The 140,195-nt window shown below is 45.0% G+C and overlaps 6 protein-coding genes across 9 annotated transcripts in view; 3 read left to right on the forward strand and 3 right to left on the reverse strand.

Annotated features, from left to right (window-relative positions):
* The window catches only part of BAG4 (BCL2 associated athanogene 4), a 49,355-nt gene extending 30,744 nt beyond the window's left edge, over positions 1–18,611 (reverse strand). The window contains exon 1 of the mRNA XM_013984080.2: positions 18,037–18,611. Coding sequence (XP_013839534.2) covers positions 18,037–18,306 — 270 coding nt within the window. The 5' untranslated portion in view covers positions 18,307–18,611. The remainder of the gene's footprint in view (positions 1–18,036) is intronic.
* Positions 18,454–29,805, forward strand: LSM1 (LSM1 homolog, mRNA degradation associated). Its single transcript, XM_005671778.3, has 4 exons — positions 18,454–18,895; positions 22,887–22,955; positions 24,354–24,469; positions 29,226–29,805. The coding sequence occupies exons 1-4, from the start codon at positions 18,850–18,852 to the stop codon at positions 29,394–29,396; spliced, it is 402 nt and encodes a 133-aa protein (XP_005671835.1). The 5' UTR covers positions 18,454–18,849; the 3' UTR covers positions 29,397–29,805.
* On the forward strand, positions 47,398–55,199 carry STAR (steroidogenic acute regulatory protein). Its single transcript, NM_213755.2, is given in 7 exon segments — positions 47,398–47,557; positions 49,093–49,206; positions 49,465–49,592; positions 51,397–51,555; positions 51,664–51,848; positions 52,940–53,033; positions 53,514–55,199. Coding segments are annotated over 7 exon segments (858 nt in total). The 5' UTR covers positions 47,398–47,493; the 3' UTR covers positions 53,628–55,199.
* ASH2L (ASH2 like histone lysine methyltransferase complex subunit) lies at positions 56,227–87,361 on the reverse strand. 4 transcript variants are annotated; one of them, XM_021074652.1, is made up of 17 exons: positions 87,123–87,361; positions 86,415–86,481; positions 85,869–86,014; positions 82,888–82,976; positions 82,512–82,606; positions 76,923–77,018; positions 75,802–75,897; positions 74,872–74,947; positions 74,135–74,152; positions 72,610–72,703; positions 71,675–71,892; positions 62,819–62,986; positions 62,342–62,535; positions 60,212–60,304; positions 58,612–58,710; positions 57,619–57,678; positions 56,227–57,516 (listed from the first exon to the last, which is right to left on the reverse strand). In XM_021074652.1, exons 1-17 carry the CDS (start codon positions 87,308–87,310, stop codon positions 57,409–57,411), a joined length of 1,905 nt encoding a protein of 634 aa, XP_020930311.1. In that variant the 5' UTR covers positions 87,311–87,361; the 3' UTR covers positions 56,227–57,408.
* Positions 92,802–113,174, reverse strand: EIF4EBP1 (eukaryotic translation initiation factor 4E binding protein 1). The gene is given in 3 exon segments (NM_001244225.1): positions 92,802–93,075; positions 95,469–95,654; positions 112,994–113,174. Coding segments are annotated over 3 exon segments (363 nt in total). The 5' UTR covers positions 113,139–113,174; the 3' UTR covers positions 92,802–93,043.
* Positions 138,604–140,195, forward strand: part of ADRB3 (adrenoceptor beta 3) — a 9,568-nt gene continuing 7,976 nt past the window's right edge. The window contains exons 1-2 of the mRNA XM_021074691.1: positions 138,604–138,948; positions 139,221–139,330. The gene's annotated coding sequence lies outside the window, so the exon portion shown is untranslated. The remainder of the gene's footprint in view (positions 138,949–139,220; positions 139,331–140,195) is intronic.

Here is a 140,195-nt window from a genome sequence, read left to right on the forward strand (position 1 = left end):
ATTATAGGCCAATATCTTTTTCTTTTTTTCTTTTTTTTTTTCTTTTTGTCTTTTTGTCTTTTAGAGCCACACCAGCAGCACACAGAGGTTCGGGGCTAAGGGTCAAATCGAAGCTGCAGCCCCTGGCCTATGCCACAGCCATAGCAATGTGGGATTTGAGCCATGTCTGCAACCTACACCACAGTTCACAGCAATGCCAGATCCTTAACCCATTGAGCGAGGCCATGGATCAAACCCACATCCTCATGGATGCTCGTTGGGTTCACCAACCACTGAGCCACAACGGGAACTCCTAGGCCAATAACTTTGATGAATACAGATGCAAAAATTCTCAACAAAATTTTAGCCAACCGAATCCAACAACATATAAAAAACACCATACACCACAACCAAGTGGGATTCATCCCAGGTTCACAAGGATGGCTCAACATATGCAAATCAATCAACATCATACATCACATTAACAAAAGAAAAGTCAAAAACTACATGATCATTTCAAAAGATGCTGAAAAAGCATTTGACAAAGTCCAACATCCATTGATGATAGAAACTCTTACCAAAGTGGTATAGAGGGAACATACTTTGACATAATAAAGGCCATTTATGACAAACCCACAGCAAATATAGTACTCAAGGGAGAAAAGATGAAAGCATTCCTGCTAAAATCTGGAGCAAGACAAGGATGCCCACTCTCACCACTTTTATTCAACATAGCACTGGAAGTCCTAGCCACAGTAATCAAACAAACAAAAAAAAATAAAAGGTATCCAAACTGGAAGAGAGGAGGTAAAATTGTCACTGTATGCAGATGATATGATACTATATATAGCAAAACCTAAAGGCTCCACACAAAAACTACCAGAACTGATAAACAAATTCAGCAAAGTAGCAGGATACAAGATTAACATTCGGAAATTGGTTGCATTTCTGTCTATTAACAACGAAATATTATAAAAGGAATACAGGAGTTCCTGTTGTGGCTCAGCAGTTAACATATATGACTAGCATCCACGAGGACACAGGTTTGATCGCTGGCCTTGCTCAGCTGGTTAAGGATCCAGCATTGCCATGAGCTGTGGTGTAGGTTGCAGATGCAGCTAGGATCCCCAGTTGCTATAGTTGTGGTGTAGGCCAGCAGCTGTAGCTCTGATTCGACCCCTAGCCTAGAAACCTCCATATGCCACAGGTGTGGCCCTAGAAAAGACAAAAAGACTAAAAAGACCAAAAAAAAAAAAAAAAAAGAATACAAAAATACAATACTTTTTAAAATTGAACTCCTCAAAATTAAATACCTAGAAATAAACCTAACCAAGGAGGTGACTTATATGCTGAGAATGATAAAACATTAATCAAGGAAATTAAAGAGGATTCATAGAAATGGAAAGATATTCCACGGTCTGGGTTGGAAAAATTAATATTGTAAAAATGGCCATACTACCCAAAGCAATCTACAGAGACAATGCAATCCTTATCAAAAATTACCCATGACATATTTCAAAGAACCAGGACAAACAATCCAAAAAGTTATATGGAACTACAAAAGACCCAGAATTGCCAAAGCAATCCTGAACAAAAACGAAGCAGGAGGCATAACTCTCCCAGATTTCAGGCAATATTGCAAAGCTACAGTAATCAAGACAGTGTGATATTGGTACAAAAACAGACATACGCATCAGTGGAACAGAATAGAGAGCCCAGAAATAAACCCACATACCTACAGTCAATTAATCTTTGACAAAGGAGACAAGAATATAAAATGGGAAAAAGACAGTCTTTCAGCAAGTATTGCTGGGAAAACTGGACAGCCACATGTAAATTAATGAAACTGGAACACACCCTCACATCACACAAAAAAAATAAATTCAAAACGGCTTAAAGACTTAAAATGTAAACAAGACACCATCAAACTCCTGGGAGATAACACAGGCAAAACATTCTCTGACATCAACCATACAAATGTTTTCTTAGGTCACTCTTCCAAGGCAACAGAAATAAAAGCAAAAATAAACCAAATAATCAAACTGATAAGCTTTTGCACACCAAAGGAAACCATAAAAAAAAAAAAAGACAATTTACAGAATGTGAGAAAATAGTTTCAAATGATGCAACTGACAAGGGCTTAATCTCTAAAATATACAAACAACTTACACAACAGCAAAAATAAAACAAACAAAAAAACAAAAACAAAAACAAAACAAAACAAAACCAATAACCCAATTGAAAAATGGGCAAAAGACCTGAATAGACATTTCTCCAAAGAATATATACAGATGGCCAACAGGCACATGAAAAAATGCTCAACATCACTAATTATTAGAGAAATGCAAATCGAAACTACTATGAGGTACCACCTCACACCTGTCAGAATGGCCATCATTAACAAGTCAACAAAGAACAAATGCTGGAGAGAGTGTGGAGAAAAGGGTACCCTCCTACATTGTTGGTAGGAATGTAAATTGGTACAACCACTATGGAAAACAGTATGGAGGTTCCTCAGAAAACTCAGTATAGACACACATGACCCAGCAAGCCCACTCTTGGGCATATATCCAGACAAAACTTTCCTTGAAAAAGACATGCACCCGCATGTTCACTGCAGCACTATTCACAACAGACAAAACATGGAAACAATCTATATGCCCATCGACAGATGAATGGATTAAGATGTGGTATATATACACAATGGAATACAACTCAACTGTAAAAAAGAACAAAATAATGCCATTTGCAGCAACATGGATGGAACTAGACTCATACTAAGTGAAATCAGAAAGAGAAAGACAAATGCCATATGATACCACTTATATCTGAAATCTAATATTGGCACAAATGAACCTTTACACAGAAAAAGAAATGCATGACTTGGAGAACAGACTTATGATAGCAAAGGTGGGGGTGGAGGGGGCGGGGAGTGGGATGGACTGGGAATCTGCAGTTAATAGATACAAACTATTGCATTTGGAATGGATAATCAATGAGATCTTGCTGTATAGCACAGGAAACTATATCTAGTCACTTGTGATGGAACATGATGAAGGATGATATGAGAAAAAGAATGTACATACATGTGCGACTGGGTCACTTTGCTGTACAGTAGAAAATTGACAGAACACTGTAAATCAACTATAATGGAAAAAATAAAAATCATTTAAAATATAAAATAAAAATATGAGAAAAGAACACTTCTAAAGTCATCTTGTGAATCCATTATTACCCTGACACCAAAACCAAAGACATCACAATAAAACACTATTTGCCTCTATAGGCAAATCTATAGGGGCCAATATCTCTCATGAATATGGATGCAAACATCCTCAAAAAACACACTAGTAAACCAAATCCAGCAATATATAGAGTTATGTACCATGACCTAGTGGAATTTATCCCAGGAATGCAAGGTGGGTTGAATCTTTGAAAATCAAATGCAATACACCATATCTATCAAATAAAAACCCAAACCCCTATGATTATCTCAATAGATACAGAAAAAGCATTTGACAAAATCTATCACTTTCATGATAAAAAGACTCCAGGAATACAGGGAAATTTCCTCAGCCCAGTAAAGAGCACCTGTGAAACACCCACACTTAACCTCATACTTAATGATGAAAGAATGGATGCTTTCTCTTAAGATGAGGAACAAGACAGGGTATCTGCTCTTGCTACTTTTATGCAACATTGTACTGTATGTTCTAGCTAGGGAAAGAAAAATAAAAAGGCATGGTCTTCATAACTATATGGAATAGAACTGAAAGTCCAGAAAGAAATCCATTCATCTATGGTCAGTTTTTTGCTTGTTTTGACTGTTCCATGGCATAAGGAGTTCCCTTGACAGGGATCAGATCCAAGCCACAGCCACAACCCTCACTGCAGCTGCAGCAACCAGACCTCTTAACTGTGCTGGGCCGGGGACTGAACCTGTGTCCTGACACTGTAGGGCCTCTGCTGATCCTGTTGTGCCACAGCAGGAACTCCTATGGTCAGCTGATGTTTAACAAGGATGCTAAGACTGTTCAATGGAGAGAGAAAGTCTGGCATAACATATGGTGCCATAACAACTCAATAGCCACATACAAGAATGAAGTTGGACTCTCACCCCATGTGTAAAAATTAACTCAATAGACCATAGATCTAAATCCCGCTTGATCATGGTGAACAATCCTTTTAATGTACTGCTGGATTCAGTTTGCTAGCATTTTGTTGAGGATTTTTTGCATCTACATTCATCAGTGATATTGGCTTGTAATTTTCTTTTTTTGTGGATCTTTGGTTTTGGTATCAGGGTGATGGTGACCTCACAGAATGAGTTTGGGAATGTTCCTTCCTCCGCAATTTTCTGGAATAGTTTCAGAAGGATAGTTAGCTCTACTCTAAATGTTTGATAGGTATTACTGCTTCTCTAAATGTGTGATAGAATTCACCTGTGAAGCCACATCGCCCTGGACTTTTGTTTTTTGGAAGTATTTATTTATTTATTTATTTTTGGTCTTTTTGTCTTTTCTAGGGCCGCACCCTTGGCATATGGAGGTTCTCAGGCTAGGGGTCTAATTGGAGCTGTAGCCACTGGCCTATGCCACAGCCACAGCAACTCCGTATCCAAGCCGCACCTGCAACCTACACCACAGCTCATGGCAAGGCTGGATCCTTAACCCACTAAGCGAGGCCAGGGATTGAACCCGCAACCTCTTGGTTCCTAGTTGGATTCATTAACCACTAAGCCACCATGGGAACTCCTGTTTTTTGGAAGTTTTTAAATCACAGTTCCAATTTTGGTACTTGTGATTGGTCCATTCATCTGTTCTATTTCATCTTGGTTTAGTCTTGGGAGATTGCACTTTTCTAAGAATTTGTCCATTTCTTCTAGGTTGTCCACTTTGTTGCCATATAGTTGCTTGCAGTAGTTTCTTCTGGCCCTTTGTATTTCTGTGATGTCCATTGTAACTTCTCCTTTTTCATTTCTAATTTTATTGATTTGAGTCCTCTCTTTTTTTCTTCCTGAGTCTGGCTCAGGGTTTATAAATTTTGATCAATTTCATTGATCTTTTCTATAGTTTTCGTTTCTATTTCATTTATTTCTGCTCTGATCTTTACAATTTCTTTCCTTCTTTCCTTTTGCTAATTGGATTTTGTCTGTTCTTTCTCTAGTAGCTTTCGGTGTAAAGTGTAGGTTGTTTCTTTGAGATTTTTCTTGTTTCCTGAGCTAGGCTTGCATTTCTATAAATTTCCCTCTTAAAACTGCTTCTGCTGCATCCCGTAGGTTTTTGGATTGTTGTGTCTTTGTCATTTGCTTCTAGCTTTGTTTCTTTTTGTCTCTTCTAGGGCCACACCCATGGCATATGGAGGTTCCCAGGCTAGAGTTCTAATCGGAGCTGTAGCCATCAGCCTACGCCACAGCAACCTGGGATCTGAGCCGTATCTTTGACCTACACCACTGCTCATGGCAGCGCCAGATCCTTAACCCACTGAGCGAGGCCAGGGATCGAACCCGAAACCTCATGGTTCCCAGTCAAATTCATTAACCACTGCGCCACAACAGAAACTCCTAGGTATTTTTAAATTTCCTCTGATTTCTTCAGTGATCCATTGGTTGTTTACCAGCATGTTGTTTAGTCTCCCCACGTTTGTGTTTTTTGCAGTTTTTTCTTGTTGTTGAGCCCCAGTTGTATAGCATTATGGTCAGATGCTTGATATAATTTCAATTTTCTTAAATTTACCAAGGCTTGCTTTGTAACCCAGAATGTGATCTATCCTAGAGAAAGTTTCCATGTGCATTTGACAAGAATATGTATTTGGCTGCTTTTGGATGGAATATTCTATAAATATCTATTAAGTCCATCTGGTCTAATGCATCATTTAAGGCCTGTTTCCTTGCCGATTTTTTCTCTGGATGATCTGTCCATTGCTGTAAGAGGGGTGTTAGAGTCCCCACTATTATTGTGTTATTGTTAATTTCTCCTTGTAAGTTTGTTAGCAGTTATACTGATGTGATCCTATGTTGGGTTGATCCTTTGATCATTATGTAATGTCCTTCTTTGTTTCTGACAATATTCTTTATTTTAAAGTCTATTTTGTCTGGAGTTCCCATCGTGGTACGGCAGAAACGAATCTGACTAGCAACCATGAGGACTCAGGTTTGATCCCTGGCCTCGCTCAGTGGGTTAAGGATCCAGCAGTGCTGTGAGCTGTGGTGTAGCTTGCAGATGCAGCACAAATCCTGCATTTCTGTGGCTGTGGCATAGGCCGGCAGCTGTACCTCCAACTTGACCCTTAGCCTGGGAACCTCCACATGCCATGGGTGCAGCCCTAAAAAGACAAAAGACAAAAAAAGTTTTTTTTGTTTGATATAAGTATTGCTACTCCAGGTTTTTTTTTTCTTTTTTTTAAAAATACGGCCACAGTATTTTTTTTTTTTTTTTTTTTTGCTTTTTAGGGCTGCACCTGCAACATATGGAGGTTCCCAATCTAGGGGTCTAATCAGAGCTACAGATGCCAGCCACAGCCACACCAGATCCGAGCCATGTCTTCGACCCATACCACAGCTCACAGCAACACCAGATCCTTAACTCACTGACAAGGCTAGGGATCGAACCCACAACCTCATGGTTCCTAGACAGATTTGTTTCCACTGCGCTACAACAGAACTCCCAGGTTTCTTTTGATTTCTGTTTCGCATGTAATATTTTCTTCCATTCTCTCGCTTTCAATTTGTATGTGTCTCTAGAACTAAAATGGGTCTCTTGTAAACAGCATATATATGGGTCTTCTTTTTGTATCCATTCAGCCAGTCTATGTCTTTTGGTTGGGGTATTTAGTCCATTTATATTTAAGGTAATTATTGACATGTATGTTCTTATAGCCATACCATTATTTTGGATTAGTTTTTGTTGGTCTTTTTTCTTCCCTTCTTCTCTTATTCTCTCCTCTTGTGGTTTGATGACTATCTTTAGTGTTGTTTTTAGACTGCTTTTTCTTATTTGTGTGTTGGATCTATTGCAGATTTTTGGTTTGCAGTTACCATGAAGTTTTGACAATGGAGTCTATATATATACAAAATTGTTTTGGAGTTCCCGTCAAGGTGCAGGGGAAACAAATCCACTAGGAACCGTAAAGTTGACAGTTTGATCCCTGGCTTCGTGGGTTGAGGATCTGGTGTTGCTGTGGCTGTGGCGTAGGCTGGCAGCTGTAGCTCCGATTGGACTCCCCCTAGCCTGGGAACCTCCATTATGCCATGGGTGCGTCTCTAAAAAGACAAAAAAAAAGAGATTGTTTTATGTTGTTGATCTCTTAATTGCAAGTGCATCTCCAGCATACTACGTTTGTACCCTCCTCTTCTCATGATTTCCGGTTTTGGTAGCATATTTGTGTGTAGATGATTTCTGTTTTTTGTTTTGTTTTTATCTTTTGTCTTTTTAGGGTCGCACCTGCAACATATGGAAGTTCCCAGGCTAGAGGTCTAATTGGAGCTGTAGCTGCCAGCCTACGCCACAGCCACACCAGATCTGAGCCATGTCTACAACCTACATCACAGCTCATAGAAATGCCGGATCCTTTACCCACTGAGTGAAGCCAAGGATTGAACCCGCAACCTCATGGCTCCTAGTTGGATTCGTTTCCGCTGAGCCACAACGGGAACTCTGATTTCCTATCTTTATTATATGCATGCCTTTACCAGTGAGCCTTGTTCTTTGTGGTATTTTTGCTTTTGGTTGTGGCCTTTTCTTTTCCACCTACAGAAGTTCCTTTTGTATTTGCTGTAGAGCTGGTTTAGTGGTGCTGAATTCTCTTAAGCTTTTGCTTGTATGTAAAGCTTTTGATTTCTCCTTCAAATCTGAATGAGATCTTTGTTGAGTAGTCTTGGTTGGAGGTTTTTTCCTTTCATCACTTTAAGTACATCATGCCACTCCCTTCTGGCCTGAAGAGTTTCTGTTGAAAAATCTGCCAATAATCTTACTAGGGTTCCTTGCATGTTATTTGTTTCTTTTCCCTAACTGCTTTCAATATTTTCTCTGTCTTTAATTTTGTACAGTTTGATTAATGTGTGTCTCTGAGGTGTTCCTCCTTGGGTTTATTTATATGGTATTCGTTGTGCTTCCTGGATTTGAGTGAGGGATTCTTTCCCAGGTTAGGGAAGTTTTCAGCTATTCTCTCTCTTCAAAAATTTTCCCTGGCCCTTTCTCTCTCTCTCATCTCCTTCTGGCACTCCTATAATACATACGTTGGTGCATTTAATGTCATCTCAGAGTTCTCTTAGACTGTCTTCGTTTCTTTTCAATCTTTTTTTCTTTTCTGTTGTGTCAGTGATTTCCACCAGTCTGTCTTCCACCTTGCTTATTCATTCCTCTGCTTCCTGTATTCTGCTATTGGTTCCTTCTAGAGTATTTTTTATTTCAGTTATTGTATTTTACATCCCTGCTTGCTTAATCTTTAAATCTTATTTCTTTGCTCAGTGTTTCTTATAATTTATCCATCTTTGCCTCCAGTTTATTTCCGAGATATTTTTTAAATGATTTCTATTCTTCTTCTTCTTTTTGCTTTTTAGGGCCACTCCCACAGCATATGGAGGTTCCCAGGCTAAGGGTCAAACTGTAGCTGTAGCTGATGGCCTACACCACAGCCACAGCAACGGAGGATCCAAGCCATGCCTGCGACCTACACCACAGCTCACAGCACTGCTGGATCCTTAACCCACTGAGGGTGGCCAGGGATCGAACCTGAGTCCTCATGGTTGCTAGTCAGATTTGTTAACCACTGAGCCACAACAGGAACTATAATTTTTATTTTTATTTTTTAAATTTTTTTCCATTATAGCTGGTTATTTCCAAGATCTAAATCATCTTTACTATCACTAGTCTAAAGTCTTTTTCACGGAGGCTGGTAATCTCCAGATCACTTAGCTGTTTTTCTGGGTTTTTTTTTTTTTTTTTTTTTGTTATTGTTGTTCCCTTATCTGAGTCATAATTCTCTGCCTTTTCATTTTGTATAGATTTTGGTGTGTTCTCCTTTTTGCAAACAATAGGCTTCTGATGTCTGCCCCCCTTGTGGCTGAAGCTGGTATAGGGGCTTGCTGCAGGCTTCTTGATGGGAGGGACTGGTGCCTGCCCACTGGTAGGTGGAGCTGATCCTTATCCCTCTCCTGGGTGGGGCTTTGTCTCTGGTGTGATTAGAGCAGCCTGTTTGCTGATGGGTGCTGTGTTCCCACCCAGTTTATTGTTTGGCCTGGGGCTTCTCAGCCCTGTGGTGTGGGTACAGATTTTTCCAATATGGTTACCTCTAGAGGAGCTCACGCTGATGAATATTCCCAAGACCTTTGCCTCCAGTGTCCTTCCTCCACATCCAGCCATAGTCACCCCTTGTTTTCCCAGGAGATCCTCCAAGAACTGCAGTCAGGTCTGACCCAGATTCCTATGGAGTCTCTGATTTGCCCTGGGGCCCAGTACACTTGAAGCCCTGTGTGTGCCTTTCAAGAGTAGAGCTCCTGTGCACAAGCCCCAGTGGCCCTCAATGCCAAATACTGCCAGGGCAATACCAGATCCCCAGGCATGGGAATGTGACATGGGACTCAGAACTCTCACTCCCATGGGTGAGCCTCTGTACAGTTACTTTCCAGTTTGTGGGCCACCCACCCATTGGTATGGAATTGTTTATATTGTGTAATCACCCCTCTTACCATCTCAGTGTGGCCTCCTCTTTGACTTCTGGAGTAGGTATTTCTTTTTTTTTTTTTTTTGGTCTTTTTTGGTCTTTTTGGTCTTTGTTGTTGTTGTTGTTGTTGCTATTTCTTGGGCCGCTCCCACGGCATATGGAGGTTCCCAGGCTAGGGGTTGAATCGGAGCTGTAGCCACCGGCCTACACCAGAGCCACAGCAACGCAGGACCCGAGCCGCGTCTGCAACCTACACCACAGCTCACGGCAACGCCGGATCGTTAACCCACTGAGCAAGGGCAGGGATCGAACCCGCAACCTCATGGTTCCTAGTCGGATTCGTTAACCACTGCGCCACGACGGGAACTCCTGGAGTAGGGTATTTCTTAATAGGTTTACAGTCTATTTTGTTGAAGGCTGTTCAGCAGTCGCTTGTAATTTTGTTGCTTTCATGAGAAGGTGAGTTCCAGCCCTTCTACTCCACCATCTTAATCCCATCTCCCTTCATTATTTTTTCAACAAGACCCTGGGACATAAGTTGCTCCACAAGCTGACCCAATCAATTTTGGGATTTGTTGTGACCCCAAAGGGCTCCTTCCAGCTGTCTCTTCCCCTAGCTCTCTCAAGCAAACTAGCTGGCCTACAGTTTAGTTTGTATCTCCAATGAATCTATTGATCTCCCAATTGCCTTTTACGACAAACTCGAATTTTCGAGAACATACTTAGGCTTCCTCTCCACACTCTGATGCAAATAAAATTCCTTTGAGAAAAGATAAGGAGCTACCTGTTTCACAGTCTGCTTCTGCCTCCAGATAAATGTCTGGGCCATACTCTGCAGCTGGGTTGGGGACAATGGTGTGCTTCTCTGAAAGACACCTCTGCTTTAAGAGCTGAGCACCTGGGGGGGAAAGGGCAATAGCCTGAGGACCTCCCAGCTTGCCTTTCAGGACATGGTAAAGGTGATCAGACCCCTAGTGTTCTCAGCCACACCATGCCCAAGGTAAAGCCTCCAATCCACAGGTAGGGACAGGGCACAAGTAAGAACCATCACTATTGGCTACACTTGACTGGAACCTTGGCCTTTCTAACAGTAGCTAGGGGCAAAATAAGCAGTGCTGATATGTGGCCCTCCCAGGATGACTGGGACCTGGGGAAGAAGGAGCCCTGTTTCCCTCACTGCTCCAGACTGGAATGGAGTTTCTATCTCAGAAGGCTGAGGTTGGGGGTGTGGGAGTTGGAAAACATCTTGGTTCTTGATTCTGAAAAACAGAATCTCACTGTTATAAGTTTGAGTAAACTTTCTAAAATTAATATTTTTTCATTTGCTAAATTCCCTAAGACCATTTCCAGAGACTTTAATTACCTTAATATTGTTAGGAACCCAAGATTTTTCCATACAAGAAAAAAAAAATACAATCAAAGAAGTAAAAATAATCTATGGTGTTAAATCTGAATTTATTTAAATATGAACTCATTTATTTCTCTATTTTAAAATACTTATAACTCTTGAAAAGGTCTAGAAGCAATGACAACACAATATCAATCAGTACACCTAGCATTCAAATGTAACTTCTGTACCAGTTATTAAGCTACTGGCCCTCAGCTCCAAACATAGTATTCTGTAACTGGCTCTGAGATACAAGATCCAGAGTCTGCAAATATTTCTTTGTCACTTGCTTATCATTTGGTTCTGCCAATAGAGAGCACTGGATTAGAGGAGAGAATGGACTTGCTCCTTCCTGTCTATTTGCTTCCTGTTTCTGCCAGTGTCAGCCCAACAAAGCCCTGAATCCTGGAGGCAGCATCAGTCAGCAGCAGTCTCCAGACTCTTGAGTTTCCTGGAGTGCAGCTGTGCCCCTTCTGGTTCCAGCTACAACAGGCCGTTCTTCCAAGTTTCCAGGTTGTGATAACCTCAACCTCTTCTCTTTATTTCCCAGCCCCAAGAGGTGTTTCCTCCTGCAGAAACTATCTTCTACGTTACTTCCATTTTCTCTTTTTATCTTTTCAGATCTCAAACCCCCATTTAACTTATTTCCTAAATCAAATTATGTCCTTTAAAAGAACTAGTGTTAAGTTCTGTTTTCCTGCCTGGATCTTGACTTACACAGTTTCTAAACATAATTCTCTAAGTAAAAATAAAAAACCAAGGTTTCTTAATGGAATGGCTGTTCTATGCATGAGACAGAACATACAAAAAATAAGCCTGGCACATCCTGTACCAGAAATGAAGGCAGCTGTCAAAAATCAGTGGGTCATATCTTAAAGGACTTAGAAGCCAAGAGGAAGGGATTTCCCTTGGCATAATATGGGATCATTTAAGCAATAAAGAGAAAGACTAAAATTGACAGAACACTGTAAATCAACTATAATAAAAAATTTTAATAAAAAATGACTAACAAACACATTAGAAATACTGACTATATATTTGTATACATAAATGTTATGCAAATGAGCTCATAAACCTACTTTAAAAAAACAATAAAAAATACAGATCCCATTTTGTAATTTTAATGGGGCTTAGAGATGATGAAAATTAAACCTTCCATCTTATTCCCAGGAGTCCTTTTTTATTTTATTTATTTTTTATTTTTTTATTTTTTGTCTTTTTTTGCCATTTCTTGGGCTGCTCCCGCGGCACATGGAGATTCCCAGGCTAGGGGTCGAATTGGAGCTGTAGCCACTGGCCTACGCCACAGCCACCGCAACGCAGGATCCGAGCCGCATCTGCAACCCACACCACAGCTCATGGCAACACCAGATCCTTAACCCACTGAGCAAGGCCAGGGATCGAACCCACAACCTCATGGTTCCTAATCGGATTCATTAACCACTGAGCCACAATGGGAACTCCCAGGAGTCCTTTTTTAGAAAGATGGATAAAGGAGTTCTTTCATGGCTTAGCAAGTTAAGGATCCAGCATTGTGACTGCAGCAGCTTGGGGTGCTGCTGTAGTGTGGGTTCGATCCCTGACCTCGAAAATATTGCATGCTGTGGGTGCAGCTGAAAATGCAAAAAAAAAAACTGTCTTAATTGAAAATAAAAAGAGGTACTGTAGTTCCCACTGTGGCTCAGCAGAAACGAATCTCACTAGTAACCATGAGGTTGCGGGTTCAATCCCTGGCCTCGCTCAGTGGATTAAGGATCTGGCATTGCTGTGAGCTGTGGTGTGGTTCACAGACGTGGCTCAGATCTAGCGTTTCTATGACTGTGGCATAGGCCAGCAGCTGTGGCTGCGATTCTACCCCTAGCCTGGGAACTTCCATATGCTGAAGTTGCAGCCTAAAAAGCAAATAAATAAATAAATAAATAAATAAATAAATAAATGGATAAATATCTAAACCTTGATTGTGGTAGTGTTTTTACATGACTGTATGTATTTGCCGAAATTCATACCTTAAAAATGGTAAAATTTGGAGTTCCTGCTGTGGCAGAATGGGATTAGCAGTGTCTCTGCAGTGCTAGGATGCAGGTTCAGTCCCCAGCCCTGCACAGTGGGTTAAAGGATCTGGCATTGCCATAGCTGTAGGGTAGGTCGCAACTGCAGCTCAGATCTGATTCCTGGCCCAGGAATTCCATATGCCACAGGGCAGCCAAAAAAGAAAAAGGGAAATTTTTTTAAAAGGTAAAATTTACAGTATGTAAATATACCACAATTTTATATGAAAAATGTTCTTGGAGTTCTCATTGTGGCTCAGCAGTAACAAACCCGATTAGTATCCAAGAGGATGTAGGTTCAATCCTTGGCCTTGCTCATCAAGTTAAAGACATGAAGTTGCTGTGAGCTGTGGTGTACGTCCCAGATGCAGCTCAGATCCACTGTTGCTATGGCTGTGGTGTAGGCTGGCGGCTGCAGCTCTTAATTTAACCCCTAGCCTGGGAACCTCCATATGCCGCAGGTTTGGCCCTAAAAAGCGAAAAAAAAAAAAAAAAGGAAAAGCAAAAGAAAAAAGAGAAAAGAATGTTCTCAATGAAGTGGTAAAAAACATTAATTTTATTGTCTTAATAGAAAAGATTTTCTTTGCTTCTTTTTTTCCCCTTTTGGACAAAATGGAACAAATCTAAAAATACCCCCGTAACAATAAGTCTGCAGCTCAGGAACTCTTAATTCTATGAAACAGCATTTAGTTTCACAGGAAACTGGCTGAAGCTGTTCTATAAACCAAGTTGCCAATTTTATCATGTGCCTAAGTCTTTTCAAACTCTTTATCTGCTGTCTGAAACAAGGCAAAGGTGGTAACAGACAAAGATGAAAAAAGGTTCTCACAAGTGGTAATAATGTGAATTAAAGTTTTTGTGGCAAAGGAAATTTAATAAAAATTATTCAAGAAGATAATAAACTGATTTACTTTTCTCTCTTTTGAGAATACCTACATCTCAGATGAAGGCTAGAATCTCGTCCTTTCATATTCATCTTAGAAGGAACTAGTTCATAAGAAGTAGATACATGGTTAACTCACAAAGTGATTTGCCACTGCACCTCCAAAAATAGTCCTTGCACAAATGAATCTAAGAGTAGAGGAATCTAAGCAGTGCTGCTATTACCTAAGATCCATATACAAATCTGTTTATATTTTTCACAAGAATTAGACAAAAATTCTTAGAAAAACACATTGTAAGTTATTTTTATAGCTACATACTCCAAAATCACTAAAAAGCACTTTAAGTTCCTGTATTGGCCATCATCACAGATTCTCGTTTTCAATCTCATCTGGTTCTCTTCTATGCTTCTCTCTACACTGCTTCCCTTTCCCTCAGCACCTGTTTCAAACATTTCCCATATCAAGTTCCCAGCATACCCCATCCCACTTCCATTACTCTCAAATGACCTGGACTCCTACTTCTCAAGAAAGGACACCAAGAGCTAGGAACTCCTTCAATGCTCCATCCCTCCAAATCCGAGCTTACTTTCTCCCCCTCTAGCTCCGAAGAGGTTTCTCAGCTCTTTCTCACTTTATTTTATTTATTTATTTATTTTTGGCCACACCCATAGCATGTAGAAGTTTCTGGGTCAGGGATCAAACCCATGCCACAGCAGTGACAATGCTGGATCCTTAATCCACTGTGCCACAAGGGAACTCCTTTTTCTCACTTCTTAATCCACCTCTCCCCAACCCATATTCCCTCCTTTTATTCGCATCTTTTTTCTCAATCTACTAGGTTACTCTCTGCTTACAAGCATCCTCAAGCCACCTAATCCTAAAGATTCTTCCCTCAATCGTGGTTCCCAGTCAAGTGACCACTTTCTCATTTACTAAGTTTACACTGTTTTCAGCTGCCTTCTGACCCAAACCTCCTATTCATTACTTTAATACTATTTTAAACTCCCATCACTAAAATCAACAGTACCTCTTTAACTGTCAACCCAAATGAATCTTTTTAGTTCTCCTATCATTAGCTGCAAAATAGCTGGGGCCTCTCTTGGTCTACACTGCACAAGTACTGATTGTCCTATTATCCTTCTGAGATTCTCACCCACTGTCCTCTTCTGGGTCCTCTCTCCCCATCACCTCTCCTAGATCTCAGAGTTCTCCGCTGGCAGCGTGACCAGGTTTGGTAATTCACTTATGCTTCTATTTGATGCCTCTCCAATCACTGTCTCCATCCACAACTCCCTCCTGAGCCCCACATCTATTGTTTTGTTCCCACAAACAACTCCTAGATGCCAAACTCTAAAACTGGACATCAAAAATAAAACAAAAACATGGAGTTCCCATTGTGACTCAGTGGAAATGAATCTGACTAGCATCCATGAGGACACAGGTTTGATCCCTGGCCTCACTCAGTGGGTTAAGGATCTGGTGTTGCCATGAGCTATGGTGTAGGTCACAGACATGGCTTGGATCTGGCATGGCTGTGGCACAGGCCAGCAGCTGTAGCTCCAATTTGACCCCTAGCCTGGAACCTCCATATGCTGCAGTTGCAGCCATTAAAAAAGTAAACATTTTGATTCTGCAAGTCTGGGGCAAGGCCTGAACTACAGCATTTCCGAGAAGCTCCTTGGTGGTGCACATACTGCTGGTTCAAGAATCAAACTACAGTGCTGCAAGTATAGCTAACAATGTAAGAGAAAGAAAACAGAGATTTTCTCTTTTTCACTCCTGCCATATTTAAATACATTAATATAGAGTCAAGTCTTTGCAGTTATTCACTGCAATATCATCTCAATATATCCAATTCTGTGAAGCAATGCTTCTCAGCCACAAACGTGCATATGAATCACCTGAGGATCTTATTAAACTGGAGCAGCAGGAAGTATGGAGCAGGAGAGATTCTGCATTTCTAACTGCCTCAGATCAACACTGAAGCTTCTGGTACATGGACTACACTTTTTGAAGAGTAAGATGTCTTCCGGGCTCAGAGTGTTAAGAACCTGACTAGTATCTATGAGGATGCAGGTTTGATCCCTAGCCTTGCTCAATGAGTTAAGGATCTGATGTTGCTGTGGCTGTGGTGTAGACTGGCAGCTGAAGCTCAATTTTGACCTCTAGCCTGGGAACTTCCATATGCTGCAAGTGCAGCCATTTGAGAAAAACAAAGAAAGAAATCATCATCCTATACTTTTCAAGTTTCAGAAACATCAACCTGAAAGATAAACTCCTGCAACGGTTGACAAATGCCCAATCACATTCCGGCCGTATTCCTGACCGCTCCAGCATTACCTAGCCTGTGTGCACACCTGTTCTCCCTTTAAACTCCCTGCCCAGTACTAAGATCTTAACTTCTCTAACCTTAACCCAAAAAAAACCTTTGTTTTGACTACACAGCAAGCCCAGGTGGAATCATCAGCTTAGTGGTTCTCTCCTCCTCCCCCACAAGTGAGCCTAGGTCTAGTCTGCATACCTATTAGCCAAGCATTTCCTCACTCTCCTCTGTCGGGACTGAAGTTCCCTCAGGCTGCTTATTCTAGATTCAGATAGAGAAATTATGGGCCTTTCTTTGTAATTAACCTCTCACTACGTTTTTTTTTATGATACAACTTTTTAAAAGAAATAACATGACATCAAACCCAGCCTTTTAAAGTGTACAATTCAATGTTTTTTTTTAATATTCAGAGCTGTGCAATCTTCATTTACAATCTAATTCCAAAATATTTTCATCATCCCCAAAAGAAACCCCATACCCTTTAACTATCTTCCCCAATGTCTCCAGGCCTCCAACCCCTGACAATGACATATATTTGTACAGACTTGCCCATTCTGGATATTTCATATAAATGGAATCACACAATGTTTAATGTTTGTCTTCGTTCATGTAGCATATTTTCAAGGTTCATCCATGTTGTAGAAGGTACTTCATTTCTTCCCATTTCTTCCCATTCATTGTATGAATATGTCAGATTTTATCTATCCATCAGTTGATGGGCATTTGGAATATTTTCCCTTTTGGCTATTATGAATAATGCTACTATGAATCTCACGTGTACAAGTTTATACGTGGACATGTTTTTAGTTCTCTTGGGTGTATAACAAGGAGCAGACTTGCTGAGTAAGATCCCAACAGTATGCTTAACGTTTTGAGGGACTTCCAAACTGTTTTCCAAAGCACTGAACCATTTTATGTTCCCACCAGCAATGTATGGGAATTTCATTATTACATTTTCAACCAATGAGGATGTTACATTTCCTGAAGAAAAGGATAGGAGTGCCCCCACCAGATAACGATTAATTCTCTGCGAAGCATACTGCATAACAAAACAACTGTATTTCCGCACGACTACAAGGAACAAGACATTATAGGTTCAAATATACTGAGTGAGTTAACCCTTCACGGTCAACGGTTCTTTCATCGTAAAACAGAGAAGATGTGATGACATTTACGCGGCAGTCACCCTTAAGATGAAATAAAACAATCCACGGAAAGCTGCTTTCCAACATTGATTATGCGTGATTCAATGTCGGGCAAAGCGTTAAAAGGGCAAAGAGCTAAACGCCCAGATCCCTCCCCTTCCTTCACGTTCCTTCCCAGGGGGAGGGGTTGCTAAGGGACGGAGGGTGCTGCAGCCACCTCCCTTCTTGGGGAGGGCCGACCTGATGAGCCACGCAGGATAAATTGTCAGGACTCGAAAAGCAGACCCGGATCCCTCCAGCCCAACACCGTTCCCAGGCGAGATTCGCAGCCCGCTACTCAGCTCAGCAGGTCAGCGCAGGATCTTTTTCCCCTTTTTCATGCTAAGACATTTACTATGGTTGAAGTAAAAAAGAGGCAAAGAGAAAACAAGCATAGCCCCCACCTACGATCCTAGTTTCTGTCTCTCCACCCCCCCATAAGGAAAACACATGAAACCCAATTCATTACGAACTCTTGGAGGTGTATCAAACCCAATAACCCTCACCTCCAAAGACTCCCCTATTGCCGTCCCCTACCCCACCCCGGGACAGACAGCGCAAAGCTTACCTGGTGGCTTCCTCCAGCTCGACCTGGCTCCGACCAGACGCCTCCAGAGGGATAGTAGCCATCTCCTCCTCCCCCTTCTCCCGGCCAGGTGGTCTCAGCCTGGCCGCCCCCGCGTACCCGCCAAGAAACAGGAGGCTGGGGAGGTTCGGGGCGGGGAGGATATATGGGCGGAGGGGGGTGCACGGGCACATCTCCACCCCCAGGCCCGTAGTAGCGGCCATAAGACGGACCGTCACCGGGGCCGTAGCCCGAGCGCCTCAAGGCCGACATGGGCTCCACTGCCCCCAAGTGCTTCCCGCCCCCCACGGCCGGTCCATTGCGCAGACGCCAGCCGGAGAACGCAAGTGGACCGCAGGGAAGGGGGTCGGCCAGCAACAGCCAATCCCAGGCCGGGTCCCGCCCCCTCGGCCTCAGATTCTTGAGAGTTGAAGGACTGAGGTCGGTGACTCTGGGGTCTAGGAAGCAGGACAGCAAGGGGCGCCACCGTGTACCTTAAAAGGGAGAACGCATTTCCCCACTACGTATCCAATCTAGGTTTCTCTTCCCCTCTTGTCAAGGACGTGGAAAGGGTGCCTCGGGACCTCACTACGGTCCCGCCTCTTCCTGAGCACCGGCACGTGATGCCGGAAGTGGGTGGGAGTAATATGGCGACGTTTCCGGCAGGCCCCGGCGGCTGAAAGCCGGGCCGGAGGTGCTACTCTGGGTCCGGGTTCTTGTCCCGGTGCCGCCGAGGCGGCGACTGCGGTAGGAAGAAGGAAGTGTTGGACGAGTTGGCCCACCACCGCTATACGTTGCGCCTCATTTCAACTCAAAATGAACTATATGCCCGGCACCGCTAGCCTCATCGAGGACATCGACAGTGAGTAGTTCGGCTCCTCCGAGTGAAGTCTGGGGTGAGACTCTTCCTGCCGGGAGGATGCTTTTTGGAGGCAGGTCCTAGAATGAGTCCGGGCCAGGGGGCGGTGTCTTTTTAGTGCTGTTCTGGACGTGCGGCGTTAGCGTCCTTTGCAGGAGGGAGGAGCCTTGTGACACGCTGTTTGCCCGCCTCCTACCTGTATCCTATCTCTTACAGCCTGCACCAGTCCTCCGGCAAGCTGTCGAATCCATTTCTGCTTTTCAGGGATGCGGCTGCTGAGGCCCAAACATGAAAGTTGCCGCCTCCCGGGCCCATCATCTCCCACCTGCGGGATTTCGAGTCCCAGGTGGTTACTGGTGGATGGATGAGAATTCTTAAGGAAGGGATGCATCGAGAAACGAAAATACGAATACAACAGTAATTGGACTTAATTAGCACTAAGCATAGGCTTTATGCTGCGTCGCCTTTTGCAGTCTTCTTTTACCGTTGAGGGTCTTTAGATTTTCAGATTATGATAGTAGAGACTACTGCCAGACAAGGCTTGACTTTTCCAGAAGGACCAAAAACTTGTTTTTTTCTTGTTAGACAGTTTTCTTTGGTTTTTATTTAGACGACCTACCTTATTCCTAGTCACCATCCTGAAGAGAAGTTTAGTCCTCTATAGCTGTCCTGTCTTTTCCAGACTCTCATTCGTGGATTATTCCTCAAGCAAATTTTAATAAATTGTTTCAGTCCTGTGATCTGTCTTGTTTTGCTTTTTAGGGCGGCACCATGGCATGTGGAAGTTCCCAGGCTAGGGGTCGAATCAGAGCTGTAGCTGCTGGCCTATGCGACAGCAACTCTGGGTCCCAGCCACGTCTGTGACCTACACCACAGCTCATCGCACCACCAGATCGTTAACCCACTGATCAAGGATCGAACCTGAGTTTTCATGGATACTAGTTGGTTTCATTACTGCTGAGCCACAATGGGAACTCCGTCTCATTAACTTGTAGTAGTTGCAAAACAGTTTGCATACAGCTCCAAACAAGTTACAACAATCTCTACAGTTACTAAGTATGCAAATTAAAGAATGAGTTTATGATTATATTCTCTATCATCTGAAATTATTTTTAAAATCCAAATTAGTGATTTTGCTATTAAAGGAAAATGTAGTGTAGGTTGGACCAAATTCATATGTGAATAGCCACTGTACAAGCCTATCTGCAATGTATGATAAAGTCTTCAATTTTTGTTGTTTGAAGATGCCCTTTTGCCCTCACCTCTTTTGTTATATATCTGAATTAGTTGAGGCCTTAACACATTCTGCCATTCTACTAAAAACATAATTTTCTCAAGCCTCTAACCCCTTTTTTTTGCAGATTCCAAACCCCTCCTTTACCAAAAGGTTTAAAACCATTTCATATGCCCCCTTCACACACATACATTTTCCTCTTCTCCTCAGTCCTCCTGTATTTTCTCTCATATTTTCTTTCTCCCTCCCCCAGAGTCCTCCCCTTCATGTATGTTCTTGTCTGTCACATTTTTTCTCAACTGTGTTTCCCCATCAAATTCCCATCCCCCTTTTCATATCTTTACCCCCAAACCTTTTGAGCCATCTCCCATTTTAAGTCTGTTTCCTGACTCCCTGCAATAGACCATCTCTGTTACCCCTGCAATCTGATTTTTTTAGACAACACTCTACTGAAACTGCAGTCTTAAAAGGCATCTGTGAAATGCAGTCCTCCAGGTTCTTCCCTCCCCTCTGTTACCACTGGAATCATTACTTTTCTTGATTTCTCCAACGCTGGTACTTAATTTTCTCTCCTCTGCAACTCTTATTATTCCCTAAAATAGATGGGTTCTTAGCTTCCATCAACAGTCTGTTTGTTTATATCTCTAGGAGCTCTCGTGGACTTCAGTAATTATATCACCTCTTTGTGGGCTTATCCAAAATTGCTCTGATTCTGACCTTTTGGCCTCCCAGTCTTACATCTTTAATTGCCAGTTGACCTTTCTACATAGGCGACCTGATACCAGCAGAATCACAACAGCTAATTACCTTCCACCCTAAGCTTGTGTCTTTTAGTCCCAACTTTTGGTAAATGGTCCTTCTTGACATGACGACTCAGAATTCCTGCATCTTCTTTAACTCATCTCTTCAGCACCCCATTCTCTCGCACATACCCACACATACAAACACAGATAATTGACAGATCCCATCCCTTGTCACTGCAGGGTCTTAGTCCTCTCATCTTCCCCCTTCCCATCTCTACCCTGAGTCAGGTCTCTTCTGCATGTCTCAGACTCTGGGAATAGCCTCAAAACTGTTCTCTCTTTCCTGCCAGTTTAATCTTCAGTGTTTTCTTATTCCCTGTGAAGTCACATCCAAACTTCAGCCTGTTCCCAGTACTTTTTTTCTGACTTCATCTCCTGTTATTTCCCTTCACACCTTTTAGCCAAACATTTGGACACATAGCTCTTTTTTCTTCTGCCTGAATTATAGACTTCCCCCCTCCTCCCCTTCTCTGTCACTCTTCCCATGGCCAAAAATGATCTACCCTTTAAGGTCCAACTCAGATACCTCCTCCATCTAGAAATAGTTTCTCTCAGCCTCACATAATTAAGATTTGCTTGCTTGCTTTTTTTTTTTTTTTTCTTTTTTTTATCTTTTTAGGGTCACACCTGTGGCATATGGAAGTTCCCAGGCTAAGGGTTGAATCGGAGCTGCAGTTGCCAGCTTACACTACAGCCCCAACAATGCAGGGTCCAAGCTGCATCTGTGACCTACACCACAGCTCATGGAAATACTGGATCCTTAACCCACTGATTGAGGCTTGGGGTGGAACCCGCATCCTCATATATACTAGTCAGTCAGATTGGTTACCACTGAGCCACCACGGAAACTCCAAGATTTGCTTTCTTGTGGTACTTAATTATAGAAAAGGCAAAAAGACAAAAAAAAAAAAAAAAAAGAATGAGTTTTACTCACCTTTCTAGTGACCAGCTTATTGTCATTCTTCAGTGTCAGCTCAAAGTCACTTCTCCAGAGAGGTTTTCCTCTGCAGTCTGTCTTCTGTAGCTGTTCCTCCTCTCTCTTTCTCATACTACCCTGCTATCTTTTTTGTTATTCTGCTAGACTAATTACTGTAGGTTATTTTTTTAAAATTTGTTTGACTTCCTCCACCATGAATATAAGGTTAGTACTCTGAATCTTATGCTCTTCTGTATATGTAGGCCCCAGAACAGCACATAGCACTCAGTAAATTTTATTGAATTTTTGCTTTAAAACTTTCCCTGATTGCAAAGTATGAAATAGCAGCTAGCTTTCTTCTAATTTGAGGAAAAAATAATTCTTTTTTTTTCTTTTCTTTCTTTTTTTTTTTTTTTTTTTTTTTAAGGGTTGCACCCTCGGCACGTGGAAGTTCCCAGGCTAGGGATCAATTAGAGCTATAGCTGCCAGCTTACACCACAGCCACAGCCAGAGCCAAGCTGTGTCTTCGACCTACACCACGGCTCTTGGCAACATCGGATCTTCAACCCACTGAATGAGGCCAGGGATTAAACCCACATCCTCATGGACACTAGTCTGGTTCATTACCACTAAGCCATGACAGGAACTCCCAAAAATAATTCTTAGAATTAAGATCATAAAGATCATCTAGACTAAATTTCTAAATTTGCAGATATAGAAACTGACATGACACTGAGATGGTTTAACTGTCAAGCATCAGCATCTAGAGCCAGTCAGACAGGCTTCCTGACTGCGTACCCAGTCCTTTCCCCACCCTGCCCACCTCTCTGATCCTTTTCCCCACCAGTCTTGTCATTTAAACCCTAGGCTTCCTTGGTCATCCCTAATTTCCCACTTCTAATTACCCACTGAACTCTGCCTTAAGTACACTGGAAGAAGAAATTGAGCTTAATCTGCTATTAATGTTGTTTTGTTGTTATCCTGTAAACTCACTGAAGCTAACAGTTTTCATTCTTTAAATATCTTTTTTTCTCTCCCCAGAAAAGCACTTGGTTCTGCTTCGAGATGGAAGGACACTTATAGGCTTTTTAAGAAGCATTGATCAATTTGGTATGTATTTGCTATGGGCTTCTCTACTCTGGATAATAAGAGCGCCCATTGTATTTTTGTGTTGTCTCCTATTGAAGTTCTTCTTTCACGGGTCTGGCATAATGGAATACTGTTTTGAGTTATTATGTCATTGGTTTCTAAGTTATCTTAGGTGATTCAAAAGCTTATGTTTACAAGCTTGTTTTTCTAAAACTGGTTTTCACTAGAACATGCGATTACAGTGTTTTAGACTATTTTTTATTTTCTCCATTAGAGGGAGCCAGATGATAGAAATAAGTTTAGTCCACTGACAGCTGCTCATTTGTACACTGGCTTGGGTGCAACTGCTCTTCAAAGCAGTTTCTCCACTGAATATAATCCCTCCTTGTCCAATGGAAGTTGGGTCAAAGGCCTTTTCTGGAGCTTTTTAGGGACTCCCGACACAAAGCTCAGGGTTTTACGCTTAAGGACACATCAGACTCAAAGTCTTGGTCTTGGTTTTTCCTCCTGGATTTTTCTAAACAGACCTTCTATTTGCTTCTGTTTCAAGGAACTTCTCAGTTCATGTCAACATTGCTGGACATTTGCTAGGTTGGCAGCTTTGGGCATGAGGAAAAACAGCATTATTGAAACACTTGTAAGAATTGCAGCAGATAAGAGGATAGATATCTTTTCTTAGAATAAGACAAACAGCACCATTTGAAAGAAGAAAACCATTCTTCACAGATTGTTGTTCTAAATCTTAAGTCAAATTCATCAGTCTGCTAGAAGGAAAAGTGATTACACACTTTACTCTCAGATTACCAGATTATGGTTATCTGTCAAAAGGGGAAAAATAGGTTACTGTTGTATCATAGTCCATGAATACTTACATTGGATTAAATGAATCCTAGGAACTTAAACAAAGTTAAATCTTTGGTAAATCATCACATTTACATACCCACACAACACAGAAAAACTGTTTCCTTCTCAGAAACCAGAGTTCGTTCTAATGTCTGTAGTTGTTTGGGCTTTAGAATCTTCCAAGTGCCCTATCATTTATATTTTCTTATAGCCATGTTGATGTTTGCAGTTAACTCATAAGGAATTTAATTTTCTTCACTTATTCCCACCATCCTTCTTGTATTAGTGCAACATAATCCCAGATATCCTCTGAGTTTGAGGTTGTTTAAACATCTCCTTATACTTCAATACAACCTTTTCTTTTTTCAATGTTTTAAAAGCCTCCTAAGTGGTATGTCTTAAAATAGGAAGAAATTAAAATTTTAGCTTTTCCCAGAATTGTAAAGTTTGAGAATCATGTTTAGCTAAATTTTTTTTTCTGCTTAAAATAACTGATTAGTTGAGTTATGGACCTTTACCTATAAAATAACTTGAACTAAATATAAATATCTTTGTTTCTTCCTTGTACACTTATAGCTAACTTAGTGCTACATCAGACTGTGGAGCGTATTCATGTGGGCAAAAAATACGGTGATATTCCTCGAGGGATTTTTGTGGTCAGAGGAGAAAATGTGGTCCTACTAGGAGAAATAGTAAGTGAAAACTGCTAAGCTGCTATGGATCTTAATAATCATCTAGTTAGGTTTCTTTTTGTCTTTTCAGGAAGGAAAATATATATTCTCCACATTCACCCAGCTTCTCACAGGAAACCATCAAATTAGATTGGGAAAGCTACCTTGTAAAAGGAAAGCTACAGAGAATAGTTAACTTCCAGTGCTTCTTGGCATTTGAAAGATTTTAATCCCATTAGCAAAAATATCATTGATTTTTTTTTAACCTGATATCATAAATTGTTTTGTCCTATACAATAATGTTTGAGGAACTAATTCAAGGAAGTGTGGTTTATTAGCACTGGAATATTTTGTAGTCATTTAAACAATTGGTTACAAATAGTTTTCCATAACATAAAGGTAATTAGCAGTGTTTGGAGGAAGAGACACATCCATGTTTTAAAGGGGGGGCAAGCAGAAAGGATGGTTGCAGAAGCACCTTACTCTTAGCTTTCCGGGAATGGAACTCAGGCTCACTCAGATCCTTAGTTCACAGCCAGGGAGGAGGCCCCTGCTATCTGTGTCAGGAAGACCAGCTGACAGGTGAAAAGTTTAATCAGATTTTCTAAAGTGGTGTTACTATAGGTTCATGTGTGAACTATTAGATAGCTATTCTAAAAAATATGTATTAGAAGTACTCAGACTTTTTTTTTTTTAAAGGATCGAGGAGTTCCCACTTTGACACAACAGGATCAGCAGTGTCTGTGGAGCACTAGGGCACAGACTTGATCCCTGGCCGGGCACAGTGGGTTAAGGATCCGGCATTGCTCCAGCTGCAGTGTAGCCTGCAACTGTGGCTTAGATGTGATCCCTGGCCCAGGAACTCTATTTGCCATTGGGGGATCCAAAAAAGAAAAAAAAGAAAAAGAATAAAACCTGAATTCACATTTTACATGAAAGCTTTCCTTTAAAAGAAAATTACTCAGAAATTGGCACAACATTGTAAATCAACCGTGATTTTTTTAAAAAGGAAAAAAAAGGAAAGTACTTTATTTAAAATGTTAGACTTGGTTTTTGGTGCTTCTGATTATTGGGTATTCCGAAAAATCAAACCTTGGCATTTGCCTAATTTTATTGTTAAAGTTTTCAGTAAAGTTTCCCAATACCTAGCCACATCTTAAATCAGGTTTACAGAAGTCTTTGGAGTGGGGTCATTTAGTCCATAGCTATTTTTAACAGCAGGCTGTTTGAGAAAGTAAGGAAATAATTCTGCCAGGGTCATGTTGGTTCAGAGACCTCGTGTTAGAAACAGTTAGCTAGCGGAGTTCCCATCGTGGCTCAGTTGGTAACGAATCCGACTAGGAACCATGAGGTTTCGGGTTCAATCCCTGGCCTTGCTCAGCGGGTTGAAGATCCGGCGTTGCCGTGAGCTGTGGTGTAGGTCACAGATGTGGCTCGGATCCCACGTTGCTGTGTCTCTGGCATAAGCCAGCGACTACAGCTCCAATTAGACTCCTAGCCTGGGAACCTCCATGTGCCGTGAGTGTGGCCCTAAAAGGACAAAAGACAAAAAAAAAAAACCAAACAGCTAGAAACAGCTAATCAATACTGTCCAAGTATTGCTGTGGAATATAAGAGATAACTTTCCCTAATTTTAAAAATATTTTTGTGGGAGTTCCCACTGTGGCACATTGGGTTAATAAGGATCCACTGTTGCCACACCTGTGGTATAGGTTGCAGCTGCAGCTCAGATTCAGTCCCTGGCCCAGGAACTTCTATATGCCACGGGTATGGCCTAAAAAATATATATATTTTTGTGGTTTGTATTTTTGGTCCAGTGTATCATTTTTTGCATGTTTAAGCAGCAGAAATTGTCACCTCTTGTATTCTGTAAAGATTGAAACAAAGCACTGGTGGGATACTATGAGGGGATGAGGCTAGGAAGTGATTGTAAAGTAGCCTGCCAGTATATTAAAAGGGGCTGACCCACCTCCGGATAGTAAGATTATTTTTTCCTGTTTTGAATACTTTTCTGTTTTTGTTTTTTGTTTTCTCCACAGCATGCAACCAGCATGATGTAGGATCCTAATTCCTAGACCAGGGGTTAAACCCAGGCTGCATCAGTGAAAGCACCAAATCCTAACCACTAGACCACCAGGAAACTCCCCTGGAATTTAATTTTAAAGAGGAAGTGTATTACTTTGTTATTAGGAAAAGATTTAATTAAAATAGTTACACATGCTCCACTTCAGTTTTGTAGTAGTAAATACCACCAACATGGTTTCTGTGCCAGTTCCATTGGCACAGACATGCCTCTGTATATATATGTGTTAAGAGAAGTGAACTTGTGTTTTTTTCTGGAAGATTCATTGTTTCTTGGAGGCCTTTCTGAGGAGAAAAATATTCTTTTTGCGGGGGGCGGGGTATAACAGATACTACAGAATTTTTACAGTTGTGTTGCCAAAGAAATACGGTTCAGGACTGCTTACATAGTCATGAATCAGTAGTCAGTTTGAAGAAATTACATACCAATTCTAGGGAAACTCAAATCTAGAAACCATTTAGATTCTGTAATATTTAGTTGCTTGCGAAGTCCCGGGATTCTACCTCAAGGATAATGAGACACACGGCCTTAAGTAAGAAGCTGATTGTTGGAAACAGTGTTATCATAACCCATGAATAGCTCAGTGCCTAACTACTGGAAGGTCCAAGAGGTAGAACACTAAGCCAAGAACATTATCTTCCCTTCTGCCGTCATGGGTAGTGAGGGAAGATTACACTTGATAATATATATTTTGCTGGATGCAGTTAACTTTTGACCAAGGGCAGGGCTTGCTTGTATAAATTATGTGGTTTTCATTCTAACTTCTCAGTGAGAGTCCTCCATCTGCTTTGTCATTGCCTGTGGGTTTGGAGGACTTGGCAGCACATGAAGATTAGTATCCAGTAGTAGGCTGGAACATCTGGAGAGTGTATGTATGTGTCAGTGCTTCCCAGAATTTTGTAACTGGAAGCCACAGAGAGGAGCTCCCCTGAGGTGTGGCAGGTTAAGGATCCGGCGTTGTCACTGCAGTGGCTTGGGTTGCTGTAGTGGTATGTGTTCGATCCCTGGCCCAGAAACTTCACGTGCCACGAGAGTGGCCTAGAAAAAAAAAGCCATAGAGAAGAAGGATGAGAAATAAGAAAGCCTTGTCTGTATATTTTCCATGTTACAAAAACACGGAATGATACCTGTATACTCATTTTAAGGAGAATAAACTGAGTCTATTGATAGGTAATTTTATAGCAAGGTTCTGCATTATAAAATCGGTTATCAAATGTTTATAAGGTGTTCAAAAATAAAAAATATTAAGCACATTATTGCCCTATTAAGTGGGAGAAGTAGCCGATATTTGCATTGTGTTTTTTCTTAAGTCAGTATATACATAGAAAAATTGAAAGGATATGCAACAAAATGTCATCCTTCTGTGCTGGAATAAGAGATAGTTTTGTTTTTGTTTTTGTTTTTCTGTTTGTTTTCTAAATGTCATACAAGGAGCGTGTATTTTTGAAATACAGAAAAAAATATTTTCTACTAAGCAGAAATATTTTAAATTAAAATTGTGGAGAAGAAGTTCCTGTCGTGACTCAGTGGAAACAAATCTCACCAGTATCCATGAGGACACAGATTCCATCCCTCACCTTGCTCAGTGGGTTAAGGGATCCGGCGTTGCCATGAGCTGTGGTATATATCATAGATGTAGCTTGGATCTGGCATTGCTATGGCTGTGGCTTAGGCAGCAGCTGCAGCTCTGATTTGACCTCTAGCCTGGGGACTTCTATATGCCTCGGGTGCGGCCCTAGAGGAAAAAAAAGGGGGGGCACACACACAAAAATAAAACAGTTAAGAAGTATATGGAGGCCCAAATGGTTTAGTAACCTCACTGGTCTGCTGAGCTTTTCTCTAGAAGACTTGTTGCCAAGGAAGGAAAAGAAGTCCAGTGTTACAATGTAACACTCCTAGTTAATGGGACAGAGGGACAGTTGATGTGCCTAGGGAGAGGGGGCTGTTCTCTACCTTCTTACTGAGCAAAAAAAAAAGAAAAAAACCAAAATTAAGCTTCATGTAAAAATAAAAAACTTAGCTTAAGCCATCTTGACCTCAGTAACTTCTCTCTGGGATTCGCTGGGGTGGGGAGCTAGTTGTTTGTAAGTAATGATAATCTTTCTTTTTTTTTAAGACAAAGTCCTTGACTAATGTAAGATTTTACTTGGATAACCTAAAGCTTCATTATACACACTGATACTGATCCCCATTACCACACTCATACAAGTTCGAATTCTGTAGGGGCATTGCCAGGCATTTCTTTGTAAAATTTATCTGTCTGTAGGATATTTCAGGCCTGTCACAAGTACAAAAAATAACCCAAGCCTGATATAGGAATCCATTTGCCTTTAGATCTATGCTATTTTTTTTCTTTTTTTTTTTTTTTTTTTTTTTTTTTGTCTTTTTTTGCTATTTCTTGGGCCGCTCCCGCGGCATATGGAGGTTCCCATGCTAGGGGTCTAATCGGAGCCGTAGCCACCAGCCTACGCCAGAGCCACAGCAACGCAGGATCTGAGCCGCGTCTGCAACCTACACCACAGCTCACGGCAATGCCAGATCATTAACCCACTGAGCAAGGGCAGGGACCGAACCTGCAACTTCATGGTTCCTAGTCAGATTCATTAACCACTGCGCTACGACAGAAACTCCTAGATCTATGCTATTTTCTATTCTTGGTCACTAGTGAAGTTTTCCCACCTGCTTGTTTTGTAGGACTTAGAAAAGGAGAGTGATACACCCCTCCAGCAAGTGTCTATTGAAGAGATCCTGGAAGAACAGAGGGTGGAGCAGCAGGCCAGGCTGGAAGCCGAGAAGCTGAAGGTCCAGGCCCTTAAGGACCGAGGCCTCTCCATCCCCCGAGCAGATACTCTGGATGAGTATTAAGTCTTTTCTCAGAGGCTGTTGCTCTTGGGGAGCAGGGGCTGTCACTAAATGAAAGTGGAGTCCTGATCACCTTTGACTCAAGACTGTAGAGCTTTGAAAAGCCATTTTTATTTTGAATTCTTTCCCATATGCAACATGAAGAAATCATGTATTTGGGTTTTTTTTTTTTTTTCTTTTTAATAACAAAATCACCATTTGAAGAAACAGTGGCATGGACTCGTTTCACACGTCATTGTGGAGCCAGCAGCTGCTTTTCTGTATTAATCTCCTCACCCCACATTGGAGGATTTAGGGGACAGTCTTCATTTACTTGTAAATAAAGGATGGGGTCTAAAATTTTCGATGTTACTTCCCAAGTTTGAGTTTCTCCAATGAATGGACATGATTAAATTTCTTCTCTCAAAGGGGTGATCAGTGCCTTTGAGATTTCGCTTCTGTCATAATTCCAACTTGCTAGTTATTCATGAAGGAATATTTTCATACTGAGTAGCTTGCAGGTCCTTTTCCCCCTTACATGTTTTTTTTTTTTTTTTTTTTCTGATAGGAAAAAAACACATTTTTAGGCTTGAGGAGGGCTCTTTCAGTTTAGTTTTGTAGTTACTGACTTTAACGGAAGCCTGGTGGTGGAGAAACAGCATCACAACTCCTGTTACTGCTTCAGCAACAGCTACTCCAACTATCTTTCCATGAGATCCGCATGACTATCTCTATTCAGTTAATTTAGTCAGGGTTTCTAGTCCTTTGGATTGAGTCTTGAGCTTCTTATGCTGTCATCAAAAAGAAGCACAGATAAAGGGTGTCTCAGTGATGGATGCATCTAGGTTATCTTTGGCCAGCATGTCTTGGCTGACAGCTGCTGATGATGCCACTTTCCTGGTATGATATTGCTCACACAGGAAGCTAAGAGGCTGTACTTTCTGAGAGTCAGATGTTGTGTTATGGACAGTGTACTGAACTTGGCGTTGGGAGACACAAGTTAAAACCCAGACTTGATCTCTCTAGCACCTTGAGCTCAAGCAAGTCAGACATCCTCCCTGATTCTCAGGTTTAACTGTAAAATTATCATAGTCTGTTGTGCAAAGGTGTCCTTTGCAGAAACGGTATCTATATCCAATTCTTAAGTTTGAGTTAGTTTATAGTATTAGGTACACTTCACATTAGTGAGCTCGGATATTTTTAAAACTGTCACAAATGCCGAGCTATTCGTCATTGGGTTGATTTCAAAGTAGATAATTTGTGAAGAACATGATTTATCTAGCGTGTTTTACCTCTAACCTTATTGCTAAAGAGCTGGAATTTGTTGTTAATTATTATTAACTGGAGTTCCCGACTGGAGTTCCAGTCGAGGAGTTCCCGTCGTGGCTCAGTGGTTAATGAGTCCGACTAGGAACCATGAGGTTGTGGGTTCGATCCCTGGCCTTGCTCAGTGGGTTAAGGATCCGGCGTTGCTATGAGCTGTGGTGTAGGTCACAGATGCAGCTCAGATCCCACATTGCTATGGCTCTGGCGTAGGCCGGCAGCAACAGCTCCGATTAGACCCCTAGCCTGGGAACCTCCACATGCCGCAGGAGCAGCCCAAGAAATGGCAAAAAGACCAAAAAAAAAAAAAAAAATTATTATTAACTACCCGTACAAAGGGGGAAAACCCATTACCAACTTGTGGAAGACGTGGCTGACTAAACTTTACAGCAGAATTACAGCATTTGGTTTTTCTGAGCACCACTGTTTCAGAACACCTGACACCTTCAAGAGATTTGGCTTCACTGTGGTTACCTTATCTTTTCAACCGCCTGCACACATTTCCAAATGCAATCACAAGAGTTATGATTTAGTATTATGTTCCAAGAAGAAAAGAGACAGTGTCAATAGTAGGTCAGGAATTTTCAAGCCATAGCCACGCTTCAATCATTACACATAAGATAATGCTTTAGACTTTTGTCACACATACAACAGCCAAGTATTAGACTTGAAGAATGAAACTTTAGAACACCTGCTTCCCTCCTAAGTCTCCACGTCGCCCAGTGCAAAGGCTTGCCCTCCGCTCTGCCCACTCCAGGATTTCTGCAGCTACTGAAATCTGGTGCTTTTTCCCTGGACCTCTGCTGCTGCTCTTGTACTCTTACCAGACTTCATAATCAATTTCAGTTCATTCCCTTGTTTTATCTTTAATAGTTTCTTCTAATAGGGGTTCCCATGAGACTGCTTTGAAGAAAAACAAGGAAGAACTTGGGCAGCCCCAGTCCTGGCCATCTTTATTTTGGTGCAACTGGGTATAGCAGCCTCTCTCTCCCTCTCAGCTGTTCTTTTTCCCTTTCCTTGATCCTTGACTTTACATCACTTGCTCTTGGCTAAATTTAAGTCTCTTCTCTCCTCCCCCGCTCTGATAAACTCCCAACAGGCCCTGCATTCTCTGCAGAGCTAGCTACCCTCAGAGTGTCTTCTGTCATGTCAGTGTGAACCCAAGAGGTATCACACAGATGTGAAGGCTGGAAAGTGGCCTCAACTTTGCTCACAAGAGTGCAGGTGGCAGATCAGGCAGAGCGAGGCACTGACAGCAGGTGGCGCAGCCTGCAGGCCGAGCAGGTGCACCAGCTGTAGCGGCCAGAGGCCATTCTCACCAAGCAAAATCAGCTGTGCCCTGGTTGAGGGCAGAATTTCCTGCTCTCTCTGCTTGGGATGCACTTGCCCCAGGTAGCTGCATGAATCCTTCTCTCCCAGTCTTCAGATCTCTGCTCAGATTTCAGCTTCCCTATGTATTTTAAATAGCACCCTCCCCCCCCACACCTGTATCTGTTGCAGCTTTATTTTTCACCAGAGCATGTATCACAATCCAAGATAAATTTCACTTCTCTACTGTCTGCTCCACTCCCCAACTAGAATGTAAACCCTTAAGGACAGGATTTCCATCTTGTTGACTCCTGTACTCCACATCTAGAATGATGCCGGTCATATATTAGATCTCAAGATATGTATTTGTGGAGTTGAATAATTGGCAGATGGATGGATGGATGGGGGTGTGCAGTGAATTCAGGCTGATCAACTAAGATGCTTGAGACTAATAAGGCACAAAAAGATGAGGACAGCAGGACCCTCGGAGCAACCAAGAGTTAAGTAATTGGCAGAGACCCTGACACTGAATATGGAGTCATACTCTTCCTGGGTAGCAGCCTTCACTGGAGACCACAGTTCTCCAGGTGTGAAGGGTTTGGAGATAATTGATGTAAAAATGTCTGGAAAAGTATCACAGAGAAACATGGGGTTGGGACGGGGGAGGACTTGTCAGGCCTGCTAGAAGCAAGAGCTACTCTTCTGCCTGTTTTCCTCCCAACTGCAGTGCCCTGCCCTCCTCTTGCATAGGACCCCTTCAGGGGTGCCCCAGAGAAGGAGAGCTGCTTCCTGGGTGCTTGCCTTTACCAACTAAGCAGGTTTTGTATCGTTAGGTGACCCAATATCTTCTAGCCTGAAATAATTAGGAAACCAACCCTAGAAAGTGGCACACACCTGCCGCCCACCTTGGCTCATGCTCCCCTACCTGTCCATTCCTCCTGGTCTGTCAGAGCTACTTGGAAGCAGAGAATAAAACCATGCCATTTTCTTTTCTCCTGTCTCACTTCATGGCTTTGCCTCCCTTCCCCCCATATCTCAGCCTATTTTGTGCCTGTTTTCCTTTAAAAAAAAAAATTGTTTTCTTTCCTCCCAACGCTACTCAGCAGCAGTTGCTACCACTTGGCTAGACCCAGGGGTTGAAAATGGCCTCAAATGCTGCTGCTCTGGAAACACAGAGAACTGAGTGGTGTCAGAACACCAGCTGGCCAGCAGCTAGAACCACAAGGAGGAGAGAAGGCTCAACACTGGTGGTAGCCAATGTCAGAAACCCAGATGGCTTGAGAATTCATCTTTAAGACCCAATTTTAATGACGAACAAGTGTGCATACAGTAAATTCCACACTTTTTAGTATACAGTTCTCTGAGTTTTAACAACTGCATATAGTTATGTAACCCCTGCCCCTTTGAAGTTAACTTCTCCCTCCTTCCCCAGCCCCTGGCCACCACTGATCTGTTTTCTGTCCCTATAGTTCATGTTGGCAACTAGTTCAAAATTTTCTTAAAAGTAGTGTGCAGGTGAAATAAAATATCTGGGAGGTTAAATTCAGCCTACCTGCCTTCAGTTTGCTCTTGTGGTTTTGCCCATTGCAGATGACAGAACTTTAACTGAGGCTCTCGCCAGAGTCCCTGGCTTACCTGCTAGAGAACAAGGGAGCTAGTGGGAGGAGATATAGCTGGGTGTGTCCTTCATCACGCTGAGATTTCCTGGGTATGACGCAATAGTGAGCCCCACTTTTCAGGGAGAAACAGGAGATTTTAAAAGGCAAAGGGCACAGGCTGTGCTTCCTGGTTTCTTTACTTCAGAGCTCTCCGAACTTGGTCCAGCTGCACCTCTTGGTGCCTCAGGTTCCTGACAGGACCAACTCCGTGGGTGGTGGTTGTAAGGATGGAGTGAAGACAGTGAAGTGCTTAGACTAGCGCCCAGCACAGAAGACTGTTCCACATCAGTACAATCTGCTGAGTCCCCAGCACAGCCAGACTTGTGGGGTAGATTCCACATCCTCAATGAACTTGCACTTAGTCTCCTTTGTACATCAAGAATGATACCTATGGACCCTTTGGAGGAAACCACTCAATGCTTTCAATATTAAATAAGCATGTATCCTATAAGCAGTGGGAAAGAGGTGGAAGAAAACCAATATTTACCGAGAATCTACAAAGTGCCAGGCTCCATGCTGTCCAATCTTCTACTAAACATTTATTCAGTAGCCATTAATTATCCGACACTGTGCTAAGTGCCAGGGATTCAAAAATTTAGAAAGAATCCAAGTCCTTACCGAGTCTGCAGACATGGATGGAGGGGGAGGGGGGTCTGCATGTGTAGGGGCAGAGAGTCTATGGGAAATCTGTTTCTTGCTATTTCTCTGTGAACCTAAAGCTGCTCTTTAAAGTCTTTTTTAAAAAGTGTGTGTGGGAGTTCCCATCATGGCTCAGTGGTTAACGAACCTGACTATTATCCCTGAGAATGCCGGTTCGATCCCTGGCCTTGCTCAGTGGGTTAAGGATCCAGCATTGCCATGAGCTGTGGTGTAGGTTGAAGATGTGTCTTGGATCCTTTGTTGCTCTGGCTGTGCTGTAGACAAGCAGCAGCAGCTCCAATTCAATCCCTAGCCTAGGAACTTCCATGTGCTGCGAGTGTGGCCCTAAAAAAAAAAGACTAAAATAAAAAAGGTGTGCATGATGGGATGGACTGGGAGTTTGGGGTTAGTAGATGCAAACATTGCATTTGGAGTGGATAAGCAATGAGGTCCTGCTGTACAGCACAGGGAATTTTATCCAATCACTTCTGATGGAACATGATGGAGAATAATGTAAGAAAAAGAATGTATATATACATGTATAACTGGGTCATTTTGCTGTACAGCAGAAATTGACAGAACATTGTAAATCAACTATAATAAAAAATCAAAATTAAAAAAAAAGGGTGTCGTGAGGAATGGGCAATAATCTTACCTATCTTGTGATAAACGCTTGTCAAGGGGGCCCAAAGATATGGAATCCTAATAAAGAGTAGAGTGAGGTGGAGCCCAAAGGGAAGCCTTTTAGGGGGTGATGCTGAGCGCTGCCTGAACATGGAGAGGGTCTGCAGGGGGTGGGCCGTGGGCAGCACCACAGGAGGGCTGAGATCTGCTGGAGGGGAAGCCAGCGGGGGTGCTTGGGGGGCCCAGACTTTGGCTGAAAAGTCAGGGCTCTGTCTTGCAGGCTCTTGATGTATTTGCTACCTGATGCAGGCATTATCACCCCTCTGAGAGGATTACACAAAGAAAAAGAGAAACAAAAAGATGTCCCTTTTTTACAGACAAGGAAGTTGAGACTTAAGAAGTGAGGAGCAGTGGGAGTGAGACTGGAGGTCTGTTTGGATGTGAACCCTGGGCTTTCTGCACTCCCGCCCACAGCTTCCCACACGCCCTGCGCTCACCTCCCTGGGGGCCGGGCCCAGGCAAGCTCCAGGTCCCCCTCCTCATCTCTTAGCCTCTGCCTCCCAGGGGCCTGCGGAGGAATCATCCATCTGACTTCAGCCTCTTTCCAGCCCTCATTTCCCAAATGACCCACAAACATCACAGGGCTGAACCCCCTGCAGGTGGCCTCTCCATGCTGCTGGCCGACTGCTCTAGTTGGAAGCCCTGCACCCAGCCCCTCTCTCACACCTGGCTAACACCTAATACACTTTGCACACTCAAATGCACTCCCCCCAGAAACCTTCCAACGCAGCCCTCCCACCCCTGTGTGGTCTGGCATTCCCTTCTCGCTGTTCTACAACTCCGCATACTGGGTGTATGGCTCATTTTGCCTCATAATTGAGCTACAAGCAGACACTCACTAAAGGATTGCTGCCTTCCCATCCAGCACTCTGCTCTGCTTGGGCTGCATCTCTTCCCATCTGGCCTGCTATGCCCTCTGGTCTCCCCACTTGGGGGTTCTGCCCTCATCCAAGAGAAAAGCCAGGTCCAGATGGCTTCCAGAACCAGAGGAGAGGCCCAGAGCTCTCTCCCCCACTTACTTCTCAGAGGGACCGTGAGAGTTAACTAGTCACCCAGCCTTGGAAGGCTGAGGAAAAGAGGAAGAGAGCCTTGACCCCAGAGGAGGACACCAGCAACCCCCTGGAGTCCACGGCAGTCTCTGACATCAGCAGCAGCCGTGTGCCCCACTCCTCCAGTCTCCCCACTCTGCCTCCTCCCCGTCACAAGGGCCACAATTCTCCACAGCAACGGCAGGGCCTTGAACATTATCTGCATGGCCTGTCCCATAAAAACCCCTCCCACTCCTGAGACACACGTGTGCACAAGGGCACACGTGAGCCAAGGATGGGGGACAAGCCAGGAGCAGCTGGCATGCAGCCTTCCCGCATGCCCTCTGACCTCTTTCCATGCCTCAGGATCAGGCTGGGGACAAACAAGAAGCCAAGGCCTTTCCCTCTGGTGCTTCCCTCTAACCCTGCGAAGGCTAGAAGCAAAGCCCATGGGCAGGTTTCTTCAGTCAGAGACCAACTTGCATCCCTGGGGCTTCCCAGCTGCTGGAGGAGGAGCAGGAGCCTGGAGCGAAGCACTGTGGGGACGGGGAAGGAGGGCCCCACAGTGTGTCTGCCTCTGGTACCAGTCACAAGAAGAGATGTGGGACAAAGAGGGACAGACTGACAGACAGGGACAAGCCAGTTCCAGAGAGCTGGGTGGTTAAGGAAGGCCTCTGGTGCAGGAGAGGCCATAGGGAGCCCAGAGGATGGGCCGGGGCCTCCAGGCAGCCACTGAGCCCTTCCCACTGCATCAGCAGGGCTTGAAGGGGGCATGTAGGCCTGTTGTGTATGCACACCAGGCACCCAGCCTGGCTCTGAGCAGGTCCTGTCCCCCTCATCCTCTCTGGAGTGAGAGAACAGCAAGAACTGGTGGGGGCCTGGCCCTGCTCCCCACTTTTCAGAACTTCCCTCCACCCCAGGGTAATGGTAACAGGACACAACTCTCACACAGGGGGCCAGCTCTAGGCCAGGGCCAAATCTAGAGTACCTCTTTCCACCCCTAAATTCCTGCCAGGTGAATTTGACTTCAAAGCAAGAATGGTGTTAAAGGAAAAGACTTGGTCAGAGATCAACTTGCAGGCTAGAAGGGGGTCCCCCTCACTGGGCCTGGCAGGAGCACAGGGACTGCAGAGAAGACTGCGCTGCCTCTTGAGCCCCATTCAGAGCCCAGGGCCCCTGAAGTGCAAAGACTGAGCACCCCCAATATCCTGCTTTTTAGCCTTTCAACTCATGCAGGCCCCATGGTGCAGTCCAATAGAGGGTGTGAGAAAGGGTGTGGGGCTCTGGCCAGATCCCCCCTCGGCTTTGTGAGCTTAAAGGACTCAGCTCCAGAACAAACCCCACAGGAGGGAACTGACCCCAAACTGGGTTTTGGTAAAACGCTATTGATCTGAATGGATGGATCAATAATTGAACAGTGAACAGTGTCTGGGGGCTGCAGGAGGAGCTGTGTAAAGATGGACTAAAGGTCAGTGGACTTATGCTGTTGTCCCAGCCCTGCCACTGACCAGCCATGCGACCCTGAACAGGTCACCTCCATTGGCAGTTGACATGCATGATATGAGAGCTGCGTGTTTCTGTTTTATTTGGAGACTTACTCAGGACTATAGCCCAGGAGCTGGCCTCTCGGCTCCCAGGAGCTGTTCTGAAATATGTGTGACTGAGGTGAGGGGGTATGTGAGGTCAACACACATCTCAGGGGAAGTCACGAGGAGCAGGTATCTCCTTTAATGATTTTAGTGCTTTCCTCAGTGAGGAATGATGCAAGAATCTAGGTTCACAAAGAATTTCTCTCAAAACAATCTATCTGAAGGCCTGTTCTGCCTGTTTTCCCAGAACACAGAGTGGCTCACCCTGATCTTCGCCCTCAAGTCCTTTCAGAGTGTACTACAGGTCAAGCCACTGGTGACTTCATCCTTGTAGAACTGGATGGTGGTCGACATGCCTCAGCAGGCAGTACCTTCCTCTTGGTCATAGATTCATCCAAGGTTTGGGAGGCATTTAGTGACCAATTTGTCCCACGGCACTAGGAGCCCTGGTGTTCCTGGGTCTGGTGAGGAGTTTGTTGATAGGACACTCAGGTGCTAGCTTGTTAAGGTCCAGGAATAGATTCCCTCTTACCGCTTCTTCCCATGTCTAGGGTTACACTTTTACAATCACTGATCTGATATAGAACTATATATTTGGTTAGTCAAGCGGCTTAGCCATCATTATTTTCACTAGTGGCTCAGTTACATATTTGGTAATGCAAGAAACAACAATCTTGTAAAACAGGCAGAATAGAAGTTAACACAGCTAGGAGCCTTCATAGGGTCATAAGTAAATATTTTAAGCCAAGAGTTGTATTAGGTGCAGTCCAGTTTATCCCCAGGTTGTCTGACCCAGTCTGTTCCATACCAATCACTCTCTTTAAGGGAAATGATATATTGACATAGTTCATAAGGCACCCAGCTCAATTTCCTAGTGTGATTAGGCTGGTTATCTTTAGTATGATTTAACTGTTCCCAGTACAAGAGCCTTTAAACTTAAATGATCATAGTCTGGTGTTAGTCATATAAATCCACCCCATAACTGAGGGAGGGTCCCTCCTAGTAATCAGGGAAGTTATATTCTTTCACTGAAATTTAGCTTGTTGCTAATTAAGCTTAGTCAGCTATGTAAGAAAATTCATATTTATCGCCAAATTCAGAGTGGTCCCATAATGTAATATCAATAATGACCCAAACAGACTTATAACTTCTTTTTTCTAAAATGAACTTTCTTAAGGCCATCCAATTAGAGTGTTGGAGTGGAGAAATCCAAGGTAATCCAGGAGCATGGGCAGTAGGTAACTGACCATAAAGCCAACAACTGGATTAATTTTTAAAGCCTGCATAGGATTTGTGCCCATAATAGAAAAACATCTGATTTGTGCAAAGTCCAAGAGAACACTCTAAAAAGGCATACAGGTCAGGTCTGGGATGCTGGGCTAGCTCTCCTGACGATGTGGTCTTCTTCTCATCCTGCTGCAGGTGTCGTTTCTCCTCTGAGCATTGTTTTAAAGTGAATTTGAGGTCAGCAGTCCTCTCAATAGATCAGTTCTCTGCAAGGGCACTTTTTGGCCACCCCAAAGCATATGGAGTTCCTAGGCCGGGGATCAGATCAGAGCCACAGTTGAGCCCTAAGCCATTGCTATGGCAATGCTGGATCCTTACCCCACTGTGCCAGGCTGGGGATTGAACCTGTGTCCCAGTGCTCCCAAGATGCTGCAGATCCCATTGCGCCATAGCTGGAACTCCTAGGGGTACTTTTTAAGTGGGACATATGAATCCAAGAGTCAACTCCCTTGAATATTGCTGTATATGAGCTAGTTAAGGGTACCTGATAAAGGTCCTTCCATTTAGGTTGGAGAAAGTCCTTCAGATAATATATTTTCTAGTATACATAATTTCTTTATTACAAGCCATGGGGCATCTGATCTTCATCCAAAGATTACTGTGGTAAACTTCAGAAACAAACTTATAAGGTCCTTTTAATTACTTAGTTAGAAGTTCTCTTGTGGTGTAGCAGGTTAAGGAGCTGGCATTGTCACTGCAGCAGCTTGGGTTGCTGCTGTGGTATGGGTTCAATCCCTGGCCCAAGAACTTCCACATGCCATGGATGTGGACAAAAAAAAAGTCAGCTGAATTTTACAATAATGTAACAAAGCAACAAGGAGCCAACAAAAGAAGTGAGTCTTGGGCAAGAAATACAAACCTTGAAGACAACAACATTAGAACTTAATATCCACTGAAACTTGTTTTTTTCTCTAAAATTGTCCTAATTTCTAACAAATATAGCCAAATTAAGCAAATGCATTTGCAAAATGAACTTGGCCTGATTATTTATATAAGTGTAATTGATCTTATAGGCTTGCTATTTATTTATGTATTTATTTAGCTACACCGTGGCATATAGAGGTTCCCAGGCTAGGGGTTGAATCAGAGCTGTAGCTGCCGGCCTACACTACAGCCACAGCAATACCAGATCCAAGCCAAGTCTGTGACCTACACCACAGCTCACAGCAACGCCAGATCCTTAACCCACTGACCAAAGTCAGGGATCAAACCCACATCCTCACGGATCCTAGTCGGGTTTGTTAACAGCTGAGCCACGAAGGGAACTCCACATATGGGCTTTTTTAAATTGGCTTTGCTGGAAGCTGTCATGTAGACTCTTAGATTAAACTTTTACTTATTTATTTATTTATTTTAGGGCCGAACCTGTGGCATATGGAAGTTCCCAAGATAGAGCTGCAAGAGACAGCCACAGCCACAGCCACAGCAACACAGGATCCAAGCCAGATCTGCAACCTAAACCACAGCTTGTAGCAGCACTGGATCCTTGACCCACTGAGCAAGGCCAGGGATTGAACCCACATCCTCGTGGATACTAGTCTGGTTCTTAACCCGATAAGCCACAATGAGAACTCCCAAAACCTTAATTTCCACTGAACACTAAGAAGCAAGCAATTATGAACTGTTACATTAGCATTCTTGTAGATTGGCAAACTTATACTATTTATAATTTATAAAAACATGTGCTTTCTTTTTATTTTAAAATATTTCAAATTTATTTATTAATTTAAGAAAATTCTAGCATTGAGAACTATGTCTAGATACTCATGTTGCAACAGAAGAAAGGGTGGGGGAAAAACTGTAATTGTAATGTATACATGTAAGGATAACCTGACCCCCTTGCTGTACAGTGGGAAAATTAAAAAAAAAAAAGAAAAAAAAAAAAAGAAAATTCTTTTTGGTTGCACCTGCAGCATATTGCCTCGGCCAGGGATCAAAGCCGCAGCAGTGACAATGCTGGATCCTTAATTCACTGTGGCTCAAGAGAACTCATGAGCTTTTTTATAGAAAATGTCTCAGATTGACACTTTTTTTCTTTTTTTCTTTCTTTTTATTTTTAGAGCCGTACTCGAGGCATATGGAGTTTCCCAGCCTAGGGGTTGAATTGGAGCTATAGCTGCTGGCCTATACCACAGCCATAGCAATGCCAGATCCAAGCCATGTCTGTGACCTACACCATAGCTCACCAAACCACCAGATCCTTAACCCACTGAGCAAGGCTGGGGATCAAACCCGCATCCTCATTCGATCTGCTAGTCAGATTTGTTTCCACTGAGCCACAACAGGAACTCCTAACTTTCTTCTTTTTAGGGCCACACTCTTGGCATATGAAGGTTCCCAGGCTAGAGGTTGAATCAGAGCTACAGCTACTGGCCTACGCCACAGCCACAGCAACACTGGATCCAAGCTGCATCTGCAACTATACCATAGCTCACGGCAACGTCGGATCCTTAACCCACTGAGCAAGGCCAGGGATCAAAGCTAAATCCTCAAAGATACTAGTTGGGTTTGTTACCACTGAGCCACGATGGGAACTCCCAAACATTTATTAATAGTTCTAATTATCTTTAGTTTCTCTGTAAAAGGAAGTCTATGTTCAGTAATTAATGTTTTGGTAACTTATTTGGGAATGCTCTGGAAATTCAATAAACTTCCATCACTTAATTTAGCTAAACTCCAGAGTTTCAAATTGGCAAATATCTGCTGAAACTTTTTTTTTTTTTGGTCCTTTTACAGCTGCAGGTACGGCATATGGAAGTTCCCAGGCTAGGGATTGAATTGGAGCACAGCTGCCTGCCTACACCACAGCTACAGCAACACTGGATCCGAGCCACATCTGTGACCTTTGCTGCAGCTTGAGGCAATGCCAGATCCTTTCCTGAAGGATTGAACCCACATCCTCATGGATACTAGTTGGATTTTTAACCTGCTGAGGCACAATGGGAACTCTTGGGGAAACTATTTTTAACTAGACATTCCTGTTATAATTATGTCTAAAGCATTCACCTAAAACTTTTATCTCATTTACATTTACTTATACAATTTCGTCATACCAAATTATTTTTCTTGTTGACCAATTTTTGTAACAGAAATAATAAGATCTTATTTGACTTTTAGTAAACCTAGGTACAATAAAGGATTGTACTTAGTGCCAATTAACTCTAAAGATATGTCTGTATTCATTAAACCAACAGACTCAAGCTAGCTTAATAATACCAAATATTACTTTAATAATGAATATGTCCCAGATCACATGAATGTGAAATTCATTTGGGTTAGTTTATGAGAATTTTTTTGGCTGCACCCTGCAGCACGTGGAAGTTCCCAGGCCAGAGATTGAATTCACGCCACAGCACCAACCCAAGAAATAGTAGTGACAATGCTGGATCCTTAACTTGCTGAGCAACTAGGGAACTCCTCTGAGAATTTATATAAGCACTTAATTTCCTTTGAGCCAATTAGAATTTATTTCCAAATTAATTTCTATGATACCATCCACAGGTAGAGATATAGCATAGCTATAATGGACACACAGACATATAGAAAGGCACCACCAAAGATCTCATAGCTTCATCTGAAAACTTAGTCATGAGTCATACATCATAATGTAAAACTTACTAGTTTATAAATAACAGTTGGAATAAGTTCACTACCTTGGGTTTTTAAAAAAGACCTATTTTCTCTCACTCTCTCTCTCTTTTTCCTGTCAGTCTCAGGAATTAGTTCTGAGAGAACTGGTAGAATGTTTACAGCTCAAAGGCACAGAGAAGGAAAAGCAAGTTCTTCCTAGAACTGGTTCCCTTAAGGTCAGAATTCTGAAGATGTTTTATCAAGCCAACTTTCTCTAACTGTATACACAAAACCAGCTTTGGAATGTCAAAAGAGCCCCATCTTGCTAAATCAATCTTAAGAAAGAAGAACAAAGCTGGAGGCATCATCATCCCTGACTTCAGACCATATGACAAAGAAAGCTACAGTAAGCAATGTGGTACTAGCACAAAAACACACACAAATCAATGGAACAGAATAGAGAGCCCAGAAATAAATCTCCACAATTATGGTCAACTCATCTATGACAAAGTGGGCAAGAATATACAATGGAGAAAAGACAGTCTCTTCAATAAGTGATGATGGGGAACTGGACAGTTACATGTAAAAGAATGAGATTAGAACATTTTCTCACACCATATACAAAAATTAAAAAGTAGACTAAAGATCTAAAGATAAGACCAGAAACCATAACACTCCTAGAAAAAAAGATAGGCAGAATGTTCTTTTTTTTTTTTTTTGACATTGTCAATTGATTTTTTTAAATAATGACTTTTATTTGTTCCATTATAGCTGGTTTACAGTGTTCTGTCAATTTTCTACTGTACAGCAAGGTGACCCTGTCACACATACATGTATACATTCCTTTTTCTCACATTATCATGCTCCATCATAAGTAACTAGATATAGTTCCCAGTGCTATCTATACCAGAATGCTCTTTGACATAGAAGCATAGTGGGTTACCACTGTGGCTCAGTGGGTTAAGAACCCAACATAGTGTCTGTGAGGATGTGGGTTTGACCCTTACTTAGCTTGGGAACTTCCATTTGCCACAGGTGTGGCCGTAAAAAGAAAAAAAGTGTCATATAAATCACAGCAATATTTTCTTGGATCTGTCTTCTAAGGCAAAGGAAACAAAAGCAAAAATAAACACATGGGATCTTATTAAATTTTTTTTTTTTTTTTTTTTTTTTTTTTTTTTTTTTTTTTCTTTTTTTTTGTTGTTGTTGTTGCTATTTCTTGGCCGCTCCCGGCATATGGAGGTCCAGGCTAGGGTTGAATCGGAGCTGTAGCCACCGCCTACGCCAGAGCACAGCAACGCGGGATCGAGCCGCGTCTGCAACCTACACCACAGCTCACGCAACGCCGGATCGTTAACCACTGAGCAAGGCAGGACCGAACCCGCAACTCATGTTCCTAGTCGGATTCGTTAACCACTGCGCCATGACGGGAACTCCGGATCTTATTAAATTTTAACAGCTTTTTCACAACAAAGGAAAACATTCACAAAATAAAAAGACAACCTACTGGGAGTTCCTGTCCTGGCTCAGTGATTAACAAAGCTGACTGGTATCCCTGAGGACATGAGTTTGATCCCTGGCCTTGCTCAGTGGGTTAAGGATCTGGTGTTGCCATGAGCTGTGGTGTAGGTTTCAGATTTGGCTTGGATCCTCTGTAGCTGCAGCAGCTATAGCTCTGATTCAACCCCTAGCCTGGGAACCTCAACATGTAAGGGTGTGGCCCTATAAAGACAAAAGACCAAAAAAAAAAAAAAAAAAGACAACATACTGAATGGGAGAAAATATTTGCAGGTGATAAGGTGTTAATACCTAAAATTCAAAAAACAGCTCATTCGACTCAGTATCAAAAAAACAAACAACCCATTCAAAAAATGGGCAGAAGAGGAGTTCTCTTGTGGTGCAGTGGGTTAAAGGTCCAGCATTGTCACTGCAGTGGCTTGGGTCGCTGCTGCTGCGGTATTGGTTTGATCCCTGGCCTGGGAACTTCCACAAGCTGTGGGCACAACCAAAAAGAAAACAAACAAAAAATGGGCAGAAGGGAGTTCCCGTCGTGGCGCAGTGGTTAACGAATCCGACTAGGAACCATGAGGTTGCGGGTTCGGTCCCTGCCCTTGCTCAGTGGGTTAACGATCTGGTGTTGCCGTGAGCTGTGGTGTAGGTTGCAGACGCGGCTCAGATCCTGCGTTGCTGTGGCTCTGGTGTAGGCCGGTGGCTACAGCTCTGATTAGACCCCTAGCCTGGGAACCTCCATATGCCGCGGAAGCGGCCCAAAGAAATAGCAAAAAGACAAAAAAAAAAAAAAAAAAAAAAAAAAAAAAAAAAAAGGGCAGAAGACCGGAATAAACATTCTTCCAGAGAAGACATACAGAGGCCTAAAAGGCACATACACAGATGCTCAACACTGCTAATAACAGAGAAAAGCAAATCAAAACCACAATGAGATATCACCTCACACGTGTCAGAATGGCTAGCATCAAAAAGACCACCAACAACAAATACTGATGAGGATGTGGAGAAAAGGCAACCCTTGTACACTGATGATGGGAATGTAAATTGGGGCAGCCAATATGGAAAACCAAAAATAAAACTATCACATGACCTAGGAATTCCACTCCTGGGTATTCTTCCCTCCAAAAACGAAAACACTGGAGTTCCCACTGTGGAGCAGTGGCTTAATGATCTGGCTTGTCTCTGTAGCATTGCTGGTTTGGTCCCAGCCAGTAAAGCAGGTTAAGGCTCTGGCATTGCCACAGCTGTGGCATAGGCCGCAGATATGGCTCAGATTCAGTCTCTGGCCTAGGAATTTCCATATGCCACAGGTGAGGCCAAAAAAGAAAAAAAAAAATGAATACACTAATTTAAAAAGATACATGCACCCTAGTGTTCCTAGCAGTATTATTTACAATAGCTAAGATATGGAAGCAGCCTAAATGTCGATAAACAAATGAACAAAGAAGATGTGAAATACTTTCAGCCAGTATTGTTACAATACTGATGGACCTGGAGAGTATTATGCCAAATGAAATAAATCAGAGAGAGCTATATAACCTGTATTTTATACATATTTTATATAATCTATATACAAAAGGTGCATAGTCTGACTTGTATCTAGAATCTAAATAATAAAACAAGTGAATGAGTTTTTTTAAAAAAGTCCCATTTTGGCCATTTTCAGGGTGAGTTTCCCATTTCAGCTCCCATTTAAGTAAGCACTTGTAAAAATAAGTTCTGTTCGTATTTTACATGAACCTGGTTGGTTTTCTGTCACTCCATATTTAGCCCACTTGAGAAATGACATTAGGTCAGCCTCCCACCTAATCACTCAGTCCAGACCACTCAGTGTCTTTCAACTGGGTGGGGGCGAGGGGAGCAGGTACTGTCATATACCACCAAATAAACTCAAGATCACGAAGCAATAATTGGGAGATCTGAGAACCAGGAGAGACTTACCCAAATTTGTCCGGACTTCTGGAGAGGTGGACGGGCCTCAGAGGCCCTTGCTGTTACCATATTTCTGAAACCTCACATAGTCCAAGTGAAGGAATGATGACTCCTTTGTGCTCTAGCATGGTCACCAAAACTGTTGGCTACAAAAAATGTACAACTTGAGAGCCGTGAGTTTGTCTTACTGGGGAACTTACTGTGGACTATAGCTGGGCAGACAGCCCCTAAGATTGTTCCATGGAACTGCACTAAAGAGGTAGCAGTGGGGGGTGGGGGTCAGGGTCATTTGGGGTGAGGTTGGTATTTATGTGATTTAGGTGAATATCAAGCACATATTTTACAATCAAGCACACGTTTTGGGAGAAGGCTGCTGCTGGTCACAAGCAACAGTTATCTCTTCATGATTTTAGTGTTTTCTAAGTATGAGAAGATGCAAGAACCCAGCATCATAAAAAATTTCCCTTGAAAATACAGTAATTATCTAAGGGCTCATTTTGCCTGTTTTTCAGGAGCACAAAGTGCCTCGTCCTGGTCTCTTCCTGAATTCCTTTCAGGGTGTACTTTAGGTCAGCAACTGCAGGGGCCAGAATTTGGTTCTTGTAGAACCAGGTGGGAGCAACATTCCTCCCTAGACTTCTGGCCCCTCATCCTGGGGCTGGAGGGCCTCCAGCAGCTCTGCTTGGCTGAGTTCTCCTGGCAGATGCCCTGGGCACTCTCCCACAGTAGTTTCTCGAAGCCTCATGCCCAGTTAACAGAATACCTTCATGGCAAGTACCTGGGAATTTTCTTTTAAAAACTACAGATTGTATTGGATTGTGATGATCATTGTACAACTATAAATGTAATAAACTCATTGAGTAATAAAAAATACAGATTTTAGAGCCTCAATTATGAACTTATCAAGTCTGGCATGAGGGCTACAAAGCTGCATTTTTTCTCTCTCTCTTTTTTTTTTTTCTATTTGTGGCCACCCGTGGCAAGTGGAGCTCCCAGGTCAGGGATCAGATTCAAGCCGCAGTCTCGACTTAAAACTGCAGCTGTGGCAATGCCAGATCCTTTAACCCACTGTGACAAGCAGGGAATTGAACCAGAGTCCCAGCACTCCCAAGATGCTGCCCATCCCCTTGCACCACAACAGGAGCTCCCAAAGCTGCATTTTAAACAGCACCACTCAGGCTGCTTGAGAACCACTGTCACATGGTGTAAATTTTTTCTAAACTGACTTGACATCTGCTGCTCTTTCTTCTCTCTCCTGCCTCCACCCCAAGCAGGCATCAGCCTCCTTACTCCTTTCTAAGCACTGCCTCCCCCCCCCATCCCCCGCCAAATGCCCAAAGGCTGCTTGTGAGGCAATCCCTCTATCCTTGGCCCCTTCCTTTGCAAGGTTGAGTGATGGTTTTTTTATCTCCAGATGATGAAACACAACCTTCAGCTGGAGGCATTTAAGACGCAAGAACACAGTCTGGCCACAGCTGCAGGACCAGAGGCCAACTCTGACAGGCTCAGGAAGGACAGGAGCAGCCACCCCTGAGAGCAGAGGCAACCAAGCAGCAGTACCTGTCTCCAGGCCTGCCTCCGCTACCAGGAAACAATGCTCCTAGCGACGTTTAAGCTGTGTGCTGGGAGCTCCTACAGACATGTGCGCAACATGAAGGGTGAGCTCCTGGGGACATTTGGTGGAGAAAGTATGAACTAGGGGGCAGGCCACTTGGGAACTGGTCCCAGTTGTGCCTCTTGTTGGGTGAACCTGTGCAGGTCTCTTCCCTTCTGGATCTCAGTTACCCTCAACAGAAGAGCTGGGCTGGGTACTAAGGAATCTGTGTCCCTTCCAGATCCAGTCATTTCCAGCCTCCCTTCCAGGGCTACAGGCTGTCTGGAACTCTGACTTAGCCTTGCTCTAGGATTGGCACTAAGGGCAGCAGGCAAGTTCTCGCCACGATGGCAAAGGAGGGAGTAAGCCTGGACTCCATCTAGCAGTGTTGGCAGAACTGAGACAGGGGCAGGGAGGAGAGGCGAGAAGAAAGGGGAGTAAGGGAATTTCCTGCCGGTTAGTGGTTAGGACTTGGCCCTTTCCCTGCTGTGGTCCAGGTTCGATCCCTGGTCTGGGAGCTGAGATCCTACATCAAGCTGCTGCTCGCAGAGAGGGAGTTGCTATCATTGTACAGTCAGGAGGCAGGGGCCAGTTGCTGAAGGACCCAGAGTCATTTGAGTCAATTCCCTGTCATTGAAGACCACAAACCAATCTAAACAAGACTTTTCTGGAGTTCCCACTGTGGCACAGTGGGTTAATGATCCAGCTTGTCTCTGTGGTGTTGCCAGTTCGAGCCCCAGCACATGGGGAAAGGATCTGGCATTGCCGCAGCTGTGGCTGGGATTCAGTCCCTGGCCTAGGAACTTCCATATGCTGTGGGTGGGGCCAAAAAAGGGGGGGAAAAAGTCCTTTCCAATGACATTGGGTTGAATTGGCTACTGTTTAGAGGGAAGCCACGCTTGGAAGACCTGTACCGGGCATGGGGTTGTCCTCATGGCGTCAGCAAAACCACCCGGCCCACTTAACAGTTACTCACACAGAGGCCCCCTGGTGCTGGCTGGACACGGACCTCAGGGGGTGCGTGCCTGTCATTCTCCTTCTCGAACACCATTTTTCTGGTTGTTCAAACGAAGCTTCTCGAAGTTCCCATCATGGCTCAGTGGTTAACGAATCTGACTAGGAACCATGAGGTTGCGGGTTCGATCCCTGGCCTTGCTCAGTGGGTTAAGGACCCGACGTTGCCGTGAGCTGTGGTGTAGGTCACAGATGTGGCTTGGATCCCGCGTTGCCTGGGAACCTCCATGGGAACGGCCCTAGAAAAGGCAAAAAGACAGACAAAAACAAAACAAAACAAAAACCCAACAGAGCTTCTCATCTTTTCAAGGAGACTGCCCGCAAGCTTGGGTGTGGCCCCTGCCTCCAGGCCTGGCCAGCCCAGTTTGAAGGCAGGTTTCTGGGCCCTGGAGGCATCCTGCTGCCGGGTCATGAACCCTGGACCAGGAGGTACTCTAGTTCAAGTCCCTACTAGGGATCTGTGATCCTGATCAAGTCACTTTTCTCCCTGGGATCAGTTTCCTCCTCTGATGAGATGAAGGCCTGGAATGGTCCATCCCTAAGAGGCTTCCCACACCCAAGCAAGTTTCCTTTCCTTCCCCACAGGCCTGAGGCACCAGGCGGTGCTGGCCCTTGGACAGGAGCTGAACCGGAGGGCCCTGGGGGGTCCAACCTCAGGGTCATGGATTAACCAGGTTCGACGTCGGAGCTCTCTTCTTGGTAAGTGATGAGGTTCCTGGGCTTTTATCAGTGGCAGGAGGCTTCCTTGTGAATGTGGTTCCTGTCCCCTGGCTTTTCTCACTCACTTTGAGAAGATGGGGATGGAGCTGCTCATGGCCAGATCTCCTTCCTGTCACCTGTGTCTAACTTGACCTAAAGGCTGGACTCTATGGCTTTGGCCTTGGCTCTTCAGAGATCTAAGGGATGAAAACTGGTGGGAGGCGAGGAAGCTCAGTCTCTCATTGGCTTTATATCCAGGTTCTCAGCTGGAAGACACTCTCTACAGTGACCAAGATCTGGCCTATATCCAGCAGGGAGAGGAGGCCATGCAGAGGGCGCTGGACATCCTCAGCAACCAGGAGGGCTGGAAGAAGGAGAGCCGGCAGGTAGGGTGGCTGTGGAGGAACCCACAGCTGCTCACTGTCCCAGTGCCATCCTCAAGGCCAGCTGGGGTCTCTGCTCTTCTCCAAAGTCCTGCTTCATGCAGTGGTCATTGGGGAGCAAGGAGTTCTCACGTGAGAATTCTCCTTTCCAAGACTATAACCCCAGATACCCACCTCTCCCATCAAAGACACCCTGGGGACTCGCATTTGTGAAACACTGTTCCTGGAGTTCCCATCATGGTTCAGCGGTGACAAATTTGACTAGTATGCATGAGGATACCAGTTTGATCCCTGGCCTCTCTCAGTGGGCTAACAATCTGGAGTTGCTGTGAACTTCGACATAGGTTGCCAATACGGCTTGGATCTGGTGTTGCAGTGGCTGTAATGTAGGCCAGCAGCTGCAACTTTGATTCAACCCCTAGCCTGGGAACTTCCAAATGCCATGGGTGCGGCCCTAAAAAGAAGGAAGGAAGGAAGGAGGAAAACACTGTTCCTGTATCCTTAGCTGCCCTCCAGGAGCACTGTACCCCCATTCAGACTGTGCAATGGGGACTCCGGGGGGCAGAAGTCCCAGTGCCAAAGTGCAGTGTCTGTGCTCTTAGCCCACCCTGGGGCTGAGCTCCCAAGGCCATCTGGGCTCACCAATACCAGGGCTGGACTAGAATACAGGTGGGCTCATGCCATCTGGGTGCTCTGCCCCTGAACACTGCACTTTCACTGGGAGCAGTAACAAGGACATGTTAAAGGCCAATGGCCCTATTAAGACTTCGGTGACCTTATCTTCACCAAAAGCTCCCATGCTGCCCACTGGCCAAAGTCCAGGTGAGATTTCTTTCTTTTCTTTCTTTTTTTTTTTTCTCTTTAGCTATTTCTTGGGCAGCTCCCTCGGCATATGGAGGTTCCTAGGCTAGGGGTCGAATCAGAGCTGTAGCCACCGGCCTACGCCAGAGCCACAGCCGCGTCTGCAACCTACACCATAGCTCACGGCAACGCCGGATCGTTAACCCACTGAGCAAGGGCAGGGACCTAACCCGCAACCTCATGGTTCCTAGTCGGATTTGTTAACCACTGCGCCACAACGGGAACTCCCTGTTTTTTTTTTTTTTTTGTCTTCCAGGTGAGATTTCTTTCTCCAAGTTCTCAGCTAATAGATGGCTAGGTTGGGAGTGAGGAAATCTGGGCTCTAGGCCTGGTGATGCTCTTACGTAAGGGTCCTTTGCATCTCACTGACCTTCTCTGACCCAACATCCTTCTGGTGTGAAATGAGGAATGAGACTGAAAAGACCTCTGTGTGAAATTAGCTGGTTGTTGACCACTTTCCCCACTTCTGGTTTGTCTCTCTCAGCATTTCTGAACTTCTGAAGTAAGGAGGGCCTTGCCAGGTTGACCTACCCACACCCCTCCACATTTGCTGCCAAGAAGAAAGGGCCCAGGGAACAGCAGGTTACCTCTTGAATCTTCAGCAGACCTAAGAGGCTGCCGAGGCTGCCGGCAGAAATAACCCCCTCTACCTTTGTTTTTTTCTTTTTGTCTGTGCCCATGGCTTGTCGAAGTTCCCAGGCCAGGGATCGAACCTGCACCACAGCAGGGACCCAAGCGGCAGCAGTGACAATGCTGGATTCTTAGCCCACTGAGCCAGAGGGAACTCCTCTCTATCTTAATCAGAAATAGTTCTAGGCTTCCACAGGCTCAGCTTAGCATTCTCTTGGCTGTTCCCCTCCTGCCTTGGCTGGCACTGTCTACATGTACTAGGCTGGGGATATTTTTCTCGAGCCTTTACCTTGGGTCTCCTCTTTCCCTGCAATAGGAGAATGGGGACGAGGTGCTGAGTAAAGTGATCCCAGATGTGGGCAAGGTGTTCCGGCTGGAGGTGGTGGTGGACCAGCCCATGGAGAGGCTTTATGAAGAGCTTGTGGAGCGCATGGAGGCCATGGGCGAGTGGAACCCCAGTGTCAAGAAGATCAAGGTGGGAGGCCCGGCTGGAAGGGTGGCTGCAGTGGGGGTTGCAAGCTGGGGTGGTTCCCCACCCCACCGCATGGTCGAGTAGTGACTCTGGTTCCTTGCATCCCAGCAGATCCTGCAGAAGATTGGAAAAGACACAGTCATCACCCATGAGTTGGCTGCAGAGGCGGCAGGCAACCTCGTGGGGCCCCGAGACTTTGTGAGTGTGCGCTGTACCAAGCGCCGGGGTTCCGTGTGTGTGCTGGCTGGCATGGCCACAGACTTTGGAGAGATGCCTGAGCAGAAGGGGGTCATCAGGTAATATCGGCAGCAGCCTCAAAAGCTCTCTTTTTAAAAAAAAAAAAAAAAAAAAAGGAGTTCCCACCATGGCTCAGTGGAAAAGGAATCTGCCTAGTAACCACGAGGACGTAGGTTTGATTCCGGGCCTCACTCAGTGGGTTAAGGATCTGGCACTGTTGTGAGCTGTGGTATAGGTTGAAGATGCTGCTCGGATCTGGTGTGGGCCATCAGCTACAGCTCCGATTCGACCCCTAGCCTGGGAACCTCCATATGCCCTAAAAAGACAAAAAAAAAAAAAAAAACCTCCCTTTTTTAAACATAGGCCAGGGACAGGCACCAGCCAAGCATTTGAGGGATCCCTGGCTCCAAGAAACCAATCCTTGGTTTGCCACCCTCAGCTTCCTTTCCCAGAGGAAGAGTCTCCCTTTTCTATAGCAGGGGAGGAGGACAAGACTGGCCACACTTATATGAACAGTTTTTCCTGCTGGCAAGCTGAAGAAACTTAGTAATTTTTTAAGGGCCGCAGGTGCAGCATATGGAAGTTCCCAGACTAGGGGTCAAATAGGAGCTACAGCTGCCGGCCACAGCCACACCAGATCTGAGCCATGTCTGCTACCTACACTGCAGCTTATGGCAATGCTGGATCCTTAACTCACTGATCAAGACTAGGGATCGAACCTACTGAGCCACAACGGGAACTCCTGAAGAACCTTATTAATTTTCTAAAACAAGACAGGGCTGAGGTTTAGCTGGTATGCTCTGGTATGACTGTATGCTTTATTTAAAAAAACCCATACCACTCAGAACAGAGCCACTACCTGAGTTTCCCAGGGGCCCCAGCAGCCACCCTGGACACTTTCCCAACCTGCCTGTCTTCCAATAACTCAAAGGCACCACATGATGCCTCCAGGTTCCAGCTCCAGCACCAGCCAGAGTTTGATCTGACGAGCTGGTAACCATGCCAACTGTTCAGCCCCACCCTTGGCAAAGGACACTCCCCTGACTAGACTTGGGAAAGATGAGGTAGTTGAGGAACATGGCTAGTACAACCAATCAGCGTTAGAGAACTCTGACTTGTACTCCTGACTTGACTTGTCTTCACCTGGCAGAGCTGAGCACGGCCCCACCTGCATGGTGCTCCACCCTCTGGCTGGAAGTCCCTCAAAGACCAAACTCACCTGGCTGCTCAGCATTGACCTCAAGGTGAGGGGCACGGGAGGTGGGCTCTTACCCTTCCCACATCATACCACACAGAACAAGAAAAATACTCTCCCACTTAAGGAATCAGTTGTTGCAGAGGGAAGAGACTTGAGTGATGGCCTGTTATTCCATCACCTCTAAAGTCTGCAATGGCTTCTTCTTACTTCTCATGTCAAAGTTGAACTCTAGTTATTTTAGAAAGGAACTTAGGCCCTCAAGGGTCTGGTAGCTAGCTTAGGACCACCCAACTGGGAATATGGGGCTGAAATCTGTCTGGACAGTGGATCCTGGGCTCTGAGACTGTCATGACAGGAGGGCAGTAATGCAGTCCACAAGCTCTTGACTCTGATCAAGTGTAACGGTGCACTCATTGAGCTGGGGAGACCAAGCCCAGGCAACCTAAAATGTGTGTGATAGGGCACGGCAGTGCATAGAGTGGAACATCACCCACGGGATGGCTAAATTCTTCTAACTTAATTCTAGGGATGGCTGCCGAAGACCATTATAAACCAGGTCCTATCACAGACCCAGGTGGACTTTGCCAATCACCTGCGAAAGCGCCTGGAGTCCCGCCCTGCTCTGGAAGCCAGGTGTTAAAGCTCAGCCCGCCACTGCCGAAGGCTTCTGGCTTGCAGGCTAATGAAGAGATTCCAGCTGGAAGCCTGCAAGACTGTTAAAGAACTTCATCTGGGGACAGTGGGATGTTGCAGTGGTGTGTGTCGAATATGATACCAGAACTCAGATGGTAACATTTTAGTACCAAGAAAATGGAGGCAAGGCTCTTCTAACTTCATTCACTGATTAACTATAAAATGAAGGTTAAGGGTCCCAAAATATTTGTAAAACTTTCTGCTGAGCCCTTTCGTGTCTACCTAAACATCTTTATAATGCTGTCGGCTGACACAGGATCAGAGGATCAGGACGTCATGCCTGATGAGCTTAAGAGCTCCATTCCCTTCGGGTGGCGTGTGCAGACACGGCAGGTCCTATGCAAGGGTCGCCCGCCACCCTCTGCTCCTCCACCAGATGGGTAATCCACGTTAACTTGAGGAAGAAACACAAAACTATTAGAGTGGTTCCATTCTTCCAGAGCAGCAGTCAGAATAAAAAATCATAACACAAACACTTCAGTCTGTACCAGTTTTAAAATTCTACTAAAATCCACTCTAGTAAATCGCAACTTCATACTAAAGGAGTCGTGGACGAAGATTTTAATTAAACTAAATCCCCACCTTGTTCAAAGGAAAAACTGCTGGGGACTGTGGTCATTTAATTACATAGAATCTGTTATCAGAATCTTCCGTAAAATCTAATTTGCACAAGCCCAAATCTGTTCTTAAAAGAACTCTATGGCTGGTAGCTGATTAATGGGCACTGGAAGATGAAGATTATGACTAAAGATTTTTACTTACCTAATTAAAAGGACAGAATCAAAAGGGAGTGACTGAATGGTATTAACTAAGATAAAGTTAAACAAAAGTAAATTTTATTACTTTCCCATTAGTGATTGTTTAGATGCAAAAGGAACTGAATTTTTAGTTCAGTCAATTATATCACCTCAGGACCACTCAGGCCTGCCGATTTCTCTGCTTCAACAGATCAATGTTTTACTATTTTGGAAGAGACGGATGGAAGGGATAGTTGGGGGTAACAGCAAAATCCCTGTCCAAGATTTTCAGATTCAGAGAACTTAAGCTTTAAAAATATAAGTTGAGATGTGGCTAAAATGTATACATAGGATGAAAACCTGACCATTATCATTGGAGGCTTTTCCACTCTAGGGCGATTTACACCATTTGGAATTAAAGCTCTAGCTTATTTATTAAAAATTAGCAATAGCAGGAATGTGGGTATTTATTGAGGTTACCGATTTATTATTATTTATTCAGATTACTTCTTAGTAGTCTATTTTTTGCATAGATGAAATCATGTTCATCCAGCCAGGAGCTTCAGAGTGAGACGGGGTAATTGTAGAAATATTTCTAGAACAGAATTACCATCTACTCCCAGCTAAGAGAAAATGGGTACTTGTTGAAAGATGTGTGCAGCAACATCCACTCTGGTTTCAAGAGAACAGGCTGACAAGAAAGATACGGGTTTTCAACACACACCATGGTTTTGAGTTTGATTATAATTTGTCTTTTTCAAACTCTGCAACTTGTGCCTTTGAGGTGCCTGGGGAGATCTTTTCTCACTTGTTTGATTTTACACTGGAATAAAATGAGTTGTCAGTGATGATCTGCTTACAGAAACCATTTTATATAGGACTCTATGAGGACTGAGTATTCTTTGAGACTTTCAAAAGAACCTTATCAAAACACAAAGAATATGAAGTATAGGAGTTCTCATTGTGGCTCAGCGGAAACAAATCTGACTCGTATCCGTGAGGATGCCGATTCGATCCCTGGCCTTGATCGGTGGGTTAAGGATCTGGCATTGCCATGAGCTGTGGTGTAGGTTCCAGACGCTGCTCAGATCCCGAGTTGCTGTGGCTGTGGTTACAGCTCCAATTCAACCCCTAGCCTGGGAACCTCCATGTGCCACGGGTGTGGCCCTAAAAAAAAAGTCCAAAAACAAAACTCAAAGAATACGAAGTATAAACAAGCAAAATCATTATTTCTGTAAACTTTGGTTTATGAAGGCAATGTATAAAACCTTAATTTTACCAATTTAAATGGAGAGTGGGTGTACAATTTATATATGCAGTAATTTATATTACAGAGAATTTACCTCCAGCTTCCTCTAAATAGCACCACCCTCGTTTACTTAGAGTTCTTCAAACTCTGATGATCCAGAAGCTTTACAAGCTTCTCTTTAAGACCGGCCACAAAGAACAGACCTCAGCCTGCAATCAGACTGATGTGCTAGGTTTCCTGTTAAGAGACAGGGAAAAGCCTGGGTGATTCATTAGGAGTCAAATACATTAGTCAAAACCTCTGTGTCAAGGTACCAATAGTCACTTGAAATTTGGAAAATTTCTTAAACAGCTATCATGTATGGTGATCCTTGGCAACATATGACCTGACTCTTGATGAACCACTCTACCCACTACCTAGGTAGGACGTTACACAAAGGGAAGTCTGTGGCCATCCTGGGGGGCCTGTACTACCACTGATGGATTGGGGTAGGGAGAGAGAATAGGGAAGCACATAAGGACCCCAGGGGAAGGCTCAATCTCACACTCAAGTTTTTAGTCTTCTGAAAATTGCCCTTTAATCATCAGCAATGACAAAGGAAGGTAAGCAAGGTAGGAAGATAACCCGCACGGATCAACACACAAGTTAAAAGGGAAGGACTTGAGGGAGACCATTAACCCGTTTTTTTAAAATTTATTTTTTAATTTCATGGCTGCACCTGTGGCATATGGAAGTTCCTGAGCCAGGGATTGAATCCGAGTCACAGTTGTGATCTCTGCCACAGCTGTGGCAATGCCAGATCCTTTAATCTACTGCACTGGGCCACAGATCTAACCCGTACCTCCAAAGTGACTGAGTCACTCTAGTTGGATTTTTAACCCACTGCGCTGCGGGAGGAAATCCAAGACCATTAACCCCTTTAAACTGTTCACCTTGAGAGTCCAATTTTACAGGACAGAGTGGGTGGCTGAGTTGGCTGGAGGAAATGAAGCAACAGGGAGGTGTGGAGAGAGAAACCTGTCTCTTTATTCCAAGGCTAGCTCCCCTTCCTCAGAATGGCCACCTTTCCGAAGTTGTCACCACAGAGACCTCAACCTGATAGGGAAGCAAAGTGCCCCACACACTCGAAGACAAGTTTTATTTGGAAAGTTTCTAATTGTTAAAGCTGCAAGCAAGTTCCTTTCACAATTACAGTTCTACAGACCTAGTAGCTTCAGAGATCCCAGTGTTCAAAAGCATATCTCGAAATTAATAATAAAGACACACCCACACCAAAAGGAAAAGGCTTTTAGACAGGTTTAGAATATAGCCACTGATTTCAGCTGTTCTGGGAAACAGGCCCACCACCTCCTTGGGAATCTGGTGGGATGGAGGTGATGCTCATAGAAGGAAATGCCTTTAAATAAGTTAGCTGCTTGGACAAGATCACCCATTTCTTAGACAACGCCATAAGATAACAAGTCCCAGCTGGCGGAGTAGGTGGTACAGCCCCAGTGTGCAGGGCACTGAAGGGATTGCAGGCCAGCAGCCGCTGGGCTGTGGCGCAGAGTGAGGGCCGTCACTGAAGGGAGTGTTGCAGGGCAGGGAGTCTCCCAGGGCCACCTGGCCTTTACCTTGCTACAGCAGAGGCTGTGTTCTGCAGTGTCTTCGGGAAAACATTTGCGACAGGTGAAAAACAAAAACAAAACCCCCTCATATTATTCCCCAGAAAAGTCCGTGTCTGCAAAGAAAAGGGGGCTTGGTCAGGGTTCCCAGGGGGGACTCCGCCTCCCATCCACTTCTGTCTCCACGTGATACAAAACATCAGCCAGAGTGTGTTCGACCACGGCGCCCCAGCCCATGTCACTCATCTGTAGGAGGAACAAGGAACAGGGCAATGAGGTGAGAACAGTGTGACCGCATTGAGAAGCAGCAGACTGTGGATGCATGCAGACATGTTTAATGCTACTCACGGGGCGGTAAGCCAGATCCTTCGGCGGATACTTGAAGCATGGTCCAAAGTTAATGGAGACCTGGGGTTAATTCAATCCAAGCAGACATGAAGAAACAGAAGGAGAAAGTTGTGAAAATCTTAATGTGACATGGCAAAATTTTTTCTTTAACTGTAGCTGTGATATTCAGGGTACAACTGGAACAAATGACACACATTAATATTACCAGAGGTGGTTGGCATCCTATTAGCCATCAAGAATTAGGTAAATAAAATAGACTTGTTTTGATTTCTCTTTATAACCCTGTATTACTTCAACGGTGGTTATTGACAAACTAAAAGCACATACACAGAACCTTCCAGACACTGCCTTTTCAAATTTTTTTTAAACAGGTTCAAATGATAGTCCCCTTCATGCTGTATCATATTTTTTTTAAAATCAATGTAAGTGATAGTTACTAGCTAATGATGGTAGCTAGTAATCATGACATATAACACCAAACTGACTTATGTATGTATCTACTCTGTATGCTTTAATTTTTACTTATTTATTTATTTACTTTTTAGGGCCACACCTGCGGCATATGGAAGTTCCCAGGTCGAATTGGAGCTACGGCTGCTGGCCTGCACCACAGCCACAGCAACGCTGGATCCTTAACCCACTGAGTGAAGCCAGGGATCAAACCTGTCTCCTTGTGGATACTGTCAGGCTCTTTTCTGCTGAGCCACAACGGGAACTCTTACTCTGTATGCTTTACACTGACTGGCATCATTTACCACACAAAGCATCCAGAGGGGAAAATATGGGGCACAATAACTATCTATTTAGCTACAGACAAATACTTCCTAAAGCACCCACGTGCTTTTGGAGCAAAGGTTAACAGCAGGAACATGTTCCCATCTCACTCCTGGGCTTTTCAGATTGCTTTCTAGAACCCAATCAGTGGCTCTTTCGTTATAACTATTCACCTATTTCCCTCAAGCTGTGTCCAGAGGATGAAGAGACCATACATACCGTGCAGCTCTTGTATAGTGAGATGGCCGGAAAGTAAACCCCCTCGAAAATATCTTTGTAAGCCACGCCTTGGTTGACACCATTTTTATAAAAAATGATCTGAAACAAAAACCATCATTTTACTTCAAAATTTAAAAACAGAACAAATGGAAAGAGAACTCTGTTGGAGGAAGTTTTATTACCAGTATGGTGGCAGCACTTCCAAAGAATCCTAAGAATGGCATACAGCTTGTGTAACAGCAATACCTGACATTTATATAATACCTTAGACTTTTCAGAGCAATATGCATTCTTCTAATTGGTCTCCAGGTTTGCTTTCTGAATTCCCATGCTACTTATACCAAAAAGCTCTACTTTCTATTATTCATTATATCATATTTATAAAAAATAATCAGTCTTCCACTGATCCCTTAAATTATAAGTTTATTTTTTCCCTTCTCTTGCTTCAGGTTCTCACTTCTGCATTCTACTTTGAAAATCTCATAAGGGCTTCTGTCAAAGTCTCTGAATCCTCATTTCCTTGTCTGTTCTCTCTCAAAACTCTCCTGAATTTTCTCTTAACCACTGCAGGTAGACTTCAGAAAAGGCTCCCTTTTCCGAAGTAACCTTCTCTAACTCTTCTTTCCACAAGAGCTATCTTCTGCCTGGCTGTACTTTCTGGCTTTAGCATCCTTGCATTGACTAAGTGGTTCTCTTTATGACTTTTCCCTCCTTTAACTGGAGTCCTAATTTAGTTCTCCTACATTCACTTCTATTACAGTTGGCATCACAGAATTTTTATGAACAAATGTTTCCAGCTCAGAACTTTCTTCTACTCCTTTCCTTTTACCTTTGGCCCCTGTGGTTGATCCAGATGCCCTAGCCCTTCGATTGTGCAATGACCTGGGGCAGACATGCTCCCAGCAACCCTGGGAAAGGGAGGTAGGGAAAGTTCTAGAAGACACAGAAGGCACCGTCACAGCTCCTGTGCCCTGGAGTCACAGGGTGAGGCCCCACTCATCCTGTTAGGGCTCTTCCCTCTGCACTTGATTCCTCCTCTGATAACCAGTAAGTATCCCTGACTTGCTTCCTTGATTATTGAGCCACTTATTGGGTCTTCCTTGCTTTTTTTGCCCCTTTCTCTAAGGACCCAGGTCGCCCCCTGCTCACAGCAGCAGCGAACAGCCCAGCAGAGCAGAGCAAAACAGGCAGGAGAGCACTGGCCTTATGGCCGAGTCAAGAGGAATCCCCCCATCTCCCGGGGGCCTCATTTCCCTCACTTTCCTGACAAGGAGGATGGACCCAATCTTCATTTTTTTTTTTTTTTTGCCTCGTCTAGGGCCACTCCTGTGACATATGGAGGTTCCCAGGCTAGGGGTCTAATCGGAGCTGTAGCCACCAGCCCACACCAAAGCCACAGCAATGTGGGATCTGAGCCACGTCTGCAACCTATACCACAGCTCAGGGCAACGCCAGATCCTTAACCCACTGAGCAAGGCCAGGGATCGAACCCACAACCTCATGGTTCCTAGTTGGATTTGTTAACCACCGCGCCACAATGGAAACTCAGACCCAGTCTTCAAATGCTTCTACCTCTGACACTTTGAAGACCAGGACTCACCTCGCTATGGGGAGTCTGCTTTAGGCTCTTCTCTGCTTTATCCACGAAGTCTTTTTCTTCAAAATACAAATAACTCTTGAACTTTATCAAAGCCTTGAAAACCGAAAGAGAGGAAAAAGAGAAACACTGAGGCATCAGTTCTATCACCATGAAATTTAAGAAGAAAAAAAAAAGAGCCACATTCACACTAATAGCACTGAGTCTCTGTGTTCTGAACAGAAATAAAATCTCTGCAGAGTCAGCTCGGTTGGATTTTTTTTGAACAGCTGTGTGCTTCCTAAGAACTACCAGATGGCAGATGCTTGTTGAACGTTTTCATTCCTCAAATTTGGGGGCCACTTCTTCCCTCCCAGTTCCCTCCTGGGTCTCTGGGTGGTCTCTGGGTCACACCTTTCTTACTGGTTCCCAAGAGTCTGTTTAACCATTCACTCCCAGATAAACATATGACATTAATTTTATTTTTCCTTTTTTGGCCGCCCCATGGCATATGAAGTTCCCGGGCCAGGGATCAGATTCAAACTGCAGTTTTGGGGCAATGCCAGATCCTTACCCACTGTGCCAGGCCAGGGATCAAACCTGTGTCCTGGCAATCCAGAGACACTGCCAATACCATCATGCCACAGTGGGAACTATGACCTTAATTTTTCTTACTTGAATTTCTTCACAGATACATATATTGACAATGGTGAAAAAATTCCAAACGATGCACAAGAATGTAAAATGAAGAGTCTCTCTCCCCCTCACCGTGTCCCTCAATAATCAATTTCCTGCTGCCAAAAAGAATCACTGCTCTAGTGTCCTGGTATCCTTCTAGTCTAGGCATCTGTTAATTATCTTCCAAAACAGAAGGCATACAAATGGTAGCATAGTATCCACTCTGTTTTGCATCCTGACTTTTGCATTTTATATCTGCAGAGGTGTAGTTTTGGACCAGATCCACAGTACTCTGTTTTATAACATATTAGCTGCTTATTCAAATTATAAAGTCAAGTTTTAATGAAAGGGTAAAACTGGTAGCTGCAGACCTCTGTGTACTGTAAAAGCAGGCACGTGTGTGATTTAAGTGGTAGTGGGAGCTAGGACTGATTGGAATAGAGTATGAAGGAACTTCCTGGGGTGATATGATTGACAGCTCCACAGGGGTCTGGGCCAAATTCAAAGCTCAGTGAATGTACACTTAAAATTAGTACATTTTCTTTAACATAATTTTTTTTTCTTTTTAGGGCCACACCCGTGGCATATGGAAGTTTCCAGGCTAGGGGTCAAATTAGAGCAGTAGCCACCACTACACCACAGCCACACCAGATCTGAACCGAGTCTTCAACCTTCACCATGGCTCATAGCAATGGTGGATCCTTAACCCACTGGGCACTGTGCTGATGGCTGCAATATTATCCCAAGCATACTAAAAAAAACAGAAAGGAGATACAGCAGGTTAGGAATGTGGCATTGTCACTGCAGCGGCTGGGGTTGCTGCTACGTGCTATGGCAGGGGTTTGATCCCTGGTCCAGGAACTTCCAAATGCTGAGAACACATCCAAAAAAAAAAAAAAGATGGATAGGAAGTTCACCCATGGTCTAAGTGGGTAGGACTCGGTGCTTTCACTGCTGTGGCCCAGATTCAATCCCTAGTCTGAGAACTGAGACCCCACATCAAGCTGCTGCACACCACAGCCAAAAACAAAAGATGGATAGGAGTTCCCATTGTGGCTCAGCAGGTTAAGAACCTGACTAGTATCCATAAGGATGTGGGTTTAATCCCTGGCCTTGTTCAGTGGGTTGCTGCAAGCTGTGGCATAGGTCGTGGATGAGGCTTGGACCTGGCATTGATGTGGCTGGGGCATAGGGGTGGCTACTGCTCTGATTCAACCCCTAGCCTGGGAACCTCTCTATGCCAAGGGTGCAGCCCTAAAAAGACAAAAAAAAAAAAAAAAAAAAAAAAAAAATTTTAAAAAGATGGATAAATGGGTGGACTGGTGAATGGTGGAATGAATGGCTAATATGGTAATTTTCATAATGAATGTTGGTTAAGATACAAATGGTGGATCAGCCTCACAAGAGAACACATAGCTGCAGGCATCAGCTGCCAGGAGCTTCAAACCCAGGAATCTACTGGAAGGACAGACTCACCTTATCTTTATAGGTATCGGGTAGTGACTTGGCTGTCTCCGTGTCTTCGGGAAGATTGATATAAAACCCTAGGACGTCTCCCTGTCCATAGCCAGAAGAGTAGTGTTTGCCAATGGACTGGTGGAACTTGGTTCCTTTTTTGCTCCGCCAAGAATAGCTAAATTTATCATAACCTAAGGGAGCTTGAAGGTTACCTGTCCCAATAAAAAGATATACAGAAGTCAGGACTACAAGTTAACTCTGACTTGCTAAAGGAAAAGGCTCTACTCCTTTTTTATTTTTTGGCCAATTTTGTAAAATAGCTAACTATTTCTCAAAAGCAAAGAGTTATGAAAATATTCCCAGGAACTGCAAAATCACCTAAACCCTCAGGAATTGGGTTTTCTGCCCAGTTCAGTAAGTCCAAGAGTCATGAAGCTGAGCCAGACGGTCTATGCCTCCCCCAGCTACCATGTCCACATTATGGCCCCAGCTTACCTAAGGGCTGGGACCAGCCCAGTCTGGCAGCAGTGTCTGGCGGCATCTCATCCACCGTGATTTCAAAGTACCAGGCACCCTTCCGAACCCCATGAGAAGCCCGAACCATGGAATAGCCCTTCTCTCCAACCACAGTCAGCCGGTCATCAGAGATCTTTAACTGGGGAGCTGCAGTGATGGAGATTAAAACAGAGGCCTACAACTTATTTGAAGTACTCAAGAGTCAACAAAAACACGAATCTCTTAACACTCAAGTAAAACAAAATAAAAAAATAAGTAATACCAGGTCAGGAATTTGAAGTACTGGTTCAGAAAAACAATCTCAAGATACAGACAAAGGAGGAGAGAAGGAAAAAAAGGAAGAAAGCTACCAGGTAATCAGTTTCATGATTATTTAAGATGTCAGGTTAAAATTAATTATTCTGTCTACTTCCTAAAATATAACAAACCAACTGTAATGAGCTTGGATCCTGATGTGAATAAAACATCCTTTAGAAGACCTTTTACTTGAAACAATGTGACTTTCAAAAACAGGGCAAGTCCTCATACGTTCTTCACTCAGCCTCCCCAAGTGTGAACAGCATCTATGATCATAATACAATGATCAAAACCAGAAAATTAACACTGATGTAATCTATAGGTCAAGTTAAGCTAATTACCCAAATAATATTTACTGTTCCAGAATCTAATCCAAGATCCCTTGTTTCATTTAACTGTCATGTCTCCTCACCTCTTTCATGACCCTGACATTTTGAAGATACTGGTCAATCTGGTTTGTAGACTGTGCCTTGGCTATGCCTATCTGATGTCTCCTCCTGTTTGAGTCCAGGTCATACCTTTGCCAGGACACCACTGAGGCAATGCCAGGCCTCTCAGTGCATCATGCAGGAAGCATATGCCATCAAAAAGGTGACAGTAAACTCTGATCATTTGGTTAGGGTGGTGCCTTCCAGGTTTCTCTACCATAAAATTACTAGTTCCCCTTTGTAACTAGTAAGTGTTTTGTGGGAAGATCAAAAGATATTTGAGACAATCTAGGAAACCTGATCTGGACTGAATTCAGGTGACAGCAGGAATTAATCTAATTTGTTAAGTGAGATGATAGCATTGTGGTTATTAAAGAAAACATTCATACTTTCTAGAGATGCTTAACTTTCTAAGAGTATATAGGGTGAGATTTACTTCTTAAAAATTAAAAAAGAAAAATAAAAAAGAGAGACAATGAAATAGAGGAGCAGGTAAAGCAGACATGGTAAAATCATCATCATTAAATCTGGGTGAAAAGGTATACAGAGATTCACTGTACTCATTTCTCTACCTTTTTTTTTTTTTTTGCACATGGCTTGAATCTTACTTTACTATGAGGCCATTATTATAAGATAAAGGGACAATCTAAGCCAATTGGAAGGGATACTGAGACTTGGAAGAAAAAAATAATAAAAGGCAAAAGGTGGGAGAGTGTTTCCAGGCTGTGTAGGTTGATTTTATCAATGGAGAACCTCTCCAATTATGAATTAATTTAGGGAAAACATTTGGAAGTGTTTGCAACACTCTAGAAGTCTGAATTCTATTGGAATAAGCACAAAATTTAGATTAACTAGCTTTTATAAAGGCCTTTATCATTTACAAAGTACAGCCAGCCAGGCACTCACTCCCCCTCATAACCCCAGGTCCACTGTGCTGCAGGAAAGGCAGAGCGTGCAGCCGTCCACGACCACACTCCATGTCAGCGCCAGGGTCTGACTGAAGCCCTGGTCCTACACTCTTTCTATGGCACCACAATGGCAAGTGTTAGGTAGATACAATGATAATCTCCTTAAATTCCATGCATGTTGTTTAACAGAACTTTCATAGGTATTTGGCAAATTCTACCTTCTCAAATATAAATACGCCTTCCTTTACCCCTTCCTGCACAATTCAGACCTAAAGCCATAGATGGGGCTGAGCAAGGCAAATGTCCAAGACAGAACAGGATATCAACGGGTTTATTTACTTCCTCACAAAACACTTTTTAATTACAAAACGAGTAACTTTATAGTGGATAATCTTGGCAGACACCATCTTAGACAAATGATCCATGAACATCACCAATAATAGGATAAATGTCACCTGTAATGGGACAAATGAAAGTCATGCACCACCAGACAGGATGCTGTATGTGAGATCATTTCTGTGATATTCCTGCCAAAGATGCAGAGCTCGGATCATGAGTAACCAGAAGAAACCAAACTTAGGGATATTCTACAAAATAACTGCACTCTAATTTTCAAAAGCATCAAGGTCAAAGTCTAGGAAAGATGGAGAAACTTTTCAGACTGAAGAAGGCTTAAGTGTCAGGACAACTAAATGAAGCAAATGATTCTCAACTGGATCCTTCTGCTCTAACAGAAGTTCTGTTCTGGAACTGGAGAAACTTGAATAGAATCTGAGGATCAGGTGGAAGTAATCAGATGTTAGTCGCCTAATTTTGATGCTATATACCAGTTTATAAGAGTGTAAAAGTTTAAAAAATATCCACGAATTCTTTGATATTCTTCAGGTGGAGCCTGACAAATAAAACGAAGTCGAAGTGACTGTCCAACTTCAAGACAGGTCAAACTCTATTCCTCTCCTGGATCACTTGCTCTGGGAGAAGTCAGCTTCTGTGGATGAGGACAAATCAGCAGGTATGGAGAGGCCCACACAGGGAGATCTGAGGTGCCCCATAAAAGCCAAGTAAGGAGGCCATCTTGGAAACAGACCCTCCAAGCCCCACCAAGAACTTGACTTCAACCTCCTCAGTTTCTCTGAGCCCGACCAGACAGCTCAGCTGCTCCCAAATTCCAAACCCTTAGAAACTATAGGGTGATAAACATTTGTAGTATGTTTGTTTTGTCCCCACCTACGGCAAGCAGAAGTTCCTGGGCCAGGGACTGAACCTATGCCACAGCAGCAACAGCACCAGATCCTTAACTGTTGAGCCACCAGGGAACTCCAAGATTTGTAGTTTTTGACTGCTAAGTTTTATAGTCATTCATTAGGCAGCACTAGATAATTAATACAAGGAGGATGTCCTTGTTTGCAAGAAACACACCATAAAGTTCCTAAAGGTGAGATGGCATCATAGCACCTTGCTCTCAGATGGTTCTGGGAAAAAAATTTTGTACTATTCTTTTTTTTAATAAATCTGAGATTATTTCAAAATAAAAAGTTTAAAACATATAATACAGATTTACTGTTAACTTCTAAAAGGCTCAGCATAGAAACTCCTTTTATGGCTCAGCAGGCTAAGAACCCAACTACCTGGTATGTGGGTTCGATCCCTGGCTTTGCTCAGTGGGTTAAGGATTCAGCATTGCCATGAGCTGCAGTGTAGGTCACAGATGTGGTTCAGATCTGGCATTGCTGTGGCTGTGGCTGGCAGTGGCAGGTCCGATTCAAGCCCTGGTCTGGGAACTTCCATATGCCACAGGTGCAGCCCTTTAAAAAAAAAAAAAAAAAAAGGCTCAGCATGAACAGCAGGCAGCCATTGCTACCCTATGAATTAAGTTCTAATGAGTTACTACTGAGGGCCAGTGTTCTCACTTTTCTCTCCTCCAGAATTAAAGTTATATGGAGAGAAACAAGTCTCAGTTCTTAAGCCCTGAAGTCACATATTTGACCCTTCCCTACAATTAACAGTGTGCCTGTCATTAACAGGAATCACACAAATCCACCTACAATGGTCACAATGCCAAGGGATTATTTTCAAGTGACTTCACTCCACTTGACCCTTTCACTTCTGAAGGACAAACATCTATATAAGTGTTACAGCTTTTAGCATTAATTCAATATAATAAAGATACGGATGTGTTTAGATTCAATTCAAAGAAACAGCAGAAAGAGGTATATTTTTAAACAAATCATGGAAACATGAATATGGATTGAGCATTAAATAATCAAGAAATTATTATTCCTGGAGTACCCCCTGTGGCACAATGTGTTAAGAATCTGACTGCAGCAGCTCCAGTGGCTGCAGTGGCATGAATTCAACCTCCATCTTGGTGCAGTGGGTGAAAGGATCCAGTGTTCACAGCTGCCACTCAGATTCAATCCCTGGCATGGAACTTTCATATGCCATGGGTGCAGACATTAAAAAAAAAAAAAAAAAAAAAAAGGAAAGGGGAGTTCCTGTCGTGGCACAGTGGTTAACGAATCCGACTAGGAACCATGAGGTCGCGGGTTCGGTCCCTGCCCTTGCTCAGTCGGTTAACAATCCAGTGTTGCCGTGAGCTGTGGTGTAGGTCGCAGACGCGGCTCAGATCCCGTGTTGCTGTGGCTCTGGTGTAGGCCGGTGGCTACAGCTCCGACTGGACCCCTAGCCTGGGAACCTCCATATGCCATGGAAGCGGCCTAAGAAATAGCAAAAAGACAAAAAGGAAAGGGAGAGAGGGAGGAAGAAAATATTAATCACCTTAATTGGGTACAATAATGGCATAATGGTTGTGTTTTTTAGAAAATCCTTGTCAGAGATAAATATTGAGATGCTTACAGGTATAACAACATGCTATCTAGATTTTGCATTAATACTCTAGAAAAACAGCAACAAAAATTTATCAAGTACACTTAGATAAAAGTAGGTTATCTAAATTCACTTTCTTTTTTGTTTTGTCTTTTTAGGGCTGTACCCATAGCATATGGAGGTTTCCAGGCTAGAGGCAGAATAGGAGCTGTTGGCTCTGGCCTACACCAGAGCCACAGCAACGCCAGATCGGAGCCACATCGGCGACCTACAGCACAGCTCACAGCAATGCTAGATCTTTAACCTAGAGCGAGGCAAGATCGAACCTGTATCCTCACGGATAATCGTCAGATTCATTTCTGCTGAGCCACAATGGGAACTCTACTTTCACATTCTAAAGGATGATTAATGCTATTCTCTTATTGATTGCATAAACCATGCCATTAAAAGAACTATTATACATAAGAGTTTTGCATGACAAAACTCTTGCATGTATACGTACAGGAGTTCCCGTTGTGGCTCAGTGGTTAATGAATCAGACTAGGAACCATGAGGTTTTGGGTTCCATCTCTGGCCTCCCTCAGTGGGTTAAGGATCCGGCATTGCCGTAAGCTGTGGTGTAGGTCGCAGATGCAGCTCGGATCCCAAGTTGCAATGGCTGTGGCGTAGGCCAGTGGCTACAGCTCTGATTAGACCCCTAGCCTGGGAACCTCCATATGCCGCAGGTGTGGCCCTAGAAAAGGACAAAAAAAAAAAAAAAAAAAAAAAAAAATCATATACAGAGTCAAAGACAGATGACAAACTAGAAGAAAAGATTCACAACGTATACCACAGACAAAAGGCTAATATCCCTAATATGTAAAGGGACAAATGACAGAAAAATAGGAAACAAACCACAAAAGATGGGAGCTCCCTTTTGGCATTCCAGCATTGTCACCGCAGTGGCCTGGGTAGCTGCTGTGGCACAGGTCTGATCCCTGGTCTAGGACCTTTCATGTGCCAAAGGCAACACCAACCCCCCCCCAAAAAAAAAAACCCCAAAAAACCCCACAAACTTAATTCACAAGGACTTTTAAACATGAAAAAAATGTTCACATTTGAAGAAAAAAAATTTAAATATTGAGATTCCATTTCTCACCTCTCAGACTGGCCAAAATTAAAATCAAGGACAACATGTTCTGCTTGTGAGGCCACAGGGAAATGAACACTTTCTACACTGCTGGTGGGAAAGCAAACCAGCCAAGCTTTTGAAGGGAGCTTTGGTAATATCTAACACAACTATGTCTATACAACTTCCCTTTGGTCCATCAATTCCACCTAGAATTTTACCTTGAAAATATACCACCAACAGTAGAAAAACACACACGCCCTTGGTTATTCACTGCCTCTTTGTTTGTGAATGCAAAGTCCTGGAAACAATCTAAATGCCCATATACAGAGTGGTTGAATAAACTAGGTACATCCACTTAATGGCGTAACATAAAGCTAAAAAAAGATAAAAATGAGGAAGATCTCTTTGAACTGGCATGCAGTAACTGCATGAAGCAAAACGCAAGACCATCTATAGCATGCCGCCGTTCATGTATGAAAAAAGGAGATAAAAGGAAATACATATGTATGGGCTCATTTGCACAAAGAAACACAGCAAGGGTAATGCAGAAACTAAAGAGACTGGTTACATATAGGAGGTAGGTGGGAAAGTGGTGGGGGGAAAAAAAAGGAAATGAGAATGGGGTGGCAGGGATGAGGAGAGGGTAACAGAAAAACCTTTTGAACAACAGTCACTCTCAGAACCACAGTAATGCTGCACATATCCTTCATGTACGCTCCTGACACATACACACATCCCAAAATGTGAGAGAACCCCAAATGGCATCCCAACCCTAACAAATGAACCTACTATATTACAAATGAAAAATGTAACACCACTACAGGATGTGGAGAAAAAATGAACTAATCTAAGTTAACAGCATCCTCATGGATACTGTAAGGCTAAGACAGAAAGCTGTACAAAAATGCTGTCATCTAGATAAAGAATGTTTCCTAAATGGTTGGCAATTCTCAAAGTCCCTTATGTGCATATTAGAATGAACAAGAAAATATGTTGTAGACAGAGTTAAATTCCTCACTGCTCGAGAAAGGAGTTACAAATATGGAAAGGTGAAAGGCTGGAACAACCCTGTGGTGTCTGATTAAAATCCGAGGTATCAGGTAAACTCAGTATAGCCATGTACATGTGTAACGGGATACATAACACACATTCCCCACCTCAGTCCATTGGAGGAGCCTAGAAACAACATCCCATAAAAGTAAGCAAACTACTTACACCTTTTTTTTTTTCTTCCATTTTTTCTTTCTTTTTTTCTTTTTAGGATTGCACCTGCAGCATATGGAAGTTCCCAGGCTAGGGGTCAAACTGGAGCTGCAGCTGCTGGCCTACACCACAGCCATGGCAACGTCAGATCATTAACCCACTAGAGAGGCCAGGGATTGCATTCTCATGAGACACTAGTCAGGTTCTTAACCTGCTGAGTCACAAGTTCTTCTACACTTTCATTTCTAAACACTGTTCTCCAATCCAAGGAACCAGGGCTCCTTGGAGAAGTAGCTGATACTTGGCCTGGGGCATGGAAAATATGAGCTAAAAACATCTTGCGACACCAGAAAATATGGGGGAAAAAAGAAAGATGACTTATCAAAAGGACACAAGATTCCATTCTCAACAACACAGATGAACCTAGAGGGTATTATACCTACTGAAATAAGTCAGAGAAAGACAAAACACTCTCTTATCTCCTACATGCGGAATCTAAAAAAGCCAAATGAACTTATATAACAAAACAGAAAGAGACTCACAGATATAGAAAACAGATTAGTGGTTACCAGTGGGGAATGGGAAGAGGGGAGGGACAAGGAAGGGGTAGAGGATCAAGGGTACAAACTACGATCTACAAAATAAATAAGCTATAAGGACATATTGTATAGCACCAGGAGATACAGCCAATATTTTGTAATAACTTTAAATGGAGTAAGTCTTTAAAAATATTGAATCATTATGCTGTACACCTGAAACTAATATAATAGGTAAGTCAACGATACTTCAATTAAAAAATTTAAAAAAAAAATACATAGGAACCAACCTAAAGAAGTTCCTAATGGCCAAAGCTGGAATAATTTGAACAAAATAAAATGTAGCCTACAAAATAAAATAAATTCTGTAGGTCCACACTGATAAAAAATAATCAATTAAATAAAATAAAAAGGAAGGGGAGTTCCCGTTGTGGCACAGTGGTCAATGAATCCGACTAGGAACCATGAGGTTGCAGGTTCGATCCCTGGCCTCGAGCAGTGGGTTAAGGATCCAGCATTGCCGTGAGCTGTGGTATGGGTCACAAACACAGCTCAGATCCCACATTGCTGTGGCTGTGGTGTAGGCCCGCAGGCTGGTGGCTGCGGCTCCGATTCGACCCCTAGCCTGGGAACCTCCATATGCCACGGGAGCGGCCCGAGAAATGGCAAAAAGAAAAAAAAAAAAAAAAAAAAAAAAAAAAAAGGGAAGAAATAGCAAACGATCAAGCAAATACCACATTAACAATTGCTAACAACAAGATCCACCAATAGATGCTAAAATTAGTGGGATGGGCAAAACTTTAAGGAGAGACAGGTTATCTGCATAGCCTCAAAGTATCTTTCCCTAAGATTTATTAACTACAAAGGGAAAGACAGGAGAGCCAGTAGAAACTACCTTAACCAAATGATCTCCACAAGACAACCAATAAGAAGAAGACACATCAACATCTGAGCCCATGAGATGAGCAGAGGATACCTATCTGCCGTGATCTTCTGAAACTGCACAACCTGAGTCTAATCATGAAAAAAAGTCAGACCGACCCTCACTGAGGAATATTCAACAAAGTCACTGATCAATACTGCAAGAGGCTAAGGAGAAATAACTAAATGCAACATGAGAACCTAGAAAAGAGGCACTAGTGGGAAAATTGGTGAACTGTAAATAAAGTCTTCAGCTTCATTAACAGCATTTACCATTGTAAATTCAGCAGTTTTGATAACTGTACTAGGGTTGTGTAAGATCCTGATGAGGGATATGGGGAAATTCTATTATTTTTGGCAACATTACTGTAAGTTTAAAATTAGTTCAAAATTAAAAGTTAAACAAACTGTATACCATATATAAATGACTAGAGCTTATAAGAAGGGACAAAGAAGGAAACTATTTCTTGCATATTCTGGCTGAGTCTAGTCAGAGATGGGGGTGAGGGAGTGGTAATAGTATGTCTAATCCAAGCTGAGATGGAGCTGATGACAGTAGTTCTACATAACACTGGGTCCAAAACAAACATTTGGAGCTTACCTACCTCGATCATGTAGGGCTAACAAAACCCGTTCATACAAGCAAGCTCTGTAGAGGTCTCCAGGAATTGGTTTTCCTGCCCAGCAGTCAAGTTCGAGCTTCTCAGGGTCTGGGGCATGGGGATCGGGCTCCGCTAGAATATACCGATAGCCGTCTTTGTTAAATGGGTGTTCCAATGGGTAGCCATGAGGGGGAAGGCGCTGAGCAGAAAACAAGGGGTCACTGCAGAAAGGAAAAAAAATAGAATCAAGAAACGAAAACCCCTCTAGCTCAAGTGCCTTCAATTCTGTAAGAAAAGACTCTGATTTATTAGATTTCATCTGCAATATGGAGGACTTCAAATGCTCATTACTCATACAGCTCGTCCCGCCCTCTGCAGGTAAGACGGGGAAATGACAATTTACTCTCATCTGTAGGGCTATCTATGAAATTGAGCCAGTACCATCACAGGTGAGAAAGGGAACAGACGAGGAACAGGGCGTATTTAGCATATTTATCACCATAAACCAACGAACAGAAACTCAAGAGGTATGGGCACTTACTACCTGTTGCCAGTCTGAATAAGAACTGGCCTGGATTTCGCTACCTCAGCACCAAACGAAGTGGAGAGAAGAGCCATGAGGGAGGCAGAACATTCAAAGAACTACCATTTCAATATTGGTTTCACTCCCCTGCGCCATCTCTCCTTTTTCCAGATGCCTCACTCGAGATTTATTCCCAGGTAAATCACTGGATGGTGCTGCCCTGGGGCTGCTCTACTCAGAATAAGTTCATAAAACAGGATGCCTAGCCTGGGGTTACTTTACTCCTCAAAGCACTTAAGGCTTGAGAAACAAGGGACAGGCTTATACCCTGACACCTTAGCTCTTTCCCCTCTGATGGACACTGCCACCCAGAGAACACTCCAGCAGTGCTGAGGAGGGTGGATGTTCTGCCCACCTCCGGGCCTTCTTGGTGGTCCCCGTGGTTCCGCCATCCTGCTGCTTGCGCTTAGCGCCTCTTCCTTTCCCACTGCTTCCTGCTGCAATTCCTCCTTTGAAGAGAAGGCAGATCACTTTTAATGGGCTGTGACCGATACCCCACGGATAGATGCTGACACTCCGTGGGTACCAACACCCCAGCATGCATTTGTGTGACGCCACAGGGCTTCCTGCCCAAAAGCACACTGGGCTGTACTCTGGTTCAGAGCAAGTCTGCTGAGGGGCTCACAGCCCAGAACACCGGGTTCTGGCAGTAAAGGTGAGTGAACCCAGCACACATGCTACCTGTGTTACATTTTCAACCCACTAGTGCACTTTCTGAGGATGTAACACAAATGCATTTTCACTCACTCAGATTCCAAACACCCACAGCTAGAAACAACTGCATGGATGAAGGTTTTTTCTACCCAATCAATACAAACATCTGCAAAGAGAAAATAGCTCCACGATAAGTAGATGTTCACTTGCTTGAACTACACACGGTATATTCCATAAACATGATAAAGGCACAGTATCTGCTAAAGCACTTAACTTGAATATCCACCAAGACAAAAGTACACCAAACATGGAAAACAAAAACAGATGTACCAAAAAGGTGTTTCTCTCCAGTGCTGTTAGGCATCCACTAGGTTGTACATGACCCATGTAGGAAAGGTGGCTTTCAATTTAGTAGGCAATTTTTGCAATTAAGATGGTGCCAGCACATCCAATTTAGGTTAGACTAAGCTGGCTTGTAGAATTAAGAGCAAATATCAATAGAGAATATATAAATTTTATACAAAAAAAAAAAATCTACATACTAAAGCCACAAGGAACACTACCTTGTGTATTTTTGAAAATGGGTTTTTTGAAATTTTTGTCCAGTTACCATTCCTCTCAGTTTGTTTTTCCAACTGCAAGAAAACATCCCTGAACTGCAGGAAAACACCTTTATGTAAACAACTGCATACAGTACTGTATCTTAATTTGGGGCAAGCTTGGAAATTATCAGCAGTTCTGCTGCAAGAAAAGGGATCAAGACGTTGAAGGCAGGTCATATTCTGCACAGACAAGACCAGACTTAAGCAGAACTCCCTTTAATGAACACACCAGCTGTCATTCCTATTCCTTATAAAAGGCTTAAAGTTAAACTGCTGTAGCATCAACACCTCTAGTCTGAGTTACCTTAATCAAAAAATGATTAAGTTTTTTTGGCATTTGCATTTTAGTTATTTTGAGGGGCGTTTTAGATCCATCTTGAACAAAACAAGCAAGACTAAGGGGACTGCTGGCCGTGTTAGGCAGAATATGACAACGTACAAGCTTCTCATCACTGACATTAAACTGGAACTAATATTTCATAGCAAATGCTATTGCCACCATTTTCACAAAGCTTTAAAATTCTAATGTCATTTTAGCTTCTACCACAACTCAGCAAAAAGCATTTTCCAAACCACAAAATACTTAAGTCTGAGAGGCTGAAAGAAGACAGAGGAGGAATTCACCTCCAAAAGAGGCTCCACCTGTAAGAACAGAAGTGGCACCATGTATTTGTCAAATTTTAACAGTTAAAAGGGGAAAAAAATAATGTAAAAAGATGAACAAATACACTTAGCTATTTCCAACCCATCTTAGAATATCAGTAACAGTGGGAATGATTTACTCATATAAGATGCTACCACTCCAAAAGATGAGTTAATGATATCACGGGTCAGAGGAATAGCTGGCTACCTCCCCACTATCCCAACTCTCAATAGATTATCGTTAGTAACAAAGGGCATGGATGCTAGCAGGCGGGTTAGAGAGAAAAACATGCTACAGTGGGTGCTCAACACAGAGATGCTGTCATGTGAATAAGCTGAAGATTCAGGATAAAATAAAAACAGGAGATGGGCAAGAAGTTTGTTAAGTAACAGCTGAATTAAGGAAAAAGTGAAGTACTGAATCTAAGTCAAGGACACAGAAGGGGAGCCTAATATAAACACAGTAAATCTGACCTTAAAATTGTGCCTTGTTTCATGCTAGGTCTGTTTCACTTAAGATCAAACTGTTGTGTAGAGTGACAAAAGTTCTCTACTACCATCTGTCGTATCTTTAGCTAGCTCCTAAAAATTAAGACTTGGACTTTAAAGCATCTTGGTAAATATCCAGGTAAGAGTCAACCCAAAGACCGCCTAATCCTAGGCACATTTGGATTCAAGAGCTTACAAATATATCATCAATGAGACACTTAAATACTTACCATTTAGATTCCCACTGGTAGAAACAGTGCTGCTTTGTTTTTGGTTGTCATAAGCAGGGCCAATGTTACTAAGATCCTGGAGGGAAAAATATTCAATTATAAAGGGAGGCTATATAATGAAACCAACCTGGCAATGTCAAAAAAACAAAAACAACAAAGGAAGAAATTCTAGTAGAATGACAATCCTACAGTCTGAAACCTGCAGGAGTCCCAAACTCAGATGCTTCGAGATAGGCAAGTAACAAGTGTGCGGCAGCCAAGTATAGACCAATGCGCTTTGAGAATGAGGATGAATGGCAACCACCCCATGAGGGTAGTGGAGGGCCAATGGCTCCCTTGGGAGTCCAGGCCCAAAGTAATCAGAGCTTCTCATTTTACAGGAAAAGACAGAAATCTGCATTTCTATGCAAAATCTTGAATTTTCAATGCTGGCAAATCACACATTTTAAGGTACAGATAAAAGATCTGACCTCCCGAGACGCTAAATGTGACCCCTGCTACTGAACAAGAAGAGTGAAAATTTGCTTCTTCCTCATGTTATGCCAGGTATGCAGCACAACCTCTTCTTCACGGTGAATTTTTCTTCACACTGACAAATGTTTTTAGAGCAAAGTTGAGATGGAAAGAAAGTGAGAATATAACTTGGAATGGCCTGTGTTACAAGTGAGGAAACGGAAGTTTAAAAAAATTAAAAAAATATGCATCAAGTCATAACATTTTGGGGAGGAGCGAAACTAAAACACCAGCCTTCCGGATTAAGAGTGTTCTTTCTTTCCAGGTGGAATGAGAACCATTTACTTGTAGCCCAGAAAGCCATAGGTGTGAAGGGCAGTGTGTTATAAGTGGCAAATATACAAATGTAAACAAAGCCTGAGTCTCTGTCTCCTTGGCTTAAAAATCAAAAGGGGAATATGAAGCCTATTAACATACCTGATCCAGAAGGCCAAACTTGGGGTAATCTTCTTCTGGGTCCTTACTCCCAGGATCAGGGTGTTCCTTTACTAAGAACACATCTCTTTCTTTACTCTAAAAGCAAAGAGTATTGCAGTATTACTGGAAATTTTATATGTAACAGAAGTACTAAACAGATGATCAACCACTCCAATTCCTAGGAGTAATCTCCAAAACACAAACAAAGCCCCCTCCACAGCAGTACTGCTTTTTCTGATCAGAAAATTAATATATGACCTTCAAAAAATTCAAACAATTCCCTTGTGGCTTAGTGGGTTAAGGATCTGGCATTGTCACTGCTGTGGCTCTGATTAGAACCTTGGTGCAGGTTCAATCCTTGGTTTGGGAATTTTCCATGCTGTGGGGGTGACCAAAAGAAAAGTCAAATAGAGAAACTTGAAAAACTGAAAGCCAACATTCTTCATAACCCCCTCCTATCCTTGCACCTCACAGAGATAAGTACTATTAATGGCTTGCCTGGGCTTCTCCCCAGATGCTTTAAGGGCAATAATGTATATATACAACAGTGTTATTTGCTTTCGCTCTTTTTAAAAAAACAAAAAAATTTTTTTAATCAAAGAAAAACAACTGTCTCCAATTTCAATACAAAATTATTCTCACAAAAGTGCATCAGACAGGAGTTCCCATCATGGCTCATCAGAAAAGAATCTGACCAATATCCATGAGGACACAGGTTAGATTCCCTGGCCTCGCTCAGTGGGTTAAGGATCCAGTGTTCCCGTGAGCTGTGGTGTAGGTCACAGATGCAGCTCAGTTCTGGCATTGCTATGGCTGTGGCATAGGCTGGTGGCTACAGCTCTGATTCAACCCCTTGCCTGGGAACTTATATATGCTGAACATATGGCCCTAAAAAGCAAAAAGAAAACAAAACACCAAAAAAAGACCAAACAAAAAAACCCACCGTGCCTTCATTTAAGACACAATGTGTAACTTACTGATTTTGTGTGAAAACTATTAAATATTAGGTTGTTCTCATTTTCTTAGTCATCACATTATTTCAGTGAGACCAAAAAAAATTAATTTTTACAAAGAACACTAGTTTTCCAAATGTCAAGGCTAATCAATTTTAGTCTACTTACCATTGTTTTAACAATGTTATTTGGCCAAGTCATTTTCCCAGGTCTCTGTCTGGTCGTCATGCACTCCCAGTATTTATCAATAAATGGTATGATATCCTAAGTTTTAAAACAAGATAAAATTAAAAATAAATAAAAAATAAAACAAGATATATTAAGATTTTCATAGTTTCTTTCAAGCTTATGCTCGCAAAAAAAAATTTTTAAACTGCAGCATTTTCAAAGGGCTTGTCAGAACCAAAAGACGAATCCACTGTATAGTTCAGGGAAATCTACTCAATAGTATGGGAAAACCCATATGGGAAAAAAGAATGGATATATATGTATAACTGATTCACTTTGCTGTACACCTGAAACTAACATAGCATTCTAAGTCAACTCTACTCCAATGAAGATTTAATGTAAGAAAAGGGGACAAATCCATGTTTAGTCTTTTAATAAGTGAACAAACATAACTGCACGCAAACAACATACAGGTTGTGGGGAATCTGACGTAAGTATACACAAATCTTAGCCATTTAGGGCTTTCGATCCAGCTGGAGGGAAAAGACTGATCCAGTCCCCTGGACAGGGCTGCAGCCTGGAAGATGACACCCAAGTTCTCCCTCCAGAGCTCCTGCTCCTCCATGCTTGAGGCATCTCCCCTGCACACCCCAAAGGCGCCTCAGAATCCTTGTGACTAAGCCTGAACTGTATCTCCCTCCACAGATTTGCTCTGTAGACTCTGTTCTTGCTCTTAACACTCAGAGTCACCTTCACCTGGAATCACAAGTTTGACTCCAGAGTCATCCTTGTTCTTCTCGTACAACCTGCATATCTCAACTGTCACTAAATAAGTTTTTAAATTTCAGAACTTTCTCCGCAGTCAGGCCTCCTTCCCACCCCCACTGCTTTGACTGTGGTCCTTGCCAGTTCCTGCCTGTGCCACTCAAACAGCTGTCTAAGCTTGATCCTCTGGCACCAACCTCCCCTGACCCCAGACCACCTTCCACAGCCCAGTGCAGCTAGTCCACCACTAACATCTTTCACCAGAGTCAGTGCCCTGAAAACCAAATCAGTACTAAAAGAAACCAGGGTTGAATCAGAGAAAGTACAAGAAAAAAAAGACTAGAATGTTCTGTTGTTCCAGAAAGTAGGGAAGAGTTCAAAAAACTGATAGGGACATATCAAAAAGTTTCAGGAGTCAGTTTGGACGGAGCCCACACTGGTCAAATCTGAGCATCAGAAATTCAGAAATCTCATAATGGACTATAAAAAGCCACAAATCCACAGCAGTTCCTAAACTTAAACGAGGACAATGGGGGGCACGCTTCTTTACTGATTTAGGCAAGGAAACTCAATGGTTGCTACAACCACTGCTTGAAAGGGTTAGAATAAGATATTCACACAAACTAGATGTATCACCCCATGAATTACTAATTACAAAGAAAAAGTGTCCCTATAATAGAGAAATCTTGTAGTCAAATTTAGGATCACTACTAATAAAACAAAGCAATTGATGGGAGTTCTTGCCATGGTGCAACAGGATTGGCGATGTCTTGGGAGCATTGGGATGCAGGTTTGATCCCCAGCCCAGCACAGTGGATTAAGGATCAGGTGTTGCCGCAGCTGTGGCGTAGGTTGCAGCTTTGGTTTGGATCTGATCCCTGGCCTGGGAACTTCATATGCCACAGAGTGGCCAAAGAAGAAAAAAGATTAAAAATAAATGAATAAAAAACAAAGGAATAGCTTATGCTTTCTGATGTGATAACAGAGAAAAACACACGCTGCCTAGATGATATTCTTGCTAAAAATGTTTAACCTGAACTTATTCATAAGGAAACAATCAGATAAATGCAAACTGAGGGGCATCATGACAAACAACTGTCTAGGCCTCTTCAAAATTTCAAATGTCCTAACAGACCAAATAAATAAATAAATACAGTAAAATAAACAAAGGAATTGTTCTAGAGATAAAAGAGACATTACAACTAATGTGTGCCCCTCGATTAGGTTCTGGATGGAAGAAAAAGCTATAAGGGATATTATTAAGACAATAATAATATTGAGAAAATATAGACTGTATACACAGAAATACAAAGTGTACATATTAGATAGCTGTACTGCATCAACATTAAATTTTTTTAGTACGATCCCTGTATCACGGTTATGAGAGAATACTGGGTAAAGTATAATACCTGCAGTTTAGTTTCCTATAAGCTTAGAAGGAAATAGATATGGGGAGATAAAGCAAACACAGCAAAATATTAACTGGCAAATCTGGATAAAGAATAAACACATGTTCAAAAAGACAACTTACAGAATGGGAGAAAATAGTTTCAAATGATGCAACTGACAAGGGTCTAATCTCTAAAATATACAAACAACTTATACAACTCAACAGAAAAAAAAAAAAAAAGCCAACAACCCAATGGAAAAATGGGCAAAAGACCTGAATAGACATTTCTCCAAGGAAGATATACAGATGGCCAACAAGCACTTGAAACAATGCTCAACATCACTAATTAGTAGAGAAATGCAAATCAAAACTACCACGAGATACCACCTTATACCAGTCAGAATGGCCATCATTAATAAGTCCACAAATAACAAGTGCTGGAGGGGCTGTGGAGAAAAGGGAACCCTCCTGCACTGTTGGTGGGAATGTCAGCTGGTACAACCACTATGGGCAACAGTATGGAGGTACCTTAGAAAACTATTCATAGAACTACCATATGACATAGCAGTCCCACTCTTGGGCATGTATCCAGACAAAACTTTCCTTAAAAAAGACACATGCAGGAGTTCCCGTCGTGGCTCAGTGGTTAATGAATCTGACTAGGAACCATGAGGTTTCAGGTTTGATCCCTGGCCTTCTCAGTGGGTTAAGGATCCGGCGTTGCCATTAGCTGTGGTGTAGGTTGCAGACGAGGCTCGGATCCCGCATTGCTGTGGCTCTGGCGTAGGCCAGCAGCTACAGCTACAATCTGACCCCTAGCCTGGGAACCTTCATATGCCGAGGGAGCGGCCCCAGAAGTGGCAAAAAGACAAAGACACATGCACCCGCATGTTCACTGCAGCACTACTCACAATAGCCAACACATGCAATCAACCCAAATGTTCACGGACAGATGATTGGATTAGGAACATGTAGTATATATACACAACGGAATACTACTCAGCCATAAAAAAGAACAAAATAATGCCATTTGCAGCAACATGGATGGAACTAGAGACTCTCATACTGAATGAAGTAAGTCAGAAAGAGAAAGACAAATACCTTATGATATCACTTTTATCTGGAATCTAATATATAGCACAAATGAACCTTTCCACAGAAAAGAAAATCATGGACTTGGAAACTTGTAGTTGCCAAGGGGGAGGGGAGGGAGTGGGATGGACTGGGAGCTTGGGATTAATAGATGCAGACTGTTGCCTTCAGGATGGATTAGCAATGAGATCCTGCTGTGCAGCACTGGGAACTCTGTCCAGTCACTTATGATGGAACATGTAATGTGAAAAAAAAGAATGTATACATGTATGTGTAACTGGGTCACCATGCTGTACAGTAGAAAAATATAATAATAAAAGGCTAAAAATAAAAGAATAAACACATGTTCACTGCACTATTTGAATTTTTCTGTATATTTTATAAATTCAAAATAATAATTTGGGAAAAAAAGAGAGAAGAAAACCAAACCTATTAACGGCAAACATCTATCTATCTATCTATCTTTTACCGTTTCAGGGCCATACCTGTGGCATATGGAGGTCCCCAGGCTAGCAGTCAAATTGGAGCTATAGCCACTGGCCTACGCCACAGCCAAGCCACGCCAGATCCAAGCCTCGTCTGTAACCTACACCACAGCTCACAGCAATGCTGGATCCTTAACCCACTGAGCAAGGCCAGGGATGGAACCTGCGTCCTCATGGATACTAGTCAGATTTGTTTCTGCTGAGCCACAATGGGAACTCCCAGGAAAGCTCTATTTAAATGCATGCTCTTTTAATGCAGGAAAAAAAAGGGGCTTGTGGAGGGGACCCTCTGCTGACTCCTCCACCTTACAGGATTAAGTCTTAACCTCTGGTTAGTAGAAAACTCCCTTGTCAGTCTGATCCTAAATATGTTAGTCTCACTAAACCCCCTATACTAACCAGTGTCTTTCAAACTATAGGCTGCAGTCAGTTAACAGGTTATAAAGTCAGTTCTATAGGTCAAAACTAGCATTGACTAGAATAGAAAATAGCAGTGTGCAGAGGGAAGAGACCAGAGGGTGTTTCGGTTTTAAATGAATACTAAGAGGGTGAATGAATACCAGAGGGTGTTTCAGTTTTAAATGTATATAAGTCACAATGTAAACTCCATCATTCTAAAATTTGTCTTATTTTTACCATGAATCACAATAGGAAAGATTCATGGACTGGCTAATCATCTAATTCTGAGTCCTGACTTTAGTCAAGTGGTTTCCCAATTTAACGATAAAGGATAAATCTTTTTAAAAAAAGGAATGTATACCTGCTTTAGAGCACCAAGAACCATATGTAATAACTTGTGATGGAACATGCTGGAGGATAATGTGAGAAAAAGAATGCGTGTGTGTATATATATATTTCTATTCTAGTCATATATACATGACTGGGTCATTTTGCTATACAGCAGAAATTGACAGAATGTTGTAAATCAACTATAATAGAAAAAATTAAAATCTTAAAATAAAAATAAATAAAAGGAACGTATAAACTGGTCGTCTTCCTTGACGATAACAAGTGATCAGCATCTATAAAAACGGCTCAAACTGGAGTTCGCGCTGTGGCACCATGGGTTAAGGATTCGACTTTATCTTTGCAGCAGCGAGGGTTCGATCCCCGGCCTTGCACAGCAGATTAAGGATCTGGCGTTGCTGCAGCTATGGCATAGGTTGCAGCTGCAACTTGGATTCAGTTTTTTTTTTTTTTGTCTTTTTGCCATTTCTACTAATAACTAATCCAATGATATAATGTGCACACAGCAGAAAATCAGTAAATCACCTGAATCTACAGTCATATATTCATAAAAACTGGGGGGAAGAAGTTATTGTTAGAGTGAGTGTACCACTGACCCTTGGACAACTCTGCCAAGGGGTCAGGGGTGCTGTCTGCACAGTCAAAAATCCTCGTATACCTTTACAGTTAGCCCTCTGTATCTGTGATTCCACATCCAAGGATTCAACCTTGAATGGTATAGGACTGCAATAATTTAGTGAAAAAAAATCTGCATATAAGTGGACCTATGAAGTTCCAATTCGTGTTGTTGAAGGGTCCACTGTATTCAAATTCAGAAGTACTTTTTATCGATGGAAACTTCCCAAATCTCAAGGATACTGGATTCAAGATACAAGAAGCACAGAGGGCCCCAAACAAACTGAACCCAAACAGACCCACACCAAGACACATCATAATAAAAACGGCAAAAGTTAGTGATAAAGAGAGGATCCTAAAGGCAGCAAGAGAAAAACAGAATGTTACCTACAAGGGAACCCCCATAAGAATATCAGCTGATTTCTCTACAGAAACACTACAGAAGTACTTTTTGATTCTTTGGCATAATTGCAATTACAATAATTCTATCTCTACCTTATCCTTGGAGAACATGGTTTTTGGGTGTTCATCCTGTGTTCGAGACTGCCACGTTAGGTTGGCCAAAGCACTAAGGCACATTTCCTTCAAGTCTATAAAAACAAAATGGAAAAAGACATTACCTGAGTAATATATCCCTATTACCAAAAGAATATTCCACTAGATGGTCCACAGGTTAAGTTAACAACTATAGCGGCAAAGACAGTCATTATTTGATTTGACATGGACAATAGCAACGATCAGAGGGAAGCCCCAGTGTAACTTATACTGGCTGCCAGGCAAAGGTTTCCTGATTTGGCTCAGCCCAAATCTCTTTTCTTTTCCAGCTAACTAGAGGACAATCACTTTGCAGTATTGCAGAACTGGTCCTTACTTGCTTGCTTCCGGAGGAAATACGTATTCCCACTATGATGGCACACATTGCAGTGGAAACTGTAGTTGGTCATGAAAGGTAGACAGGATCTGCAGAACAGCCAAATTGTGCAAATTAGTGAACTTCTGAACACAGACTTACGAGAAGTAAATCAACAGGGATCCTTTCCCTCCATGAAAGATAGATAGTAGTGATAATATATTAATGTACTTTTAAAACTTAAAAGGTCACCAAAACAGGGCTCATATTTTTACAATGCCAGGATTTCCCTGTCACAAAAATTTATTAAGACATTATCCGGGAGTTCCCGTCGTGGCGCAGTGGTTAACGAATCCGACTAAGAACCATGAGGTTTCCGGTTCAATCCCTGGCCTTGCTCAATGGGTTGGGGATCTGGTGTTGCCATGAGCTGTGGTGTAGGCCAGCAGCTACAGCTCTGATTCAACCCCTAGCCTAGGAACCTCTGTATGCCGCAGGAGCGGCCCAAGAAATGGCAAAAAGACAAAAAAAAAAAAAAAAAAGAGGGAAGATTTTTCTTTTCTTTTGGCTGTGCCCAAGGAACACCGGAAGTTCCAGGGCCAGGGAGTGCACCCACTCCACAGCAGTGACAATGCCAAGTCCTTAAACCACTGAGCCACCAAGAAATTCCAAAGAAGATTTTTTTCCAGGGCACAAACTGTGAACTGGATTTGGAAAGATGAGTCAGTTTTCCTTTCTACAGGTGAACTATTTTGTGTAGAGACATGAAAGTGCAAACTAGGAGGCAAGGGGGCAAGCTGGTGTAAACCAGCTTGGCTAACAGAGGGCAGCTGTCAGAGATATGGTATCAAACAAGGCTTGAAAGGCAGAAGTACCAGAGGCCCTACATGCCCGGGGAAAGCAGGTTTTCTCTGTGGGTAGTAGGAACATCGTGACAGGGATGCGACAGGTGAAAGTAATAAGCTTGATGAGACGATGGGTCTGAAGGGAGGAAGAAATTAAGAAATGGGAATCTGTGTAAGAAGCTTCTATAGCAGTTTCAGCAGAAGGTTAAAAACAAAAAAAGGAGGCCCCACTTAGAGTGAAATAATAAGAATGGAAGGGACAAGCAAATGTATAAGAAGAAAAAACACTGGTTAGGCTTGGGGGTAGACTTGATGGGGGTGGACAGGAAGTAAAAGGAGTTCTAAGCAGTTCTATGCTTGTATCACACAGGAAATCTCCCGAGAGGTGAGCTCAGGGGCAAGAGAAGGCATGTCTGTTTGAGAGCAGAGAGGAAGAAGGCAGTTGGGAGTTCCCATTGTGGTCCAGCGGGTTATGAACCCAACGGGTATCTATAAGGATGTGGGTTCGATCCCTGGCCTCACTCAGTGGGTTAAGGATCTGGTACTGCTGTGAGCTGTGGTGTAGGTCAGCAGCTGCAGCTCCAATTTAACCCCTAGCCTGGGAACTTCCATATACCACAAATGCAGCCCCAAAAAGCAAAGAAAAAAAGAAGGCAGTAGAGGGAGCAACTGAGGATGGCAACTGCACTGGATGACTGGAAAATTACAGAGAGAGCTCAGTCTTGAAAAGGAGAAAGTAACAGAAAAACAAAAGACTGGTTTAAGTTGGAAGAGAAGAAATCAAAACAAAGGCAGGTTTATCTTGGATTCTGCCGAAACTAGCTGAAGGTATCCTCAAAGAGAAAGTTCCAGAGTGTGTCTCTCACCGCCCTGCAAGGAATTAGGCAACATCCTCATGAATGTTAAGACGGGTTTCCTTATCTCTACCTCTCTCTAGAACCCCTTTCTGTTAAATACCCATTGTGATAAGCTCACTAACAGAAGGCAAAGCCTCAGACTACAGATAGGCAGGTATATAGTTAATACTCAATTCAAACACAATCAGGTGTTTACAGTGGCCTTTTCCATACCCAGCTAGCTCACTCACTCCTTCCATCTCAGCAATAAAGGCTAATCTCTCCCACCTGGCGGGCTTTAGGTGAAACTTCTTAAATTCAGGTACCAACTGGTCTCTACCAACACTCTGAACTGTGCTTTGATCACTTCTCTGGATTGCTCCAAGTTATTGCTGTGGTAAAATTCCTTTCCTAGGCCCTGTTTATCCAAACAAATTCTCTATGGCCAAAGTGGCCTTATTGTAGGTCTTTTCTAACTGACCAGCTTTGCTTAGCTTGTATATTTTCCCTATAGATCTTCCTACCAAGATAAATTCTTTCTTTCTGATTCTTCAGAATTTTTCTTTCTTTTTTAAGCAGCCTATCTCTGGTAACCAGTCACATGTTAATGAAAACATTAGCATTTCTTTAACTTTTTACTTAGAAAGCATAGGTTGGAACTTAGGATGCAACTGTGGCTTGGATGTGACTCCTGGTCTGGGAACTCCATATGCCAAAAAAGAAAAAAAAAAAAAAAGACACCATCGAGAGAGCCAGCAGTACAGTTATTTCCACAGACTCAGTAATGCTCATATTGATGGTAGGTGACTAAATCCCTCAAATGAGGAAAAGAGACTTTCATTCTCTAGCATCCATAAAAATGATTTTAATTCACTAGAACGGGTCAAAGATTTGGAAACTGGTTTTTGCTGAGGAGAGAATTTAAGACACCTAAAGGGAAGGAATTGGAAACCAAAAGGAATTCCTCGTGGCGAAGAGGGTTAAGGATTTGGCAGTGTCACTGCAGCGGCTCATGTTGCTGCTATGGCTTGGGTTCGAACCCTGACCAGGGATCTTCCACATCCCACATGCTGTGGGAGAGGCCAAAAAAGAACGAAAGAAACCAAAACAAAAAATTGCTATGCCTTCAGTAGACAGAAAACATGCTCAGAGTTTAAAGCAGTTCCTGACTCAAACCCAAGTATTCACTTAACAGGGTTCAGGTGACAAAGGAAATACTACGCATTTACATTTGCCCACAAACAAACCATTCAGGTGCTGAACAGGTCGAAATCTAGCATCTTACAAAGCAATTTTTACAAAGACTGTAAGAAATACTCACGAGGTATCTATGCCGAACGTGTCTGCTGTGAACCACTTTGTACATATTCCACACTGTAGCTCCACCTCTCCCAATTGCCGGCCATTCTCTTCATCCACGGAGCCCGCCTGAGTATCCATCACCTCTGAAGTATCCCCAGCACCTTCCTGTGTCCGCAGAGCCATTACAGAATCAAGTTAACTAACCTAATGGTATTTTGATTTGCTTGAAAACTTCAAAAAACCAACTTCCACAATGGGAGTTCCCATTCTGGTTCAGCGGTAAAAACCCGAATAGTATCTGTGAGGATGTGGGTTCGATCCCTGGCCCCGCTCTGTGAGTTAAGGATCCCACGTTGCTATGAGCTGTGGTGTAGGTCACCGACACAGCTTGGATCTTGCGTTGCTGTGGCTGTGTCATAGGCTGGCAGCTGTAGCTCTGATTTGACCCCTAGCCTGCGAACTTCTATATGCCGCAGCTGTGGCCTTAAAATGAAAAAAAAAATTTTTAAGTAAAAAATAAAAACCAACTGTTTTGCCCTGCAAACGTGCCAAAACAAATACTTACTAGTGTATCTTTTCCATTAGAGGATTCCGTCTCCAAGCCACCACTTACATCAACCGAGTTTGCATCCCTGTTGAGATAAGGAAAGCACTCAAGCACTGAATTTTCAAGAGAAACAAACCCAAAAACGCCTACTCCCAAAGATGTTGATTCAACTACAGCTGAATTTCACAGTCCTACACCTTTTTCAGCCAAGCTTGTTCTCAGACTGGATGCCCAGGGTTGGGAAGAATGTGGCCAAGTTGGACGCAAGCCCACCGGGCACAGGGAAACCTAATCGATCCCTACAGAAATTCTACACGGAGTGGAATCGGTCCTGGGGGAGGTTCGTAGAGATGCAGCTCTTCATCACAGTTTTCAGAAGGACCATTACTTCCTCCAGTCTGGCAATGCAAAAGTGGTTTCCTCTCCGGGATTTGTGAAGGGTTCCGGCTATTACAGTGAATTACCAGGCCCCTGCCGGGGTGCTAGGGCCGGGAGGTACAAGAAACCTGGCTCGAAAGGTGAGGAAAGGGGCGTAGTCTGAGATGCAGTTCAGAAGGGACGGGTCAAATGGCGGGCGGGACTAAGGTCCCAGAGCGGACAGGGGGAGCCGTTGGCCGCAAGGCCTAGGTTCGGTGGGGGCGGACAGGAGGGCTCCCAGGAGCCGCGGGATTCCGAGAGGGGCGGGTCTCCCTCCCCCTGTGCTCCTCGGGCCGCAGGACGTCTCACCCGCTTTCCGCCTCTCCCGACACTGGCTCCGCGGCTGGAGTAACAGACGTCCCCTCGCCAGCCGGAGCGGCTGCTACCGCTGCTACCGGCTTCGTCTCCCCTTCTTCTGCCGGTGTTGCATTTACGGCCGCTGTTGGGCCGGTTCCTGCACCCACTCCCGGGCCGGGTCCAGTTCCCGCCGCCGCCATCCCTGCCGCCTTCCAGACTTCTCGCGAGATTACTATGTGGGTCTCGCGCGAGTTGCTGATCTGCCCTCTAACCCTCAAATAGTAAAGGCTTTCTGTGGGTCCACCGCCTGCCTAGGGAAGGCGCTCTCCCAGCCCGCTTTAAGATCGGCGGGCAGGCAGAGATGGGCGGGACCTCGGGGCTCCTAAGCCACCGACACACCCCGCCAGGTGTTGGGCGGAGGAGGCGTGTTGACCACTGGGATTTCGTCTACGATGCACTTTATTTCCAGGGTGGGCGCTGCCCCTTTTCGGTTCTAAGAAAGGAAGCTACCGTGTGATTGATGCGCCTTTGAGAGCGCTGGCAGCCTAGGGACTTTGAACGCTGTGGTGTGCAGTGCAAACGTTCTTCACGGTTAAAATGTGGGAAACGTCTTCCCGCCCCGAAGTAGTTAGTTGTACTGCCCTAGTGATCTGCCACTTTGAGCGGGTTTCCAGGTGATGTCTAGAGATGGAAGCCTAGACAGGCTGAATCCAGAGCCCCAGCTACACAGGCGAGTGCTGGGGAGGGGATGTGAATGGAGTCTCCAGGCGAAGAGGTGGAACGCAGTGTGTGTTCTAGAAGCTGCAAGCTCCTTAATACTGTGAGAGAAGGAAGATGAAGCCCGAGTGCTGGAGGACTTGAGAGTTTAGAGAAGCTTGGTCTTTAGAGAAAGGAACAGGTGTGGACTAAAGGTAAGAACCTGAGCAGTCAACAACAATGCAGGTAGATGAGATCATTGGAGTAAGTGGAAGCATTCGGAGCCATGGTCCCCAAGCTTGAGAATACAAACTCCTGGAAGTATTAGGGCCAGGACAGTTTTCAGGAAGTCATTGTTTATATCTTAATACACCTTTATTTTCTGCTTGTTGGGTTGTTTGTTTTGCCTTTTAGGGCTTCTGGTGCAGCATATTGAGTTGTCAGGCTAGGGGTGAAATGGGAGCTACAGCTGCCGGCCTCTGCCACAGCCAGAGCAAAGCAGGATCTGAGCTGCGTCTGCGACCTACAGACTTACACCAAACGCTGGATCCCCCACCCACTGAGTGAGACCAGAGACTGAGCCGGCGTCCTCAGATACTAGTAGGCTTTATTTTCACTGCACCACAATGGGAACTCCTATTTTTTTTAATTTTATTATAGTCGATTTACAGTGTGTCCATTTCTGCTGTATAGCAAAGTGACCCAGTCATACATATGTATTTCCTCATATTATCTTCCATTATGGTCTATCATAAGAGATTGAATAAAGTTCCCTGTGTTGTACGGCAGGACCTTATTGCTTATCCATTCTAAATGTAATAGTTTTCATCTACTAACTCTAAACTCCCAGTCCATCCCACTCCCTCCTCCTTGGCAACTGCAAATCTGTTCTCCTAGTTTGAGTGTTTTAATTCTGTAGATAGGTTCACTTGTGCCACATTTTAGATTACACATGTAGGTGATATCACAAGTGTATTTATCTTTCTGACTTAATTTCACTTAGTATGAGAATTTCTAGTTGCCTAATACACCTTTTTCCATTTTACCAAAGAAACGTATACCTCTCTCCAATGCTGAAGCCCAGTCTTACTATGCTGTATTGTTCCAGGGTATACACTCTGGAACATCAAACACCAGAGCAATTGAAAATATGTAGATATTTTGATTTCCCAATTGCTTCCCACTGGTCCTATTAGCCTTGCCTACTTTTATCCACAGGTGAACTTTTTGGGGAATTTCCCTAAAATCTTGACTCTCAAATATTCTCTTCCCTCACCCCAAGCTCTTACCATTTTAGTTCCTGCCTTCTCCTCCAGACTTTGGACACTGTATTCCTCCAGTTTTTCCTCTCCCTCTGCTTTCTCAGGTGCCACAGTTAATCATCTGAACTGCCCTCTTTATAGCATCTTTATTGTCTCTAATCCTGGCCCTTACTTTTTTACCTGTGAGACAAAACTGAAAGCTCAGATGAAATGTTCCCACTTATCTTTGCTGTGATACACATATGTTGAAGATCACGGAAGCTAGGAATTGAAGTCACACAGCAGATGTGGAGGCTCAGCCACCAATATTTTCTCTGGGTCTCCTGTTCCCCTTACAAATGGCATCTTATTCCATCCCTCTTCTTTCCTCTAGTCTGGAGAGACGGATTCCCTTCCTACCATCGGGTATAGCTTCTCTGTCTCCACTAGCTGATTCAGCCCTTCCACCCACTTTCTTCAGAAAGTTGCTCCATCAACTACCATTTTGCCAATATTTTCAATCTCTGGTCCCTAAGGATGTATAAAACTGTTTCACCAGCCTTGACCACTTGGTTAATGTGATATCTGCCAGTTTTTCCACTGTAAAAATTACTATTTTCATTTTCCACATTCTATTCTAAAAGCAGTCACCAAGTCTAGGCCATACATTCAAGTGACTGGGAAATTCAAGTTCTACCTCCTAAAGGAAGGAGTATCCAAGATTTTGTGGCCATATGTTAAAATTGCCACCACAGGGAATTCCCGTTATGGCTCAGCAGGCTGAGAACCCTACACAGAGACCGTGAGGATGCGAGTTCACTCAGTGGGTTAAGGATCCGGCATTGCCACAAGCTCCAGTGTAGACCAGCAACTACAGCTCTGAATAGACCCCCAAGCCCAGGAACTTGTATATGCTGCAGGTGTGGCCCTAAAATAAATAAAATAGACATTATAATAAATATTAGGGAGGGGGTAGCTCCCATGATGGCTCAGCAGTTAACAAACCCGACTAGCATCCATTAGGTTGTGGATTCCATCCCTGGTCTCGCTCAGTGGGTTAAGGATCCATCGTTGCCGTGAGCTGTGGTGTGGGTTGCAGACACAGCTCAGATCCCAAGTTGCTGTGGGTGTGGCGTAGGCTGGCAGCTATAGCTCTGATTGGACCCCTAGTCTGGGAACCTCCATATGCTGCAGATGCAGCCCTAAAAAGACCAAAAAAAAAAAATATATATATATATATATATATATGTATATATATTAGGGAGGGATATTTTGAGTCTGGGCAATTCTGTTTTGTGCTGAGGGGATTTTTTTTTCCCCTTTTCTTAGGGGGGCAGCGGGGGGGCAGGGCGTGCCAACGCATGTGAAAGTTCCCAAACCAGGGACTGAACCCACACCATAGCAGCAACCCAAGCTGCTGCGGTGGCAATGCCAGAATCCTTAACCCACTGTACCACAAAAGAACTCCAAGAAGCAATTTTTTTTTTGACTGATGGAATTTCCGGACTTGAGAATAAAAAAGGAGTATAAAATAAAAAAAAAAAACAGTATTATACCATGATCATAATTCTGTGTATTTGTTGGTATACACAAAGAAAAATCTGGAATTATGCTCACTAGACTTTTATCAGTGGCTATCTCTGAGGAATTGGAGGTGATTACAGAAATTTTCTACTCTTCCCACAATTGTAGTTTCTGTGATTAGAGAAACTTTCTACTCTTCCCACATTTTAGATTTTTCTATGAATTAGATTTAGAATCAGAAAAAAAAGAACACATTTTTTAAAGCTTCACACATTAATGGACTAAGCCACACAAAGTAATTTGTCCCATGTAAGCAGATAGGGTTGGGGTTAGGGTCCCTGGAGAAAAGAACCAGGTATGGCTTTCTTGACTTAAATCATTTTTGGTCTAAGCCATTCTGTAATCTAAGCCTGGCCACAATGCTTGTCAGAATAGGTCTCAGTAATAATGATCTTAAGAGAACAAAAGGACAAACTTATCAGGCAAGAGAAGTAACAGTAAAGGTCAATTGTAAAGATTCCCAGTTCTGGAGTTCCCAATCTGGTACAGTGGGTTAAGAATCTGACAGAAGCAGCTTGGTTTGCTATGGAGGTACGGGTTTGACCCCTGGCCCATAGCAGTGGTTTAAAGGATCTAGTGTTGCTCCAGTTGTAGCATAGGTCAAAGCTGTGGTTCTCATTCAGTCTCTGGCCTGGGAACTTCCATATACCATGGATGTGGCCATTTAAAAAAAAAAAAAGGGAGTGTATGTTGCAGCTCAGCAGTAACGAACCTGACTAGTATCCATGAGGATGTGGGTTTGATCCCTGACCTCACTCAGTGGGTTAAGGATCCTGTATTGCCACAAGCTACGGTGTAGGTTAAAGATGGGGCTCAGATCCTGCATTGCTGCGGCTATGGTGTAGTTTAGCAGCTGCAGCTCTGATTCAGTCCCAAGCCTGGGAACTTCCATATGCCACAGGTGTGGCCCTTAAAAAAAAAAAGTATTCCTTACCAACTTTAGCTGTGGACCAAGAATGACATCCATTACACTTGTGAAGAGGAAAGTGTTAGTTCTCCAGAAGAATTGTATTTAATTTTATTTATTTATTTATACTTTTGGGAGCCACATCCATGGCATATGGAAGTTCCCAGGCTAGTAGTAGAATCAGGGCCACAAGCCTACACCACAGCCACAGCCATGCTCCATCCAAGCCACGTCTGCCACCTACACCATAGCTTATGGCAATGCCCAATCCTTAACCCACTGAGTAAGGCCAGGGATCAAACCCACGTCTTCGTGGATACTAGACCAGATTCGTTTCTGCTGAGCAATGAAGGAAACTCCAAACTTTTTTTTTTTTTTTCTGCCTTTTACGCCTCCACTGGAGGCATATGGAGGTTCCCAGGCTAGGGGCTGAATCAGAGCTATAGCCACTGGCCTAAGCCACAGCAATGTCAGATCCAAGCTGAGTCTGTGACCTATACCACAGCTCACAACAACGCTGGATCCTTAACCCACTGAGCAAGGCCAGGGATCGAACCTATGTCTTCGTGGATGCTAGTCAGATTTGTTTCTGCTGAGCCACAACAGGAACTCCCCTCCCATCTTTCTTATGGGCAAATCTTACATTGCAGTGAAATCCTCAAGGCAGAGAGCTTCACATGTCCGTGACCCCTCAGCAGCTTACACAAAGGGATCAGTTTGGGCTCCTCCCTTGGATACTTGCAGGAAAGGGGTGCAGAGTGAAGGTGACTCAGTCACTGGGCACACCTGGGGGTGGGGGGGAGACACAGCCCAGAATAGAGGTATCACCCATCACTGAAAAACAGGAGATGGAGAGTAGCACAGCTCCAGGCCAGCCCCACCTGTCATCAACCCGTGTGTGACGCCAACTTCTCTGAGCCGTACAGTGACGATAACACTTGCTCTACTTACCCCCATGGGATCCGTGCCACTGTCAAATGAGATAAGGCATAGAAAGTGCATGATGGGCACTATGCATGTGACATTGGCGTTAGCCATCCATATGGAATGAAAAGAGCTCAGACAGGGGCCAATTCTTGGCCCTAGGGCAAAGGTGGCTTTTATTTCCTTTCTTGGGAAGAGAGAGGGATGGGAGCATTTCCATACACCAACCTAAGGAAGGGGTGGGCACACCCCCCCCCAGGAGGATGCTGGAAGAGCTAGAGGACCATTCAGAAGGGCTCCTCCGAGTCCACGAGCTGGCCCTGGGCTGCAGGGTGTGCCTGAGGTCACTCCTCTTGGGGTGACAGCACCTGCAGGAGTGGAGGCACATGGAGGTATCTGCTGGTGTTCATGAAGAAGGGGGAGCAGGTGCCCTGAGTGAGGAAGCAGGGGGCTGGGGCAGCCGACCCCACGCCCAACGCCTGCCCAGGATGGCAACTTTCATAAGGCCTGGCTGGTGGGATCCTTCTCCCAAAAGGGGCCACTGGGGCCCAGAGGCATTGCTCGATCCCATGGCTGGTCCTTTAAATGTCCATCTCAAACTGTGACTCTTCACCTGGGGAGAGAAGGAACAGAGGGTCAGGTGAGCAAAAGGAATTGGGCAGGGCTGACATTCTAGAGGCCAGGAAAAGGCACTACTTCCCATTCTTCTGTCCCTACCAGCAGAGCAGGGGCCAGGTTTGGGCTGCCAAGAACAGAGGAAGGGTGGGACCAGGAATTCCTGGAAATACATGTCCAGCTGTGCTCCCTTCCTCAAGTCTTAAAGGCAGAGCAAAGACCACATCTCCCAGCAGGAGAGGTGACAGCCCTGAATTCCATATAGGCATTATTATTATTACTACTACTATTATTATCATTGGCTGTGTCCATGGCATGCGGAAGTTCCTGGGCCAGGGATCAAACCTGTGCCACAGTAGTAACCCAAGCCACAGCAGTGACAATGCCAGATCCTTAACCCACTGAGCCACCAGGGAACTCTAAATGTATCATTTTTAATAAGTGTGAATGGTTCCTTGTGATTTGAAATATATACAACTTCACAGACAAATATTCCTTAAACATAAAACCCTTTTGAGCACATGTCCCAACTTCTTGTTTAGAAAACAGTACCCTAACCTACCAGGCATATATCCCACTGTGTGTGGAACAGCCTGACCCAGCCTGACCCTGTGGTATGGCAGTTATTTGGGTAATTTAGCCACTCACTGCCCTCACCCAACTCTCACCATTACCATTTCCAAGTAATTCATGCTGCAGGGGGTTGCTTTTCTTTTCTTTTTTTTTAGGGCTGCACCTGCGGCATAGGGAAGTTCCTAGGCAAGGGGTCCAATCTGAGCTGCAACTGCCAGCCAATATCACAGTCATGGCAATGATGTATCCACATCACATTTTAGGGCAGTTCACGGACACTATGCTGGGTTCTTAACCTGAGCCACAACAGGAATTCTTGGTCCCTTGGCTTCTTATATCCAGTTAAGCAAAAGAGAAAATCATGCTGGCACCCCCCTCCACTAAACCCCAACCCAGCAACTGTGGGGAACACTAGGCCATGATTGTGGGGTCAGAGTGGTCCACCTGGGGGCACTGCTGGGCCACCCTCCATTTGTTGTGGGACAGAACAGCTCTAGAAACTGGGAGGGAAGAGGGAGTACAAGTGGGGGCAACGGACCAGGTGAGAGTGATGCAGCAATGTCAGGTGTTGACAACCTCCATCCTCAACTTCCAGTCTTCAGTTGCCCTCCTCATGCTCCCTGTGTGTCTGAGTCCACGCCCTTCCACCCCCTGCTCTCCTTGTCTGAGGGTGAGGCAACCAGCCTGTCTTGGGTGGTAGGGTTCCCAAGGTAAATATGAATCATGTCCTGCAGGCCCTGGGGAGATGGCTTCTGCTGCTCTCAGCAGGGCCAGCCCAGCCTGAGGTCCCAGCTGCTTCCTGTCTGGGCTTGGTGCACTGCCTTCCAGATAAAGGGTCAGCAGGCTGCCCGCTGACTCAGGTTGTCTGCAAGTGCTTATGCTGCATCCTCCTGCAGCAGGAGCACTTAGATGCCCGGGGCCAGCCAGTCCCAATGCCACAGACTGCGTTCACCTCTGCCAGGGTGGCTGCTCTGATGACTTGGGAGGATGGAGGTGGGGGATGGAGAGAACAAACACCAGGAAGGACCCAGCTACTGTGTCAAACCTGCAGAAACAACTGGTTGCGGAATTCCCCTTGTGGCTGCTCAGGTTAAGAATTGACTAGTATCCAGGAGGATTCGGGTTTGAGCTCTGGCCTCGCTCAGTGGGTTAAGGATCCAGCGTTGCTGTGAGCTGTGGTATAGGTCGCAGATGCGGCTCAGATCCCATGTTGCTGTGGCTGTGGCGCAGGCCAGTGGCCACAGCTCCGATTCAACCCCTAGCCTGGGAACTTCCATATGCTGTGGGTGTGGCCCTAAAAAGGAAAGGAAAAACAAAAAAACAAAAGAAACCGGTTGCACTGTTTCTCCTCTGTTCATCAAGAATCTACTACAGACAACACCCTAGCAGAAGGCATCCTAGAAGCCTTTCTGATACAGACATGTAATTTCCTAGAGGGCGAGGACACTGGGCCTTTGATAGGTCACCTCCAGCACAGGAACATCGTGGGTATGTTCCAAGTGTTGCAGTCGCCTGGAAATGCTTCAGGGACAACTATATAAAGGTTAGCAAAGTGGCTGTGTGGTCCCCTCTTGTTTCAAACAAGCTCCCCACTAGTGAGTTGCCAGATGATGGCCTTTCCTGGGTTCCTGGGCCATTTTCATGGGGAAAGCTGGTTGGGATGAAAACTCTATGCTCCATCCCTACCTCCATCCTCTGGGCTCTGGGCTGCTCCATGGAGGGTGGGGTGATCGCCAGTGTTTTCCCTGAACTCCCCCCAGCGGATGGGACCACACATGTTCCTTCCCAAGGGAGAGCCTGGCCAAGTCCTGCACTCACCGCCCGCCCCCGCCGGCTTGTCGTCTGGGCTACTGCGCAGGTGGTTCTGGCTGGCATCTGTGGGGGGCTCATCACCCACAGGGCTGGTGACCCCGGGAATGGTGGGCAGGTCCCTCGGGGGCGTTTTGGTCACAGGTGAGTTCCGACACTCCATTAGGAACTTCCGGTCATAGATGATCCTGGTACCTGGAAGGGGGTGGGAATACTGTTAAGCATCTCGAAGTCCCCACCTGCTCTTTTTCCTACTTCTTTGAGGTATGGCTGCAGCACAGGTGGCAGGTTTTCCTACAAAAGCCAAGGGTTAAGGAACATCAAGGATTGCAAGCAAACCATCAGAAGCTCAGGGGGTTGGGAGAGGAGTAGGCTGGATCAAATTCTTCCTCACAGCCTCAGAAGGAACCACCCTGCCAACCCCTTGATCTCGGACTTCCAGCCTCCAGAACTGAGACCACACATTTCTGTTGTTGTTTTGTTTTGTTTTTTGTCTTTTTGCCATTTTATTGGGCCACTCCCACAGCATACGGAGGTTCCCAGGCTAGGGGTCTAATCGGAGCTGTAGCCACCGGCCTACGCCAGAGTCACAGCAACATGGGATCCGAGCTGCGTATTCGACCCACACAATAGCTCATGGCAACGCCAGATCCTTAACCCACTGAGCAAGGCCAGGGATCGAATCTACAACCTCATGGTTCCTAGTTGGATTTGTTAACCACTGCGCCACAGCCCACAGTGCTGGAAAAACCGAATCCACATTCACTAAGGGACACCCATGGGGATACAGGGGGGCATGTTAGGCGGGATTCAGGTCCCTGGTCATAATATCAACCTGGCGCCAAGCCCAACAGAGTTCCTGGAGCTCGTTGGCATCAAGCATCGATCCTGGAGTCTGCAGAGGTCAGCAGCCCTGGAGCAAGGCACCTCCCCCCAGAAGCAGAGTGTTTCCCACAACCAGGGCTTCCTGCCCCCTGCCCCACCCCCCAAAAAGCCCAGGGACAGAGAAGTAAGGCTTTTACTCCATGCTTGGCTGCAGCCCAGGACTCTGCTGCCACCAAACTGCCCTGAGGTCCCATCCCAAGGGCATTCTGATTGCATCCTTCATCCGCTGTGTTCTCTCCTCAAAGCCCACTGACTCCTGAACTCTGCACTCAGGGTTATCATAACTCCATCACATCCAACAGTGGAGACCATGTGTTTTTTTTTTTTCTTTTTAGGGCCACATATGGGGCATATGGAAGGTCCCAGGCTAGGGGTTGAATCACAGCTGCAGCTGCTGGCCTACACCACAGCCACGGCAATGCCGGATCGAGGGCAGGGATTAAACCCACATCCTCGCAGACACTGTGTCGGGTTTTTAACCTGCTGAGCCACAATAGGAACTTCTAAGAACGTGCATTTTTTTATGCACTTTTCAATTTCCTCCTTACAGACCCCTGCGGGATATCTAGAATCTTTAACTCCATTTTACAAAGGAGCAAACAGAAAATTGATTCCGCCAACTGGTAGAAATGAGAATTTTCCTGCCCAGACTTTGTGGAGAAGACTGTCACTCAGGCTTTCCTGTCCTACAAAGGCTTTCTTTACTAAGCCCACTTCCCCTCGATGCCCCTGCTCAGCCCAGCACCCATTTACCCATCCGCTCCGATGGGTCACCACACTTCAGGCTTTGTACTTGGTACACACTGCATTCCTTTAACGTTCACTGTCCCTTAAGTGTCACCCTAGGGTGAGAACCATGTCTTACAGAATTATTCACTAACCTTAAATTAACCCAAGACAACTCTGGTGAGGGCAGCTGCCTGAGAGACACCTTAAAAAGGAGTGTTTTCTTGGAGTTCCTATTGTGGCTCAGCAAGTTAAGAACCTGACATAGTGTCTATGAGGATGTGGGTTCAATCCCTGGCCTTGCTCAGTGGGTTATGGATCTGGCATGGCCTTGAGCTACAGCGTAGGTTGCAGATGCAGCTCGGATTCAACCCCTAGCCTGGGAACTTCCATATGCTACAGGGGTGGCCCTAAAAAGAAAAAAAAAAAAAAAAAGTGTTTTCTCAAGCAGAGGACCCAGGAGCCTAGCAGATGGGCACTTGGTAAAAGGGAAGAGGGAGAGTACTGCAGTTTAGCCCTTGTTTAATCCGTATGATCTCTAAAGAACCACCATGTTCCTAGTAACTTAACACCTCCTGAACATTTGTTGATGGCTCCCTCCTCAACAAAGAGCAGGCCTCGGCTCACAGCCTTCAGCAGGCAGAGGAATCAAGCTAGAATTTACAACTGTCTTGTTGTTGTCATTATATTTCTTTTTATAGCTACGTTCTATTTATGGCCAGTGAGTCTAGTTTTCCATATATAGTTGTGATCTCAGGCTTTCTTTTAATATATACATATAGGATATAACTGAAAACGATAATACTTTATTTGGAATAAAATATAATTAAAAACTAAACTCAGAGGAGAGGGATAAATCAGGAATTTGGGATTAACAGACACATACTACTATAGATAAAAAAATAACAAGGACCTACTATATAGCACAGGGAACTGTAGTCAATATCTTGTAAGAAACTATAATGGGCAAGAATCTGAAAAAAAAAATCTATATAGATATGTGTAACTGAATCACTTTGCTGTACACCTGAAACATTGAAATTCAATTGTACTTCAATTGCTAAAAAAAAAAAAAAAAAATAACAACTAGGAGTTCCTGTCGTGGCGCAGCAGAAACAAATCTGACTAGGAACCATGAGGTTGCAGGTTCGATCCCTGGCCTTGCTCAGTGGGTTAAGGATCTGGCATTGCCATGAGCTATGGTATAGATCGCAGATGCGGCTCGGATCTGGTGTTGCTGTGGCTGTGGCCAGCAGTTGTAGTTCTGATTAGGCCCCTAGCCTGGGAACCTCCATATGCTGCAGGTGCGGCTCTAAAAAGCAAAACAAAAACAAACAAAAAATATTAATTAAAAAGGGAAGGTGATAAAATTCATTGAGTAATTAAAAAAAAAAGGGAAGGTCATAGCCTACACCACAGCCATAGCAACACCAGATCCGAGTTTGTGGCAATCAATGCCAGCTCCTTAACACACTGAGCGAGGCTGGGGATCGAACCTGCATCTTCACAGTTACTTGTTGGATTCTTAACCTGCTGAGCCACAAAGGGAACTCCATTTTTTAAATTTATTTTTATTGTTATGGCCGCATCTATGGCACATGGAAGTTCTCAGGTCAGTGACTGAATCTCAGCCGCAACTGTGGCAACGCTGGATCCTTGAACCCACTGAGCCTGGCCAGGATCCAACCCAGGCCTCCTCAGCAACCCAAGCCTCTGCAGTGGGTTTCTTTTTTTTCTTCTTTTTTCATCTGAAATCAATCGTTTTTAATTAGTGTTCACTCTTGGTTGCAGTGGGATTCTTAGTCCACTGTGCCACAGCGGGAACTCCCTGGCCCCAATTTGGAACCCAGGACTTCAAGATGCCCTTCCCGGCCAATAGGCTGGGAACATCTCCCTCTCTCAGGGATATGATGAGTGACATTCCAACAGCTGAGATGCATTTCCCCATCTTAACCCCAGAGAGAAGAGGGACCAGTCTGCATCTCTGAGCTCCAGTGTGAGTTAATAAGACTGGGCTCCCAGTGCAGAGGGCTTGAGATGGACAGTGACAGATGCCCAAGGACGAACTTTGCCTACTGGTTCGTATTGGCCCAGTCAGACTCCAGCCTCTCTGGGCAGCCACTCAGTCTTGCTCTCCTTGTCTGAGAGGCTATAATGCTGAGGATGACAGCCCCGCTCTTCATCACCAGGAGGGTTAAAGTTCAGAGCTCACATTCCTTAGCGAGAGGAGTGGACAGCAAAGGACACCGAACTGGAGCTGTACTTTAGGCTCTGCTACCATCCAGCCAGGTGACCCTGTTCACCTCGCCTTGTGTCTGCCTCTCCCCTGTCCTGGCCTCACCTGTAACACATAATTTCCTTACCTGTAACATGAAAGGCTATGCACCCGTGAGCCCCTGTGGCCTACAAATGGAGAACAACAGTGCCCTCTCCGTGAGGGAGGATGTCCTGGCTTCAGAGATGGAACTATATTTCTGTTTCTTAGTCCTGAAGACCTGGCACCTTACCTCCTTATCTCCTTGCCTTCCTCCACCTTGGCTTTTTAAAAAAAATAGTTGATTTTTTTGTCTGTTTTCTTTTTAGGGCCACATCCGTGGCATATGGAAGTCCCAGGCTAGGGGCTGAGTTGGAGTTGCAGCTGCCGGGCCTATGCCACAGCCACAGCAACAGCAATAGAGCATCCAAGCCGCGTCTGCAACCTACACCACAGCTTACGGCAACGCTGGATCCTTAACCTACTGAGCGAGGCTAGGGATTGAACCCAAAACTTTATGGTCCCTAGTTGGATTCGTTTCTGCTGTGCCATGATGGGAACTCCTCTAATTTTTTTTTTTTAATTGAAGTATAGTTGACTTACAATATTGTGTTAGTTTCTGGTGTAGAGCATAGTGATTCAGTTATATAGGTATGTATGTGTATGTGTGTGTGTGTATATATATATATATATATATTCTTTTTCATATTCTTTTCCATAATCTTTTCCATTACGGTTTATTACAGGATATTGAATATAGTTCCTTGTACTCTACAGTGGGACCTTGTTTATCTATTTTACATACAATAGTTTATATCTGCCAATCCCAAGCTCCTAATACCATCTCAGCTTTTTGGTTGGTTTGTTCACTCCACAGTAGGGAACCAATCCCATCAAAGTTGAACCTAAGAGCTGGAGATTCAGTCATCTCAAAAAAGAACTTGGGGAGTTCCCATAATGGCTCAGCAGAAAGGAATCTGACTAGCATCCATGAGGATGCAGGTTGGATCCCTGGCCTCACTCAGTGGGCTGAGGATCCTGTGTTGCCGTGAGCTGTGGTGTAGGTCGCAGACACAGCTCAGATCTAGCATTGCTATGGCTGTGGCGTAGACCGGTAGCTACAGATCCAATTGGACCCCTAGCCTGGGAACTTCGATATGCTGCAGGTGTAGCCCTAAAATAAAAATAAAAATAAAATAAAGAACTTGGAGGTCAGTAGCTTCTGGCTCTGAGGTTCTTTTAAAGGTCACTGATCTCTAGGGAATTTTTTTTTTTAAATGGCCACACAGCAGCATATGGAAGTTCCCAAGCTGGGAAACAAACCTGCACCTCTACGGTGACCAGATATGCTGCATTTGGATTCTTAACCCACTGTGCCACAGCAAGAACTCCCCCAGTGACCTTTTTTCCTTTCCCTTTTTTTTTTTTTTTTTTTTTGTCTTTTTGCCATTTCTTGGGCCACTCCTAAGGCATATGGAGGTTCCCAGGCTAGGGGTCTAATCAGAGCTGTAGCTGCCAGCCTACGCCAGAGCCACAGCAACGTGGGATCCGAGCCACACCTATGACCTACACCACAGCTCACGGCAACACCAGATCCTTAACCCACTGAGCAAGGCCAGGGATCGAACCCACAACCTCATGGTTCCTAGTCGGATTCATTAACCACTGCGCCACGACGGGAACCCTTCCTTTTCTTTTTACAGCTGCACCTGCAGCATATGAAAGTTCCCTGGTTAGGGGTCAAATTGGAGCTGCAGCTGCCAGCCTCCGCCACAGCCACAGCAACTCGGGATCTGAGCCGCATCTGTCACCTACACCACGGCTCACGGCATTGCTGGATCCTTGACCCACTGAATGAGGCCAGGGATCGAACCCACATCCTCATAGATACTATTTGGGTTCATTACCGCTAAGCCACAATGGGAACTCCTGAACTATTTTTAAAAGGACAGTTGAGTAGTATTAAGTATATCCACATTGTTGTACAACCCTTCTCCAAGACTGTTTTCATCTTGCAAAACTGAAACTATTCATGAAACAACTCCAACCGCCATCACCCCCGCAAACACACACACTGCCAGACCCTGGCAACCACCTTTTTCTACTTCCTGCTGGACTGTGCTAGGTCTCTCACATAAGTGGAAACATATAGTATTTGTCTTTTTGTAAACTGGCTTGCATAATTTAGCATAATGTCCTCAAGGTTCATCTACGTGGTTGGACCATGTGTGGGAACTTCCTTCCTATTTAAGGCTGAAAAATATTCCACTGTATGGATAGATCACATTTTATGTATCCATGGACATGTGGGTCTCTTTCACCTTTTGGCTCTTGTGAATAATACTGCGGTGAACATGGGTGTGCAAATATTTTGAGACTCTCCTTTCAATTCTTTGGGGTACATACACAGAAGTGGTCCCCAACATTTCTTTAAAAAAAAAAAATCCCTAATTACACTTAAAAGAGAAAAAGAGGAGTTCCCATTGTGGCTCACTAGAAAGGAACCCAACTAGTATCCATGAGGACTCAGGTTCCATCCCTGGCCCCGCTCAGTGGGTCAAGGATCTGGCGTTGCCATGAGCTGTGGTGTAGGTCACAGAGGTGGCTCAGATCTTGTGTTGCTGCGGCTGTGGCGTAGGCCGGCAGCTGCCCCTCCGACTGGACCTCTAACCTGGGAACCTCCATAGGATGCAGCCCTAAAAAGAAAAAAAAAAAAAGAAAAGAAACATATACATTGCCCACAATATATTGTTTGAGATATAGTCATAGAACTGTATCTACTTTGTGTTTGGTTACCTGGGGGCGAGGAATGAGGTAAAAATTCAAACAAAAACCTGTCTTTTATTCTAAAAAGCTTTAAAACAATTACACAGCTCTAATAAGGATATAGGGGTATTAAACAAACAAATAAGGATATAGGGTTAGAATCTCCTTCCTAGTAAGTCAAAATTGCTTTGGCTCCCCTTTTGGGCATATATTCAGAAAAGATGAAAACTGTAATTCAAAAAGATACTTTGGGGAGCTCCTGTCATGGCTCAGTGGTTAACGAATCCGACTAGGTTAACAATGTGGCATTGCCGTGAGCTGTGGTGTAGGTCACAGACGTGGCTTGGATCCAGCATTGTGGCTGTGGCGTAGGCCGGTGGCTACAGCTCTGATTAGACCCCTAGCCTGGGAACCTCCATATGCCGTGGGAGCGGCCCTAGAAAAGGCAGAAAGACAAAAACAACAACAACAACAAAAAGATACTTTTGGAGTTCCTGCTGTGGTACAGACAGTTAAGGATCCCTCTGAGGGGCACAGGTTCAGTCCCTGGCCTGGGAAAGTCCCATATGACCCAGGTAAGGCCAAAAAAGAAAAAGAAAAAAAAAAGGATACATTTACAGTAGCTAAGACATGCACCAGAAAATTGGTTTAAGGAGATGTGATACACACAGACACACACACACACACAGGAATATAACTCAGCCATAAGAAAGAATGAAACGCCATTTGCAGCAACATGGATGGACCTAGAGATTATCATACTAAGTGAAGTAAGTCAGGCAGTGAAAGACAAATATTATATGATATCGCTTATACATGGAATCTAAAAAACAACACAAATGAATCTATATACAAAACAGAAATACAAAACAAACTTATGAAAAAAAGACGAAAACAAACTTATGGATGCCAAAGGCGAAAAGGGGAGGGATAAATTAGGAGTATGGGATTAACAGATACAAACTACTTTACATAAAGGAGTTAAGCAACAGGGATTTACTATAAAGTCCAGGGAACTATATTCAATATCTTACAATAACCCGTAGTGGAAATTAATCTGAAAAATATATATAACTGAATCACATTGTTGTACACCTGAAACTAACACAATATTATAAATCAACTATACTTCAATAGACAATTTAAAAAAAATGGTGTGGCTGGAACAAGGGAGACTTCCCACCCCTACCCCTGAAAGCCCAGGGGCTCTTTGCTGGGCTGGGGAGTGGAATGGTAAGGTCACCCCGTCAGCACATCTCTGGGCTGTGTGCATCAGTTCTGTCCACGCTAGACTTTAACACCTGAACTATATTCGAGGATGGGGTCCACCACAGCCCAGGGACAGGTGTTAACCTTTGCACCCACAATTGCTCAATCCCATGCCCTGGAGTAGGTGTGCGGTGCTGTGTAGTCACTCCCTGAACCCCTCTAAATCACACCATGCTAATTATAAAAAAAAAGTTTATAACAAAAATGGACTGATTTTCAGATTTTCAAATCAGAGTCAACTGCACATTTACACAGCATTGTCTCAACATGAAGCCCAAAAGGGAACAGGAAAAAAATGAGTGTTTCTGTAGCTCCTTTATGTTTGCTTTATGTTTGTTAGAAAAGCAGCTTCAGGAATGTAACGGACACAATATCAGCTCCCTGATCTGAGACACGCACTTAGAGGAGAAAGACCTAGAAATGAACAATTACAGTCCAGTGTGTGGAGTCTAAAAACAGAGGCATAGGTGAGGACTACGGAGGGATAAGGAGAGAGGAGAGCTATCCTGTGTGAACTGCTGGTGACAGAGAATCCAAGCCCCCTGCCCCTGAACCCCTGAGCCAGAAAAGGAGCCTTGTCACCCCAGTTCTGCACTGCCCCCAAGTTGGGGATGGCCCATGGATGACACAGACAGGAGATTCTGCAGGTGCAGAACAGGGCAATCCAGAACCTGCCACCTTGCAGGGTGGAGGGAGAAGAGAAGGACAGACAGGTGCTAGGGAAGAATTCAAGATTGAGTATAACCAAGGCTGTCTTCTAACAGAAAGCCCATTTAAATGTATCACCATATTGACGCCAGGACAATATAAATCCAGCTGGCTGCCAGTTTCCAGCTATGCAGAGAGAAGGTGGGGACCACATGAGCAGGGAGATAAATATGTGCTGCTCTTCCTACACCTGGACATTAGAGACCCAGTTCTCCCACTTGCTGGCTCTAACCACCCTGGGTGTTGTTACTCCCTGTCTCTGTGCCTCAATTTCTTCTTCTGTAGAATGGGGTCCATGGTGATGATGACAGTTTACGTCACAGGGTCACTGTGTGGGCTAGCACAGTGGCTGACAAGGAAAGCCCTAAACAAATCCAAGCTATTACCACAACCACTGTGGCTTCAGTTATGGAAGGCAAACAAACGAACAAACAAAAATGCTGCCTGAATGTATGAAGCAAGGCAGACATTCCCCCAGGGTCTGGTTTCCTTACCTGTAAACAACGGTTTATTCTGGGCTCATTCAAACTATTTTTAAAGCACCAACCCCGCACCAGGCTTTAGAGGTGATCTCCAGGGTCTGGTCCAGCTCGGATTCAGAATCTTTTATTTTTAGGACCTCCCTGTGGGCAGGTGCTGAGTGGTGTAACTGGCCTGGGGCTGGGAGGCGGGAAGTTCTAGGCACCAACCTGGGTGCACCCTGTGCCAGTTCTCAAACAGGAGCTGCGGCTTCATCCCTCAGCTCTGAGAGGAGGGTCCGGTAAGATCGACACCTCACAGGAGCGTGGTGACCATCACATCACCACATCAGTCCTGCTACCTGGGGGCCAGGCACTGCACCCATGGCCTGACCTGCCAGGTCTGTGTGCCCCTCTCAGCCCCCACAATAGAGACACATGATCCTCAACTAACAGACAGGAGACTGAGGCTCTGAAAGGCTATAGAGTTCCCTGGTGACCTAGTGGTTAAGGATCTGGCATTGTCACTGCTTGTTCAATCCCTGGCACAGGAACTTCTGCATGCAATGGGCATGGGCAAAAAAAATAAATAAATAAATAAAATAAAATAAAATAAAATAGAATAAAATAAAAGACTGGCCCCTCACAGACACCCAGAGGCAGAGCTAACCCACCTTGCCTCCAGCCCTAATCACTAACCCGGGGCCACTGCAGAAACCCCAGGGGTCTTCAGACTCCTGCCCATTCCTGGCAGGAACAGGATGTTCCCTGAGAGGGAGGCCCTCTAGATTCCTCCTCCATCTCTCTGCAGGCCCCACCCTCGAGTCCCACAGGCTGCTGGATGTGGCTCCTGTAAACTGAGCTGGTCCCTAGCTTTCCCCTGGGCCTCCCCTGGCAGGAGCCCTCCTGCCCAGAGCCGGGGACATGAGGCTGATGAGAGGACAAGGCCAGAATTCCTAGAACTGCTGTTCCCCTTCCAGGGAGTGTTTCCCAACAGGGGCAGGCTCCCGCATGCCTGTGCTCGAACGCAAGCCTGCAGCCTGTGAGCACACGCTGGACCCAGCTCTCATCACCTCTCATCCTCCAGAGGCAGAGACACAGCCTCCTCACCCCCAACCCCAGGCCCCAGGCAGGGACCACAGGTGCCTGAGCGGCTTCTCCTCGCTGGGCAATCTGTTTAGCAAGCAGGGCTGACTTGCCAGGGAGAGGAACTGGTGAGAAAAGCAGAGCTCGCTTGCTCTGAGACTTTCCTTCATCCCTGGACCCACCAGCTCTTCCAAGAGAGCCAAGATCTGAACTGTTGCTCAGGGGCCAGGAGTCTTAGCAACGACCTAGAGTAACAATGGGAACATCAGCAAGTGGCAAGGGGCCTTCTAGCTGGTCCCTCCCTTCAGGCCCCATGGGGGAAGAGGCCGGTTTATTTGAAAATTAAGAAAGGGATCGGCAGTGTCTTGGGAGCGCTGGGATGCAGGTTCGATCCCCGGCCAGGCACAGTCAGTTAAGAATCTGGTGTTGCAGCAGCCATGGCTTAGGTAGTGACTACGGCTGGGATCTAATCCCTGGCCTGGGAGTTCCATGTGCTGCGAATTGGCCCCTTAAAAATGAAAAAAAGGGAGTTCCCGTCGTGGTGCAGTGGTTAACGAATTCGACTAGGAACCATGAGGTTGCGGGCTCGGTCCCTGCCCTTGCTCAGTGGGTTAACGATCCGGCGTTGCCGTGAGCTGTGGTGTAGGTTGCAGATGAGGCTCGGATCCTGCGTTGCTGTGGCCCTGGCGTAGGCCAGTGGCTACAGCTCCAATTAGACTCCTAGCCTGGGAACCTCCATATGCCGCTGGAGCGGCCCAAGAAATAGCAAAAAAAAAAAGAAAAAGAAAAAGAAAATTAAGTAGGAGGACAATTAGGCTTTTAGAGAGATGGTCAGAACAAAATAGCTGAATGAATTATTCCAGGGCTGGCCAGGCTCCTCCCATTCCCTGTGCACCTGTACAGAGCAAGGTGTGGGTGCCCCCGAAATTCATTACCACGAGGGAGTGCCCTTCTGAATGTCCCCAGTTACAGCACCAAGCTCTGTGGCTGGAAAGGGGAGGGGCCCTGTTTTTCCAAGTGAAGTGCAGGCCCCGCCAATACACATGCTGAAGTCCCATCCCCCAGTACCTCAGGGTGACTATATTTGGAGATAAAGTCTTTTAAAGAGACCATTATGTTAAAAGGGGCTGTATGTGAACTATTGCATTTGGAGTGGATAAGCAATGAGATCCTGCACCTCCGTGGCCATGCCCTAGTGTGAGCCCACCCACTTGCAGCTACTGGTATTCTCCCCACTACCCACTGCTGGACCCCCGTGCTCAGAAACTTGACCTCATCCTATGGCCAGTACTCCAGAAAATCAAAGATGTTCAAAGAGGAGTGCTGGGCAGGGTGGGGCAAGCACAGGCTCCTCTGAAGGGTGTACCCAAAGCCTGACCACTTGAAGGGGAAAGTGGAGGTAGGCTGGGCAGAGGAGGCATGACATAAAGCAAATGTATGGCCCAGTGGCCCGGGGCCACAGCCACTTGTATGGTTTGCTTTGTGGAGCTGGACATAAGGCCTTGAAAACAGGGCATGGAATCTATGATGCAATGTTTTCCAGAAGGTGTCTTCTGTTCATAAACCAGCAGCCCATTCACAGGCTTGATTCCTGTCGGCTTCTACACCTGGCCCTGGCTTTGCTGGCCACATAGCTGGGCAGACCGGAAATTCCCCTCAAAGAACTGTTTTTTTTCTTTTTCTTTTTTTGGCCACTTTGTGGCATATGGAGTTCCCAGGCCATGGATCAGATCCAAGCCGCAGTTGTGACCTATGCTGCAGCTGCGCATCGCCAGGTCCTTAACCCACTGTGCTGGGCGGGGAATGGAACCCACATCCTGGTGCTCCAGAGACAACACTGATCCCAATGCACCACAGCGGGAACTCCTCAAAGGGCTATTGTTTGAGGCTTGGCCCTTGTGGAACCTGGTCTGGAAATGTGGCCCCCATAAATCCTCCCACCCCTGTTTGCATGTGTGGCTTCTCTCATTCAAATGAGTTATTTCCCCTTTTCCTTGAAGCTGAGCAAGGCTTACACCTTACTTTGACCAATAGAATACTGTTAAGTGACATTATATGACTTCCAAGCTGAGGCCTTGAAAACCGCCATGTAAATAAGCTCATTCTCTATGATTTGAGACCATAAGGACAGATTGAGAGCCCAACCTTTTGGCTGTCCCCAGCAATGCCCAGACAGGTAGATAAGGTCATCTTGGACCTTCTAGCCCAGGACAACCCAGCTGCCAACTATGTGCAGCCAGATGAGTGGACTCAGGTAAGAAGTTCAAGGAATGCCCAACCGGCCCAAAGAATGAAGAGAAATAACAGATTGCTGTTGTTGAAGTTCCTAAGTCTGGGAATGCCTTGTTACACAGCAATAGCTAATAGATACAGCATTCTCACAGCCATTCGCATCAAGTCAAGTATCTCTAGGCCTGGTATCTGAGCTCTCCCTGTGAACCTTTATGAGCATAGGTAGTGGATTACAAGGCCCATGTCCTGGGCATCCAAATGCCAGGGGCAGATGTCACCTATTCCTACCTGGTCAGTGACACTGGCTGCAAACCAGTAAATAAAGAGCATCAATCCCAGTATCGGAGATCCTGGCCCCAATATTTACCTGTTCAGTGTAAAATATCACTTCCAATTTCTGCCCCATAAAAATTGGGAAAAGTAATATCAGGATACTGTTATTGGTAATACTGGGATAAGCGGAAAAGTTGTTTCTGCCCCTGGGACATTCTAAGATAAATAATTACACCCTGTAACTGAAAAGACAGAAGAGAAAATTTAAACATTATACTAAGCTAGCTCAGACCTGATGGTAGAGAAGCTAGGTTACTCAGAGAATGCCTTCATTCCAGCAATCTTTTCAACCCTCACCTTCTCAACACCAGACGTGGCACTGCAAAGATGAGTAAGACAGCTCTGCAAGAACTTCCTGTCTAACCCAGGGAACAAACAACAAACAAATACACGTGATTCACTGTTATGAATCATGAGGAGGAAGAACACTGGCATGGATCTCAGTAGGACTAAAAAGTAACAAGTTTTTCCTTTGTTTGAACTGGCAAGAATCTGTGCTTACAAAGGAACATTCTTCTTTCACTTCACCTTGGGAAGCAATCCTTTTTTCAATAATGCTGCCCTTTCCTAACAGGAGTTTTCCTAACTTCTGGAACGAGATCAAATAAAGATTCACACAAGAAAACGCCTCAGTATTTTAAACCAACAGACCAATATGGTACCATCCTGCAGGCCCTTTCATTGAATTTGGTAATGAAGGACATTTTGGCTCTTTCAGGAAAAAAAAAAGGGGTCAACATCCTTCTTCAACTAATGAGACCCTGAAGTTCCCTTGTGGTGTAGTGGGTTAAGGATCCAGCATTGTCACTGCAGTGGCTCTGGTTGCTGCTGTGGCGTGGGTTGGATCCCTCGCCACAGGCACAGCTAAAAATAATTTAAAAATAAAAAATGAGGCCATGCCACCTTTAAGGATATTGAAAAAAATATGTAAGGCTCTGAAGGCAGTTCAACAGCTGTGTGTGCACTGTTAGAATGTTAAGGCCTACCAGGCTGACTACGTGGAGTGTACTGTTCCCACTTGAGTGTCGTACAAGTTCTACAGGGAGGGGGTGGGGGGCAGGGGTCTGCCTAATTGCTTTGGTCTACAGATACAACTCTGAGGTTTATCGTTCTATTTCAGGTGTCTTCATCTTTCTCACTTGCAACCCAAGCCCTCGAGGACAGACTGCCAAAAAAGCCTTTAAAAACAGGGAGGCTTGGGAGTTCTCTGGTGGCCTAGTTGCTAAGGATCCGGTGTTGTCACTGCTGTGGCTTGGGTTCAGTCCCCAGCCCGGGAACTTTTTTTTTTTCTTAAATACATACTGTTGTGGGATTCTCCCCCACTTTTTAATTCTTAAAACATGTTTAAATTTTTTACTTATTTTTCTTTTTACAGCTGCACATATGGCATGTGGAGGTTCCCAGGCTAGAAGCTGAATCGGACCCAGCCTACACCACAGCCGCAGCAACACTGGATCCTTGACCCATTGAGCAAGGCCAGGGATTGAACCCACATCCTCACAGACACTATATTGGGTTTTTAACCTACTGAGTCACAACAGGAACTCCAAGGCCCATGAAATTTTACCTGCCAAGTTTTGCAGCCAAAACAACAGCAACCGCCAAAAGCAAAAACAAAAAAACCCCCCAAAAACCCGAGGGAGGCTCATGGGCATCAGCGGGGTTTGGGATGCTCTACATCAGAGTCCGGCCAAAGCCCTTAAGGCACACAGTGTGGAATGTTCTAAACACTTTAAAAGGAAGCTCAGGTCAATATAGAAAAAGGCCCATTATACTTCCCTCACTGCCTTCATGTCAAGTTATGTTAACCTATAACATAGAGACAATGTGACTAAGGCACAGGGATGCTGGCTTCAGTGCCCAGTCCACCTCCCCCTCTTCCCGGCACTGTCTGTACAGCAGCCAGACCTGGGAGCTGCCTCAGGTAAGCTTCCTGGGCACAGGCTCTATTTGTCTAACTGAACAGGGTGCTAGGGACACCTGTAATCCTACCTGCTTACCTCTGATTAACCTTAGCCAGGTACGGGGCTTAGGTATGACCCAAACAACAACCCCGGTAGCCTTGGGGTCGAATGCCCAGTAAGAGACTGGGAACATGGTAGTTGGTGGGGGAAGGGTGGAGGAAAATTTCTGACCCACTCAAAGGTTCTGCTGGTTTATGGTGTTACTGGAGATTTTTAAGACCCCACAGACTCAAATATTCACCTGTGACACTCCCTTAGGTCACTTTCTCTCAAGTTCTCCAGACCACCTAACTTCAGATCAGGGGCTCAGCCTAGGGAGGGTAAATGACCATGAAAAGCAAACTGAACTCAGAGGAATGGAGATGGTTCAAATAATTTGCTCTCCTTTTCCTCTAGGGACAAACACTGCAGTGCCCTTTCTAGCAAGAGTGACCAGTGGACACTCACTCCAAAAGCTTTTTTTTTGGCCTTTTCTTTGCAGAAGTTTCCGGGCTAGGGATTGAAGCCAAGCCACAGCAGTGACCTGAGCCACAGCAGTGACAATGCTGGATCCTTAACATGCTGAGCCACCAAGGAACTCCTCCAAAAAGCTCTTGACACACCCCCACCCTCTGTCAAAAACCTGGATCTGCAGACCCTTCTGTAAAGAAGAATGCTAAGTCCAACCTCAAGAATTTACCTGAATAGAAGCATCACTTTGTGTCAAACCCCAGAGGTCTGAAAGGGTGAGGGTTGTCATATTCGTCACTCACTCCTGAGTACTCAGAGCTTGGTACTTACACCAATGGCTGGGAGCTAGTTAGAAATGCTGGATCTCAGGCCTTACCCCCTCAACTGAAGAATCAGAATCTGCTATGAAATGAGGCCCCAGGTCATTCACATGCACATTGAAGACTGAGAAACAGCACCCCAGATGGAAGCAGAAGCGGGGTAGGAATGACCTTTTTTCATGAGGTCAAGTTCCTCTATGGGCAGGGCAAAGGGGTGGGCTGAAGTGGGCTTTGGAGTTAGACCCCACACTTTGGCTGAGGCAGAGGCAAGCCTGGGTTCTCCGGATTATGGACTATGGGCTGTGCCTCCCCAGCTGGACATCTCAGACAAGAAAAAAGCTGGCTTCAGGCTCCGGGCACTGCTGGCTTCCTTCCAGTTGGCTGCCAAAATGAAGCTACCGATGCAGAAGCGCCTTTCCCTCTTTCTCAACCAGAGATCTTCAAAAGGAGGGAGGGTGGCTGAGGTCTGCCCCCAACTCCCATTCCCCAGTCCAAAGTGAGAAGTGGGTGGGAGTTCCCTGTAAACAGCACCCCTGGCTATTGGTCCCAATTTGATCCACCCCCACCTAGCAACAAAGGTACAAAACAGGGCTACCTGAGCCATCAGGCTGCCTGAGTGCCCACCCTGAACAGATCAAGCAGGGGTTCACACTCTCACTTGAAGGAGCCCCCAAATTGTCCAAATAGGTCCCAAGAGACACAGAAAAAGCAGAACAGCACAGACTACATAAGGTCTAGCTTGGACAGACAATTTGAGTCAAGAGTGGCAAATAGGATCGCTGGGCATTTGTCCTTGAATCATTTTTAATAGACGAGACAGAATTTCTCCCCTCTATGCTTGGCTGCTATTTCTTGTTCAATGTGGGAAAATGGTATGACATGGGACAGTGGACACGTTTTTCCAAATTGGGGCCTGGGTGCCAGTTCTGGCCTATAAGGCAGCTCGGTTGCACAAGAACATCTAAGATCCTTAAAAGTTCTAACGTTGTGTGTTTTGGATCAAACAGCCCAGGGCTCGGATCTGGCTGCGCTCGCTGGTGGTGGGACAGCTGCTTGAGAAAATAAGCATGTGGCCCCGACGCTGGCAGGCGGCTAGGCTGCAGCTCCGCCCGCGGCCGCCCGCACCCGTGTTTCTCAGCGAAGCGCCAGGATCGGTGGAGTTTTTCGAGTAGTTTGGGAAGCAGCGGTGGAAGCGGGTGTAGGGGAGGGAAGAAGGGCAGAAACGGGTGAGCGCAGTGCGAGAACGAAAGAGAAGTGGTGAGCCACGAGGATTTCATCATGCAAACGCGCCGGCAGGTTTCATCAGCGCCCATACGCCAGGGCTCCGGAGCTGGCAGGGAATGCCAGGCTCCCGAGCGCAGCCCAAGGCTGCCCCCGCCCCGCGCCAGCTCAGCTTCCTCTTCCTCATCAACTCTCTGGGAGGTCACACGGCCCCCCTCCCCCCCGGAGAGAAGAACGTGTTTTTCTGCACAGCGTTGCCCGCGGCCCCGGGTTCCTTCGCGGAGATCCTCAAGCCTAAAAGGGCAATTTGTTCCAGAAGCCGCCGAGGCTCCAAAGCTGGGGGTGCCCCGGGAAGGAAAACGGTCTCTGCCAAGAGCCATTCACCCCAACAGAGAGCGCCCATCCCGACCCCTAAAAACCTCAGGCCAGCCCTCTCCGTGGTTGGGAGGCCAACCTGACCCCACCCTATTCAGCCTCAGAACAGCCCCCAACACCCACAAGGGGCAGCACACCTCGGCCTATGGCAGTCCTGGAAGCGAGCGCTTGTTTTTGGCGGGGGGAATCAGCTGTCTCTCCCAGAAAGAAGGAGCTATAAGGTGGCATTTGCAGCCGCGGCTCTGGAGCACGCACCCCTAGGGCAGGCAATGGAAGGCGCCCCCCGCGCCCCCCTGTCGTTCCAGGTGGCCACCTCCGTGCCCCTCACAGCCACCCTCGTGCCCCTTATCCGTTCTTTCCAGTCACCACGCCCCGAAGCCCTGTCGCCCCGTCCAACTGGAGTTCCCTATCCCTCCCCCTGGCCAGTCAGTCCTTCCCAGCGTCCGCACCCAGAGACCCCGAGCGGCGCCCCCGGGCCCGCGCCTACCTCCTGGGGTGGTGCTGAAGAGCGTGCCGCCGGGAGTGGTGCTGTAGTCCCCGGGCGGCAGCTGCACGCCATCGCCGAGGACCACCCGGCGAGTGGTGGGGATTGCCCGGCTTGGGGTCTGGCTGCAGCTGCTGCCGCTGGACATGGTCTCCCGCGCGAGGAGCCCGGACCCAGAGCGTGGCCCTGGCGCCCCTCTGGCCTCGCTCTGCCTCGCTCGGGCCCGCCCCGCCCGAGACCGCCCCTTCCGCCGCCTGGGCTGCCACCCCCTGGGATTTGTAGTTCCCGCTGCGCTGCCGCCCCGCCCACCGCCCGGGGGCTGCGGGCACAGGAGTCCTCTTCCGCGCTGGGTCCCGGGCACCCCACAGACGGGCTCCTGAGCGTAGTTGCTAGCGCCGCTCCCCTATTCCTTTCCGCCTCCTAGCTGCCCCGCCGCTAATCCCTTCGGGTCCCCGAGAGCCACGCGGGCAGGAACCGGTGGATGGGAAGGAAGATTCCGAGGCTTGCCTGTGTTAATGCCTTTCTAGCTCGGACTGCGCTGGGGTCCCAGCGGACCCAGCCCACTCTGGAAAGGCTAGCTGCAACACTGGGACATCAGGCGAGAAGGTCCCCTGCCTCCGAAAGCCTTCCGTGTTCCGTGCTCTATTTCCTCAGATGAGAAAGCGAGGATTGGTTGGTCATTCATCAATTTATTGAACATTCACGATGTGGCAGTCGTGGAAGAAATGTAGAATTAGGATCTGGGGACAAAACATCAAGCTGGGTGATGAGGGCTAAACCCGGAGCGAGGAGGCTGGGAGGGAGTGGACGTCGGTGGTGGTGGGGAAATATTGGTCAAAGAAGGTTATTTGCAGCCCTTTGAGTTGGGTCAGTGGATCCTGACCCCCACGCTGCCCGAAGTTTGGCAGGAGCTCTTTATTATTATTTATTATTTATTTTTTTAATCTTTTCGCCATTTTCTTGGGCCGCTCCCGCGGCACATGGAGGTTCCCAGGCTAGGGGTCTAATCGGAGCTGTAGCCACCGGCCTACACCACAGCCATAGCAACGCGAGATCCGAGCTGCGTCTACAACCTACACCACAGCTCACGGCAGCGCCGGATCCTTAACCCACTGAGCAAGGCCAGGGATCGAACCCTCAACCTCATGGTTCCTAGTCAGATTCGTTAACCACTGTGCCACGACGGGAACTCGCCTGAACTCACTTGAACTCCCCTGGCAGGAGCTCTTTAAATGAACGCAGGAACAAACGAAGGAATATTCAAGTGGAGGACAAAAAAACCTGTGGTGGCCACATCCGGGAAGAGTAGAGAGAGAAAAGTTTAAAAGAGAAATCCAGGGAATTCCCTTTTGGCAGAAGTGGTTAAGGGTCAGGCATTGTCACCGTAGCAGTGACTCAGGTCACTGTTGTGGTACCGGTTCCATCCCTTGCCTGGGAACTTCCACATGCTGGGTGGCAGGAAAGAAAGAAAGGATGGAGGAAGGAAGGAAGAAAGGAAGGAGGGAGGGAAGGAGGAAGGAAGGAGAGAGAGAGAAGAAAGAAAGAAAGAGGAGTGTCCGGAGTTCCCTCGAGCTCCCCTTGTGGCACAGGGGAAATGAATCTGAAGAGGAACCATGAGGTTGTTAATTCTATCCCTGGGCTCGCTCAGTGGGTTAAGGATGTGACATTGCCATGAGTTGTGGTGTAGGTCGCAGACTCGACTGGGATCTGGCATTACAGTGGCTGTAGCTCCCATTCAACCCCTAACCTGGGAACCTCTATATGCCAGGAAGTGCAGCCGTAAAAATAAAAAAAAAAGAAAAAGAAAAAAGAAAGAGGAGTTCCTGTTGTGGCTCATCGGTAAGGAACCCGACTAATATCCATGAGGATGCAGGTTCAATCCCTGACACCAGATTGCTGTGGCTATGGCGTAGGCTAGCAGCTGCAGCTCCAATTCCACCCCTAGCCTGGGAACTTGTGGCCCTTAAAACAAAGAAAGAAAAGGGAAATAGAGCTGACTTGTGAAAAAGCTTTTAAATCAGGCCAGGGTGTTTAGACTTGGTCATCCAAGGCGGTAGCTATCAGAGAGAGATCTTTTAAGCAGGGGGGTGATTATCTTTAAGAGAGGTAACTCTTAGCCATAGATTTTGAGAATGGACTACTGGAGGGTGAGGCTGGAGATAGAGAGACCGGTTAGATTTGGTCATTCCTGAGCTAAATTGTAGGCCTATGCTGTCCGGCATGGTAGCCACGGCCACTGAGCGCTTGGAGTGTAGTTAGTCCACAATCACAAGTGTAAAGTACATACCAGATTTCAAAGACTTAGTGTGGAAAAAAACATAAAATATTTCAATAACTTGTTTTGTACCAATTATACGATGAAGTAATATTTTGTGTATATTGGGTTAAGTAAAATCTATCATTAAAATTTAATTTCATCTGCTTCTCTTTACCTTTTCGGCAGTACTGTAAGAAATTTATAGACTGTAGAATCATCCAATTTTGGCTCTGGCCACGTACATTACTGGTCATCCAGGACAATACTTACCTCCATCTTACTGAAAAACAAAACAAAACAAAAAAACCCCAGAAGCCCAGGAGGAACAGCGGTTTGCCCAAGATCACACAGCTGGAAAATGCCTGAGATAGGACTAGGACCCAGTCTTGCCTCCTTCCCTAGCCAGCCCTTTTTTCACCACATAAGGAAACAAAGTGGCCCATCCACCACACCTCCTTGGTAGGACTGTTTTGAAAAGATTTATTCTGTTGTCAGACCTGATTGTTTGGTTAGAGCTGAAATTCTAGGGAAAGGGCAGTTTAGAACACTTCACATTCACCATGACCTCTGAACGGAGGGCTGCACAGAGGCAAAGCAAGTCTGAAGGCTGCAGGGGAGCCAAAGGTGGGGGCTGGCTAGACCTGGGGCCCCTCATGGGTACAGGAGGATCACTAGCCTGGGCCGAGGGGTATGGTCTTTGACAGACTCCCTCCTGAATTCTGTTTCCTGGCCAGACATTTCACCTATGGCAATTTCCGCCTCGTTATGGAGCAGGGACAGAGCAGGAGGCATTCGCATCAAGTCTTGTAATTAAATATCAGCTCTTATAGGGCAGGGACTGTGGGTTTACTCACACGCTCACCTTTTCACAAAATTAAAAAAAATTTTTTAAATTGAAGTATAGTTGATTTACAATGTTGTGTTAATTTCTGCTGTACAAAAAGGTGATTCAGTTATACGTTATATATACATTATTTTTAAAAATATATTCTTGGAGTTCCCATCATGGCTCAGTGGTAACGAACCTAACTAGTATCCATGAGAATGGGGTTTGATCCCTGGCCTTGCTCAGTGGGTTAAGGATCCAGTGTTGCCGTGAGCTGTGGTGTAGGCCAGCAGCTGCAGCTCCAATTTGACCCCTAGCCTAGGAACTAACATATGCCTCCAGTGCAGCCCTAAAATGACAAAAAAAAAATATATATATATATATATTTTTTTCCACTACGGTTTATCATAGGACATTCAATATAGTTCTCTGCAATACACAGCAGGATTTTATTGTTTATCCCCTCCATGTACTATAACTTATATCTGCTAACCCCAACCTTCTACTCCCCGCTCCCCCTTGGCAACTATAAGTCTGTGTCTGTGAGTATGTTTCTGTTCTGCAGATAGGTTCATTTGTGCCATATTTTAGATTCCACATCTAAGTGATAATCATATGGTATTTGTCTTTGTCTGACTTACTTCACTTAGTATAAGACTCTCTAGTTGCATCATTCTCATTCTTGACAGAAGCCACTAGAATACTTTTGGATGTTGCTGCTACCAAAAGCCAAAATTATTTATTTCTGTCTTCCCTTCTAGCAAGGGAAGATCAAAAGAAAGAAAGAAAGCAGAGTGAGCCAAGGATTGTTTTCTAGAAGAAAGATAAGGAAGGGATGGGGGGTGGAAGTTTCCATCCCATCCTGCTCCACTTGACCTGTAGACAGGGTGGGGAAAGGCTCTCATTTTACCATTTTAAGTTAGTGGAATCTCTCTGAGTAGCAACCAGGAACACGGCTCAGTTCCTCTGGTATGAAATGCTTTGAGAAGTTAACAAATAATATCACTGGAAATTAAAAGCAACCCTAAGTTGGAGTTCCCGCTGTGGCGTAGTAGGTGAGGAATCCGACTGCTGAGGCTGGGGTCACTTCAGAGGTTCAGGTTTGATCCCCGGCTCTGATCAGTGGGTTAAAGAATCCAACATTGCCACACTGGTGGCTCGGATTCAGTCCCTGGCCTAGGAACTTCTATGTGCCCTGGGTGCAGCCATTAAGAAAAAAATTTAGGAGTCCTGTTGTGGCTCAGTGGTAACGAACCTGACTAGTATCCATGAGGATGCAGGTTTGATCCCTGGCCTCACTCAGTGGGTTAAGGATCCGAAATTGCTGTGAGGTGTTCCCTAGCCTGGGAACTTCCCCATGCTGCAGATGTGGCCCTAAAAAGACCAAAACAATAAAAAAGGGAGTTCCCCTTGTGGCTCCATGGTAATGAATCGACCAGTATTCATGAGGACGTGACTTCAATCCCTGGCCTTGCTCAGTGGGTTAATGATCTGGTGTTGCTGTAAGCTGTGGTGTAGCTCACAGATGTGGCTCAGATCCAGTGTTAGTGTTGCTGTGGCTGTGGTATAGGCTGGCAGCTGCAGGTGCAGCTCCTATTTGCCCCCTAGCCTGGGAACATACATATGCTGTAGGCGCAGCCCTGAAAAAGCAAAATAATAATAATGATGATAATAATAATAATCATCTTTTTTTTTTTTTTTTTGTCTTTTCTAGGGCTGCTCCCGAGGCATATGGAGGTTCCCAGGTTAGGGGTCTAATCAGAGCTGTAGCCACCAGCCTACACCAGAGCCACAGCAATGGAGACCTACACCACAGCTCACGGCAACGCTGGATCCTTAACCCACTGAGCAAGGCCAGGGATCGAACCTCATGGTTCCTAGTCGGATTCGTTAACCACTGCACCACTATGGGAACTCCTAATAATAAAAATCTTGATGAGACTGAAGGATAGCCCTGGGTGAGTCTGGATGGGCCTGGTGGGCTCAGTGAGTAGCTCTGTGGTCCTTGTCTGTCCTGATTCTGGCTGGCAGTCTGTCTTGTATTTTGTCTCTCCTATTTCATTTTCAGATGGTCCTGCTGGCAAACCCAGGCTGATGGCTCATGCACACCAGCACACCTCCTGACATTCAGCCCCTTTGTGTGCTCAAGACTTTCAGCTCTGCTTTGCCTCCAATAAATTCAATGGCAAGGCTACTTCTCACAGTATGAGTTCTCTCTCTCTCTCTCTCTCTCTCTTTTTGGCTGTGCCTGCAGCTGTAGAAGTTCCCAGGGCAGGGATCAAACCCACACCACAGCAGTGACAACACTGAATCCTTAATCGCTCACTAGACCACCAGCAGAACCCCTGTGTTTTTTTGTTTGTTTGTTTTTTTAAACATGTCTTTTTTAAATTTAATTTAATTTAATTTAATTTATTTTATTTTATTTTATTAGGGCCGATCCTACGGCATATGGAGGTTCCCAGACTAGGGGTTGAGTGGGAGCTGTAGCTGCCGGCCTACACCATAGCCATAGCAACTGGGGATTCAAGCCACGTCTGCAACCTACACTGCAGCTCACGGCAACACGGGATCCTTAACCCACTGAGCGAGGCCAGGGATCAAACCCGAGTCCTCATGGATACTAGTTGGGTTCGTTTCCATTGAGTCATGACAGGAACTTTTCTTTCTTTTTTTTTTCTGTCCGACCCATGGCATATGGAGTTCCCAGGCCAGGTTTCAGATCCAAGCCACAGTTGCCTGTGCCCATCCAGGGACTGAAACTGTGTCCCAGTGCTCCAGAGACACTACTGATCCATTGCACCACAGGAGAAACTCAATTTAATATTTTTATATGGCTTCAGGTTCAAGAGTTTACAAAAAATTTTAATGGCTCAGAGCAGTCTGCAATCTTTACTTGGGTATCGAGAGCAGATTCTTAAGTTTAATTCCTGGGGAATCATCTTCTTCCTGTTGTGGGAACAACACAATGGTGCTGGGGAGAGGGAAGAGTGACCTCTAGGCCAGTGGTTTGCCCAGATGGAGTGGCCCTCCTCCTCCTGGGTGTGTCCACCTGAAATGGGGCCATGCAGGCCTCTGTGGTGTGTTGGCAGGGAGAGGGGAACTGCGGAGAGCATTTGGTAGTAACTGAGGAAGAGCTGCACTAAGGTCACCAGGGGCCCATGGGTGGCCACATCCTTGGACCTAACCAGCCTTCAGAGATGAATCAGTCAGGGTCACTGGAATTGGGTCATCTAAGGAGAGTTCAGTAAAGAGAGGATTTACAAAGGTGTGGGTGGGAAGTTGGAAAATCAAAAGGGAAATTGTGGTGCCTGGGTCAGGAATTGGGCCTGAAGGAGTAAGGAAGGTGTTTACTAGGATCCAAAGAGAGACAGAGACATAGGAGAGGTGGGGAGAGGGAGTGTCCCCACAAGAGCTGTCACCTGCGGTCCTCCAGGTTTCCAACGGCGGAAGGCAGAGTACAAGGGAGCCCATTGAGGCTGCCCTTATGGGCTGACCTCCTGGGGCACTGAGAAGGGCGGAAGAGGGTGGAGAGTGGATCTAAAGGGGAAGCAGAAAATTCCAGCACAGCGGAGGAGAGAGAAAACGGGATGGGGGGAGGGGAGCAGCCCAGACCAAACCCTGGTCCTGAGCTCCCTTGTGCGCCGGCGCAGCAAGAACACACCCCCTCCCCAGCCCCGCAAATGTCCACAGCCCTCTAACTTTCAAGGTCTTTTGCACCCAGATGTTCTCCTTCACCCCAGATAGCTCCTCCACTCACAGGCTGAGGCCTGAAATTCCCGCACTTAAAAAGCATTTTGCTTGGAGCTAAAGGTTCTGCTAACTGTAAGCTGCCCTCCAAGCTGCCTTGGAGGAAGGGGAAAGAATGCTCTGTACTTTGCCTGAACCTCCTGTGAGAGGGCTGAACTTGACGAGACGGATACATTCCGCCACAGCCTATAGGACACACACACACACACACACACACACACACACACACACGCCGCGCGCGCCGCGCGCTCGCGCACGGATGATGCTGGTGGAGGTGGGGGGTTAGCCCACCCACATCACAGCCCATATTTGGATATTTTTATAACCTGTTTAGTCCAAAGCCCATACACTTCACCACCAACCTTCCCAGTGCTTCCCAAAACTTCCCAGTGCTTCAAATTAGAGAGACGCTTGTGAAATAGGTGGGCTCTTTATCTGGGAGCAGATCTTCATGTGAGGAGAGGGGGAAAGGATATAGTGAGGGCAAGCATGGTGTCCAACACCACAGACTGGGCAGCTTAAACAGCAGACATTGATTTCTCAGTCCCGGAGGCTGGGCGTTGGAGATCAAGGTGCTGGCAGATTTGGTTCCTGGGGAGGCTTCTCTTCCTGGCTTGCAAATAGCCACCTTCTCCCTGTGTCCTCACAGGGTGCAGAGAGAGAGAGAGAGAACACTGGTCTCTCCTCTCTTCTTAGAAGGACACCAATCCCATCATGGGGGGGCCCACCCTCATGACCTCATGTGAACCAATTTACAAACTCCCAAAGGCCCCCATCTCCAAATACCATTCCATTAGGGTTACCATGACACCTAAATCTTGGGCTGGATGCCAACATTACAGTTCATGACAGACAGGAACCTTGAAGACTTCTGCCTAGGGTGGGTTCGCCCTGTCTTTCTGGGTAGTGGCGGTGCCCTCCCCCAGCCTCCCAGGAAGGGCTCTCATTGAACCCCAGCATTCAGTTTTCCAGCGTTACTGGATCTCACAGAAAGTGGTGGCTTCAACAGTGACATAATGCTAACTGCATAGGTTTCATAAAGAAAACATCCTGGGTTCACAATCCACTTATGATCCATGTGACCTATGACAATCACTCTGAAATGCAATTTTCTCATCTGTAAAATCTACCTGCAAGTTCTCACTGTGGTGCAATGGGATCAGCGGCACCTCTGGAGTGCTGGCACATAGGTTCAACCCATGGCCTGGCACAGTGGGTTAAGGATCCGGTGTTGCTGCAGCCAATTGCAACTCAGATCTGATCCCTGGCTAGGGAACTCCATATACTGCAGGGCGGTCAAAAAAGAAAAAAAAGGAGAGAGAGAGAGTTTGGGAGCTGGTGGGCTTCCAGTGAGTGTAAAGAGCTATCAAGAAGCCTGCCTCCTGATTTCCAGGCCTGGGCTCTGCCTGTGACTCTCCATTTTCTTTATTGAAGGTGCAAAATGTGTTTTTTTTTTTTTTTTTTTGGGCTGCACTTGCAGCATATGGAAGTTCCCAGGCTAGGGGTCTAATTGGAGCTACAGGCCACAGCCATGGCCACAGCCTCAGCAACGTCAGATCTGAACTGCATCTGTGACCTACACCACAGTTCATGGCAACACCGGATCCCTAACCCACTGAGCGAGGCCAGGGATGGAACATGTAACCTCAGGGTTCCTAGTTGGATTAGTTTCCCCTGCGCCACGATGGGAACTCCAAAATGTGGCATTTATTAAGCATCCCTGTGTCCATGCACTGCCTGTGGATAGCTGGCCATCCTGACCTGGGAAAGTCAGTGGTTTGGCTTGGACAGGGAGAAAATATGCAGTCGAATAAAAAGGAAAGACAGATATGAGGGTGTGATGGGAAGAGGGTGGCTAGATTTACTCTTCTAAAGCCACACCAGATGGTGGGAAGTGCTAGGAAACCCCAAGTCTCCAATGGGGGAGAATGGTTTACCTGTTTGTTTCCCTGCCTCTTAGCTGCTGGGTTGGCCCGCCCTCTAGTGGTCCTACCGCTGCAAACTTTTTTTTTCTTTTTAAATAAGACCTGTTTGTTTGACAGTATATTGGTCTTTAAATTCACTCAACAAATTATTTATTATTATTATTATTTTCTTTTTAGGGCCGCATCCGCAGCATACGGAGGTTCCCAGGCTAGGGGTCAAATCAGAGCTACAGCTGCCACCCTACACCACAGCCACAGTAATGTGGGACTTGAGCCGAATCTGCGACCTACACCACAGCCCACGGCAATGCCGGATCCTTAACCCACTGAGCAAGGCCAGGGATCGAAGCTGCAACCTCATGGTTCCTAGTCAGATTCGTTTCTGCTGTGCCAGAACAGGAATTCCCTTATTCAACAAATTCTTATTGAGAGAGTTCTTTGCTGGAGGATATGCTAGGCACTGGAGGGGAGGGGTGTATAGTAGTGAATAAAACAAAACAAACCTCTGCATTGTTCTTTCTCTAAACTAACTCAATACCTGTTTGGTAACTTCCATTTGGATCCCTGAAGCCTGTTTCAAAGTTGATTTTTTAAAAAAACTAGCATGGGAGTTCCTGTTGTGGCTCAGTGGTTAACGAATCCGATTAGGAACCATGAGGCTTCGGGTTCAATCCCTGGCCTCCTTCAATGAGTTAAGGATCTGATGTTGCCATGAGCTGTGGTGTAGGTCGCAGACACCACTCAGATCCTGCATTGCTGTGGCTGTGGCATAGGCCAGCGGCTACACCTCTGATTAGACTCCTAGCCTGGGAACCTCCATATGCTGCTGGTGTGGCCCTAGAAAAGACAAAAATAAATAAAAAATAAACAAACAAACAAATAAATAAATAGCATGCATAGACCCCCAAATAAATTGAAACCAAATCATGGTGTAATATTGGTGCAAATTTGGGGAATGGGGTTTTTAGCTCAATTTTAAGTGACTTGTCGTTTCTTCATGTTTCTTTCTTTTCTTATAGATTATAATTCTGATTTCCTCCTGCTTTTTAGGTCTGTTCATGAGTGCATTTACAGAGGTCCTCTAGATCTGTACTATCCAATACAGTAGCCACTAGTCACATGTCACTGTTTATAAATTTATTTTGCTCTTATTTATTTATTTAATTTATTTATTTATTGTCTTTTTTTTTTTTTTTTTTTTTTTTTAGTGCGGCGTGTGGAGGTTCCCAGGCTAGGGGTCTAATCGGAGCTGTAGCCACTGGCCTACGCCACAGCTCACGGCAATGTGGAATCCTTAACCCACTGAGTGAGGCCAGGAATCAAACCTGCAACCTCATGGTTCCCAGTCAGATTTGTTAACCATTGAGCCACGACGGGAACTCCTATTTAAATTTAAATTAATTAAAAATTTACAGCAGAAAAAAAAATTACAGCAGAAATTGACAGAACATTGTAAATCAACTGTACTTTATTTTTATTTTTGTTTTTTTATTTCTTTATTTTTTTCTAGGGCCGCACCCACGGCACATGGAGGTTCCCAGGCTAGGGGTCTAATTGGAGCTACAGCTGCCAGCCTACACCACAGCCACGGCAACTCCGGATCTGAGCCGCGTCTGCGGCCTACACCACAGCTCACGGCAACGCCGGATCCTTAACCCATTGATAGAGGCTGGGGTCGAACCCGAAACCTCATGGTTCCTAGTCATGATTCGTTTCCGCTGCACCACAATGGGAATTCCTCAAGGATATTTTAAGAAAAATTAATAAGATAAAAACGTAGTTTCTTATTTGTATTACTTACATTTCCAGTGTTTACTACCCTCATGTGACTGGTGGCCATCTCGTTGTACAGTATGGGTATCTAATAGTTCCACTGCAGAAGGTTCTACTGGACAACACTGCAGTAGTGATGGGGATCCGGCTGTAGGAAAGCCAAGTTATGTTAGTGCGAAGGTATATTCCATCCACTCCTTCCTTTGTCTTCTTACCTGCAGTTTGGAAAGTGGCCTCTGGCTGGTTCCAGAGAGGTATGACCCTGAAGACCTAATTCCCTACTATTCGCTTGACCCTGTTGGGAGAGGTGCCCGCCTTCTCTGTTCCTCTTTGGCCCAGTCTCTCATCCAAGTGCGCATCAGAACAATAGAGGGCGCTGGTTCCCAAGCCAATCAGCCCTGTGGTTTCTCCTTTCTTCGGAGCTTTCAGTTGCCAAGGCTTTTTCTCTCTGCCTCCTTGGTCCTGGCTTGCCAGCTCTGCTCTTGACCCCTGCCCTTTCTGGTTCTAGCTATGGGCTGGAAGAGTTTTGGGGAACCTTCTTGTCGAGCACATATACACAGGGGAGAACTTGGCCTCCTCGCACAAGAGAGCAAGTGGGCAATGAATGCCAGGGTGTCTGAAAGTTAAAAGTCTCCGTGTTTTACAGAATCATGTTGTGGTACAGCAGAAATTATCACAACATTATAAATAAACTATACTTCAATAAAACTTTTAAAATAAAAAAAAAAAAGTCTCCACTTCTTGAGCCACTACTGCAGACTTAGGAGAAAAGAGAGCTGGACTGAGCATCCCCGACCACGGGATCTTCCCATCTCTGCTGCTAACTAGCTCTGTGACTTCGGGCAAATCATTTATGTCACCTCAAGCCTCTGGTTCTTCAGACGTAGTGAGGGCTGGGGACTTGATGATTTTCAAGGTCTTCTTCCATTCTAGGGTCTGTAGCTTTGTCAAAAGCTTTTGTGTGTCCAGTGCACAAAGAAGTTATGATCAAGGCAGTTCCCCTGTGGTGCAGTGGGTTAAGAATCTGGTGTTGCTGCAGCTGTGTCACACGTTCCATTCATGACCCAGGAACATCCACAAGCTGTGGATGCCGCCAGAAAAAAAATTATCACCAAAAGAATACAGATTTGAGAGTTACCGTTGTGGTGCAGTGGAAACAAATCCGACTAGTATCCATAAGGAGGTTGGTGTGATCCCTAGCCTTGCCCAGTGGGTTGGGGATCCAGCATTGCCATGAGCTGTGGTGTAGATCACAGATGCGGCTCGGATCTCACATTGCTGTGGCTGTGGCAAAGGCCAGCAGCTGTACCTCTGTTTCGACCCCTAGCCTGGGAACTTCCATATGCCGCAGGTACAGCTGTAAAAAGCAAAAAAAAAAAAAAAAAAAAAAAAAAGATAAAACAGATTCTTCCTTAGAATATCAATGCCTGTTACTGGTTTCTAAGAACTCCTTTATGACCAAGGATGTTAACAATTTGTCATGCATTGCAAATGAAATAACATGTATTTATGCCATCAGTTTACTATAGTGCTTTGTATTTTGGTTGCTTATTAAAATATAATTGTGTTGTGTTTTTGTTTTTGTTTTAAAAAAAGATAAAACAGAATTCCTCCCAAGGAGAAATCTCCTGGCTCAGATAGTTTCACTCCAGCTTCAGACACCTAAAGAAGAATAAACATCAATTTGATACAACCTCAGGAGTTCCCGATGTGGCTCAGCTGGGAACTCTGAGATGAATATTCTTGTCCTACTCCTTACAGGGCCTCTTGGTCCCCTCCAGGCATCTTGTCTCCCGGGTGCATCAGAAACCCAGGATTCCAGCTCAAGAACTCAGAGGCTTCATCACCTTCTAGCGCAGCTACTGGCCCATCACCAGAGCTGGGTAGGAAGAGCCTGAGGTCTCCTGAATAGCCGTGACATCAAAATAGCCCTCCTTCTCCCAGCCAAGCTCTGTTTTGGAGCCTGTGAGGCCACCAAGTTCCCCTATCCTGCTGGCATTTCCTCTTCTAGTACTCACTGGCTCATCAGGGGTGGAGGGCTTGGATGGGGCCAGGAGAAATGGGACAGTGGCTGGAATGAAAGGCAGGCACCAGTGATCCTTGGTTTCCAGGTTTGGAAGCATTTGGAGAGGCAGCGTTTCATTTTTATATTGAGGAGGTAGAGGAGATCATGGCAGGACTCCTTTGAAGGGACTTCCTTCCTGCAGCCTATGGAAAAGGTTCCAGATGCTAGAAAGGGGCTAAAAAGACAAGCCCCTAGGAGTTCCTTGGTGGCTTATTGGGTTAAGGATCCAGCGTTGTTGCTGCTGTGGCTCTGGTCATGCCTGGCAGGGGAACTTCTGCATGCCACTGGTGTGGCTAATCAATTAATCAATCAACTCCCTAGCCTGTGGGGTGCAGGTCTCCGCAGCTCCAGCCCCTGTTTCCCTGGTGATCACCAACAGTGTCTGAGTGCTCTCCCTGTTCCCTGCAGGCCCAGGAACGCCTTACTCCCCCCACCACACCATTCTGGAATGTCTTCTGGCTCCTGGGCTGCTGCCTTTGGTCTTAAATGGTATCATGACCTCGGAATCACTTTCTAATGGGGGGTGGGGGGAGGGGGGGTGCAAGGAGATGTGAGCCCAGGCATGTATGTGGGAAGTAAGCCAAACCAAGCAAAGAGGCTGGAGTAGAAGTGAGCTCTAAGTGATGGCTAATTGGTCAAGCAAGACCAGGGTGCATGTGGTTACTGCTGAGGCCTGGCACAGCCTGGGGCTGAGTGTTCACCCCATTGGAGGTCTTCCCTCTGCAGGTGTTTACCACGGCTCTGGCCCCCAGTTGCCCTCCAAGATCCCTAGGCTGTGCCTCCATGGTACCTCTACACCCCCTGCAAGTTGGGCAGCTTAGCCAGAGGGCCCCAGAGGAGGCTCCCATTCATATCTGGGCAGCTGCTGCCCCTGGCCAGCTTGCTCACAGTGTTCCCTCGGGCTTCTCAAGGACGGAGGGCCAGCTCATGCCTGGATTCAGAGCCTGCTTTCCACTCTCAGGCCTGCTCCTTCACCCTGGGTCAGGGAAGAGGGAGAGAGGGGGAGCCTAGGGAACAGAGGAGGGATGATCCCTGGGGAAGACCACCCCAATAAGGCAGAGGTTGGACTTGGTTGTCTGCCGGCCTGACATTTGGGAAGTGGTGGAGATGGGCTGTCAGGGGGAAGGTTTCTGTTCCTCACTCTCCTTTTACAGAATGTGCTTAGGACACTAGGGACAAAGGGAAGGGAGGGTGCAGACAGGAAGGACAGGCTTTGGACGCAAGCTAGAAAACAGAACGATCCACTTGACTTGCTGCATTCCTAAGGCTGGACTCATTCTAGTCTGCTCCCTGTGTGACAGATGTGGGGCAGTGCTGGCTGCCTGGAAGACTCCAGAGACACTGTTCAGACGTGGGCCTCTCAGAGGTCCTGCTCGTGGTGATTCTAAGGAATTGGGAAAAACTTGACTCATTACAAACAACCCAGGCACTCCCCAACAGGCCCACAATTGCCCTAGAGTTCCCTGGAGTTCTCCATACAGGCTCCCCAAGGGTCTACAATGAGTTTGGCATATAAACACCAATGTAGCTGTAAGAGGTATTTAATACTCTGTAAACAACCCTGGTGAAATTAGCAGATTAGTTTCATGGTTCACCTGGGTCTGGTCTCAGGAACCTCCAAGCCTTACAGGGCTGTTTGGGAGTTCCCATCATGGCTCAGTGGAAATGAATCTGACTAGCATCCACGAGGGTGCTGGTTCCATCCCCGGCCTTGCTCAGTGGATCAGGGATATGGCATTGCTGGGAACTGTGGTGTAGATTGCAGACATGGCTGGGATCTGGCATTGCTGTGGCTGTGGTGTAGGCCAGCAGCTACAGCTCTGATTCGACCCCATCCTGGGAACTTTCATATGCTGCAGGTGCGGCCCTAAAAGACGGAAAAAACCCAAAAAACAATAACAACAAAAAAAAAACCACACCAACACCAACAAAAAAAAATGAGGCTGTTTGATGGTAAGCTTTCTGCCTCTACCGCTGTCTGTGAAAGCAGCCATAAGTCTGAGTGTGGCCAAATTCCAACAAAAGTTTACATAGGGATACTTAAATTTGAATTTAATATAATTTTCGTGTGTCATAAAATACTATTCTTTCGATTTTTTTGTTTTCACCATGGTAAAAATGCTCAGCATGAAATCCATCCTCTTAAATTTTAAGTGTATGATATGTTTTTCTTCTTCTTTTTTTGGCTATACCCATGGCATGCAGAAGTTCCCAGGCCACAGTTGTGACCTGCACCACAGCTACAGCAACACCAGTTCCTTAACCTGTTGCGCCATAGGGGAACTTCCATCTGCCCCATTATTCTCTTTTTTTAAATTTTTTTATTTTTTTGCCTTTTTGCCTTTTCTAGGGCGCTCCCATGGCATACGGAGGTTCCCAGGCTAGGGGTCAAATCAGAACTCTAGCCACTGGCCTACGCCAGAGCCACAGTAATGCAGGATCTGAGCCGAGTCTGCAACCTACACCACAGAGCACAGCAACACCAGATCCTCGACCCACTGAGCAAGGCCAGGGATCGAACCTGCAACCTCATGGTTCCTAGTCAGATGCATTAACCACTGCGCCACGATGGGAACTCCCCATTATTCTCTTTTTCTTCCTTTTTAGGGCTGCATTCTCGACACATGGAAATTTCCAGGCTAGGGGTCAAATTGGAGCTGCAGCTGCCGGCCTACACCACAGCCACAGCCATGCCAAATCTGAGTCATATTTGCAACCTATGCCTCAGCTCATGGCAGTGCTGGGTCATTAACCCACTAATCGGGGTGAGGTATTGACCTTCATCCTCGTGGATACTAGTCGGGTTCTTGGCCTGCTGAGACACAGCAGGAACTCCCACCACATTATTCTTTTATTTTTTTTTCTTTTTTTCCACCCCTGGGCATATGGAGTTCCTGGGCCAGGGATCAGATCCAAGCAGCAGTTTTGACCTGCACCACAGCTGTGGCAGTGCTGGATCCTTATCTTACTCTGCCCAGCTGGGGATTGAACCTGTGTCCCAGTGCTCCAGAGACACAGCTGATTTCATTGTGCCACAGTGGGAACTCCCCCATTATTTTTTTTTTAAACTTTTTTGTTATAGTTGATTTACAATGTTCTGTCAATTTCTGCTGTATAGCAAAGTGACCCAGATATATATATCATACACACACACACACACAGACACACACACTTTTTCTCACATTATCTTCCATCACGTTCCATCACAAGTGACTGGATATAATTCCCTGTGCTGTACAGTAGGACTTTGTTTATCCACTCCAAATGTGATAGTTTGCATCTACTAACCCCAAACTCCCAGTCCATCCCACTCCACCCCCCCCCGGCAACCACAAGTTTGTTCTCCAAATCCATGAGTTTATTTTCTGTAGATAGGTTCATTTGTATCATATATTAGATTCCAGATGTAAGTGATATCATATGGTATTTGTCTTTCTCTTTCTGAATTACTTCACTTAGTATGAGAGTCTATAGTTCCATCTATGTTGCTGCAAAAGGCATTATTTTGTTCTTTTTTATGGCTGAGTAGTATTCTATAGTATATATGTACCACATCTTCTTTTTTTTTTTTTTTTTTTTTTTGGCTTTTGTCCTTTTAAGGCCACACCTGCAACACACGGAGGTTCCCAGGCTAGGGGTCCAATCGGAACTGTTGCTGTTGGCCTATGCCAGAGCCACAGCAACGCCAGATCCGAGCCAAGTCTGTAACCTACACCAAAGCTCATGGCAATGCTAGATCCTTAACCCACTGACAGAGGCCAGGGATCCACCCCGAAACCTTGTGATTCCTAGCTGGATTTGTTTCCACTGTGCCACGACGGGAACTCCTGTACCACGTCTTCATAATCCATTCATCTGTCAATGGACATTTAGGTTGTTTCCATGCCTTGGTTATTGTGAATAGTGCTGCAGTGAACATAGGGGTGCATGTATCTTTTTGAATGAAAGTTTTGTCTGGATATATGCCTAAGAGTGGGATTGCTGGATCATACGGTAGTTCCATATTTAGTTTTCTGAGATACCTCCATGCTGTTTTCCATAGTGGTTGTACCAATTTACATTCCCACCAAGAGTGTGTGTGTGGGTTCCCTTTCCTCCATACCCTCTCTAGCAGTTGTTATTTATAAACTTATTAATGATGGTCATTCTGACTGGTGTGAGGTGGTACCTCATTGTAGTTTTGTGGGGGTTTTTTTGTTTGTTTGCTTTTTCATTGTAGGTTTGATTTGCGTTTCTCCCACATTATTCTTCATTATAGGTCTTTTGATTGTTTTTTTAACTCTTTAAAAATGTAAAAACTGGAGTTCCCATTGTGGCTCAGTGGTAACGAACCTAAATAGTATCCATGAGGATGTGGATTCAATCCCTGGCCTCCCTCAAAGGGTTAAGGATATGGCGTTGCAGTGAGCTGTGGTGCAGATCTCAGATGTGGCTTGGATCCTGAGTTGCTGTCGCTATGGATCTGGTGTGGCTGCAGGCCAGCAGCTGTAGCTCCTATTTGACCTCTAGCCCGGGAACTTCCATATGCTGAGGGTGGGGTCCTAAAAAAAAAAAAGTTAAAACTATTCTCAGCTCTCAGGCTACCCCAAAATGGCTGGTGGGTTAGAATTGGCCTGTGGGCTGTAGTTTGCCAGGCTCTGGCCAGGAAAACATGAGCAAAGGCAGCCAGCTTTCAGGATCTTTCTTTCTTTCTTTCTTTCTTTCTTTCTTTCTTTCTTTCTTTCTTTCTTTCTTTCTTTCTTCCTTCCTTCCTTCCTTCCTTCCTTCCTTCCTTCCTTCCTTCCTTTCTTTCTTTCTTCCTTCCTTCCTTCCTTCCTTCCTCTCTCTCTCTCTCTCTCTCTCTCTCTCTTTCTTTCTTTCTTTCCTTCCTTCCTTCCTTCCTTCCTTCTTTCTTTGGTCTTTTTAGGGTCAAACCCACGGCATATAGAGGTTCCCAGGCTAGGGGTCAAACAGAAGCTGTAGCCACTGCCTACACCAGAGCCATAGTAATGCCAGATCTGAGCTGTGTCTGTGACCTACACCACAGCTCATGGCAACATGGGATCCTTAACCCACTGAGCGAGGCCAGGGATTGAACCTGTGTTCTCATGGATACTAGTTGGATTTATTTCCGCTGAGCCACAACAGGAACTCCTCCTGAGGGTGCTGTTTCAGTTAACAACCAAGGAAAAGGACAAAAAAGTCTGTGTTTTGTGAGCCCAAGGGACTCTAGAGAGGAATCCTTAATCATTTTTTACTTCTCTCTCTGTCCATAAGCCTTCATTTTTTGGTTCCACATAAAAACGGACAATGAAGTTTCACTTTCATTTTTGTCTCAGAAAACAGTCTAAGTGTACCAGAAATTTTATTACAGGCAAAATAGCACCCAAACAAGACACCTGGAACCAGCAGTCTTGAAGCTGACCAAGGACAGAATTGAAGTCTCCTTACTTGGCAAAATGTGGCTTCACCATGTGTCATGATGCTCACCAAGGCAGGCAGACTGGTCCTTACTCAAGAAGGGAAACGGTGCCTTGGTCTCCATAACTCTGTCAGGTCTTTAGGAAGTGAGAGAATCGGAGAATCCTCTGGTGTATTCAATCCCACCACATCTACCCCGGGCTGGTGCTGGGGGTTTTCAATATGGCACCATGAATCTTGAGTCCCTTTTTGGTACACATGCTTCCTGACCTCAGATCCTTCATTCCTTTTCTTTTTTCTTCAGAGAGATCAGCCCATCTATTGCTGTCAGAGAAGTATATTTGAGACGGAAGTATCTTTCCTTTCATGATCTGATGGCTCCTCACCTCCCACCAATTTCAGAAGCCTGGACTCCTCGAAACAGACCAACTAAATTGGTCAGCGCCTTGAGTAGATTTGCAATCCTGGATTTAGCACCACAGTAAGGATATTATCAAGGGTCTCTTTGGAAATGGTTGGCTGGTCATCAGGCAGCTGCTTGAATCTCTAGCATTTCCCCAAACTCTGAGTGTTGCATAGGTTGCAGAGAATCCTAGCTGGTAGAAGGCTGGGCCCAGGAGTGCCAGGGGCTCACCCCCCCTCAGAAGCTCATCCACATTGAGGAAGAGATGTTCGTCTGGGACCTCAATTTTTGTGCCTGTCTTATAAGAAGTAATATACACAGAGTACTTAAAACAGTGCACAGCATTGCAGGCAGTTAATACAATTTACCTATTTTAAAATGTACACACGACATTTATTTTTTATAAACCTACATATAATATATATTGAGAGAGAATTCATATACAACACATTTTTATTTTACTGAGGGATGAACCTTGCATCTCAATTCAGTTTGTTTGTTTCCTTGAGGTTTTTCCAGGCAAGCCCAGAACAACTCTAACACAGCCACCCCCTAGGAAAAAAAGGTTTCTCTTTCTTTCTTTCTTTCTGGCCGCACCTGTGGCATATGGAAGTTCCCAGGCTAGGTGTCAAATTGGAGCTGCAGAGGCAAGTCTACACAACAGCCAGAGCAACAGGGGATCTGAGTCACATCTGTGACCTATGCCACAGCTTGAGGCAACACTGGATCCTTAGCCCACTGAGTGAGGTTAAGGATCGAACCTGCATCCTCATGGACACTATGGTGGGTTCTTAACTCACTAAGCCACAACCGGAACGCCTCCAAAATAATTTTTGAATTATTGATAGATAAATAACATTGTTTTAAAATATTGTTTATATTTATTTTGCTCTAAGACCTTAATTTTTGTGCCTGTCTTATAATGAAGTAATATATAGAGTACTTAAAACAGTGTATAGCCTTGTAAGCCGTTAATTCAGGTTACCTATTTAAAAAAATGTACATGACATTTATTTTTTACATATCTACATATATATTGACAGAGGATTCATATACAAAAAATTCTTATTTTACTGAGGGATGAACATTAAAAACTTTTTTTGGCTGCACTTGTGGCATGTGGAAGTTCCTGGGCTGGGAATCAAACCCTCACCAGAGCAGTGATCTGAGCCACAGCAGTGACAATGCTAGATCTTTAACTGCTAGGCCACAAGGAAACTCCTAAAAACATTTCTTTATATTCTGGGCTATAAGCTCCTTGAAGGGCAAAAACTATTTCTCAACTGTCTTTCATTTTACAAAAGGCATTAAAAACACAACGGGAGTTCCCGTCGTGGCGCAGTGGTTAACGAATCCGACTAGGAACCATGAGGTTGCGGGTTCGGTCCCTGCCCTTGCTCAGTGGGTTAACGATCCGGCGTTGCCGTGAGCTGTGGTGTAGGTTGCAGACGCGGCTCGGATCCCGCGTTGCTGTGGCTCTGGCGTAGGCCGGTGGCTACAGCTCCGATTCAACCCTAGCCTGGGAACCTCCATATGCCGTGGGAGCGGCCCAAGAAATAGCAACAACAACAACAACAATATAACAACAACAACAACAAAAAAAGACCAAAAAAAAAAAAAAAAAAAAAAAAAAAAAAAAAAACACAACGAACTAGAGGTCACCCTAGCTTTCTGTGATGTGTAAACCAGCTTTATAGGTTTATATGGAAGGCAAATGTAGGTCTCAACAGAGAACAGCTTCAGAAGTGAGAAAGAGGAGTTCCCACAGTGGCACAGTGGGTTAAGAATCTGTCATAGCTCAGGTGGCTGTGGAAGCTTGGATTTGTTCTCAGCCAGGCACAGTGGGTTAAAGGATCTGGCTTGGACTCAATTCCTGGCCCGGAAACTTCTGTATGCTATGGGTGCAGCCATAAAAATGAATAAATAAATAAACAAACAGGAGTTCGCTTGGTGGCGCAGTGGTTGACGAATCCGACTAGGAACCATGAGGTTGCAGGTTTGATTCCTGGCCTTGCTCAGTGGGTTAAGGATCCTGTATTGCCGTGAGCTGTGGTGTAGGTTGCAGACGAAGCTCGGATCCTTCGTTGCTGTGGCTCTGGCGTAGGCCGGCGGCTACAGCTCTGATTAGACCCCTAGCGTGGGAACCTCCATATGCCGAGGGACTGGTCCTGGAAAGGACAGAATGATAGAAAAAACAAACAAACGAACAAACAAATATTTGTATTTAAATTATATATCAAAAAAAAAAAAAAAAAAAAAAAAAGGAGTTCCCATTGTGGTGCAGTGGAAACAAATCTGACTAGTATCCATGAGGTTGTGGGTTTGGTCCCTGGCTTCTCTGAGGGATCTGGCGTTGCCATGAGCTGTGGTGCAGGTCTCAGACATGGCTCAGGTCCTGTGTTGCTGTGGCTGTGCCTGTGGCCAGCAGCTGCAGCTCCAATTCCACTTCTAGCCCGGGAACTTCCATATGCCTCAGTTGTGGCCCTAAAACAAACAAACAAAAAAATTTAAGTACTTTTGTGAAGTGTCAAAATTGTTGCTTGAAAAAAAAAGGTGGGGAGTTCCCGTCGTGGCGCAGTGGTTAACGAATCCAACTGGGAACCATGAGGTTGCGGGTTCGGTCCCTGCCCTTGCTCAGTGGGTTGACGATCCAGCGTTGCCGTGAGCTGTGGTGTAGGTTGCAGACGCGGCTCGGATCCCGCGTTGCTGTGGCTCGGGCTTAGGCCGGTGGCTATTGCTCCGATTCAACCCCTAGCCTGGGAACCTCCATATGCCAAGGGAGCGGCCCAAGAAATAGCAACAACAGCAACAACAAAAAGACAAAAGACAAAAGACAAAAAAAAAAAAAGGTGGGAGTTCCTGCTGTGGCTCAACAGTAACGAATCTGACTAAAGTGCGTGAGGACTTGGGTTCGATCTCTGGCTCCCATCAGTGGATTAAGGATCTATTGTTGCTGTGAGCTGCGGCATAGATCACAGACACAGCTCAGATCCTTTGTTGCTGTGGCTGTGGTGTAGGCTGACAGCTGCAGCTCTGGTTCGACCTCTAGCCTGGGAACTTCCGTATGCTATGGGTGAGGCCCTAAAAAAGAAAAAAGAAAAAGAAAAAAAATGTTTGCATTTTCACTCTTAAATTTAGATCTTTGATCCATTTTTAGTTAATTTGTGTGTGTGGTGTGTCGAAAGTTTAGAAATAGCAGAAGTAAAACCAATGAATCACCAAAGTAGAAATTATTATAAGTTTATTGCGCACACACCAAAAAAGACAGTTCTTGAACTGGGGACACTCAAACCAAACATGGAATGAGGCTCAGAGGTATGTTATTATAAAGCAGCTTATATAGTAAGGAGGCAGTGACTGTTTTTTTTTTTCCACAGTGATTGCTTATAATACTAGAATTTTCTTAAATGGTAAGGGATTGGTTATTGGTTACTTCATGTCAATTTAGGGGAAGAGTCTGAGTTTCCCGAAGGCATAACCAAGAAGTGCTCCAGGTCAAGTTAGTTTTGCTTATCTTGCAAAATAAGCTAAATTAAGCTTTGCTTATATGACTAAACAAGTTTTGTCTGCCCAGAGAATTTTCAAGTATGGTCTCCATTTGTGTTTGATTTTAACAGGTATAAGGTAAAGGTCCAACTTTGTGTTTTGTAGGTGGATATCTAGTTTTCCCAGCACCATTTTTTTTTTTTTAAGGGCACACCCATGGCATACAGAAGTTCCTGGGCTAGGGGTTGAATTGGAGTCGCAGCTGCCAGCCTACATCATAGCCACAGCAACACTGAATCCTTAACCCACAGATCAAGGCCCGGGATCAAACTCACATCCTCATGGATACTAGTCAGGTTTGTATGTGGAGCCGCAAAGCACATTCCTCATACAATTTTTTTTTTTCTTTTGGTCTTTTTAGGGCTGCACCCATGGCATATGGAGGTTCCCAGGCTAGGGGTCGAATAGGATCTGTAGCCACTGACCTACACCTCAGCCACAGCAATGCCACATCTGTAGCCTACACCACAGCTCACGACGACATCAAATGCTTAACCCACTGAGCAAGGCCAGGGATCGCATCTGTGTCCTCATGGATGCTAGTCATATTTGTTTCCACGGAGCCACAATGGGAACTCCTCTCATATAAATTTTAAGATGAGTTTTTCCATCTCTGCAAAAAGCATCATTGGGATTTTGATATGGATTGCATTGAGTCTGTATATTGTTTTGGGTTGTATCGTTATCCTAATAATAGTAAGTTTTTCAGTCTGGCAACATGGGATGTTTTTCCATTTTTTCATTAATTTCTTTCAGCAGTGTTTTGTAGTTTTCAATGTACAAGTCTTTTGCTTTCTTTAATTTTTTTTTCTTCTTAGGGCTGCACCTGCAGCATATGGAAGTTCCCAGGCTAGGGGTAGAACTGGGGCTGCAGCTGCAGGCCACAACCATAGCCACAGCAATGCCAGATTCTAGCCACATCTGTGACCTACACCCCAGTTCACAGGAACACCAGATTCTTAACTACTTGAGCAAGGCCAGGGATCGAATCCATGCCCTCATGCGTACTAGTAGGTTTTGTTACTGCTGAGCCTCAATGGGAACTCCATAACTAATGTTTTGTGTGTGTCGATTTTGTATCCAACAACTTTGCTGTTCACTTATTAGCTCTAATAATTCTTTGACGTGAATTCTTTACATATAAGATCATGCCATCTATGAGCAGAGGTAATTTTACCTGTCTACTTTTTTTTTTTAAGTGGCTGTACCATGGAATATGGATGTTCCTGGGCCAGGGATGGAATCTGAGCCTCAGCTGCAGCATTGCCAGGTTGTTTAACCCACTGGACCTCATGGAAATTTCCTGTTGCATAGAGGTTTTGATTACTGATCGAATCTATTTGCTATAGATTTATTCAGATTTTCTATTTCTTCTTGAATTCATTTTAGTAGGAATTTGTTTCTAGAAAATTTCCCGTTTCATCTAGATTATCCATTTTGTTGGTGTTGTTCTGTTATCTAGTGTTCATATTATTCTTTTATAATCCTTTTTATTTCTGTATATTAGGTAGTAAGGTCATTTCTTTCATTTCATTCATTCTTTTTTTTTTTTTTTTTTGGTCTTTTTGTCTTTTCAGGGCCGCACCTGTGGCATATGGAGGTTCCCAGGCTAGGGGTCCAATCGGAGCTACAGCTGCTGGTCTACACCACAGCCACAGCAACACCAGATCTGAGCCACGTCTGCAACCTACACCACAGCTCATGGCAACACAGGATCCTCAACCCACTGAGCGAGGCCAGGGAGTGAACCCTCAATCTCGTGGTTCCTAGTAGGATTCGTTTCTGCTGCGACACGACGGGAACTCCCCCTTCTTTCATTTCTTATTTTAGTGATTTGAATCTTTTCTTCTTTGCTGACTTTCTATTAATGATTTTTTTTTTTTTTTCCTTTTTTGGCCACCATGTGGCATATGGAGTTCCTGGGCCAGGAATCAGATCTGTGCCTCGGTGGCGACCTAAGCCACAGCTACAGCAATGCTGGATCCTTAACCCACTGTGCTGGGCTGGGGAATCGAACCTGCATCCCAGTGCTCCCTCTGGAGCATTGCCCATCCCAGTGCGCCACAGCAGGAACTCCAGTTTTCACTTTTCTGTGCCGTTCCAAGTCCTGATCACTTGTTCACACTCAACTCCAATCCCCATATTCATGAGCTTTTCTTTTTTTCTTTCTTTCTTTTTTTTTTTTTTTTTTTTTTTGGTCTTTTTGCCATTTCTTGGGCCACTCCCAGGGCATATGGAGGTTCCCACGCTAGGGGTCTAATCAGAGCTGTAGTTTCTGGCCTACGCCAGAGCCACAGCAACGTGGGTTCCGAGCTGCGTCTGCAACCTACACCACAGCTCACGGCAACGCCGGATCGTTAACCCACTGAGCAAGCGCAGGGACCGAACCCGCAACCTCATGGTTCCTAGTCGGATTCGTTAACCACTGCGCCACAACAGGAACTCCTTCATGAGCTTTTCTGACCAGCCTCATCTGGAAGTGATTTCTTCTTCCTCGGAATCCCCGTATCACTCATGTTCACTGCCCTCCCTCTGCCCTTTTCAACTGGAACTTCTTTTGTTGGGTTTAAGTCCCACCCACTGGAATGGACTCTGAAGCGGGCCATCATCTCTAATACCTCTTGGGGTCTCCCAGCACCATGTCTGGTGCCCAGCACAGGGCTGTATACAGTAAGTGCTGACTGATGAATGAGGAATCAGCACAAGAGGGCAGGCATTCTTTCTCAGCCATCCTCTTCCAAAAAAAGGACTGTCCTGGGATGAACGATAAGGCAATGTAGAGAGCTGGTTAGCCAGGGACTTGTTCCCTCTGAGCAAGCAGGGCTGGTGCTGGGTTTAATTTAAGCTGCTCTGCCTTTCATGCTTGAAAAGGACTTTCCCACGACAGACCCAGGACCTGCAGTTCTGTGCCATTAGCACCACTACTGAGAGATGAGTGCTGAGAGATGCAGCCAAGTGTGCCGGCCTCTGACCCGGTTCCGCTTCTGCAAGGGGGTGAAGCTTTCTGCAGCCTTGAGGTTTGCCATTTCCTTCCCAGCTCAACATCTGGAGCATGTCTATGTGGAGCAGGCTCTGGGCTTGGGTGTGGGGGTGTGTGCTTGCCTCCGTGGTAGGTGGACTGGGGCTTGGTGCACATGACTTCGTATGTGATCATGATGACTCTCTGGTGGCAGGAGGGTGTTCGTCTGAGTGTCTGAGTTTCTGTTGTTGTGTGTATGCATCACACATTTTGGGAGTCTGATGAGGGGTATACTTATCTGTGTGTGTGTGTGTGTGTGTGTGTGTGTGTGTTTGCGATATACACTTGTGCCTATCTGTGTGTGCCAGTGTGTGAGAGCTCTCCCATCTGAGCTTCTGCCTTGGCATCCTGGATGGGTGGCTAAGCAAAGAATGTGAGCATTTCTCCAACTGGTCCCCAAAATGATGTCCCCAGATCCTAACTCAGCACCTTGTGAAATAGATTGCAATTGGTTCACTGGCTCCTCCTCCTCTTCCTGAGTTGGGAATGAAGGAATGGAGGAGGCCCACCCTGCCCTTAGCAAGGACTCTTTTCCTTTATAATGCCATTTCTTTGATACTTTGTGGTCCTGATAGGGCCCTGAGAGCCACAAGAGCCCGGACCTTGAGTGTCCATGGCATCACTGAGAATGTTTTGATGGGGTCCAGATGCCAAGGAGGGAAGGTGCTCTTTAGAAACCCGTTGCTGTCTTTTCCACTGCCCCCACCTCCCAGGAGAGAGCTGACATTCCCAGCACTGTTTACATTCTTTTCTTCCTTGCCTCCCTGTTCCCCACCCCTTCCAGGACCTCCTCATTTTGGGGCCACAGATAAACTGTACCCCTGCAAACAAAGCCATCTTCCTGCTCTGGGTGGAGCCTGGCCCCACCCTGATCTGCAGCTCAGAATCCCACCCTTCCTTTGCCCATTCTTCTCCTACATCCTCCCTCACCACTGGATTAAACCTTTCATCTCCTTGCAGGACCAGGGGGCAATCCAACTTCCAGGAAGCAGAGGTCAGTGTTAAACGACTGGTTGCCAGTTCCCAGCCCTCCCTGCATGTCCACCTCCCTGCCCTCAGCCCCCAAATCCTTGTCCAGCAGAGAAGGTAGAACAAGTTGCCAGTCAGCTGTTCTCCAGGCTGGGGACCCAGGCAAACTGGCTTCCCTGCCCAACTTCATTACCCCATGTCCCTTGTGACCCAAACAGTCCCTATTAAATCCTAATAGCACGATGTGTAAAGGAGACACAATCACCCCAGCCTCCTCCTGCTGCCCGTATCTTGCAGAGCATCCATGAAGCAGCATTTTCTCAGGAGCCCAGGACTGCTGGGGACAGGCTCAGGCACAAGAGAGGCAGGAGGTGTGACCATGTGACCAAGATTGAGAGGACTGAAAGGTAAATGCAATTGTCACAATGGTAGTGGGAAGGAGCTGTCTGCTGGGGGGTGGGGGTGGGGGGTGGGGAGCTGGGTTAAAGGTACAGTAGGCTATCCTCAAGATGTCACCTTGATTTCCCCAAGGGATGCCCTTCCTTGCTTGCTTTCCCTTCTCCACCATGGGACAAAGCTGCCCTGTGCCCAAGGCTGTTTCTAGGGAACAAAGCAAACCCCAACTCCCTCTATGGGGTGGGAAGCCCCCTGCATGGGGGCAGCGGCTGGTCCTAGTCACCTCTGTATCAGGAAGCCTGACGTGGGGACTGACAGAGAGAGGAAAGTGCCCGGCGAGCCATCCCCCCCACCCCCCCACCCCCGCCCATGCCCTGCCAGAATCCCCACCAGCAAGGCCCTCCTGTGAGGACCACGCTGGGCAAAACCGAGGATTTCTCTTTCCCCTCCTCCTCCTCATCTTCTCTTATTGAAGAAAAATGCCTTCCCTCCCTTTGGGATGTTCAAAAAAAAAAAAAAAAAGGCGGCTGTTTCCCATCCATGACTTCTTCAAAAACAGGAAACGCTTTTTTGCCCCCTGCCACAGCCTCTCCCCTGGCGTCAGGACCTTGACCACTCCCAGACTGGATTCTTTTGTGATGGGCTTTGGCCGTCCAAGAGGGTGTGGGGGGCTCAGGTTCCTCCTTCTTTCCATTCAAGAAAGCTCCTGGCTCCATCTTTTTTTTTTTTTTTTTTTTTCTTTTTTCTTTTTAAGGCCGCACCCGCAGCACATGGAAGTTTCCAGGCTTGGGGTGGAAATGGAGCTGTAGCCACTGGTCTTCACCACAGCCACAGCAATGCCGGATCTGAGCCACATCTGTGGCCTATGCAGTGGCT

This window comes from Sus scrofa, chromosome 15 (genome assembly GCF_000003025.6).
Source record: "Sus scrofa isolate TJ Tabasco breed Duroc chromosome 15, Sscrofa11.1, whole genome shotgun sequence".
Taxonomy (NCBI): Eukaryota; Metazoa; Chordata; class Mammalia; order Artiodactyla; family Suidae; genus Sus; species Sus scrofa.

Coding starts and splice junctions, on each gene's coding strand:
- ASH2L (XM_021074651.1), bottom strand. CDS start 87,310: ATGGCGGCGGCGGGAACTGGACCCGGCCCGGGAGTGGGTGCAGGAACC. Junction 75,898..76,922: donor ATAACATTGTTAAAACAATG/GTAAGTAGACTA, acceptor CTTTGCTTTTAG/AGTAAAGAAAGAGATGTGTT. Junction 57,679..58,611: donor CACTATACAAGAGCTGCACG/GTATGTATGGTC, acceptor AATTAACCCCAG/GTCTCCATTAACTTTGGACC.
- LSM1 (XM_005671778.3), top strand. CDS start 18,850: ATGAACTATATGCCCGGCACCGCTAGCCTCATCGAGGACATCGACA. Junction 22,956..24,353: donor AAGAAGCATTGATCAATTTG/GTATGTATTTGC, acceptor GTACACTTATAG/CTAACTTAGTGCTACATCAG. Junction 24,470..29,225: donor TGGTCCTACTAGGAGAAATA/GTAAGTGAAAAC, acceptor CTTGTTTTGTAG/GACTTAGAAAAGGAGAGTGA.